At 40.9% G+C, this 144,179-nt stretch overlaps 1 protein-coding gene across 1 annotated transcript; it reads right to left on the bottom strand.

Moving 5' to 3' along the window:
* Nucleotides 1–37,468: 37,468 nt before the first annotated feature.
* Nucleotides 37,469–134,457, bottom strand: LOC122659284 (chloroplast envelope membrane protein-like). Its single transcript, XM_043854414.1, has 8 exons — nt 134,159–134,457; nt 133,974–133,977; nt 133,169–133,320; nt 131,968–132,141; nt 82,621–82,735; nt 45,172–45,269; nt 39,212–39,347; nt 37,469–37,665 (listed from the first exon to the last, which is right to left on the bottom strand). The coding sequence occupies exons 1-8, from the start codon at nt 134,455–134,457 to the stop codon at nt 37,597–37,599; spliced, it is 1,047 nt and encodes a 348-aa protein (XP_043710349.1). The 3' UTR covers nt 37,469–37,596.
* Between the last annotated feature and the right edge of the window lie 9,722 nt (nt 134,458–144,179).

The following is a 144,179-nucleotide window of genomic DNA, read 5'->3' as shown; positions in this document are numbered from 1 at the left end:
TCGGCGCTCCCCATGGAGATACATTGGGTCTAATGAAGCCCTTCTTCAACAGGTCTTGAAGTTGTACTTGTAGCTTCAACTCAGTTGGTGGTATCCTGTAGGGAGCCTTAGACACTAGGGTTGTGCCTGGTATCAGGTTTATCATGAACACCATCTCATGATCTGGTGGCAACCATATTAGATCTTCCGGAAAGAAATCCAAGAAATCCCTCACCACATTTATCTTCTCCAGTGGTCTAACCTTCGCATCAATGTCTACTACTGACGCCAGGTAACACTAACATCCCTCTTCCAATAATTTCTGGACTTAAAGGGCAAAGATGATGGCTTTCTTGGGGTTCTCCCATCTAATGCCCTTGAATACAAACTCTACACCCTCTTCTGGCTTGAACATGATCTTCCTCTCTGTATAGATTAGACTGGCCCCATAAGTGGATAGCCAATCCATACCCAAGATCACATCAAAGTCCCTCATATCCAGACCTATCAAACTTGCTACTAGCCTGTGGTCACATATCCGTATGGGACAAGGATCGTACATCAAGTTGAGTTCAACCTTACTACCTGTTGGCATGCTAACGGTTAGGTTCTGAGCCATTTGCTTAGGTTTGATTTGCATATTCTTAGCAAAAGGAGATATAAACGAGTGTGATGCCCCTGAATCAAACAACACATAAGCGGGTTATGAACAAACAAACCAATCATAACAATATAACCCTACATGAATGCACCATTTCAGGGGTTGAGTGCAATACTTGTGATGACGTTGGGATCAGCTTAAACTTCCTCATTAGTGATTGAGTAGACACGCCCTTGGGATCGGTTGATAGTTAGGGCATGAAGAGCACGACTAGCTGCTCGTGTTTGGGGTGCCTTAAGAGGAAGAGTAGTTGGAGGACCTCCCTGTCGGGGATGTGGGCAATCACTAATCATGTGCCCAATTTCCTTGCAGTTGTAGCACATGAGTATCTGAGTTCCATAATGAGGTGTTGGTGTTGGCTTAGGTGCCTGGGCCGCACCAGGTCTACGGAACTGAATTGGGAATGCAGTGGAGTAAGATCCCCTCTTTTGGAACTTGCTAGGCCCTCTGGAATCAAAAGAAGTCATGGGCCTCTTGCCAGCCTGTATTTCCTTGTAATTCTCCCTCTGATGATCCTCTATCACTTTGGCAACTTGGACCACCTGCGCATAAGTAGGGTACTCATGCAACACTTTAGAGGTGCTAATGCTGGGTCTTTGCTCTTTCTTAAACCTCCTTGCCTTGACATTCTCAGGCTTTAAGTGTACAGGGGAAAAATAGAAGAGTTCCTCGAATAATTGTTGGTAATCAAGGACCGATCTAGACCTTTGAATCAAACTCATGAACTCAGCTTCCTTCTTGTCTTAGAAGTTCTGGGGAAAGTAGTTCTCGAGGAAGACCTCAGTGAATTGTGCCCAAGTAGCATTAGGATGAGTGGCCCAAAATTTCTCCTTGGAAGAGTGCCACCAAGCGTCGACGTCACCACGAAACTGGAACACCGCACACCTAATCATGTTTGCATCATTACACTAGAGTACCTCAAAGATCCTCTCAAGATCCCTGATCCAGTGTACTGGGAATAAAGGGTCGTTTGCCATCCTATCGAAGGTGGGAGGGCGATGCTTTTGAAACTTTTCCGAAAGCTTGGAGGCATCAGCCCAAGCTAGTGCCACTACTTGGACTTGTGGAGCTTCTGGAGTAGGAGGTGGAGGTGGTACTAGCACCACTTGTGCTATGGGTGTTCCGACAGCAACAAGGGGCAGAGCTGGTGTGCCAGGTGCATTAGTAGCTACAGGTGCTGGGGGTGGCACTTGTGGAGGGACTACTTGCACACGGGGAGGCACTTGCTGCCTTTCCCTAGCTATTTCTTGAAGCTGATTGGTCATGGCTTGCATAAACATTCGTTGCTCTTGTTGCGCATCACGATGCTCTTATTGCATAGCTCGCAACATATTTCCCAACAACATGGTAACGTCCGCATTGTTTTAGACTGGAGGGGGTACCAGCAAGACCGTGTTGGAGGCATATCCAACATCGTCACGTGGGGGAGAACGATTACTATTCAAGCGGGTGTTAACCATGATGGGCACCTGGTCATGTTTAAGATGCCACACACTGTCAGTACACCAAAAGGCATAAGAGAAAACCAATTAAATAGGGTGCCCAAACAGTGCATAAACATGAAAGGGAAGTACAAGATACAAGGGGAAAATTTACACAATAGGAGGAATACTAAGCATAGGAGAAGCACTGTCAAAGAATCAGTCCAAAAATCCACTTAGAACACGAACAGATTCACGGGTGGAGGCAGTCTTATAGGTCCGTTCGTGACTCCGTTCACAATAACTGTAGGACAGATTCACTGACGGAGGCAAACAGGGTGCCTCCAATCTTGAGTCCGTTCGGGCAAAATACTCCAAAGAACAAAGTTTGTGAAGAACGGATTTTCGAATGGATTTTGTAGAGTGGATCCGTTCATGATTCCGTCCTCAGTAATAAAAATATCGAACAGAACAGATTTATGAATGGAGTCTTGAGCATGGTTCTGTTCATGCCTCTGTTCAGGCATAACTCACAAAATTGGGTGTTTACACTGAACGGATTTACAAATGGAGTCCCGATAATGGATCCGTTCGTGGTTCCGTTTGCAAAATTTTAAATAAAACTCAAGGCCGTGAGTTTTAAACTCACTTGGCCTCATTTCTAACAAACAGAGTCACAAAGCACAGGGGAGATAGCTCGCCTCCGCCCGCAATTCAGCCCCAACCTTGGTAATTCGAAGCTTCTAACCTCAGGATCCGTACTTCTCCAACCCTAGGTAAGAGATTTCCGCCCTAAATCTAGAAGTTTTCCCCTTCTTTTGCTAATTCTCTATCTTCTAGTATAGGGTTTGGTTTACTCTCCTCTTTCCTTTTTGTTGATTTTTTGATGCATGAAAGAAAGTCTCACAATCATGGTTCTCTCACCCTATTTCGTTGGTAGCCCATGCATAACACCCTCTTTTGAGTTTTTTTTTTTGAGTGTAAATTAGATTTTCCTTGCTGTCTTAGGGAAAAATAGGGGATAAAGCATTTAATCAGTGATTTCCCACATCCACCTAGTGTAGTCATGTATTTAGGCCTCCCTTTACTATCCACAATCAAAACCACACTATGATGCTTGAAACCGGGTTGTTTTATGCATGTGAAAGTTACTGTTTTGATATATTTACTATCTTATTACATTAAGGATTAGACGTTTAGGTGAATATAAATGGTAGTAGTGTTGAAAGATAATATGTTTACTTATAATGCTTTATTCATGTTCAAGTTCACACACCCAAGGCCATGCTCTAGGATTCAAGTATTGGTTGTAAAGGTGGGTGGTCTTGATGGTTAGCATTTAGGTTCCAACCATGTTTAGCACAATGTAGGTTTTGATACAATCTTGGGTTCAACAAAATGTGCTATGTTATTTGTTTAGTTACCCACATTGTAACCTGTACAACACACATTCATACTTATGATCATCATTCAAGGACTTGATTTTACAAGGAATTCCCTCTTATTGCTGTAATTTGGATATTTAAAGGGAATAGCCACTTGTGGCATTTTTTTTGGGGGTCAAAACATCACTAATTTATAGGTACTAATTCCTTTAATTGTGTTTGGATGGCTTATTTACACCACTAATGGCATTATCATTATCTTGTTCTTGTGTAGTTATTCATCATCAATGGTTCGAGGTCAAAGGAATCGTGCACCCACAGTGGCATCGACACCGACACAATATGATGCCAACTGGTTCGTGTCCGCTGAGGCTGAAGGCTTGTATCGAGAACATTTCCATAATAGGCTCATCGCTGAGGGGAGAGACATTGTAGTTGAAGACTTGGTTGCCTTCAAGGTAGCACAGAGGTTCAACAGGTTGGGGTGGTGGACCATTCTAACACACCCAAAATTCTACTACCCCAAATTGGTTTGACACTTCTATTCCAATGTGGTGGTCAAACAGGATGGTCCCACGAAGTATAGGATCACTTCCTATGTGAAAGGGGTTACAATTAGCTTTGATGAGGAGCAGTTGGGTGCAATCATCAATGTGTCTCCTAAAGGGGATAATGTCTACCATCCACCAGGGAGGGATCCATACACTTGCCCTAAGCTGGCAGATTATAGGGACCTCTATGAGACACTCACCGACAATCAGTACAACCACAGGGTGAATGAGATAGAATTTGGCCATTTTCAACGAGTTTTGAGCCGTCTTGTTCAGACAAACTTGCTACCCACTAGAGGACACAATACTGAGCCTTCCCTTATGGTGGCTTCCATGGCATTCTCTCTTTACAACAGTGAGCAGATGTGTCAGCCCTATGTCATTATTAGACACATGGGCCAGGCCGTATCTAAACCTCGATGCAAGATAACCTTGCCCTATGGGAAGTTTCTCACTCAAATCTTCTTACCTGCGGGGTAGACTTTACTGATGAGGAGGCAATGGAAACTCATGAGGAGCCTCTCAGGTACAACACCATTGCGAGAATGAAGCTCAAGACCGACACCTACAGTGATGGTGAGCCGGTTAACCCAATGGCAAACAATGAGGGACAGGATGAGGATGAGGAGGATAACCAACCTGAGCAGAACATGGAGGAGGCTTCCATCTCAACAGTACCTACAGGAGGCAAGGACATGAGTGCTGTCATGGCTGCCATAGGACAGTTGGGTACTAGTGTATCCCAGCTGACTACCAACATGGCCTGGCTCAACACCGACATGGTGCAGGGGTTCACCAATATTTGTGGATAGTTTGCCACATATGACAGGCGCTTCGAGAGAATGGAGAAAGACATTCACGACATCAATGCCTACTTGTATTATAAGGGCAATGAGGAGGAGGAGGGCAGTGATGATGCGATGGAGGACTAGGTTCCATAACATCAATTACTATCTTTTGCTTATATTAGTATTTCTAGTGTTTTAGTATCCTTCTATTGTATGTAAGAACTTGGAATCAAGGTCAGCTGAAATTTTGTATGTTAGAATTCAGATCTTTCTTTCCTTTTTTGTAATTGCCTCTGGGGGAGGCCAATGTAATTATCAACTGAACTATTAATGAAATATTTTTTTTCTTTTCAATTTGAAATCTTATTCTATTATATGCTATATTTGTCGACTTTCCCACTTAACTACTTTTCTCCCTAAGTTTGCACACAATTCAGTTATTTTCTTCGAAGGCTTTAAAGTTAGAACCTAGTTGTGTGGAGTGAATCAAGTATTTTCGCAACTGTGATTGGTGCAGAGCATCATGATCTGATACCATGCTGTCACGCCCCTATCTCTTAAGGGATAAAATATAATAAAAGGCTATGACTAGGACAACATGTGTCATCCCATAACACTACCAGGATCACAATGTAGTGTCCCAAGTCACAGTCATAACTAATATTAAACTACAATAATATCATAATGCAGAAGAGGAAATATTACATTTCACAATAATCAAGCTAAGCAGAAGCATTTACATCAGTAGTTACCCCATGTTCAACCTATTAAGTGATACATACAGTTTATAGAGTTCAAACCTAAGTTGACCATGACATAAATACACAAAATATATACGTATAACAATAAATGTTTATAAAAAGGCACAAAGCCCCAAAAATAATCAAAAGGGAATAAATCCCACAATGGAATGCCCCGTAGGCACAATCATCATAAGGGCATCCATCGCCGTGCTCCTCTGTCACAGCCTCCGGATCCTCGGTACCAATAGAATCATAGTTCGAGGACTGGACCTTGAGACTCGCCAAATATCCATCATCTGCATCACAATCTAAAAAGAGTATACACTGGGGGTTAGCTCCACTGAGCCAGTGAGAGGATGGGGATGCACAGACACACAATTCACAAATAGTTCATGGTGGATGTAATTATTAACATTTTTCCACCTAGCACATAGTTCTAAATCAATATGTATATACTATTGTGACAAGTCGGGAGACACTGTGAGTCACTTAACTTATCATCATAGTGAAACCTCAATTGTCATCAAGGGGCCCGTGTTGGCCGTAGTCCCAGACCACCTAGAGGCCCGATAACCTGTGGATATTCCTGACCTGGCCTCTCTCATACTCCATAGGCAGTAGAGAGCCTTAATCACCCAACACCTAAACCCCTGTTGGTAAGGGTCGTAGCATAGGGAACAGAACCTAACCACAGTTATACTACATTTGTCCTATCGTGTCAAGAGGTATTCTGGGTGCATCAATGTCCCATTCCATCTAGCACCCGGGTACCAGGACAACATGATGCATACAGATCAATATGTCATGCAATAGTAATTCATAAATCATTGGGGTTTTGATACCAGCACATCTTGGCACCGTAACCCGATATCAACAATGATACATAGTCAACATCAATACACATAACAACTCGTCAATCAATAAATAGAATGCAAATATGTGATATGCTTGATATTGATGCAAATAATATTGTAATGTACATGTATAGTTATATTCAACCCAAGAAGTCACCCAAAATCTACTCACCAATAGTTAACTTATCAATCGTATTGCTCGCTATCGGTTGATGAGATACACGCTTCCCCTTAGTAGTTTAGTCACCTAAGTATGTGTGAACACAAGTGTTAGGGAGTGTAGGAAGGGTCCCAAGAGGGTCCTCAAAGGTCACTATTAAGTACAACAAAATAGATTATAAATGGACTCAGGAATAGAGGCATCAATACCTGGGTCTGTTCTTGGGTCCGCCTAGGCCGATGGCCCAAAATACAAAGGACGGATTTACGAACGGATTTTTCTTGTTGGGTCCATTCGTGAATCAATTATTAGTCATGCAAATCCCGAATAGAACTGGTTCATGGACGGAGGCAACATGGTGTGTCCAGTCATTAGTCCGTTCGGGTATAATGCCAAGAAGACATGGAATAGATCTTCAAACGAAGGCACAATAATGGGTCCATTCGTTGATCCATTCTAGGTTAAACCCGAAATTTGCTGGTCTTTAACTCCCAACCTCTTTCCTTGAGGTCTAATAGCCTCAAAGGCTTGGGGGGGTGTCCTAAACCTTCCTAAGGTCACAATGCCTCCAACCATTCATTGGGTTTTGGGTTTATAAGGGATTAAACCCCCCATTAGTTGGTTTCTTGGGTTTAGGGTAAATGGAACCTTTTGGTCAGCAACAAGGTTGCAAAAGGGGCTTCTTGGGTTTGTAATTAATGTACAAGTCTCATTGATGGAGTCCAATACACCACCAAGCTCATAACTTAGGTTCCAAGTGGAACCCTAGGTCTGCCCATCCCAAAATGGAATCCCCAAACCCAAAACAGGATAGGGAGATAGAGTAAGAGAGCCTACCTCAATCAATGTGAGAGTTGATATAACCCCTCCAATCAGCAAGCATTCAAGCTCCTTTCCCTTCTCCTCCACCTTCCTTTCTCGTCTCTTTAAATGCCCAATCGGTTGGGTAAGTTTGGTCTTAATGGCCAATAAATGGCCAAGAAATGTATTTAAGGCAAGTGGCCCTAAGGCCCTATTTGGTTTGGCCTCTAAGTAACATGAAACACATTTTAAATAAAAGAGAGCCTTGGGCCCACTTTCATGGTCCAATAAGGTAAGGGAAACATAAGGGGTGGGGTCTACCATGTTCGGGGACATAACAATCAGTACCTGGGACATGGGCATGTGGGTTCCACAAGGTTCAAAACACAAAATGGTCCTTACAGCATAGACAGACTCATGAATGGATTCACCTGAAGTGGAAGCAAGAACACAAGATAACTAGGGTCAATAACTTACCCCTCATCCATCATGGTGTATCCTCTATGACCCCAAAGAGTCCTCACTTCAACATTGACTTCACTAGGGCACGAAGTGTCAAAGTGGCATGACACTGGGTATGCCTTAAGATACTCCTCGCTCTTTGGACTCTTGATAGGAGGAAAGTCTATGAAGTCATCGTCGACAAACTTTCCCCACTCTTGATTGAGAAATCTATCCTTGACAGTCAACCTTGTGAACTGGTCAATGATCTTATGGGTCGGTTTGATGACCAAGGAGAACAACTAATTGACATAGATTTTTGCTCCATCTACATGGCATAAGAATAAGATTATATGATTAGTATATTGGGTGTGAGTATAACACCAGGTGCTCATAGCCAAGGATTAAGAACTCGGCTTTCGACCTAGCTGAAACTGAGTTTTGGTCAAAACTTGGTACCTTTTCCCATTGATGGGGAAACCTTGGTTTCAGTGCCAAAAAAGTGCCAAAAAATGCCTTTTTAGGTCTGATTTTTTGCATATAGCCTGTTTTGACATTTTAAACACAATTTATGAATTATTTTCACCAAAAAATCTCTCAAAATGGTACTTGTTGTTATTGACCCAAGTTTACTAATGTACGCTGTGAGGACAAGTGACAAATGATGGGGGATCGCCATGTGTCCTCCACCTTATACCCTCTTCGGAGAAAGAAGAGAGAGATGAAAGGTGAAAGTGAATGTTGAAAGTCGCCACCTAGAGGAGGGTCTAGGACCCAAAAATATAAATGTCATGGCTCTCATGTTACGCCCTTTTAGGGATAAATGGTCCGTTGGTCTGGGTACGGGTCAAGTTACGGTCCGGGGAAGCTATTCAGCACCCCAGTTCGTCCAGACTTGCCGGTCTTTCTATTGCTAGGCAAAATTAGGTAAGGTCATACCATGCTTTAGAAAGAATGTAAAATGCAAAAATAAAATTGTAAGAAAGTAAAGTACAAGGGAAGGAGGAGAAACATATACCTGGAGGTTCAGTTGAAAGGCAAGGGTTAGTATACAAAAAAGTAAGGAAAGGACTTAAAACCTATGGGACCTAGGCATGGTTGACACTAAGCTAAACAGGATAAGACGATGAACATATAGAATAAAAAATAGTAGTTCAATGCATGTACATAGAGATTAAGAGTAAAACATCATGAAAGCATGAGCGTATGGCATGTATGCATAAGGGAGTCTTAGACTACAGGGGATGGGGATCATGAGAGGATGCATGCATGAAGTAAAATCTTCATCATAAAAAAAGGATAATTAAATGTAAAAAGAAAGAAGAAGGGGTGTGATCACCATCTAGAAAGATGGGATCACACTCCTCTTGGAGATGCAAAATGAAGATTAAGCGATTACTAGCAAAACTTGATTAAAGTGTGAAGAGAAAGGATCTCCTACCTAGTCAAAAGACAAACAAGACCGAAGATGCAGAGGTTTCCCTCTTGTAACTCAGGAGACTTGTACGTTGAGCAAGTATTGCCGTTTATGGTGGCTGCTCTTGTCTCTTGTAAGTGAACACTTTGTTGTCCAAGTCGAGATCACCAGGTTGATGTCTTCGGGCTTTGAATCTTGAAGCTTCAAGTGGGATTGTAGCACTCAAAAGGTGGGAGAGGCAATAAGCTAAGGCTAAGTGAGGGCCAAAGGCTAAGGACTCAAAGCAAGAGAGTGAGGGATGGAATTGGAGCAAGCAAGCACCAAGGAAAGACTATGTCAAGTTCATGTAACCCTCCTTAACATGAGAGGGGGTATATTTATAGATGTAGAGGGGTGTGTGCACTCCCAAATTCGTGTAGGGATATTGGGTTGATCTGGATCATCCAAAGTTGGGGTCTTTGCATTGACTGTGGGTGTAAAGTCAAGGTGATAGCCAATGGGAGATGGGCAAGTGGTAAGTTACCTTTATGGATGTTTCTTGGGGCCTAAGGAAGCCAATATTGAGATCCAAGTTGTCAAATATGAGCTGGGTCGCGAAAGGAATCGAGATTGGAGTAAAGAATGGCAAGTTTTGGCTTATCAGATTTGCACAGGTTCGATAGTGAACTGGGATCGAGTTGAAATCGAAGAGGGGTAAGGTCGACATTGAGTGGCTATCGATGAACAACACTCGACATCGAAAGAAATGGATCGGCTATCGAATTTTAAATTCTGAATGTCGAAGTAAGATGGACAGTAGGGATGTTCTACCTAACAGTCAGAAGGGATATGTCGATGTCAATGGAAGGTGGGGTTGATGTCGACTCGGGGTCTTTGAGTTTCCACCTAGGTTTCGATGTTGACAAGGAAGGAATGGATTGTTTGGGCCAGGTTTTGTGCTGGGCGAGGTTGGTTCCAAGGGGTTTGGGTCAGGCTAGCCTTTCCAAGGGTTCGTGGAGGGCTTGGAGGCTCTGGTCGCCACATCCACAGATACACCGGCTCTAGCCTTAGAGGGTGCTCATCATCATTACAGGAAACCTCTAGGGGGAAAACAAAATGAGGTGTCTACATACGCACTGATACAGACACTAAACTGGTATTATAAATACTTAGTTCACATAAATTTAAAGTACAAGACCCCTAAATGATACATATTATCCAAATAAAATGTTAAGCTGCACCTTTTTCAATTCCATACGGAGTTTATTGGTGGGTCTAATCCACGAGCAGCGTACCACTGAAGATTGCAAAGTTATGGGACCAATTATTCATGGTCTATTATTTTCCATTGATAAGCCCCATCGTCAACTTGTCTAAGATATTTGAATCTAGGGAAGGGGTCATCGAGAGTGTAAGAAGGTGGAGCCAGCACACAAAGTTGGGATGGATACCTAAAAATACTATCGATAAGAGATGACCCAGCACCTAACCCATCCCCATATCCATATGTAGTAGCAAGTGTATCATGACAACTCCCATATCCAAATGAACTAGTACTCTCAAAGGATGGTCCACCAGCATATCCAACCCCATACGGTCCATACCCAACATGTGATGCTGATCCGACGCTCTTGAAACCACTATCATAATGTTGTGCTGGACTAGGGGTCTCTGTTACGAAGGATGACGCACGCCAATAACCAGATCTTCTAGTCTCCCCCAAACTCATGGCTTCCATAGTTCCAGTGAAGCTAGATATATGCATCCCAAATTCTTCATCAAAAGGTCCAAGTCCATGCCTGCGACGTAGATTGTAGGTACATGCACTATGATGTTTATCTTGTGTTGCATGAGTAAACTGACTCTCCCCTGTAAATCTCTATGGATGTGGCTCTGGATCTACCTCTTGTTGGTGAAACATTTCATCCTCTGCATGGCATAATTATTTTAATTTGGGATTATCATCATAATACCCAATAGCCCTCATACTACCACCACCACCATCACCACTACCACCACCACCACCACCACCACCACCATCATCATCATCATCATCACCACCACCACCACCATGGCCCTAAGTCTGGGTAGGTGGTTGAGTAGCATCAGAGGAATGGGAATAGTCATCATCATTAGCTCCACTATTACCAGGGTGTGGCTCGAATGGACATGGGGTCTGTGAATGAACTTTGCCCTCTGTTACCATATACTCATCAACATCAGCACCCATCTGTGAAGCAATATGGTTGTTGGGTCGACCCCCATCCTCATCTAATCAAGGAGAACATCGATCCCTGACCCACCACTCATAAAGTGGATTCTCATTATCATCATCATCAACTTAGAATATTTCTGCCAACTCAATTGGGCTTGTATCATGTTCCATGCCCAATTGGATGTGCTCCTCTCTCAATCTCATATTGTAATGCACATAAACCAAGTCCTCTAGCCTCTTTGCACCTAATCTATTCCGCCTCTTAGAGTGTATGAGGTTGAATGTACTCCAATTATGCTCGCATCTAGTGGCAGTACTTATTTGGGATAGCACTTTGCATGCTATCTTCGCTTGGTTGTGGGAATCGGTGCCATATTGCACCCACCATTCAGCTGTAAGAAAATATTAAAGATTATTATTAGTTAATAGCAAGGAAAAAAACTCGAGTTTCAACCTGGCCAAAACCAAGTTTTGGTAGGTTTCGGTTGAAACCTGGTCGAAACCAGGGATTTTTTCCCATTGATGGGGAAACCAAGGTTTCGACCCCAAAACAAGGTTTTTTAGGTCGATTTCTTATAGGTTGCCTATTTTTTACATTTTAAACACAATCCATGAATTACTTTCACCAAAAAATCACTGAAAATGGTACTTGTTGTCACACCCCAAACCACCCCCTGGGAGGATTAGGTAAGTGACCCAAATTGCATAATGGCAATCCGCCAAATCCCACGGATCTAGAAGCAATTAATACATTCACGGTCCCACATTCATCACAGTACTACAAGTAAGATCAGAGTGTTGTAGATAAACTACAATTATAATAACAAAGAGAAAGCGTAGCGATACGGGAATGATGGTGATATATATATATATACATATGTTCTGAAATATTCCCCAGTACAACCCACAACTGGGAAGTAAGACTGACATATACATAAGTAAAAGAGAAATACATATATATACAGGGCGAGATAACTCAACCCCAAAAAGAAAGAAAATACTAAAACTAAACCAGAAGCAGAAACGAGGATAAACTCCTATCAAAAGTAAAAAGGAGTCCCCAAGACAAAAAGCATCAGAAGCGTCCCTCACTGGTCTTCATCAATAACCACTGAGAATGCTCGCATCATCGGTACGACCTCCATCGGGGTCCACACCAATATCATCATAATAACCAGGGCTCTCCTCCTCGTAATGAGCAGCCATGCCACAGCGGCATCCACCTGCAGAATCATCTAGAGAAAAACATAAATAACAGAGTGTGAGCCACACTGAGCTCGTGAGCAAAATATATCATCATGCATGCACATGCAATCACATTCCACATGATCCTACATGATATGCAAGTCCAGATTATTTATTAGCCACCTAATAATACAACTAAGTCAGGTTAGTGCTACTACAATCCCCAAGACATGTATCCCTGGTGTGGGCTTGGTTACCCTTTCCCGCGATACACCCATTGAGTTATCGGAGAGAACCAGCCGGCTCCAGCATCTCCCTAACCAGGTCAGCCCGACCGGCCCTCTGGATTGAACTAGTGAGGTAACCAACTCAATATCATTCCACCTTATAGGTGCATAAACTTTCTTTGGGATATAGCCATAATTCACTTTTCGATGCTTCCCAAGCTTGTAGCCTGAGGCTTCCCGGCATATTTTCCCTGGGGCATCCCAACTGTACTGAGGCTTCCCGGCATAAACGCTCGAGGTTTTATGATAGTCTTCACAGTCATCCAACACCTTAACCCCTATTGGCAAGGGTGCATAGCACAGATGATGAAACTCTAGGCCCATGTCTATATGGCATCGTATGAGTCGGGTGGTGTCAACCGTATCCCATACTATGGGCTACCACTGGCCTCATTTCCAAGCCGACTATGGCATCTAGTCTAACAATCACATTCATCATGATATATTCAAGCAGTGTTGATCAACAGTCACACAATGTGTAATATTTGAGAAACTTAACTAAATCAAATAGCACAGCATTTATAATTAAAGCATTTAATTGTTGGCATATTTAGCAATGTTACACATACATACACGATAACATTTCACTCACCTGGGTCTGGTTCTAGAAATTCAGTTGTAGTTCAGTTCCGGCTGCAGTCTGGCTGTAGGCCTCGAGTGCGGGATCAAATCCTAGATATAAATCAGAAATTTGTCATTTAATATTCCAAACTATTTTTGGATATCCTAGGGTTGATCTAAGCTCACTAGGTTGACTCGGTGCACGCTTGATCATCTCTTGGAATTCTCTGGGCCTTGCACTGGGCCTTAGGCCTATGTCCCGGTGCATCATCCAGAGATGGTGGCCTAGGGGCAGAATGGTCATTTGTCACATTGGTACATGTCCCTAGGTTATTTTCATCTCACAGTACAGTCCCCAACTTGACAGTGTTGCAAGACCATCACATACAGGGTTTCTAAGTCCTATGGGGCCCACTTGGGTTCCCAAGGCATTCATTCACATGGACAGATGTGGGGAGGGGCATTTAGGTCATTTTCCACCTCCCTACACTGTTTTATGGCCCATGGGTGAAGTCCCCCAAGACAGATCAGCAAAACAATGAAGTTCATTCATTGGGCCATGTCTCTGGGTGATGTCTGCATCGCCCAGTGCATCGCCCAGAGATTGCAAAACCAGAATCAGGCTGAGATTCCAAGGTTTTGAACCATGGGCAATGCATGGATCTTCTCCCCATGCATGTTAGGTCATTTTGGACCCCCAGGGGTATACTTTGCACTGGTCCTTGTGGATTTTCAATTGGGCCCACCACTTGGCTGCCAAAGGCTACCCAGACAGCCCAGTAAATAGTAACACAGGGTATCTTCAATTGCAAAACACTATTTTGACTGCATACAAAGCTGGATTCATGTTTATTACAATGATCCAAGGCTGCTACCACCTAGGGCTAGGTCCCATGCAGCCAAGGCATGCAATCAGGACTCCGAACAGCCTATTCTTAGTGTAACATAGCAGTACAGCCAAGCACAGCCTGGGTTTCGGTCCCAGATGTAAAAATAGATGTATAAATCATCATAAAATGTTTAGATCTTCCATGCATCTTGCTCGCATGGTAGATCTGAGATAGTACATGGCAGCCCCCAGCTATTCTGGGCTGCCAATGGCCAGAAATCCAACAAAATCATAGAGATTCAAAGAGGAAAATGGAGAACAACATCACAGTAGGATGTAGGTCCAGATTCTATACTTGAACAGGTCTAAGGAGGCACGAATCCAAGGCCTTGGGTGCAGGGCTGCACCTCCTTCCCTCTTCCTTCCTTCCTTTCTCTACTTCTCCTTCTCTTTTCTCTCCTTTCTTTCTTCTCCCTTCCCCCACGATTTGAACAGTAGCCAAGGGTTCTAAATGAGCCCAAGACACTGCTATTTATAGCCCAGCCCATGACTAGGGCTGGTTTGGCTACGAAGGCCGGTTTTTAAAATGCATTTTTGACTGCATTTTTAGCCATTCTGGGCATATAGGTGGGGTCCACAATGATCCAAGGGTATGAGGTGGTCCCTCAGACTCCCCTCAACCTATGGAGGGTGCCCATGTCCAATATGGGTGGTCCCCATAGATCAAATCATTAAATAATCAGTTTTTCCCACTCTGGGCGATGTCTCTAGGTGATGTCTGCATCACCCAATGCATTGCCCAGAGATTTCAGCAAGGCTGATTCTCAGTGGGCTTGCACAGGGGTTTGACCTAGGGTCAGAGCCTTGTACCCACATGTCATTTAGGGTCTTCCACTCATTTTTAGGTGTGGGACCCACATTTATGGAGAGGAGAGAGATTACCTGGAGTCCAAGCAATACATTATGTTATGAGCTGTGCAATTGTAGGGATCAGCTGTCCATTTTCTGATAGGTATGTAGGAAGACATGCACAGGGTTTCTTCATCAAGTTCAATCACTGGAGTGATACTCCACAGTGTGCTTGGATGCCATGTCAGGGGTTCTTGTCCTTCAGTCAAGATTCTAGTCAGTCAGGGGCAGGGTTTGACACTTGTGGTTATTGACACAAGTTTACTAACGTACGCGTTGATACGTTACAGACACTAAAGTGGTATTATAATTAGTTTACATAATTATAAAGTACTTGAACCCCGAATAATACATTTAATCTAAATAAAACATTAAGATGCCCCTCTTCTCCATGTGGAGTGTTTTGGTGGGTCTAATCCACGAGCAGCGTATCACTGAAGATTACGAAGTCGGTCCTTTGAATGCACAACATACGTATCCCATGACATGTTATGAGACCAATTGGTCTGATAGTCCATTACTGCCCAATGATAATCCCCATCATCAACTTATCTAAGATATCTCAGTCTAGGGAAGGGCTCACTCAGATTGTAAGAAGGTGGAGCCGACATAGATGGCTCAGATGGATACCCAAAGATACTGTCAATAAGAGATGTCCCAGCACCTGACCCATCCCCATATCCATATGTAGCAGTACTCTCAAGGATGGTCCACCAGCATATCCACCCCCATATGGTCCATACCCACCATGTGATGCTGATCCGACGATCTTGAAGCCACTACCATGATGTTGTGCTGGATTAGGGGTCTCTGCTATGAAGGATGGTCCATACCAATATCCAAATCCTCTAGTCTCTCCCAAACTCATGGCTTCCATAGTTCCAAATAAGCTAAATATACCCATCCCAGATTCTTCTTCAGAAGGTCTAAGTCCATGTCTGCAACGTCGAGTACGTGCAATGTGATGCTCATCTTGTGTTGCATGAGTAAACTGACTTTCCCCTGTCCATGTCTGTGGCTGTGGCTCTGGATCTGCCTCTTGTTGTTGAAAATTTTCATCATCTGCATGGCATAATTCCTCTACCTTGGGATTATCATCAAAATACCCACCAGTCCTCATACCACCACCATCACCATCGCCACCATCACCACCACCATCACCATCATCATCGTCATCGTCATCATCATCATCACCACCACCATGGCCCTGAGTCTAGGTAGGTGGTTGAGTACCATTAGAGGAATGGGACCAGTCATCACCATCTGCTCCACTAGTGCCAAGGTGTGGTTCGAATGGACGTGGGGTCTGTGAATGAATTCTACCCTCTGTTGCCATATAGTCATCAACATCAGCATCCATCTCTAAAGCAATATGGCCGTTGGGTCGACCCTCATCCTCATCTAATAAAGGAGAACCTCGATCCCTAACCCACTCATAAAGGGCAATCTCGTCATCGTCATCGACTTGGAATATTTCTGACAATTCAATTGGGCTTGTATCATGTTCCATGCTCAATTGGATGTGCTCTTTTCGCAATCTCATATTATAATGCACATAATCCAAGTCCTTTAGCCTCCTTGAACCCAATCTATTTTTCCTCTTATAATGTATGAGGTTGAACGTACTCCAATTACGCTCGCATCCAATGGTAGAACTTGTTTGGAATAGCAATTTGCGTGCTATCTTTGCTAAGCTAGGCAAATGGGTGCCATATTGCAACCACCATTCAGTTGCAAGAAAACATTAAAGATTATTATTAGTTAATAGTAAATAAGGGTATGTAGTTATATACTTAAATTTAATGGAACAAGACTAATTCAGCCAACCAGTAGAAGTGGTTTCCCGAGATGATATTGCCACTGCTCGATCGAAACTCCCAGTGGCATCCTGAAAAAATTTCATCTGACATTATGCAGCCTTAAATTAACATCAATCCTTAAAAATGTAATTGCATATGTTTTACTAACTAAACAATGGTTGGTTCTCACCCCAGAATTGATGATGGCCTAGGCATCTACATCTGGCACAAGCCTTTCCACCACTCAATGAACTGCATTTATTAAATCTATCTACATCCTTATTCAATGCTTGTAGTGGTACCTGGGGTTTAGATAATATGTTAAACACAACAAAGTTCTACAATTAGAGTATAAATGAAGATGACATATATAAGCAATTGAATTGAAATTAATAAACTAATAAATCACCAACCTTATGTAGTGGATGCATGAGCTGCTTCTCCCATCTATCCTGGATAATCTGAAGAAACTTTTGATTATCCTTTCTGTAAGTGGCCTCCACTTGCTCCTTCATCGTATCAATTGCAGCCCATAAGTGTGGTAAGGTGGGCTTCCTCTGTTGATCTACTATTTTCAACACTATAACTAGTGGGTCTAGGATTTTTACAACCTTCTTCAAATCATCCCAGAACCTATCACTAGAGATGGTGGCGTGGGTTGTCCTACCTCCACCAGTTAAAGACCCCTCCCAGTTAAACCATTCTTGAGAAGCAAACATCAACTTAAGACCAGCCTTCTTAGCCTTGAAGCTTTACAGTGTAATACAATTGGTTGTAAACCGTGTAATCCCTGCTGGCCTCATTAGGTCACCACCATAACTGGTCCTCAACATATACAATGTAAATCCATGATTATAGGTGTAGGTGCTTACTTGTCTTGCCATCTCCACCACCCGTTTCACAAGCTTCGATTTCCCCATGTCCTTCAACATGAGTGGTGAACAGCACATGGTGTCCAAAAGAGTTTGTATCTAGGATTCGCCATCAGTTTTTTCCCAGCCTTCTTAAAGTTGCTATCATTGTCTGTAATCACTTGCACCACAGTGTCCACTTCCACATCCTTGACTACATCTTTCAACAAATTATAGATGTATTTTGCATCCTTCTTTTCTTTAGATGCATCCACAGACTTGAGGAACACAGTCCTCCCATCATAGTTAAACATAAAATTGATGATGGACTATCTAGTAGGTCCAGTCCAACCATCACACATGACAGTCACTCTATAGTGCGCCCACATAGGCTTCAAACCATCAATGTATTCTATCAGATCATCGTTGTGATAAGGCAAGTAGACATTGTACATCTCATATGGTGTTGGTTCCTACAAACTATGCTCTTTTTTTACTTTTTTACAGTATTTTTAAATGTTTTATTAATAAATACTAATTTATTATTTAACATAAATTAATTAAAGAACATAACAATTATAATCAAATACAATGTTAAACATATTCTATAGACTTTACCTATTTTTCTACCTTCTGTTAAACTAAAACAACATATATCTACTATTTATTATGTATTTTTTCTAATTTTAACAATTATATTCTAAAATTAAAAAAATGTAATTAAATAAATAAAAACAGAAAGAAAAAAAAAATCGATACTATCACGCCATAGATCTGCCAACGGTGTCTTACATATATTAAATTCATCATCATCCAATATATATAAGACATATTTATTTCAAATAAATATTGTAGAAAAATGGCATTTAGGAACAGAAAATTTAAAAAATAATTCAACTATAAAAAAAAAAAATATTCACTTCGATAGAGTTGTAGATCAAGCCATCGTAATTTACATATATAAAATTGAAAGCATTCTACCATATATTTCCTAAAAATGTACCCAAAAAATGATTTTTTGGGAAGAGAACACTATTACCTTCTTTAATGAACTTCAAACAACACTCCAGGATGCAAATCCAAGCTCTTAGATGTAAGAAGTGTTCAACTTAAGTGAAGAAATGCAAAAATCCCCACCAAAATAGCTATTGCCAGTCGCAACCACCGTGACAGAGGAGTTTCTATCGAGTTTTGGTTGAAATATCCTAGTCTCGGTTGAGACAAGTGAATATATAAGCCTGGTTCAACATGGTTCAACCATGTTTTGAAACATGGTCGAAACATATGAAACCAGGTCGAAACAATGCATTTTTTTAAAATACCCAATGGTTTCATCTCGAAAGCCACGAAACCGAGATTTAGTTCCATGCTCATAGCACAAAGTCTGTAAAGGGCAAAAGAGAAAAGGTTAAAAAATGTTATAAAGGTAAAATAATAACCATACAAGAGGCATAAACATATACCAAAAGGATGAAGCCAACCCTACAGAGGTTAGGAGCGTTGTGTGATAGGAATCTAACATGCGAAGGAAGACGGCTGATGCAGAGCCACCACAGTCGTATGCTTGGGCTCCATCAAAGGTCTAAAGGTAGTGGACGTACCCAATGGAAAACATGACCTTTCGGGTTCATGAACAGGATTTGTCCAACAAATAAAAGAGGAAGCTCCTCACCAAATGTAGGTGTCCTGGCCTGAAGATTCCCTGGTGAGTCTTCATAGGTCCTTGGCAACAGGGGGTTTGGGATGAACATGATAAAAGGAGTTGCCACCTAGGATGAGAGCCTAGGGCCCATAAGAGGTGGCTCAGTCCCTGATTGAGGACAAGAACCAAATTTTATTCCATATGGTCTGGTAAGAGATTTGGGTAAGGGTCAGGTTATAGAGGTGGGAAGGTGTTAAACACTCATTTTGCCTGATAGAACTTGATCTTTCAACTACATGCAAGAGTATGAACATTTTCCCAAATTATACGTCCTATACCAACATGTACAACTAAGTGTGATCATCTACTGTACACTACAACATCAATTAAGATTACATATTACTCCATAGGAATTGCTCATTAATAGTCTATATTGTCCTAGTCTATACTACCCCCATGCTATTGTAATAAAATGACCAAAGGAAGAGTGACTATACCTGAGGTTGACCCCGGATTAGGGTCGAAAGGGGAGGGCCCCTTCTCTCTAAAAATGGACTATGGTAACTCTCCCAGCTCGGGTAGAGATGGACCGATGACTACTCCTCTCTTGAATGGCACCGCTCCTACATCGTGATCGTAGATGTATAGGGGGCATTGGAGGGATTTGGGGCATAAAAGGGGGCCTAAGGGCACTAGAAAATAACAAAATGGGGATAAAATGGCTTGCATACGCTCCCCTAGGCGAGTTTTTTTATCCCTTGGAAAGTGAGAGGGGTCCTCTATTTGATCCCACGGCTCCGTAGGTGTACAAATCCATATTACGGTGCTATTGTAACATCGCACATGCATGATGTGATTAATTTATTAATAATATTTACCTCTCATTGATTGTGCATTACTGTTTTACTATTATTTTATTGTACAATAGTGGTCATGTAATTCTTTAGATTAACCTTGGTGATAATGTATGCTATATATGTCTAATATTCTGATTTCATAGCATTATATAAAATATTAGTATTTTGTATTAAAATAATGTAAGGAATGCCATTTTATTATTTTATAAGCGGTTTTGTAAATTTTTAGATTAACCTTGTTGATAATGTATGCTATAAATGTCTAATATTTTGATTGCATAACATTATATAAAATATAGTATTTTGTATTAAAATAATGTAAGGAATATCATTTTATTATTTATATATAAGTCTTAATATTTATAGGATTTTGTTGTATTTAATATACTATGGTCTAATGTATATTAATGTATATATATTTAGACTATATGAATAGTGTTTATAAGGTTTGATTTATGCTATATGGTATGAGGTGATTTGGGTCAATTTATGTCATGAGTGGCTCAAGGCTAGACCATGATTCACTAGAGGTTTGAGAGTGGTTTGTGTTTAGCAGGAAGAGAAATTTTGGATAGTGAAAAAGTTTGGTAGAGTTGCATGGATTTTAAGAAGTCAAATGGTGAATGGAATGAGGAATGAAAGAGAAACAATGTTGGTAATGGCCCCATTTCAGCAAAGAATTACAAAGGATGCCATTATACTTGGTTTAAGTTTTAAGTTAGTTAGTTAGTTAGGGGCTGTTAATGTAGTCTAAGGGGATTATTAATGGCTTAAAGGGGATTAGAGAGCACCCTATATAAATGGTTAAGTTGAGATTAAGATGGAGAGATCTTAGTAACCTGATTTGAGAAGAAAAAGAAGGAAGAAGAAGAGGAGCTCAGCGTTGCATGTAGTTTGATTAGAGATTTAAGGGGGGATTTGGAATTAGGAGATATTGCTGAACCTGTGAGTGATCTCAGCTAGGAATTATGATGATTGGAAGAAGAATAATGAAGAAGGAATGTTGCTGGAATTGTTAGAAGTTGAGGATGAACTGAGAAATTAGAGAGCTGGAACTTTTAGATCACTAATTGAGGCTGGATTGTAATCTTGAGTTGTTGGAGTCAAGATTTGAAGGGACATTTACCAATCTGGGATTGTATTTGAGCATTGGAGTTGTTGTATGTGAAGAATTGCAGAGAATACGAGTGTTGGAGTGGAAATTGTTGGCCAAAGAATGGTCCAGGGATCAAACCATGGTTCCCTAGGGAGACCAAGATATTTATTCTTAGGGTTTTGCATGCCCTGGGTTAGCCCATGGGTGCCCCATTTTAATTTTTAGGGCTTCCCATGCTCGTCCATGGGAACCCTGGTGCATCCCTGTTAGGGTTTCTCCTTCCTCATGTGTCCCATAAAATTTATTATCACAGTAGGGACGAAGAAACTCATCCCTAGTCCATCACATGGCAAGGGGGATCCATCCCTAACGCTAATGCGCAACAGAAATTAATCGATTCGAGTTTCTTTCGCTTCCCATAAATATTAATAATCAATAAACAGAAGGAATTAATAAAGAACTGCTAACCTGGTGAGCCTCAAGTGTTGCTCCTCCAATAGACAGTGGTTCTTCCTCCAGTGAGCGCTTCAAGCAAACAGATCTGAACCTCCAATGATGCTACCAAGGTTCTACACGCCAATCCCAGATGCCCTCAAACTCCTCAGCACAATGCGCAACAGAAATTAATCGATTCGAGTTTCTTTCGCTTCCCATAAATATTAATAATCAATAAACAGAAGGAATTAATAAAGAACTGCTAACCTGGTGAGCCTCAAGTGTTGCTCCTCCAATAGACATTGGTTCTTCCTCCAGTGAGCGCTTCAAGCAAACAGATCTGAACCTCCAATGATGCTACCAAGGTTCTACACGCCAATCCCAGATGCCCTCAAACTCCTCAGCACAGATCTAGGGTTTCACAAACCCTAACTCTCAAACACAGGTGAGAGAAGCAAGAAGAAGAAGAGAGATCACAAGAGGGAGAGAGAGAAACCAAAAACGTAGGAGAGAGAGTGTCTGCTCCAAAAACGTGGAGAGCTTTTTTTTTTTGCATTTTTTGGTCCCCTATTTATAATAATAGGGTTTGATTAAATCCTAGATAGATTTAATAGAGCCCTAGTGAGAGTCTGACTCTCTCTCTCTGTGTCTGGTAGTTCTGTTTAAACTTAAAGTGCTACATAGGTGAAGAAGCAGAATCTAATAGGAAAAGTATTAATTAGATTATTTATTTAATTATTAATGGATAATTATAATTAGCACCAAATTCATTAATTAAATAAAGAGCCAATTAAATTAGCAAATTCCAAATAACTCCCTATATGATAACAATTTATCATATACAACCCCCCACTAATCAACACCATCATTATGGAATCTAGGGCATGTACACATGTACTGCCAAACCCCAATCCATAGTACATGTCCATATAAGTGCGTCTGTGCATCCAATCGGATCCCGCAAAACTCGATTAAACACTTTATTTGAAATAACTATAAATAATGTATCATTTTATGTAAAATAAATTTTGCAAAATCATTTCCAAAATGGTACTGGATCCAGATTCTGATCCAACCATGCACAGACAGTCTCTATCTTGGTGTTCCCCAATCGGGCAGTGGTAACCGTGTTGGATAACTCCTTCACTCACAAAGTGTTCACGTATTCCCAGAACACCGGCTTTGACTCGCTTGAGTCTCAGTCATTGATGAACCAAAGAATGCGATCACACTTTGCAGTGACAGGGTTCCCTCAGGTACAGGGTGTCGGTGACACATGTCTATCCCTTCCTACATCTGGCAGTAATACATGAGGGAATCGACAAGTAGATTCTTCGCTAATGCACACATCAAACATGTGAGCACTCGCATTCGTACCCTGACATCACATGTCTAGGCATACCCAATGCGACGACCATATGATAAGGGTGCCCAGCCCAAACCCTAGTCGTGACTACCATTTTAAGTATAACTTACGGACACATAATGCTCAAAAAGTTTATATCGCATGTGACAATATTAAACTAAAATGTATAAATGTTCAATACAAAGGTGAACCGGGTTGAACCAGACCAAACCGGGTTTGATGGACACACACTTGTCCAACAATCTCCCACTTGTACATCAAAACCAATTCCCCATACATTTTAAACCCATGCCCTCCATGTGTTTCTCAAACACACCTGGTGACAAACCCTTTGTCATGGCATTAGACACATTTTCAGTTGTGTCCACTTTGGAGATACTCACGTCACCCTGCTGGATAATCTCTCTGATGAGGTGATACTTCCGCTGCACGTGCTTGTTCCTCTGATGAGCCCTAGGCTCCTTAGCTTGTCCAATGGCCCCTCTGTTGTCACATAACAGGGGAATAGGGCCCTTGACAAGATCAGGGACTACCTCCAAATCTGATAGGAATTTCCTCAGCCAAACACCTTCTTTTGCTGCATCACAAGCTGCAAGGTATTCTGCTTCGGTAGTAGAATCGCCTGTAGACTTTTGTTTCGCACTCTGCCACACAATGGCACCTCCACCCATTAGATATACCATCCCGGACGTGGATTTTCTGTCATCCTTGTCAGTTTAGAAATCCGAATCTGTGTATCCCAATACTGACAACTGATCAGATCCAAAAACCAAGAAATATTCCTTAATCCTTCTCAGGTACTTGAGGATATTCTTGATAGCACTCCAATGCTCGCGTCCAGGGTTAGATTGATAACGACTTACCATACCTACTGCATAGAAAATGTCCAGCCTCGTACACAACATAGCGTACATAAGACTCCCTACTGCTGAGGCATAGGGAATCCGCTTCATCTCTTCAATGTCTGTCTGAGACTGAGGACATTGAGATCTGAAAAGATTGACTCCATGTCTGAAGGGAACACTTCCCCTCTTGGAGTTCTCCATACTAAATCTGGCCAGGACTTTGTCTATATAGGTAGCCTATGACAAGCCTAGCATCCTTTTCTGACGATCTTTTACGAGTTTGATCCCAAGGATATAGCTAGCTTCACCATGGTCTTTCATCGAAAATGTTGTGGATAACCACTGTTTTACTGATGAAAGAAATCCTATATCGTTACCAATCAACAATATTTCATCTACGTATAAAATAAGAAAACATACTGCCCTCCCACTGATCTTCTTGTAAACGCATGGTTCATCCATGTTTTGATCAAAACCAAACGATTTGATTGATTGATCAAACCTGATGTTCCAGCTCCTGGAAGCCTGCTTCAGCCCATAAATGGGCCTCTACAATTTGGACACTTTTCTTTCTTCCTCCAAGGAAGAGAACCCCTCTGGCTGTTCCATGTAGATTTCCTCTTGAAGGAACCCATTTAGAAATGCAGTCTGCACATCCATCTGCCAGATCTCATAATCAAAGTGTGCTGCGATAGCCAATAAAATCCTGATGGATTTCATCATCGCTACTGGTGAAAAGGTTTCCTCATAGTCTATACCCTCTTTCTGGGTATAGCCCTTTGCTACCAGTCTCGCTTTGAATCTTTTGACCTTTCCATCTGCGCCCTTCTTCCTCTTAAAGATCCATTTACATCCAATTGGCTTGACGCCAAGTGGTGGATCGGCTAGAGTCCAGACTTTGTTGGAATGCATCGAATCGATTTTAGAGCGCATTGCTTCCAGCCACCTAGTGGCATCAGCATCCTTTAGAGCCTCAGAGTATGTCATCGGATCATCATCCAATTCAACCGATACCATGTGGAACTCTTCCACTGTTTCCTCTTCGGTTAGAAGAGTTAGCCTGGTGGGTGGTCTAATAGTCCTCCCACTGCGTTGAAGTTCCTCAGGTGTTGGTATTTCAGCGGGTATGTCAGTTGGTCTCACTTCTGGAAGTGACATTTCTGAGCCATCTGATAGCTCTTTTATGACTACTGGTTCGGACCTCTGGGTCATCATTTCTTCCTCCAAAAATATGACATGTTTACTTACAATGACCTTTTGGTCAACTGGGTCATAAAAATAACAGCCTATCGTGCCTTTGGGGTAGCCTGAGAAATAGCATCTCGAAGTCTTGGATTCCAACTTGTCTGTCTATTGCTTTCGCACATGTGCTATGCAACCCCATACCCTAAGGTGTTGAATATTGGGCTTTCGCCCCTTCCACAACTCAAAGGGTGTCTTGGCTACAGACTTAGATGGAACCCTATTTAAGATATATACCGCTGTCTCTAAAGCGTACCCCCAGAAAGCAAGAGGCAGCTCACTATAAATGAGCATCGTCCTGATGATATCCAATAGGGTCCGATTGCATCGTTCGGATACACCATTTTGTTGTGGTGTGCCTGGATTAGTTAGCTGACTAGCTATCCCTTGGGATATGAGATGTTCTTTAAACTCATCCGATAGATACTCCCATCCACGATCTGATCGTAAGGACTTGATGCGTTTATCGAGCTGTCTTTCGACCTCGGCTAAGAATTCTTTGAATTTATCAAAGGCTTCCGATTTCCTACGCATCAAGTATATGTAACCATATCTAGAGTAATCATCGATGAACGTGATAAAGTACTCATACCCATATCTTGCTTGTATGTTTATGGGTCCACACACATCAGTGTGTATCAACTCCAACAGATCTGTGGCTCTAGCACCTCTATTGCTAAAGGGTTTCTTGGTCATTTTGCCCTGAAGGCATGACTCACAGGTGGGGAATGGTTTCACCCTCAGACTCTCTAAGGGCCCATCCCTCACCAATCTACTGATTCGGTCCACATTTATGTGACCCAATCTTAGATGCCACAGATATGTTGAGTTCACTGGAGCTGCTTTCCGTTTCAAATCAACATTTAAAACAACATTCGTTCTAATAGGGCAATCTAGAAAATACAAACCACTTTGCATATATCCGGATGCCACAAAGGAATTATTAAAACGAATAATCAATTTAGAATTAAAGGAAAAACTATATCCGTCCAAAATAAGTTTTGAAACTGAAATTATCTTCCTCTTGAAAGATGGTACATAATAGCAATCCTTTAAAACTAAACTAGCAGAACTAAAATTTAAAATAAAAGTTCCCACAGCCAACGCCATGGTCTCAACTCCAGTGCCCATCCGAAGACGCACTTCATTTCTTTCCAGGTTCCTTGTCTCCTTGAACCCCTGCAAATCATTGCAAATGTGAACAGTGGATCCACTATCCACAACCCAAGAATTGGTCGGTTCAAAAGACAAATTAGACTCATAAAGAACGTGAACATCACATGTACCTTCCTTAGCAGCCTCTATGTCATCCGGCTTCTTGTCTTTCAAAGTTGCCAGGTAAGCACGACAGTTTCTTTTCCAGTGACCCTCCTTCTTGCAATAGAAGCACTTGCCTTTGCCTTTATTGCCAGACTTCCCACCCTTGGCTTTCAGGGTCTTGCCCTTACTTCCCTTTTTCTTCTTCTTCCCATTTGAAGAAGGCTTTGCCTCAGTTGCATTGACCTCAGCCTTGTCCTTTTTCAAGGACGCTTCAGCCTCTACCAGTGCATTAGCAAGCTCGGTGAGCTCCATCTCCTTCTCGGACATCTTGTAGGACATCCTAAAAGGTGCGTAGGCAGAAGTGAGTGACGCTAAGATCACATCAGTCTTGTATCGCAGGCTGAAATCAGTCCCCATAGATTCTAGTTTTTCAAACAGATTGATCATTTTCATTACATGATCCATCACTGGAGTCCCTTGGGACATCTTGGAGTTATGGATTTAACTCACCGCATCAGAATGTGCGTGTGTCAACTGCCTGTTGAACAATTCAGCAAGCTTATCCATTTTACCCCCAGCAGTGCGTATATCCTTGACTGAGTCTACAACTGACTTTTCCAACGATCCTAGGATATAGAGTGATGCCTTGGAATCCCTCATGAGGAACTCTTGCATCTCTTCATTTGCCTCAAAATCGTTCGGGTCGGGTTGAGGAGGAATTTGTTCATCTAGAACTGTGTACAGTCCTTCAGCAGTCAGGAGCAACTTAATGCTCCGGTACCAATCGACATAGTTTGTACCATTAAGTTTGTATTCGCTAATGAGTGTTAACAGGTTGGAATTAACGACAGCCATCGTATATTAATCTACATATGCACAAGTAAATAATCACATGCTAATTAATGACCATTGAAAATAATAAATTGAGCACACACACATCAATGGTCTTTCATGATTTGGGTTTCCCTCATAACCCAAAAGATGAATTGGATACCTACAACCCTTGCATGCATAACTTACCTTGTCGGGAGTCATTATACACACCATGGTAGTGTGGACTAAGCTGTCCGCCTCATGGGCTTCCAATATTTTTGGCCACCTGGGTGTCATGTCTAGATCCTGTCGGCTGACATATACCCAAGTCATGTACTTACCTATTGCATTAGTTAGAATCATGGAATCATGAAAGATGGCCCACTGTCGCAGTGCCCTCTCACTATCCATACCCTAACGTATCTAGGTAGAGGTAAATATAGATAAATGTGTGACAGAGGTCCTGGCAATGTTCTGTCGGCTTATGCGGGATCATGTCACACACTTTCTACATTTATCTTCAATAGGAGGCCATGGACATGTCTACCAATTAAGACTAGTCCATATCATACATGTATTGTGAATAAAGAGGGATTAATTAACTCTCACATACATGGATAGATTTAAACAACATAATTAATCAACATTAATTAAAAGTGATTATGGGATGACGGCATTTTTATCAGAAGCAATTAAAGAACCCTCCCAATAAAAATAAAACTAATAACTTTGGGTGCATTTATCATGCCATGGATGCCACACCTCGATCATCTCCTCCTTCCGATTACATCTTCAAAGTAGGTGACTTGCATCTCCATAAGCTTTGGGCACCACATGTGGATCACCATCAACATGCCCTGGGAGTCCTAACTCCTCTAAAATTACAATGGAAACCTAGAAAAAATTTTATACACTTCCTTTCCATAATAATAAAGAAACCCCACATGGAGAAACCAACCCACCATTTGGGCTACCCATGGGGTGGAGTACATTTGTTTATAAAAAAGATAGGGGGAGAGAGAAAAAGAGAGAGAAGCATCACATCCACCCATAACCCCATGTATCACATACATAAACAATCCATCCATTTATTAGAATGCCATTCCCATAATCACATCATAATATAATTTCATGCATGGGCATTAAAGCAAGTAAACCAAAAATTAAAACATGGATTCCTTCAATCATTGAACTACCACATCGCATGTGATAACATGTATCCAAGCCCATAAAATTAAAATTGCATTTTAATTGCAAGTGGGTAAAGATGGAATCTCTTCACCCATCATCATCCTCCAAAAAATAAAACAAAATAATAAAATTTTGTTTTGAAAAATCTGTTTTTTTTTTTTTTTTTTGTTAAACTGGAGGGAAAACAAGGGGGGTGCATGCAGCCCACTTGCGCAGGCTGCAAGCACTCCCTGCGCCGTAGGCTAAAGCCCACGGACAGCAACCTGCAGGCCCGCAGCTCGCAAGCTTGCTGCCCGCAAGAAGCAGCCCGTAAGGGGATGCGCACAAGGGTAGGTTCATGGGGGAGGGCGTGTGCAAAGGCTTGGCAGCTTGCGCTCCCCCCCGCATATAGAATATGATTAAAAAATTTTAAAATTAAAAATTAGTAATCACAACCTAATTGGATGCATGCTTCAATAATTAGAATAAATAAAACAAACAAAATCCATCATCACATGGGTAGGTTGTTACACTAACAACCTTGTAACTACCCATGTGCACATGGGAAGGTTGTTACAACAACCATATTCTAACCGCCCATGTGCCAACTTGCATCCCACTCATGATAATTATATTAAATTATTAATTATCTAATATTCATGGGTGGGAAAGGTGGCTCTGATACCACACTGTTGGCCAAAGAACGATCCAAGGATCAAACCATGGTTCCCTAGGGAGACCAAGATATTTATCCTTAGGGTTTTGCACGCCCTGGGTTAGCCCATGGTGTCCCATGGGTGTCCCATTTTAATTTTTAGGGCTTCCCATGGTCGCCCATGGGAACCCTGGTGCATCCCTGTTAGGGTTTCCCCTTCCTCATGTGTCCCATAAAATTTATTATCACAGTAGGGACGAAGAAACTCATCCCTAGTCCATCACATGGCAAGGGGGATCCATCCCTAACTCGAATGCGCAGCGGAAATTAATCGATTCGAATTTCTTTCGCTTCCCATAAATATTAATAATCAATAAACAGAAGGAATTAATAAAGAACTGCTAACCTGGTGAGCCTCAAGTGTTGCTCCTCCAATAGACAGTGGTTCTTCCTCCAGTGAGCGCTCCAATCAAATAGATCTGAACCTCCAATGGTGCTACCAAGGTTCTACACGTCAATCCCAGATGCCCTCAAACTCCTCAGCACAGATCTAGGGTTTCACAAACCCTAACTCTCAAACATAGGTGAGAGAAGCAAGAAGAAGAAGAGAGATCACAAGAGGGAGAGAGAGAAACCAAAAACGTAGGAGAGAGAGTGTCTGCTCCAAAAACGTGGAGAGCTTTTTTTTTTGCATTTTTTGGTCCCCTATTTATAATAATAGGGTTTAATTAAATCCTAGATAGATTTAATAGAGCCCTAGTGAGAGTCTGACTCTCTCTCTCTCAGTCTGGTAGTTCTGTTTAAACTCAAAGTGCTACATAGGTGAAGAAGCAGAATCTAATAGGAAAAGTATTAATTAGATTATTTATTTAATTATTAATGGATAATTATAATTAGCACCAAATTCATTAATTAAATAAAGAGCCAATTAAATTAGCAAATTCCAAATAACTCCCTATATGATAACAATTTATCATATACAACTCCCCCACTAATCAACACCATCATTATGGAATCTAGGGCATGTACACATGTACTGCCAAACCCCAATCCATAGTACATGTCCATATAAGAGCTTCTGTGCATCCGATCGGGTCCCGCAAAACTCGATAAAACACTTTATTTGAAATAACTATAAATAATGTATCATTTTATATAAAATAAATTTTGCAAAACCATTTCCAAAACAGTACTGGATCCAAATTCTGATCCGACCATGCATAGGTAGTCTCTATCTTGGTGTTCCCCAATCGGGCAGTGGTGACCGTGTTGGATAACTCCTTCACTCACAAAGTGTTCACGCATTCTCAGAACACCGGCTTTGACTCGCTTGAGTCTCAGTCATTGATGAACCAAAGAATGCGATCACACTTTGCAGTGACCGGGTTCCCTCAGGTACAGGGTGTCGGTGACACATGTCTATCCCTTCCTACATCTGGCAGTAATACATGAGGGAATCGACAAAGTAGATTCTTCGCCAATGCACACATCAAACATGTGAGCACTCGCATTCGTACCCTGACATCACATGTCTAGGCATACCCAATGCGATGACCATATGATAAGGGTGCCCAGCCCAAACCCTAGTCGTGACTACCATTTTAAGTATAACTTACGGACACATAATGCTCAAAAATTTTATATCGCATGTGACAATATTAAACTAAAATGTATAAATGTTCAATACAAAGGTGAACCGGGTTGAACCGGACCGAACCGGGTTTGATGGACACACACTTGTCCAACAGAAATAAGGTGAGTTCTTATTCTTGTTCAGTTTGTTAATTGTGTTTATGGATTTGGTTTAATGATTTTGAAGGATTAAGATTAGTTTTAGTGTGTTTTTATTTCCATTAGAGGTGTATGGTAAGTTGAGGTCAAACCCCATGTGAAACCCCCTTGAAATCCCCAAAAAACCCATTGGGTGGAACTGCTCCATCGAGCAGGGATTTTGGGCTTAACTGGCCAGCCGTCTGTAGAATCCTTCACGCTGAATTCTTCCGGCCTAGACGGATGACCAACCGGTTCCCGCCAATTGCTCTCGGGAAGCAATCCGGTGAGCTAGATCTAAGGAAACCGGATCCGGTTGGCCTTGTTTCAGGGATTTTTTACTTTTCCGACCCAAATATTCAACCGTTGACCCTCCTACATGCTTGGACTATTTCCAATAGGTCTTTGAGTATTTTTAGCAATAGGCTGAGCTGCTAGAATGATACTTTTATTGATATTATGTAGGAGAATTGATCGTACCTCAAATATTTATGAGTTTAGAGGCGCTCGCATAAAGAAGAAGATAAGGAAGGAAGGTGAGAGATCTATGACTAAGTACTGTAATGAAATATATGTATGATGGAATCATGCTTTAATACATCTATATTATGATGGATGTTTTGATGTACAAATCATAAGACGACTTATGTAATAATGAATGATGTTAGATGATAGCTAGGAATGCTCAATGTTGGATGTTGTATCTTGATGTATGTGTATGATTGAATGGGAAGTGATGCATTGTTAATTATGATAGATAATATGATATGCCCTTGTACTCCATGGGAATGAAGTTGCAATGATGCTTAGTAATGGACATGATCAAGAATGTATATAAATGATGAGTATGAGAACGTCTATATTTAAATAAAATGTATATAAACTTCCCCGTGCTCACCACCCCTTTCCAGTAGGGGTTTTGTATTGGATGAGGGCCTACATGAATCTAGAGTCAATCTCAATAGGTGATCTAGCAAGATATGTGAATCTAGAGTCTGTCTCCACGGGTGATCTAGCGAGGTACATGAATCTAGAGCCTATTTCAACGGGTGATCTAGCGAGATACATGAATCTAGAGCTTGTTTCGACAAAAGATCTAGCGAGATTTTATGACAGATGTTGCGTCCCCCCCAGTGCTAATGGTGGAGTTGAGCATAACTTGATAGATGTTGGGTCCTCTCTAGTGGAGTTGAGCGCATTTGGATAGGTGTTGGGTCCTCCCCAGTGGGTGTTTGGATACGGGAGTAGAGCGCACCTATGAAGTTTTTGTATCATTCTTTCTAAGGATGATACGAGGCTGACTACCACCCTCAACTTACCATGCACTCGGTAGATCACTTATGGCCATGACCTAACTTAGCTAAATGAATGATTTATGATATGCTAACCTATCATTTATGATTGTAGTTTATTGTTTCATACATGCATATGTATGTAATATTCATGGTACCTCACTAGGTGCAAGCTCACCCCGTTTTAAGTTGATGTTTTACAGATGATGAGAATGTACCTAGCAAGTGGTTTTGAGAGTGGAGAGCCATGGTTGGATGCTATGAACTTTCAGAAGTGTTTTGAAGGATGTTTATTTTGGAGATCAATGTTCTTTTTGTGTAATATGTAGATGTTTAGTTAATGGGACAGTTTGTGGTATGTTTGTGTTTAAGGTCTAGAGAAGTTATGTATATATAGTCTTTTTGGTCATGTAAAAGGTTGTTTATAATATATATTTAATGTTAGCCATCACTATATAAATGTCTTTAATTGTAATCGCTTTCCGTAATGTTTATATGAATCATCTGAGACCATGTTTTGTTGTTATCTATATGGATGATTGTGACCCTATGTGGCCGGCGTTTGTGAGAATGGGACCTAACTCGTTGTCCGGGTTCGGATTGTTACAGCTACCATGGGGCTTGAGTCCATATGACGTACACCCGCGGCTCCGCGGTTGTATGTACTCCATACCGTGGCATCGTGAGTGTATCCGTAGAAGGTACCTCGCGGCGCTGCGGAAACCCTTGCAGCAGTGGGTGAAGTCACAAAGTCCTAGGAGGCCATTTTGGGGTTTTTAATGATGTGACACATCTCCATTTTCCAGTTTTAGGTGTTTTATGGTGATGGCGGGGGAGTCGATCCCTTCTTGAGAGAGATGTTGATATTTGTCTCCATCCGATTGTTGTCATTGTCGAGGGGGTACTATTGTCATCCTGCTCAGGGATGGAAGAGATGCAAAAGGTTAAAGCCAAGAGATGCAAGGAAACCAATGCCTCAAAAAAAAAAAATTGGCACAGTTGGGCTAATCTTACAGACACACGGTGCCAAAAACATCCGTCCTGCTTGCTATAAGACCGGTATGGTCTTTAAATGGTAAAGATGTCTGTTTGGCCTACCATCGGCCGGTCGGCTTGTTGCAACCTTCGTATTTCCTCTCTCCTATTGCTATCTGAACAGATTTCTTTCTGGATTGGCTTTGCCCGACAATATCATCATGGGAATGGCTTGGCTAGGTGAGATAGCGAAGCCAGAAAATAAAAAAGATAAATGAGTAATGAGTTTTTGAAAGAAAAAAAAAGTTAGAAAATAAAGAATCCCTTTGATTATTATTTATTGCTGATGAACAATTTTTTTTAATCATTTCTCGTTTCTTCTTTGCCCCACATAGATATTGAATATAACAGGTTGTTTATATATATATAATATTATTTCATTTTGAAATGGCTTACTTTTGATTATTTCAATTGAAGTTGCCGATACCAACAAAAACACACCATTTTCTATGAAAAAAAGATACATATCTAAATTGATTGCTAATAGGCTCAGAGGTACCCTACACTCTTTTATTTCCCCGTTTCAAGCTGCTTTTACTCCTGGAAGACAAATCACGGACAATATTATTATTGCCCAGGAAATTTTTTAGTTTTTGAATCATACTAGAGGTAAGGTGGGTTTTGTTGTTATAAAAATTGATTTGTCAAAGGCGTATGATAGGATTGAATGGGATTTAATAGTTTCCATTTTAAATTTCTGGGTTTTGAGGAAAAATGGACCAATCTGATTTATTCTTTGATTTCCTCAACTTCTTTTACCAATAAATTAGATGGCAGTCCCTTTGATTTCTTCAAGGCTTCTAGAGGAATTCGTCAAGGTTGCCCTCTTAGCCCTTATCTTTTCATAGTGGCCATGGAAGTGTCGTCCAGACTTTTCTCAGCCTATCAGGATTTGAACTTGTTTCAGAGTGTGAAAATCTCTAAGTCGGCCCCTGAAATCTCACACCTTTTTGCTGATGATATTTTTATCTTTTGTCGTGCTAACCAGGAAGAACTTTTAACCATTAAAGCAATTTTGGATTTGTTCTCTGATCTTTTCGGGCAGGAGATTAATCTCTCCAAAAGTGGTATTCATTTTAGTAGAAATGTCCTAGCTTCAGGCAGATGTTTTCTTAGTTTTCTGATTGGTATTAAGGAAATGACAAAGGATTCGATCTACTTGGGAACTAAGCTATTCCACTGCAGGTCAAAAGTTAGGGAGTTGGATGGGGGTGGTTTCTAGAATGCAAAGGAAATTGTCCTCTTGGAAGACCAACTTCTTATCTTATGCTGGCCGAAGTGTCCTTATTAAATCTGTTTTGGCATCTACTCCTGCGTATTTAATGAATTGCTTTCTTTGTCCCTCTTAAGGTTTGTCGTAATATTGATTTTATTTGTTTCAATTTCTGGTTGGATAATGTTGGGCGGAGCAAGAGAAAAACTTCTCTCATCTCCTGGAACAGAATGTGTACTCCCAAACATCTAGGGGGGCTGGATTTTCGCAAAGCTGAACAACATAACAAGGCCCTTTTTTTGAAGTTAGGATGGAGACTGCTCACTGAACCCTCCACCCTGTGGGCACGTGTTTTGAAAGCCAAATATTTCCCACAGCTTTCCTTGTTTGACCCCAGCACTCGCGTGAGAAAGGGTTCTTGGACCTGAAATAGTATTTCTCATATTATCCCCTACTTAGATAGTCTCTTGATCAGAAGGATTAGTAATGGAAAAACTACTTTTTTTGGGTATGATAAGTGGGTTCCTTCCAAGTCAGGTAATCTTTCTCACTTTGCTGGTCTTCCTCGCACTCCTGCTGACTGTTTGAGATCAGTAGAAAGTTTTAAGGAAGGGTCTGGATGGAATATGACCTCTATCAATGATTGTTTACCTTTACACATCTCCTCTAGTATCCAATCTTTAGCTCTTTCTAATTCGGATGACAGGTGATGGTGCCTTAAAGCCAAGAATGGCATTCTTACTACTAAATTGGCTGCCACTGAAATTAACTCTATTTCTGATAGTGATTCTAATTGTTGTTTCATCTCTTGGTGGAAATTCTTTTGGAAACTTAAGATTCACCCAAAATTTAAAATTTTCTTCTAGCGTTTGCTAAATGCAGGAATCCCTATCAAGGCTTCTCTATCAAGATGGCTCCAGATTGACTTTTCCTGTGCTCTATGTGGAAATGGTGTTGAATCCTTCCGGCATCTTTTCTTATCTTGTGATTGGGTTAAGCATATCTGGGCGGCGGGACCCTTGGGCCTACGATCTGATTCTCTGAGCTTTGAAAGCTTGAAACATTTCTGTTTAGTTTTTAATTTAAAGTTAAAGTCTTTCAAACAGGACGCTTTATGGTTCTTTAGTGTGTTTATAATTACTTGCTATTACATTTGGGCTGTGTGGAACAAAGTTGTTATTGGCTCAGCAAAGTCGGATCCAAAGTGGATTATGGATCAAGTCCAGATTTGGCTGAAAGACTTAAAAATACCCCCCCTCAATTTCGTCCCATGATGTAATACATTGCAGCACGGAGGTCTCTTTTAATCCTTCTTCTTTTAGCTTACCGTTGTTCAATTTCCCTGTTTTAATCTGTGCAGGATATCATATACCTAGATTGAGTTTGGCAGGATAGTCCTATATCTTTTTGATAGATGGCAAGCTCACGTTTTTTGCTGCAGGATACATTCGTTCTTCTGACTCTCTGGAACCAGACCTTTTTGGCTGCTAGCAGGGGGTTGAAGATTAAAGAAGTATGGTGCTTAAACAAACAGATCACTGATGTTCTTCTATCTCCAACCAAAGTCCCTTGACCCTGGCACCTTTTAAAGGATCTAGTTTATACATCTGACATGTCTGAAGACATATATTTTCATACTCAAGGACATACCTTATGTTTAACTATAGCTAGGAATCTTGCTAAGTTTGCCCAGTCTATGAACGCTGTATATTACTATAATGCTTAATGTAATCTTTCCTATTTTACCATAAAAAAAAAGAGATACATATCGATATGTATCCTATTGGTACCAAACGATACTGATATGTATTGGCCGATACTTTTAACCATGTCCTTCCCACTCACAGCCTTCACAAATGTTATCTGGCATACAATTCAGCTTCATGGAGATTGAGAACAAACTCAGTCACCCATGTTGTCTGACAATGGAACTGCTGGATAGAGGCTATGGAGAATATGTTATTTTACTTCGATAATTTCTTGCGAATGAGTTTCCATTGTGGCCATCAGGCCATGTGAAAAGGTTAGAGAGGATCATGGTTTTTGTGGAATTGGTGTGTTTGATGTGAGACCGACATGCGTTTTCTATAGGTGGAAATCAGTTAGGTCTTGTCACAATACAGCTTTCTCACTATAAGGGTTATTTTGGGCTAGGAAAATAAATTCTGGAACTAATTAAGAACAGTTCCTGTACAAATTCTTGGCAAAGATGAGTAGAATTGTTTCATGCATGTGGGCATGAACACCCCATCCGAACCAAGAAAACAAAATACAAACAAGACTAATCAGAAGAAATGCGAAACCAGTTTCAGGTAACCATAATAAATAATTCCAGGATTGTTTGATTCATGACATACAGCATTCAATATGACCCAAATGACAAGTGAAAATCATTTTTTTTAATACTCTATTGATTAGCTTTATTCTGACGAGTTGTAACAAACTCAACCTATTTTGAAACAGATGCTGTTGGGGAGAGCCGCTTACTATCTATAAACATGTTGTCCAGAAGATTTTAGCATCTCAACTAAAGCTTGGCTATTCAAATCTTGGAACCCAGTTAGTGGATCCTTTTGATTTTACAGAGTAGTTGAAAACATTTTGACTCCTGCACAATTTCACCATGAGAGCTGGCCATGAAAAAATAAAATGCAGTTAATAGCAGACTATCAGAACTGGGTCTCATCCTTGTATCAATCTCAGTTATGATAATACATCCTTGGGTTTATAAACATGTAAGAGATACCCATCAAATCAAGTGATTATTTGGAGGCAACTTAGATCAAATGTTGTAACTGTGATAAACTGTGAATTATAAAATACAATTAAGAAATCTGTAGCACATGAATACCATATGATTCTGAGAATAAAATCCATAAAATATTAAAATTTCCTCTCTGTAAATCATACATTTGACTTAAAGGGAATATTTGCCGAATAATGTTGATATCTTTCAATATACTTACAACTCAAGAGAATCCTGTATAACAGAAGAAAGAAAACACCAAGGTTTGGGGAAATAGCTTGATACATGAACCTACTTTGGTAGAGCCTTGTCTGGTGAGTCAAAATCCAAACATGACACCTCACTAATGACGTTTCATTTCTCGGAAGATATTCGCAACCTTTGGCGATAATCTTGGAAGGAATTTGAATAACTGTACCGATCGTGCCGGGAGGAGGAGATGATCAGTTCAGTGAAGAGTTGCATTAAGGAAAAAGGCATAAGTATAAATAGAAACAACAATGACTATCAAATATTCCAAATAATAGCTTTTTGTTAAAATCCGTGAGTAGTGTATCTCTTTTTTGTTTTTTTTTTTGGTAATGGAGAGTAGTGTATCTCAAGATAGATGCCCTTGCTACTGCTGTATAATGACACAAATATTTAAGTGCATAGGACATCCCCACAGAAGGTCCCAGTGTTGAGGTTTTCAATGCACTTATATTTTTAATGCAGTTTCAATGCAACGTTAGGGCCTGCTTTGATAGTACTTGGTTATGGGCTTTTGTTTTAAGTGTTTTTATTTGAAATCACCCAAATTTTAGGTTCAAAAGAGGTATATGGAATTAGTAGTTTAGTATTTGATTTAGATTAGAATACTTGATAGCTAGATAGAGTTCTGTTTTGAGTTTATTTACATCATTGAATGCATGAGTATGATTAAGAGTCCTTTTATGAGTCAATTTAGGAATTTTAGGTGGTCTTTATATATATTTAATACACTCCCTATCAATTGAAGATGATTTGATTAAAGAATGAATTCCTTCTTAAGAGTTTTGGTGATGTTGAGCAGTGCATATGAAATTGGTATCCCATGCCTAATTTCTTCTTCTCTCTATTTCTTCCCAAGTAGATCAATTTCATCTATTTTCCCTCTCCTTCAGTCGATCAGATTTCTTAACAACACAGCTGCTTCCTTTTTCTCAGATATGATCACAGAATTGATCATTTGGCATGCTTGCGTCTGAGATCCATGATGCATCAATTTTTGTATGGATGGATGGCTCTCCAACATTTCTCTGGTCATCCCAATGGAAGCAGAAAACATAGAAGAAAAAGCATATGAGCAGCACACTTGGGTCGGTTAGGTGGGACTTGTTAAATTAACGGTCATGATTGCCACACACACAAACCAGTTATATGAACAAGTAAGGACATGATAGACACCCATACACAGTTAGAGTGGTTTCAGCAGCTAATTGATTGACTCTGGTTTACAAAAGTCATTGTTTGGTTTTACTTTATTTCGTTTCTGAAGGTTGTGCTTGGTGTGTTGGTCAAGTGCTCACTTGCTGAACGCTTGGTCACGGGTTCAAGTCCTGGAAACAGCCTCTCTGGAAACAGGGGTAAGGCTGCGTACATTTGACCCTCCTCAGACCCTGCTAAACGTGGGAGCCTTGTGCACTGGGAATGACCTTTTTTTATTTATTTATTTCGTTTCTGAATTTATTCAGAGTATTATTCAATGGTTGCCAGTTTTTGGAAAGTGAAAATTATAGATCAACTTGTGTTCATATATTAGACACCAGAACTTATCCATTTCTGCATGTATCTTTCCTTGTGTCTTTGCCTCTTGTTTCACAGTTGTACAATATTTGAGTAATGATGATGCCAGTATGATTGAGTTCTTCACATATACAATAGGTTAATTAAGGATGCAACTGTTTATGTTTCTAGTAAGGTTCAAGGATAGAACATACCCAAAGCTTCACACATGCATCAATAATAACCGGAACGAGACATACGAAAATAGTTATCACTGATGGATCAATCTCAAGCCCATAGTGCTCAACAATTACTTCCAACAGTGTCTGCCAACCAGATTCAGAATGATACCTGCATGTTTGCCAATGCCTTCCTATTATTGTCTTCAGATCAAACACAAAAATAAATGGGAAGAATGAAACACCCCCCCCCCCCCCCTAGAGGAAAGGAAGAAAGGTTTTTTTGTTTTTTGAGAGAAAAAATTGCATGTTAAACATCAGCCACTAGATCACTATGAAAGGGGCACTCCAGACCATACTACCTGATAACCAGTCAGCTGACAAAATCAAACCCCAACCCCCACTGCACCCAGTGTTTGAAGGACGATCAGAGCGGTGGCTGTGTCATGGTTTGCCATTCAGACTATTGACAAAAAATGCCGAAAGGTCCACATTCTCTGGATAATACTCATGGTCGGGCACTCAAGTTGGGTGAACAGATCATTTTAACTCCCATCAGATGGTTTAAATGATCTGACAAAACTACTTTTCAAATATTGCCTACACCAACCCATCAATGGGGAAGAGATGGCAGTGAAAGAGTTAAGTTGGGCTTGATGCAGTTGCATTAGACTATGATCACACATGGAAGTCTAAACATAAGTCCAGAATGCTCACAAGGTACTGGTGGCAGTCCAATGGGTTGAAAACAAACTTTGGGTAATTATATTATAGGATAGGCCCTTTATTATCTTGGGTTTCATTATAATGGACCTAATTCATAAGCCCATAAAGTGAGAATAGAGTGATGTTAGTACTGAAAATTAGTGAAATAAGTTAAATGCTGAGTTCAATTAGGATACTTATTAGCTTAATAGAGCTTTATTTTGAGTCTATTAAGTCAAGTCAGTGCGAGAGACTGATCAACAGTCCTTTCTTTCTCAAGAGTTTTTGATCTGTTGAGCTCTGCACACAGGACTGATACCCCAAATCTATCTGGTTGCTTCTCTTCAATCCTTTGTTCCTATTCTTCTTCCAACTCTTAAACTTTTTCCTGATTTCTTGTCTCTACACCCATCTCTAAATCTGATTATATTCTTTCTGAAACTGAAGTTCTTCTTTTAAATATGGTTATAAGAGATCTATTATGTAATTATTGAACTGTTTCTTCAATTCTCATCATCTGATTCTGATTCTCCTGAGATTCTATAGTTGTTGAACTTAGCTTGAGATATAAGCAGCCTGGATATCATCTGTTACATCTTACCTGATTTCCAGATTCTTGGGTCGATTCATAGGTCTGGTTAAGCTTTACACTCCACCAGAATTTCCACAAGATCTGATTGTTGGATCTTGAGAAATTAAACTTCTCTTATTTTCTGTCCAAGCTGATTGTATACTATTTCTATCCACTTCTATAATGATCCTGGTCATAGTTCTGGCTTCTAGATTCTTTCTAGAACCTTGAACGGCATTATTTAGTATCAGACATACTTGTCAAAGCATTACCTAGGCGCCACTTAGGCATCCAGGCGGAAAATCTGGGCCAAGGCAAGCTGTTGCCTTATGTCCAAGGTGCTTTAGTGTTGGTAGCACATGCTCACCCCTGCGACTCGACTTCCCCCATCCCCGATAAGGAAACAACGATAGAAACACTGCCACTGCCACCACCATAGCAGCAGTTGTAGCAGCATAATAAGTAGATGACGATGAAGATGAAAGGAGGGGGAGGAGGAAGAATAAGAAGATTGAAAAAGCAGTAGCAGTGGCACCACAACAATTGCCACCAACGAACAGTAGTTGGAGCAGCCATTGCCACGCCATCACCGTTACCATAAATGAAAATAAAAAGAAGAAAGAGGGAGCGTTGAATTCCAGTGCCGTTGCCACTACCTTGAACGCTAGCGCAGCCTCATCGAGAACAGGCAGCCACAGAGTCACAATTCTTTCAATGTTGTGCATAGAGCATGTTTCTAGGAGGACGAGTGGTTTTTGCTCTGCTATTCCCCCTGTCCCTCCAGTTGCCGCTTCTAGAATCCATCTACATCGATAATGCCCTCAACTCCCCCCTTCTTTAATAAGATATTTGTTTATCTTATTTACATATTAATTCCCTCAACCCCCCTTCTTTAATTAGTATTTGTGGTAGCATTTTCATTGAGTGTCCTCAACCCCCTTTCTTTAATAAGAGATATTTGTTCATCTTATTTCAATATATTAATTCTATCTATTATAACAAAAAATAACAGGAGTAAAAAACTAATGTATAAGTAAGGCTTCCAAAGTCTTTCGGCATATTTTAAGATTGAGGATGATTATACATTAATAAATACAAAAGCGCCTAGGCCAAGCCCAGGCAAGCGCCTTGTCGCCTAGGCACTTAGCTGGCCCTTGAATGCCTTGGATCGCCTAGCGCTATGACAACTATGGTATTAGAGCCAAACCTAATGATCTTTATCATGTAGTTTCAACAGATCCGTGATATGTTACTTGTTGCGTTTGCGAGAGATAAAAGCATGAAGTGTATATTAGAAAGGATTTGTGCTACATGTGAGATTTTGATTGCTTCTAGTGAAGAGATTCGAGAGTGTAATAAAAAATTAATGAGAACCTTGACGCTCTACAACTACAAGCTCAAGACGAGTTGACCAAGGAATCCCTTGAAAATGAAGATCCTCGAGGAGCCCATGATTGGATTCGAAGATAAATCAATTGAATATCTATTTGAAGATAAAGTCAAAAAAACTCCCATTGAAATTTCTGCGGAAGAGAAGCAAATTGAAATGATCTCTATGGAGATCGACCAGGTGGAATCTGTTATTCCCCAATATATATTCAACACAAAAAATCCGACGGTGTCTTAGTTCCTTCGAGTTACTCATGAGAAGCAATGGATTGTCGAATCAAGGTGACTGATCATGGATGCCAATTGAGTGGTGATGATTCGCTCATACTATAAACCCCACCAGCATAAAAGGAATTGATGCAGTTGGATCATACTATAATCCCATATGGAGCCTAGTGTAAATTTAGAAGACCCACAAGTTGCTAAAGATAATCCAATGGGCTGAAAACAAGCTTTGGCAGTCATATTATATAAGGGTGTCAAATTTAGGACTGACGGAACTTGATAGAAAATACCTTAAACGACATTATGTAATTGTACAATTCTGTGAATACTGGCTTGTCTCTGTGACAGTGGCCATGCCTTTATCTACAATCTTAGAATTTTACAAATATGGAATGACTTGCTCAACACTCAACTAGCACATTTAACATGTGCATAATGAACCTAGACACTACAGGTACAAGGACAATATTACCCCTGAACCCATATTACAACATAATATCAGAGCCAAAGGCATCCAAGGTAGTCACATTGCTTACATCAAACAAGGCATGCTATCACCTTGGACTCAAGAAGGCACCTGGATGCCTAGGCGGCGCCTAGGAGATGCCTTGACAATTATGGTTTTTGTTTTAGAAAAAAAATTAAATATCGGTTCAATTTCGATTTGGCCCAATTGGACTGATAAGAACGATCGAAAACCGAATCAAACCAAAACCCAACAAATATCTGCTTCTAGAGTCTTGGACAAGCTTCTTCAATGTGTGCCTCTTCGACAGTCTCTCACCTCTCTCTCTCAGTCTACTCTCACTCTCTACGGTCGTCGGTGCCCTAGCCAAGCACTTCCCCCTTAGTCTCTCACCGACGTCATCTGGGCCGACCGAGGAGAAGGTCCAACACAAGAACAACTTAATGTGGTTTGTCTTCTGTACTACCGTCTTTGACTTCTCACCTTCCACCTTGATGAACGCAGGGGGCTCTCTCATCTATGTCATCATCTATAAGCATGAGGGCATGCCTTTGAGGTTTCCGGGCAGCCGAGTGCTTGGAATGGCCTTTCCCTCTGGCCTCTGGCCCTCTGTCTATAAGCATACCAGCATCTTTATTCTATTTTCAGCAGTCTCTCTCTCTCTGATTATTCTTGGTCTGCTATTGGTTTCAGCCTGAACCCAAACCCCCAATGTCATGAAACTGATAAGGAACCGAAACCGACCGACCGAAATCAAATCGGTTTTGGTTTTGTTATTAGATACATATATATGTCATGGTTCGAGCTCTTGTGAGATCTTGGTTTTTTATCTTGTTTTTTTTTTTTTGTGTTACTGAGTTGAAACTCGAAACTACAGGGGAGTTGGGGAATCAAAAAGGTTTTAGTCAAAATTTCGCATCTTGACGATGTATCGGTCGAAACTATTACCATCCACTCGATATAAAAGCCTCAACTCGACAAGACTCAGTCGAAATATTGATCAGTCTCGTCTGTCTTGGTGGGTTTTGACTATGAATGCATAAAAACCTCTAAAATGCTATTTTTTGACCAAATCTTACACAACCAAGCTTGGAACAAGTGGATTATTTAAAAAACTAAGGGTTTTACTTGAATTATAGAAATCAAGTCAGTGTGAGTAGGAGTCTTTTTATGAGTCAGCCTAGGAAATTTTAAAGGTTATATATATATATATATCCTCCATTAGTCAGAGATGATATGGTATAGAAATTGAAGTTTTATGAAGAGTTTTTGAGCTATTGAACTCTGCACATGGGACTGGTATTCCAGTTCAGAATTATAATGCAAATAATGTGCTATCTCTTTAATCCTTTGTCTAAAAGGGCGGGCCTTGGTGCAATGGTAAAGGTTGCTCCATTGTGACCAAGTGGTCGTGGGTTCGAGTCTGGAAACAGCCTCTCTGAGAAAGCAGGGGTAAGGCTGCATACATTATGACCCTCCCCAGAGCCCACAGTGGTAGGAGCCTCATGCACTGGGTACGCCGTTCTTTAATCCTTTCTTTATGTTATTCTTCTAACTCTTCTACTTCTTCCTGATTTCCTCTCTTTTTACATTGATCCCTAAATCTGATATTCTGATTATATCTTTGCTGAAACTGATTTCTCCTTCCTGATTTGGCTATCAGAGATCTATTATGTAATTATCAAACTGTTCTTCAAATCTGATAATCTGATTCTGCTGAGATTCTATAGTTCTTGAACCTGGCTTCAGATATAAGTAGCCAGGATATCATTTATTATATCGTACCTGATTTCATGGTTCTTGGGTCGATTGATAGATCTGGTTAAGCCTTTCACCAGATCTGGTTGTATGATCTTGAGATATTAAATTTCCCTTATTTTCAGTCTAGGCTGTTTGTATACTTGTCCTATCAACTTCTATATTTATCCTGGTCATAGTTCTTGCTTCCAGATTCTTTCTAGAACCTTAAACTGCATTAGGGTTGGGGTAGGGTCAGGAGGAAATGAGAATCTCAGTAGTAAAATTAAGAAAATAGTATAAAATAAATGGGGTATAGGTCATGGTTCATTATAATCTGAACCTGATGCAAAACCACCGAAGCCACAGAAAATGAAACCAGAATCTTATCCTCAAACTGACAGCCATAGGTCACCCATATCATTAGGAGCAGGATAGCAAATTCCACCCATTTAACCTAAGGAATAGTCATCCTCACTTCAACTTTGTAGATGAATAACGCTGTATCTATCATATCTATCTATTATCCATCTTCATATATGTGTGCTTTTTTGTTTGCATATAAAACAGAATCATTCACATACAGAACTAAAATGCTTAATCCCCACCATGGAAGCCACAATTTTTGGGTGATAACAATGTATAAAGAGATGGCAAAGGCTTGTATTTGACAAAAGGTTAACACTTTGATCTTCTTCGGAAATTTCATGCTGAATAAGATGAATAAACAAGGACAATACAATCCAGAGTGAACACACAGCTGCTGAACATGAGATTTAGTTGACTGATACACATGAATATAGGATGGTGTTCACATCATTTTCTATTTTTCATGCATATTAGCATTTTTAACTGTAAGAACTTGCATGTTAGCACTATGAATAAAAAGAACAGAAACATTACCCCAGGAAAATGTCTGTAACAAGAATGATAAGAAATGCCTTCCCAGTATCTGACATATTATTTAATATCTTATATCCTGTAAATTTCAGCAAAGCTACCTGCAGAAGGGGGGTTACAAAAGGACAATGAATAGAAAAGACATGCAATTAAATGGAAGGAAAGTTTTCATGTATCATAGGGTGTAGCATATCTAATCATATGTATAAATCATGACCAGGTAATGCAGATCAGGCACATCCAACAAAAGAAAAAATTCTCAAGCAATAAATAGGCACAATATACATTTGTGAGGAACCCATAAAAGAAGTTTTTGATAAGCTTATGGCTTAGCTGTGGGTGGCTCACCCACAGAATATATGGATGTGCACCTAGTTTTGCAACATGGTAAGTCAGATGGGACTGAAACTTTATGGACAGGTAGACCTGAAGGTCCCCTGTTCACATGTCAGGTTTCAGCACAAATGCAGTTGGTCAAAGCTGCGTTTGACAAATATTTTAAGGGTTTGTTCAAAACTAGTACAAAATTGTATAAAAATTTGTAAAGGGGGGAAATATGTTTACTAAAATGCAATACAAAAAGTTGGAAAACAACATCCATCTCAAAATTCAGGATGTTGATTCCCAAAATAGTGATGGTATTAGTCATTAGTACTCTTGGCGGCATCCATGAAGGACTGCACAGCCATCATATGGCTGGATTCTTTCTCTCATTCAATCATGTTCAAGTATGCTTCTTGGTCATGTCCAACCAAAAAAATGTTGGATGAAAGATATATATGAAGTAAAATTTCTAAGTAAAACAATTTTACAGGAAAATATTTTATATTGAAACAAATGGAGCACATACAGCAAAATAAAGCATTGAAAAATCCAGGACTGCCCAGAAGGTGGATACCAATGATTGGACTACAAACAGGGCCCATGGAAATACATGGATGGGTTTATGACTGAATTTGAGTCTAAAGTTTGACACGTGGAAAATCCCAACCATTTCCTAGATATCCAACAACAACAACTCAGCCTTATCCCAACTAAATGGTGTCGGATACATGGATCCTTGCCCTCCAATCAGCTCTATTCTTGGAAGAAAGCCCCCTTTAAAAAAATATTTCACTGCTGCCCAAACATCACTTTCAACAACCTCCCAGCATGCCGTGAAAAAATACCCTGAGAAACCATCAGGGCCTGGAGCACTATCACTTGACAAAGAAAAAACCGCCTCTTTAACCTCCTCTAAAGAAGGGGAAGCCAAGAGCGTAACATTTTGTTAACAAAACAGAATATGAGAGAATGCTTGGATGATTAATGATCACCCCCAAGCCTATATTTATATTGTTGAAAATAAAAGACAAAATTACATGTGAGCAATGTGGGACTAAACCCACATCATAGAAATAAAAATAAAACAGTAAAAAAGGTCCAGAATACCCCCCAAGGTATTCTGGCCCATATAATCCAACACTCCCCCTCAAGTTGGAGCAAATATGTCAATCATGCCCAACTTGACTAGATTAGGATGAAACAGTTTTCCGGATAATCCTTGGTGAAAATATCAGCAAGCTGATCAGCAGACTTCACAAAGGGAACACAAATCAACCCTTCTTCCAATTTTTCCTTGATGAAATGCCTATCCACTTCAACAAGCTTAGTGCGATCATGCTGTATCGGGTTATGTGCAATACTGATTGCAGCCTTGTTGTCACAGTACAACATCATAAGAAGACGAATAGGAAGCCCAAGGTCTTGTAGCAAGCCTTTGAGCCAAAGTAACTCACAGATGCCTTGTGCCATAGCATGAAATTCTGCTTCGGCACTAGAACGAGCAACCACATTTTGCTTCTTGTTAGGCCAAGTGACAAGATTGCCACCTTCAAAAGAACAATACCCAGAGATAGACTTGCGATCTGTAGAACCAGCCCAATCAGCATCAGTGCACGCCTCTATCCGTAGGTGACCATGAGGAGACAGGAGAATGCCCTTTCCAGGAGCTGACTTTAGGTAGTGAAGGATACGAAGAACAGCCTCCATATGAGAAGAGTAGGGATCATGCATAAACTGACTCACAGTACTCACATCAACAACAATATTCGGACGTGTGTGTAAGAGATAAATCAACTTCCCCACTAGTCTTTGGTACTGGCCTTTTGTTAGAAGTCATGTAATAGGGGTAGTTTAGGAACTCGTCTCTTTACTAGTTCCCTTATTATGTAATTCTGTTTTTTCTTCTCTATTTCTCTTGTACCTCCCTAGGGATGTGGATGTAATTCTCTTTATTATGTTTGAAGTAATATAGGTGTATGGAGAAGTCTCTCCAACACAATCGATTACAACCTAAAATATTCTTTTCTCTCTTCTCCTGCCATCTTCTTCCTCCTCCAACTTCTTCCTTCTCTATTACTTATCTTCTCAACCTAAAATCTAACTTGGTATTAGAGCAGGCTCAGCGTTTGAGAGTTGTGTTCAGTCCCTATTCCCATTCTTTCTCTTCTCTTTGAAATCCTTTGTGCTCAAGGATTCCAAAGAGGAGATTCCGATGTAAAGCTTTGCTTAAAGAGTATGGAATAGGCTCATTCTAGCCTCTTTTGATGACTGAAGGCCCTACTTGAGCTGTTTTGAAGCTCCCTTGAAGATCAGGACCTCACCCTGCTGCTGCCAGAAGTTCCGCCAGGTTCAGGTTGCAGGTTCTTTCTTCTCTTCTCTCGGCTTGTATTTGTGCCTTGGTTTGGTCCATTAGCATCGCCCTAGGACACCTATTATGATGACTATGTCCTCCCTTGCTGATTGAAGAAGCCATATGAGCAGAACTCTTTTTCGTGTTATCCTAAGTACTGCCCAGGTAAAGCCGAGAGTGTATAGTCTCTGTTTTTCTTGCATTTAGGCTGCAGTTTGATGCTCTCTTGGTTGAGAAATGTGTATGCACAGCCTTTGTGAGGCCTTTCTTCTTGTTTGAAATTGGTGCTACTCCTTACAAGCTTTGTGGTACAGTGTTATCAGGGATTGTCTGCTCGAATGATGTTGACATGCACTAGAAGTGCTTGATTTAAGTCCTCTTAAGGATTTGCTGCTGGGACTGCTTCGGCAGTGTGCTATCCTAGTTTGTCTATTGGATTTCTTGTCTGTTTGGGTTGAGTGTGTACTCCCCACTTGTCTCTGGTGTTCTTGTTTGGGTTGATTGTGTCTTTTTCCTGCCATCATGCCTGATTCGGATACATCTGTGCTTGGTACTGCTGATTCACAACCCACTACTGTTGTTCCTCAGTTGGCTTATGAGAGTGCTCACCAACAGATTTCTTTTGTGAAGCTTGATGGTACTAATTACTTGGATTGGTCACATTCTCTGAGACTTTCCCTTCGGAGTAGGGGAAAACTTGGATATATTATAGGTACCATCAAGGCTCCAATAGCTGGTTCACCTACTTTTGATAAATAGGAGACTGAAAATTCTACAGTTATGACATGGTTGATCTTCTCCATGAAGCCCGAGATTGGGAGAAGGTTTATAAGGAAAGAAACTGCCAAAGCTTTTAGGATAGTGTCTCTATGACCTTTGACAGAGTAGGTGACACTGCCAAGGTCTATCAGCTCCATCAAAAAATTCACTCATTGAAGCAAGGTGACAACACTATTTCTGAGTACTACAGTGCGTTCCTCAGTCTTGTGGAGGAGTATGACCACTACAGGGACCTTCATTTGACCAACCCAGAGGATGAAGCAAAGGTGTATCTGACTCTTGAAAAGGAGCGTGTCTTCTCTTTACTTGGTGGTCTGAATCCTGATGAACCAGTTAAACTCCAGCTGTTAGGCCGGTCTCCCCTTCCCTCTCTTAGTGAGGTCTGTAGTTACTTACAGAGTGAGGAGACCCAACGGCTTACTATGGCACCACCACCAGCATCATCTCATGAGAGGTCAGCCCTCAATTCCAGTTCTTTTCGGGACACCCGTAGAGGTAGTAGAGGCCAAAGGCCTAACCGTGAGGAAGCCAGTACTGTGGAGACAGTTGGTGCTAGTGGAGTTGGGCGAGACAGATTTAAATATGATCACTATGGATGCACTGGACACACCAAGGATAGGTGTTGGTCTCTCCATGGTCGCCCTCTGAGTGCGCGTGGTCGTGGTGGCCGTAGAGGGGGCTCGAGCTCATTCCGTGACAACGCGGCGATGCCCCACGGGATGACTCCACCTTTATGGTTGCGGTGGTTCGCAGGTTGTGTCACGATCGAGCACATCTAGTGTGGCTGGCTCCTCATCATCCTCGCCTTTACAGTCTCCACCACGCTTCTATGTGGCCCGGTCTTGGGTCATGACTCGTGCCACGTAGACCACGATGGTATGCGCTCGAAGATTATGATTCCTATACCATTAGCTCGGTAAGGATAAGGTTAGGGTAGCTGATGGCTCCCTTTCCTCCATATCTGGTAAGGGTAATATCCCTGTGACATCATCTATTTCTCTCACTTCTGTTCTTCATGTCCCTAACCTTACACTGAATCTTTTATCTGTGAGTCATCTGACTAAATCTCTCAACTGTTGTGTCACATTTTTTCCTTCTCACTATCTTTTTCAGGATTTGGTGACGAAGAGGATTATTGGTAGTGGACGTGAGGAGCAAGGCCTCTATCTTTTTGACCCTTTTTTGCCCACAGCTCATTCCTATGTGTGTGGCTGTAATGATAGTAGTTCTGTGGATTCTGTTATGTTATGGCATCGTCGTCTTGGCCATCCATCTTTTATTGTAATGAGGAAACAATTGCCTCACTTATTTTCTTCTATTGCCCCTTCTCATGTTTTTCAATGTGAACCATGTATGTTTGCCAAACATTGTCGGTCTTCATATCCTTATCATGGTAATAGAACTGTTGCTCCTTTTCATATTGTGCATACTGATGTTTGGGATCCTTCCCCTACTACTTCTTTGTTTGGCTATCATTACTTTATGTCATTTGTTGATGATTTTTCACGTGCTACATGGACTATTCTTCTGAAGCATAAGAGTGATGTTTGTGATGCCTTTCAGAATTTTTATCAAATGATTCTTACTCAATTTGAGACTCGCATCAAAATTGTCCGATCTGATAAAGGGGGAGAGTACATGTTTGGTGGCCTTCAAACCTTCTTTACTACTCATGGCATTATCCATCAGTTAGCGTGTGTTGACACGCCCTAACAAAATGGGGTTGTTGAGAGGAAAAATCGCCACCTACTTGAAGTGACCCGTAGTCTCTTGTTTGGCATGCATGTCCCCAAGACCTTCTGGTCTGTGGCTCTTCTCACTGCCTCCTTTCTCATCAATCGCATGCCTACCAAGCTTTTTAATTTCAAATCTCCCTTGGACATCTTATCTCCTAAGGCCTTTGCTTTTTCTCTTCCCCCTAGAGTTTTTGGCTGTGTTTGTTATGTGCATGTTAACAAATCTGCTCGCACTAAACTTGACCCCAAAGCTCTCAAGTGTCTCTTCCTTGGGTACTCTTCTACTACCAAGGGGTACAAGTGTTATCACCCTTCTTCCCGCTGATGTATCATTTCCAAGGATGTTACCTTTCTTGAGTCTGTCCCTTTCTTTGTCCCTTTTCAGCATCCTCTCCAGGGGGAGAATTGTGGAAGTGAACAGGCTGCTACTGATGATTTCTTCCTTTCTCCTCTACCTACATCCCCTTTTATGCTTGACATTGGAAAACACAGGACTTTAGATGTGGTTGAGGTTGATGATCACCCAAGGGGGAATACAAATTTGGCTGTTGACAGTGGTTCTGGTAAGGAGAAGGATTACCATATTACATACAAAAAGGGTGAAGCCTTGCATAATACAAGAAAGAAGACCTACCAAGAGTCCTCTTCAGATCCTGATCCACATCCTGAGATTCATTCTTCTCAATTCAGGTGACATTCCTTCTTCTCCATCTGATTTGGACCTTCCTATTGCTATTAGGAAAGGGAAAAGAACTTGTACTAATCCTGTATCCCAGTTTGTCTCCTATGATGCAATTTCTCCTACAGGTCTTGCCTTTATTACTGCCCTCTCTACTGCTTCCATTCCCAAGAATGTCATTGATGCTATGTCTGACCCAAAATGGAGATGATGACACTTGAGAAGAATGGTACTTGGTAACTTGTGGACCTTCCTAAGGGAAGTGTCCCAGTTGGATGTAGATGGGTCTACACAATCAAGTATAAATCTAATGGCAGTATTGAGAGATACAAAGCAAGGTTGGTGGCCAAGGGGTACAGTCAAGTCTATGGAATTGACTACCAGGAGACATTTGCTCCTGTGGCCAAGCATAACTCAATAAGAGTTCTTTTATCTTTGGCTGCCAATAAAGATTGGCCTTTATATCAGTTGGATGTGAAGAATGCCTTCCTTCATGGCGACTTGGAAGAGGAAGTGTTCATGCAAACTCCACCAGGCTTCAAGATGCCTTCAGCTGAAGGAAAAGTGTGCCTCCTTAAGAAGACTCTATATGGTCTCAAACAATCACTAAAGGCATGGTTTAAGCACTTCCGACAGGCTATTCTAAAGAATGGATATTCCCAGAGCCAAGCTGATCACACTCTCTTTACCAAACAGAGTAATGGTACTATCACAACTCTTATTGTCTATGTTGATGATATCGTGGTCACAGGAGATGATACAAGTGAGATAGGTAAATTGAAGAGCTACTTGGCACAACAATTTAAGATCAAAGATCTGGGTCCCTTGAAGTACTTCTTAGGAATAGAAGTATCAAGGACCAAGAAAGGAATCAACATATGTCAAAGGAGGTTTATTCTTGACTCGTTGACAGAGACAGGGATGTTAGGCTGTAAACCAACAAGCTCTCCTATTGAGCAAAATCACAAACTAGGAGAGGACTGTGGTCCTCTTATTGATGCGGGGAAGTATCAAAGGCTAGTGGGGAAGCTTATCTATCTCTCTATGACTCGGCCAGATATCTCTTATGCCGTGGGAGTTGTCAGCCAATTCATGCATGCTCCCAAGAGTGGCCATTTGGATGCTGTGTACTGCATTCTAAGATATTTGAAGTCCTCTCTAAGGAAAGGGCTGTTGTATGCAAGGCACAACCACTTGAGAGTAGAAGGTTTCACAGATGCCGATTGGGCTGGTTCCATTACAGACAGGAGATCTACCTCCGGCTATTGTACCTTTGTGGGAGGTAACTTAGTCACATGGAGGAGTAAGAAACAGCATGTTGTAGCTAGATGTAATGCCGAGGCAGAATTTAGAGCTATGGCACATGGAGTGTGTGAACTCATCTGGCTAAAAAGAATTGTTCAGGAACTGGGATTTGACACTGAAGGGCCTATGAGGCTGTACTGTGACAACAAGGCTGCCATCAGTATTGCTCACAACCCTGTTCAACATGACCGGACTAAGCACATTGAGGTTGACAGGCATTTCATCAAGGAGAAGATAGACTCTGGCTGTATTTGTACTCCTTTTGTGAAAACTGGTGATCAATTGGCAGATATCTTCACCAAGGCTCTTAGCTCTCCTCAGTTTAGTTCTCTCCTAAGCAAGCTGGGAATGCATGATATATACTCTCCAGCTTGAGGGGGAGTGTTAGAAGTCATGTAATAGGGGTAGTTTAGGAACTAGTCTCTTTACTAGTTCCCTTATTATGTAATTCTGTTTTTTCTTCTCTATTTCTCTTGTACCTCCCTAGGGATGTGGATGTAATTCTCTTTATTATGTTTGAAATAATATAGGTGTATGGAGAAGTCTCTCCAACACAATCGATTACAACCTAAAATATTCTTCTGTATTCTCTCTTCTCTTGCCATCTTCTTCCTCCTCCAACTTCTTCCTTCTCTATAACTTATCTTCTCAACCTAAAATCTAACTCTTTTATCAACAACAGTAGCATCCATAGGAGTATCTGAAGGGTGACATCCTAGCAAACCAGTTTCAGCCAATAAATCTAGGACATACTTCCTTTGGGAGAGAAAAATGCCTTTAGAAGATCTGGCAACCTCAATCCCAAGAAAGTACCGTAGCTTTCCTAAATCTTTAATCTCAAACTCTTGGCCAAGAAAGGACTTCAACTGGCTGATCTCATCACCATCATTGCCAATGACCACTATGACATCAACGTAGACTATAAGAACAGTGAGTTTTCCGCCAACCTCTTTATAAAGAGAGTGTGATCAGCATTACTCTGTTTATAGCCTACAGAAATCATGGCCTTGGGAAACCGGCCAAACCATGCTCGAGGTGAATGCTTCAGCCCATAAAGGGCATGCTTCAATTTACACACCTTACATTGGTTTTTGTCATAAGAGACCCCTGGTGGAATGTCCATATACACCTCCTCATCTAGTTCTCCATTGAGAAAGCATTCTTCACATCCAACTGTTGCAATTCCCATCCAAGATTGACTGCATAGGATAGCAAAACCTGAACAGTATTTAGCTTTACAACAGGGGCAATGGTCTCTTGGTAATCAATGCCATATGTCTGGGTGAACCCCTTTGCCACGAGTCGTGCCTTATACCTATCCACAGTGTCATCCACCTTCTGTTTCACTACAAACACCCACTTACATCCAACAGTTCTCTTCCCAGGTGGAAGAATCACAAACTTCCATGTGCTATTTTTTTTCAGGGCTTCCATTTCTTCCATCATTACTGCCTTCCACGTTCCATCTGATAGAGCTTTCTGCCAATTGTTTGGAATACGAACAAAAGGAAGAGAAGAAACAAAAGCACGAAAAGATGGAGAAAGGGAGTCATAAGAAACAACATGGGATATAGGATGCTTAGTGCAAGCCCTGACACCCTTGCGAATAGCAATAGGTAAATGTTAACAGATTAGAATTAGGCTGAATGCTTGGATGATTAATTCCATCCTAAGCACCTTCTTATTTATAAGAATAATAAAATAGTAAAATATGTACATGAGTAATGTGGGACTAAACCACATACACAAAACAATAAAATAACAAAGGAAAAAAGTCCAGACTACCCCCACGGTATTCTGGCCATATATCTAACACTCCCCCTCAAGTTGGAGCATATATATCATGCATGCCCAACTTGACTAAGATAGGATGAAACAGCTTGCTACTCAGTCCCTTAGTGAACACATCAGCCAGTTGATCAGTAGACTTCATAAAGGGAACACAAATGAGGCCGGCTTCATGCTTCTCCTTAATGAAATGTCGGTCAACCTCTACGTGTTTAGTGCGATCATGCTGGACAGGATTATGAGCAATGCTAATGGCAGCTTTATTGTCACAATAAAGCATCATGGGAAGATGGACAGCAACACCAATATCCTGCAATAATCCTCTAAGCCATAGAAGTTCACAAATGCCTTGCGCCATCGCATGAAACTCGACTTCAGCACTGGACCTTGCCACAACATTCTGCTTTTTACTACGCCATGTGACAAGGTTCCCACCCACAAAGGAACAATAGCCAGAGATAGATTTCCTGTCGGTAGAACCAGCCCAATCGGCATCTGTATAAGCCTCAATCTTAAGAATACCATTGGGAGATAGAAGGATTCCCTTTCCTGAAGCAGACTTCAAATACCTCAAAATACGACGGACTGCATCCATATGAGAGGAATAGGGATCATGCATGAATTGGCTCACCAAACTTACAGCAACTGCTATGTCAGGTCGTGTGTAGGAAAGATAGATTAGTTTGCCCACTAATCACTGATAACCACCTTTGTCAACAGGCTCACCCTCTTTCTCCCTAAGTTTTGTAGTAGCTTCCATAGGAGTATTCGAAGGATGACAACCTAGCAGCCCTGTCTCAGTCAATAGATCAAGGACATATTTTCGTTGAGAAAGAAAGATGCCCTTTGAAGATCGAGCAACTTCCATCCCTAGAAAATATTTTAAAGGACCAAGATCTTTGACCTCAAACTCACAGCCAAGGAGAAGCTTCAAATCCCTGATTGCAGCATTATCATTACTAGTGACCATAATGTCATCCATATAGACTATGAGAAGAGTAACCTTGTCACCAACTCGCCTGATAAACAAGGTGTGATCAGCATTGCTCTGCTTGTAACCGGCTGAAATCATAGCCTTATGAAATCTGCCAAACCAGGCCCTAGGTGACTGCTTCGACCCATAAAGAGCACGCTTCAATTTACAGACCTTGCCCCTAGTCCTGTCATCAGAGAAGCCTGGTGGAATGTCCATAGATACCTCCTCCTCAAGCTCCCCATGAAGGAAGGCATTCTTCACATCTAACTACTGGAGATCCCACCGAAGATTTGCAGCACAAGATAATAACACCCTGACGGTGTTGAGCTTTGCCACTGGTGCAAAGGTCTCCTGATAGTCAACCCCATAAGTCTGAGTGAACCCCTTTGAAACCAGACGTGCCTTATACCTATCCACCGAACCATCAGCCTTCTGTTTGACCACGAAGACCCATTTACATCCCACTGGTTTTTTCCCTAGAGGAAGAGCCACAAGATCCCACGTATTATTTTTACGTAGTGCTTGCATTTCTTCCAACATTGCTGCCTTCTACTTTCCATCTGTAGATGCTTCCTGCCAATTGTTAGGAATCGAGATAGAGGAAATAGAAGATACAAACGCATGAAAAGAGGGAGAAAGAGAGCTATAAGAAACAAAACGAGATATGGGATGTAAAATGCAAGTCCTAGTACCTTTGCGATGTGCAATAGGTAGGTCGGAAGGAGAGGGATTACCAGGAGATGTAGGATCCGGATCTGGAGCCGGCAATTGGATGGGTACTGGTGCTATAGTGGGTTGCAGCTGCCCTCTGTTGGATTTGCCCCTTGTATAGGTGAGTATGTTGGAGTTGTCAATTCTCTTCTGAAATTCACCAATAGTTCTCTGGACAGGAGTTAGCTCCCCTTGGATAGGAACATTAACAACACTATTTTCTATGGTCTCCCCCTGTAAAAGATTCCCATCAAGTGAGGGAGGAACAGCCAGAGGATGTTGGGCATCAATCAAAATAGGATGGGCAGCATCTAAAGGAGGTTGGGCAGCAGCCGTGGGAGTTGGTAAAGGGGCCGTGGGTGTTGGTAAAGGCGGCTGGACAGTAGCCTGAGGAACCTCAGGTAGAGGAATCTCAAAAGACACATCTTCACTAGAACTCTCCCCCTGAAGAGGTGGCGAAGAATAGTAAGAAAGGGACTCATGGAAAATAACATCCATGCTAACCATGGTACGGCGGGAAGGGGGATGGTAACACCTATATCCTTTCTGGGTCGAAGAATAACCTAAGAAAATACAACGGAGCCCCTGAGGTTCAAGCTTGCCTGGAGATCTAGTATCTCGAGCATAGCACACAGAACCAAATACCTTAGGAGGCACAATAAATGAGGAATTTCCCCTTAAAACATCAGAGGGGCTACGGGAGTCAAGAACCCTGGAAGGCAGCCTATTGATGAGATAGGCCGCAGTGAGAACCGCATCCCACCAATATTGAGAGGGGACATTCCTCGCAAACATCAAAGCCCTGGCCATCTCTAATAAGTGGCGATTTTTCCTTTCTGCCACACCATTCTGGGCAGGGGTATCAACACAACTAGTTTGATGAAGGATGCCATGATCAGCTAAATATTTTTGAAATTGGGATTCTGTGTACTCTGTTCCATTGTCACTTCTCAATACTTTGAGAGTGGCCTGGAACTGTGTTTGTACCATTTTATAAAAATGCTGAAAACATGAGAAAACTTGATTTTTTGTGTGCAAAAGATACACCCAAGTGTGCCTAGAATGACAATCAATGAAAGAGACAAACCAACGGTGACCAGAAATAGATGCTTTATGACTGGGGCCCCAAACATCAGAATGCACTAATTGAAAACAAGAACTCCTTTTATTTGAAACTGGATAAGTTGAACGTGTCTGTTTGGCCAGAACACAAGCCTCACAAAAGAAGTCATCCTTAGTACGAAGGGTGACCAAACTAGGAACTAAATAAGCTAAAATTCCTACAGGGGGGTGACCTAACCTAGAGTGCCACTGGTAGAGTTCAGAAGAGACCATGGAGTTCTGGTGTAGCTGAGAAGGCAATGGTGGTGGAGAGAAGCGACCATCATCAAGCAGGTACAGCCCACCGTGCACTTTACCTAATCCAATCGTCTTCCTAGATTCCAGATCCTGAAACACACAATGAGAGGGAAAGAAAGTGACTTTACAGTTAAGATCACGAATAATACTACTAATGGAAAGAAGGTTAGTAGTAAAGTTAGGAATGTGCAAAACAGAAGACAAGGGAAGTGAAGAAGTGCAGTTGATGATTCCTTTTCCAGAAATGGAAGAAAGGGAACCATCAGCCACCTTGACCTTGTCTTTCCCAGAAGTGAGAGAATATCTGTGAAACAAACTAGAGGAACCGGTCATATGATCTGGAGCTCCAGAATCTATGATCCAAGGATGGGAAGTTACAGAAGCACAATGACCTCCAAATGCAATACCTGACCGGCAAAGTGTGAACCTGAAGGAGCAGAAGAATTGGCAGTAGCTGATGTAGTAGAGGCAGCAGCAGCGGAAGACCTTAGCATACGTAGGAGTGCCTGTAGATCATCCTGGGATAGACCAGGGTCAGTAGCCGGGGCTGCAGTAACAGTCTCAGTCTGATGGGCCTTGGTCTTTGTCTTTGGTTTTGTCCTGGCAGCCCTTTTTGCTTCAAAATCAGCCGGTTTCCCATGAAGTTTCCAGCACTTCTCTTTGGTGTGGTAAGGTTTGTGACAGTGCTCACAAACAACAGTCCCTGTAGTAGAATCACCAGGAGAAGCAGTGCCACTAGGTGCAAGAGGGGCCGGGGCAGCAGCCTTGAGAGATGATCTGTCAGTGATAGGAGGATGCAACATGGCAGCCCTACGGTTTTCTTCAGAGGAGACCAGAGCATAGGATTGTTCAAGTGTGGGAAAAGGTTTGTTACCCAACACTTGGACCCGAATCTGATCGTGCTCCACATTTAATCCTGCCAAGAAATCATAAACTCTGATTTTGTCCACATGTTTCTTATAGGAAGTAATATCTACAGCGGTGCTTGGGTGAAAGTCAGAGAAGTGATCCAGTTGCTGCTAGAGGCTGCGCAAAGTAGAATAGTATTTGGAGATTGTCAACTCTCCCTGAGTAGTGTGAAGGACCTTCTTCCTGATTTCATATACTTGGGCATCATTGCCAAGCTGTCCGTAGGTTTCCTTGCAAGCAGCCCAAATTTCCGAGGTTGTGTCAAGGAGAAGAAAGTTATGCTGCAGATCTGTAGTCATGGAACCGATCAGGTAGGACATAAGAACTTCATTGTTGGCCAGCCACTTGTCTCGAGTAGCTCCAATCTCGGTTGGCATAACACTAGTGCCTGTAATAGGACTAGTAAGGCCACGGCCAGCAATGCCAAAGGAAGCAGACCTAGACCAAAGCAAGTAATTAGTGCCATCCAACTTGATTGGATTAGGAGAAAAGGTATGATAATCTGGCTTGTTGTGTCCATCACCAACAGAAGTAGCAGTCGAATCCACAGAGTCACCCATGAAGACAGGAGAGAATCCCAAATCGTAGAATGGGGCTGTTGTGAAGAGAAACCCAAGAAATCCTTCAAGTTAAGGGCTGAAAATTGGATGAGAGCCCTCTTGTAATGGGAGAATAAATGTCTCGAAAAATCAGCAACAGCAGCAAAGGGAATCCCTAAGATCGATTTTTATAGGGTTTTGGAAAAAAACCCTGAAAGTGCTGAAATCAATGTAGGGAAGAATGAGAGTAAGAACACTGCAGATGGAGCTGAAAAAAGGATCGAGTGTTTCTCTACTAATGCTGAATCACCCTGCCAAATATCAGCCGCAACAGAAACCTACAAATCCTTGATCGATATTGCTCAGGGTTTTTGAAAAAAACCTGAATTACTGAAATCGATGAAGTATAGAAGATGGCCAAAAACTGAAGTGTTGCAGCTCCAACCAAGATTGAGTGTGCTTATAGAAGTAGAGAACCAGCCTTCAAAAGACCAGAACCAATAGAGGTCACCAGCCCCTAGATCGATAATTGTTAGGGTTTTGAAAAAAACCCTATTTTTGGTGAAAAAAAATCGATCTTAGGGGGTCTTGAACAGATCTGAAGATAGGAACAGATGTAAGAAGATGGCCTGCTGCAGTTCTTGGTCTTCAAATAGGAGGAGAGATCCCTTGTAGTAGAGATGGAAGCAGTCCCCAAAAAACTGAAGATTCCAAATATCGCAGACAAGTAGTTGTGGCCCTATCGAGCAGAAAATTGCATCAGGGAAGAGGTAATTGAGGGCAGTAGCTGGATCTGTAGATCACCTCATCAGTGCTGCCCTAATAGGGGTGAATGAAGAACAAAAGAAAAAAGGGAGGAGAAAACTCGAGAATGAAGAAGGAGGGGGCTGAAATCGAGAATGGAAGAGAGGGGGGGGGTCCCTAATTCGAAATCTGCTCTGATACCATGTTAACAAATTAGAATTAGGCTGAATGCTTAGATGATTAATTCCATCCCAAGCACCTTCTTATTTATAAGAATAATAAAATAGTAAAATATGTACATGAGCAATGTGGGACTAAACCACATATACAAAACAATAAAGTAACAAAGGAAAAAAGTCCAGAATACCCCCACGGTATTCTGGCCATATATCTAACAGTAAATCAGGAGAAGAAGTATTATCAGGTGCAGAGGCAGGTTCTGGAACCAGGTTCGGCAATTGGATGGGTACTGGTGCTGTAGTTGATTGAAGCCGCTTATGTTTCCTTGTATAAGTCTGCACATTAGATTCATTAATCCTCCTCTGAAATTCACTAATGGTTTTTTGGACAGGAGTCTGCTCCCCTTGAGTAGGAATGTCAACAACATCATCTGGGATGGTCTCCTCCTGTATAGGGACCTCTCCCCCTGAAGCAAAAGGAGGACTAGGAGTAGGAGGAATAGGGACAAACTCATTGTAAATAGACTGTAGGGGAGGTTCTATGGTCAACACATCTTTACTAACACTCTCCCCTTGAAGAGGTGGGGACAAATAATAAAACACAGTCTTATGAAAAACAACATCCATACTGACCAATGTATGTTTGGCAGGAGGATAATAGCACTTGTACCCCTTCTGGGTGGCAGAGTAGCCTAAAAAAATGCAGCAGAGACTACGGGGCTCAAGTTTACCAGGGGACTTAGTATCCCGGGCATAGCAAACCATGGTATAAAATCTCGCGATATATCGCTATATTTCGTGAATCTCGACATGTCCGAGATACGAAACACTTCCGAAACAAAAAAATACAATATCTCGTCGATATATCGTGATATATCGACGATATATCCTGGATCTCACGATATATCGCGAGATATTGTAAAAGTGACAAATAGTGTCACACTAAGGCCCCTTTTATTCCATATTTCGCAGCTCTTGGTCGATATTTCGACCGAGAGCTGCTGAAAATCAAATTTTCTCTCTTCCTCATTTTTTGCTTTTCTTCCTCCCTTCCAAGCCTCATCCAAGTATTGTTGAAGCTCTTTGTCGCCGGGAAGACGTCGGAGGGTCATCTAAGCTCATCATCCTAGCCTATTTTCATTATTTAAGGTAAATTCTATTTCTCTAAAACTATTTTTTTAAAAAAAACTTTGTACAAATGTTGTTGGATGTTGATGATGTTAATATATGTTAGACACCGGAGGCCGATCTACAGCCTCACGGTGTCGAAATTTTTTTCCCATATGTATTTTTTTTCTGGTTTTAAAAATTTATTTTCCTATAACTAAAATAGGAAACAATTAAGGGTAATATGACTTAGATGGTAATGAATTAAATATATGTTAGACACCAATGGCCGATCTACGGCTTCACAGTGTCGGATTTATTTTTCTGCTCTTAAATAATTCTTTTAATTTTCGAAAATTAAGAAAAATATATAAAAAATTAAAAAAACAGAAATAAATAAGGAAAAATATGAGTTTTAAGTTTAAAAAATAATGAAAAAATATGAAAGTTATTTCTATATGTTTTGAGATGCATTACATGTATATTATGTTTACTAACTTTTGGTTTTGTTGTGTTAGGTCAATACTTATATTAACATTATATATAAAAAATTGGTTTTAATTATGTGAAAAATATAAGGGTTAAGGGAAAAATATTAAATAACTATACAAGTGTATTAGTAATCTAAAAGTGTCAATTGAAGTGCATCTACATTAAATTTTTTAATTATTTGTGTTACTTACATTGCAGTAAACAAGTATCATTATGGCGGATCGTGATAGACAACGTGCGAAGGGTAAGCAAAAGGTGGGGGAAAGTAGTCAACAAAGGGGGCGGAGGGAACAAAGAGAACAGAGGGAACAAGAGAGACCAGCCAGCCAGCATAGGGGTGACATTGCATGGTTACATGGTACTCCCATTGATGGGGATAAGAGAAAATCTATATGTAACTATTGTCACATGCAATTTATGGGAGGTGGGTCCAGTAGACTTAAACAACATCTGGCTGGAGGATCTAAAGATGTTGTAGGTTGTCATATGGTCCCTACTGAAGTAGCCAGGGAGATTGGTGATAGTTTGAGGGGAAGAAAGAAGAGGAAGGCTGACAAGCAAACGATAAGAGAACAACTTGAGGATACAGTGAGGAGTTCGATGGGAGGAGGAAGACGATACAATGATGATGATGACTCCTCCTCCTCCTCCTCTGATGATGATGACATTGCAGTACCTGATGACATACAAACAGCAGAGGAGGCTAGGGATTTTAGGCAGATCGTTTCAAGGAGTAGAGTAAGTTTTCAAGATGATCAGCAGACAAAGAGTAGGGGGTAGTGGAGGAGCCGGCGAGTTCTGGAGGTCCTAGAACTTTGAATCCTTTTAAAAGATCACAAAGTGTGAGGGCAGCCCCAACACCTCTACCAGTACCAGTACCACCATCAACATCTGATCCTAAATTGCATAAGAAGAAAGGAAGCAGTCAACCTAGAATCAAAGGAGCATGGAAGGGGATGAAGGGATTGGTTAAAGAATCAATAGCTAAGTGGATGCTATACCATACCATCCAAGAAACACTGCACAAGGCCCCCATTATGATACCATGATAGATACCATTGCGGTAGGCGGCCCAGATTCAAGGGCCCCACCCCATATGAGGTAATGAATGTTTATCTACCTCAACAAAAGAGTGAGATTGATGAGTACATTAGTGAGATGAGGAATATGTGGGAGACATATGGGGTGACTATAATGGCAGATGGATGGACTGGGCCTACAAGAAAGTCCATCATCAATTTTATGGTTTATTGTGATGGGAGGACAATGTTCCTCAAATCTGTGGATGCATCCAAAGAGATAAAGGATGCAAAATATATTTACAGATTGTTAAAGGAAGTAGTGGAAAAAGATGTGGGTATTGAGAATGTTGTCCAGATTGTAACGGACAATGGAAGTAACTTCAAGCTGGCCGGTGAGAAGATGATGAACAATAGTAAGTACCGGCTCTTCTGGACTCCTTGTGCAGCCCATTGCATTGACTTAATGCTAAAAGATATGGGAAAGTTAAAGTTGGTAAAGGCTGTGGTTGAAAGTACAAGACAAGTCACCAACTTTGTATACAACCACTCCTATGCACTCAATCTATTGAGGGAAAAATGTGGGGGTGACTTGGTTAGGCCTGGCATCATAAGATTTGCCACCAACTACATTGCTCTCAAAAGCATTGAGACAAAGAAGGCCGGGCTGAGAAGCATGTTTGCTTCTGAGGAGTGGTTTGAATGGAAGGGTTCCAAGACTGCAAATGGGAGGGAAGCACAAACAACGATGTCATCTGAGGACTTCTGGACCAAACTAAGCAAAGTGGTGAAAGTTTTAGAGCCAGTAGTTAAAGTTCTACATGTTGCTGACTCCGCTCTGAAGGGCCCAACCATGCCAATCCTATATGCTGCAATAGACTTGATGAAAGATAGTGTCTATAGTGTGGCTCCTCGCAGTAGCAAACACTTCTTAGATATCATAAATGCTCGCTGGGAGAATCAATTTATGCATCCACTGCATAAGGCTGGTGAGTAAATTTGTTTATGTTTACTAATTCATAGTATTATTATTTACTAATTACCTATGCATTTGACAATACCTCTATTCTATATGTCATATTTCAGCATACTACTTGAACCCTAAGTATCAATATAACAATAGGCTTGGGTTGGAAACTCAACTTATTGATGCTGTGAAACAAGTAGTGAAGAAGTTGGAGCCAGGATGGTGCACTACTAAGCAATTTGCAACAATGAAGTGAGTTCATTTGGAAACTCAACTTATTGATGCTTTCAAATAAGTAGTGAAGAAGTACTTACTAATTTTCCACATGGGTGTAGATCAAGCTATTTAGGGATGCATTGGGAAGTTTTGGAACTAAGGCGACGTCTGGTAGAGCACGTGGTGATCTTGGTAATTCTTTTAAGTTTTAAATTACATATGTATTGAAATTTGAAAGTTGAAAGTTGAAACATTTGACACATGTCTTTTTTGTTGTAAACTTGTAATGCAGCTGAATGGTAGGTGTTGTATGGGAATCGGCTGAAAACTTAAGAAGAATAGCAATTAAAGTCCTTGCCCAAACATGTTCGCATCCGGTTGTGAGAGGAACTGGAGTACCTTTGCACTCATCCACTCCAAGAGGCGCAATGATTGGGGTCTCAACGTTTATCCGACATGGTGTATGTGCACTACAACTTGAGGCTGAAACTGCACCACATACGCATGGGACATGAGGGACAGAGGGGCACCATTGATCTAGCTGACATCTTTCAAGTTGACTCAGACGATGAGGACCTTATTGTGGATTGGGTGAGGGATAGAGGTGAGCCAGTGTTGGATGAGGAGGGAGGTAGGCCCGACCCCATGATAGCTTCTGAGATTGGTGCGATGTGGACGAGTATATGGGCCGACGAGGGTCGATACATGCAAGGAAGCCTCACCCATACCATTCCAGCCCACTGGTGGCAATGTTGCTGATGATGAAGACTGGTCTAAGTCCTCAAATGATGATGATGGTGATGATGGTGATGGTGATGGTGATGCTGGTGGTGGTGATGTTGGTGGTGGTGATGCTGGTGAAGAATTTGACGGCATGCGAGAGCGTTATGTGGTAGGCCAGGAGGCCCAGGATACGTCACCTGTAGAGCCACTCCGATTCACTGGAGAGACACAGTTTGATCATGCCACACAAGATACGGACCACGGAGCACGTGCCCCCGCACCCCCACCCTCGAGAGGCCCCCTACATACATACAACAGGAAGCGTAGGGGTCGACAAACACAGTTGCAACCTGATCACATGGACATTGATAACCTATCTAGCTCTGTTGGTGGTTTGAGTATGGGTGATAGGGAGGGAGGACCGACTGGACATTGGAGTGCCCCATCTTTTGACGCACATGCGACTCCATTGGCATCGGATTATAGTGCATCACAACCTTACGGTGGATATGGATATGGATCATCATCATATGGGCAGTTTAGTGGGGTAGGGGACTATGACTACCAGTCCCAGTCCCAGGGACATACTAGATCATCTTTTGTAGATAACAACTTTGCATACCCTAACGGACCTAGCTACCAACCTCACCAGCCATACATGCAGCCAATGCCATCGCCTCTTGCACCGGCGCCAACATTATATCACAGTGGATCATCTTCTTCACGGACTGGATCGATTGGTAACCCTAGTTTATATCCTAGGATAGGTTACCTACAGTATGTTGATGATTCCATTTACGTGACACTTGTGGATGACTATACTCGTTTCTTCTCCGATTCTATACCGTGGTCCACATATGTCCTTCAAACAAAGAGCAATGGACGTCGACTCCAGCGAGGCATGAGTGGGATTGATCCAGGGAGGCACAGCAACTACTATTAGCAGTTTAGCACTTGTAATTTAACTTAAGTTGTGATTTCATTAATCTATGTGTATTTAACTATTTATACATTAGGGTCGGCGACCGTATGTCAATCAAGGGTGCAAGCCCAAAACACCAATTTGAATTCACATTTTTACAATTTTATGGTTTAAATGTGTTTATTAAGCTTAAATAAGGCTGTCCATGAAGTTTCAGGCCTAGATATGGCCAAATACCCCCCGAGATGGACCCTCGAAATATTGCAGAAAAAATGCAATATTTCGGGCATATTTCGCGATATCTCGGATATTTCGGATATCTCGGTAGGCCCGAGATACCGATATATCGCGAGATATAGTACTATGTAGCAAACACAGCCAAACACCTAAGGGGAACAATAAAAGAAGAAGAACCAAGTAAGAGCTCGACAGGGGCCTTGGAGTCGAGAACCCCACTGGCAGCCTATTAATCAAATAGGCCGCAGTGAGGACAGCATCTCCCTAATAAAAGGAAGGAATATGTCGAGCAAACATAAGTGCTCGGGCCACCTCTAAGAGATGGCGGTTTTTTCTTTCAGCCACACCATTCTGGGTTGGAGTATCAACACAGCTGGTTTGATGTAAAATCCCATGGGTAGCAAGGTATCTTTAGAACTGACCTTCCATATACTCTGTCCCATTGTCACTGCTTAAGACTTTGAGAGTGGCATTAAATTGGGTCTGGACCATCGAGTGAAAATGCTGAAAACAAGAATAAACCTCATTTTTTGTGTGCATCAGGTAGACCCAAGTGAATCGAGAATAACAATGTATAAAAGTGACATACCACCTATGACCAGAGAGAGAAGCTTTTCGACTAGGACCCCACACATCAGTATGAACCAATTGAAATAAGGAAGAAGACCTTTTCTTAGAAATAGGATAGTTTGAACGTGCCTGATTGGCCAAGACACAAGCCTCACAAAAAGAATCATATTACAATTTTTTATTAATGCTGGAAATAAATGTGATTAAGTTCCTAAGGGGGGGTGTCCTAGTTGAGAATACCATTTGTGTACTTCAGAGGAGAATGATGCAGGCTAACATAGCTGAGAAGGTAAAGCCTGTGTAACAAGTGAGTCACCATCAAGCAGGTACCATCCACCATGCACCTTACCCGATCCAATCGTCTTCCCCGAGTCCAGATCCTGAAAGACAAAATGAGATTAACAAATGTCACTTTACAATTCAGATTTTTTGTAATACTACTAATAGATAGAAGGTTAGTAGTGAAATTGGGAATATGCAACACAGAAGACAAGGTAAGAGAAGGGGAACAACTAATGGATCCTTTCCCGGAAATAGATGAGAGGGACCGATCAGCTATTTTAACCTTATCCCTTCCAGAAGTAGGGGAATAGCTATGGAAAAGGCTAGAAGAACCTGTCATGTGATCAGTGGCACCGGAGTCGATGATCTATGGAGTAGAGACAACCGATGCACAATGACGAGCAAAGGGAATACCTGAACGGGAAAAATGAGAACCTGATGGTGTGGAATAACTGGCAGTAGATGTACTAGAGGCAGCAGAAGTCTGTAACATACGCCTGAGAGCCTGAAATTCTTCCTGGGAGAAAACCGGTTCAGTAGTAGGGGCTGTAGTTACACTTTCAGTGTGATTAGCCTTGCCTTTAGGTTTACCACGACCACGTTTGGTCACAAAATCAGCGGGCTTCCCATGTAATTTCTAGCACTGAGCCTTAGTGTGATAGGGTTTGTTGCAATGATCACACTTGATTGGCTCCTAGCAGGAGCAACAACAACAGTAGCACTACTCACAGTAGTAGTAGAAGAGTTGGAACCAGCGGCCTATAGGGCTGATCTCTTAACTATAGGAGTCAACATCATAGCAGCCCGACATGTCTCTTTAGTGTGAACATAAGAAAAGGCCTGCTCCAATGTGGGGAAAGGAATCTGCCAAGAACTTACACTCGAATTGGATCATATTCAGCATTAAGACCACCCAAAAAATCATAAACCTGAAACTGATTTACATACTTGGAATAGACAGTAATGTCGTCAGGTGTAGAGGGCTGAAATCGAGCGTAGTGATCCAATTGTTGCCATAAGCTCTTGAGGACAGCATAGTATTTGGTAACTGGCAACTCCTTCTGAGTAGTGGTATGGAGTGTCTTCTGGATTGCATAAACTTGTTCATCATTCCCCAATTGTCCATAAGTTCCCTTAGCAGCAGCCCATATCTGTGCGGCTGTGTCAAGGGGAAGGTACTAGCTAGAGAGTTCTTAAGGCATGGAGTTCAGAACAAAAGACATAACCATAGCATCATTGGCATTCCATCTAGCTTGAGAAGAGCCCTCTTCTGTGGGCTGTTTAGAGCTGCCATGAAGATGGCCACTGAGTCCTCTTCCAGCCAAAGTCAAAGATAGAGATCTGGCCCACATTAGACAATTGGTGCCATCAAGTTTAATGGAGGCAGCATAAGGGAGGAATTCAGTCCTGGACTGACCATCTCCTCCAGAAGTAGCCGTGGTTACATCAGAGTCTGGCATGATGAAGATAATCCTTGGCAGCAAATCAGAAGTAAAAGACCTTAAAAATAAGGTTAAGTGATCCTCTTGGCAGCAAAGAAGCTTTAAAAGTAATAGCAGCAACAAACAGCCCTATCCCCCGAAAATCGATAAGAATCAGGGTTTTACCCTGAAAGAGAAGATCGATTAGGGTTAGGGGTCTTCAAAAAAATTCGAAAGGGGCTAATAGTAATGTCGAGTCCTCCTTGAAGTAGTATGAATGAGATCTCCAAAGAACAGAAAACCCAAAAATCGATAAAAGTCAGGGTTTTCCAAAACCCTGAATTGAGATCGATATTGGGTAAAGGCTTCAAATAGTTTGAAATTCCTGTAGTATCTTCTGTCCAATACTGCTATGATCAATCTCCAATAGGTAAAAACAGCTTCCAAGGCAAAGGAAAAGCTAATCTTCAAGAAGGGGAGATCTCCAAAAATTGCAGGAACAAGGGCAGCAACAATTGAACTTGGTATTTTGATTAAACCATCTGTTAAAGAGGTGGAATTGAGGGCAACATCTAGATCGTATGATCACCTCATTAGATCTGCCCTAATAAGAGAAGAAAACCAAAAAAGAAGGAAAGGAGAAAGAGAAGATCGAGTGGGAGAAGGTGGAAGAGAGAAACAATGGAAGGTGGTGGGGTTTTGAAAACCTAGATCAGAGAAAGTAGCTTTGATACCATTTTAACAAACAGAATATGAGAGAATGCTTGAATGATTAATGATTACCCCCAAGCCTGTATTTATATTGTTGAAAATAAAAGACAGAATTACATGTGAGCAATGTGGGACTAAACCCACATAATAGAAATAAAAATAAAATAGTAAAAAATGTCCAGAATACCCCCCACGGTATTTTGGCCCATATAATCCAACACATTATCTTCCTCCGTCACAACCTGGGGAATTTGAGCAAGCAACTCCTCATCAACCACACACCCTTGAGAGGCAAAAATGTCCGAGAAATATCTCACCGCCGCTACCTGTACCCCCCTCCTGGCAGTAATCTACTCACCATCCCCAGACTTGATTCTGTGAATATCACTCTGCCTTCTTCTAACAGTTACCATGGAGTGAAAAATTTTAGTGTTCTGATCTCCCTCTTTTAGCCAGGTAACTCTAGATTTTTGCTTCCAGAAAATTTCCTCTTGCAAAAGCACCTCTTGTAATGCTTTCTTGGCCTCCACAAGTGTCAACACAGACTCAGCGCTCGCAACCTGATCACAGGCCGCCTCTACCCTACTAACCGAGTCCTCAGCATCCCTGACTTTCTGGTGTATATTGCCAAAAACCTCCCTATTCCACGTTCGAAGAGCACTTCAAAGACGTTTAAGCTTTATGAACAACACAAAGAGAGGCAAACCAACGACAGGCGTCTCCAATTGGCTCTTAATAAAAACCCGAAAATTCGAATGCAACAACCACATTAGCTGAAATTTAAACGCTGAGACAGATTTGCTGCCAGGGTCTAACAGAGAGCAAGACTGGCGCATGATTTGAGCATGCTCTATTTAAATGAGCTACCTCGCACTTGGGAAAAGCAACTATCCAGGCCAAGTTCACCAGAAACCGATCCAACCTAGCCATGACCTTTCCCGCACCGCTCTAATTATTTGACCAGGTGCATAAATTACCTACATAACCCGCATCAATGAGGGCAGCACTGTTCACAAAATTACCAAAATCATCCAAAGCTAGCGAACAAGCCGGCCTGCCACCAATTTTCTCCAAGGGGGTCAAAATCACCCCTTACTGTCCAGGGAAGTGTGGAAGATCTAGAGAAACGAATTAAAGCATCCCACAAATCCCTCCTCTCCACCACCGAGCATATCCCATGGACAAATGTGATAAGGAAATTAACCCCATTGGCAGTTAGACACTCCAAAGTAACAAACTGGCAGTGCTCCTCCACCAATTTAACCTGCATTATATCCTTCAAAATCCAAATCCTCTTTGTAGTATGCACCTTATCCAAACCAACCCTTTTCATCACCACTGGCGCCTTAGAGGGAAGCGCTTTTGGCTCTGCAATAGCCACAATGCCAAAATTATGTAATTTAACCATTGCTTTCAGCCACCTAGAAGTAGGCTTATTCCCAATTCCCCAAGCATTCCAGAATAAAAAATTCATTTGGAACTGGTAAAAACAACATCCACCGGTCCCATTGACCTTGTTATTCGTCTCTCATTTCCCCCCTTAGGAGGACGACACCTCTTCAATTTCTTTCTCTTGTACACCTTGGCAGCACTGAAGGCTACAGACTGAGCCGCTATACGCTTTTGTTAAGAATAGTAGCCAGGGGTATATTTGTATATAACCACATCTTTTATATGTTCTTTATGTCCCCCAGATGAAACAGAGGGTGGCTTCCCGTGAAGATCCCAACAATAATCCTTCTTGTGCCCAGGCTTACCACAATAGTCATAGGAGAATCTCCCCTTGCCAGCTCCCTTAGTGGCAAGGTACTATATCTCGCGATATATCGGTATCTCGGGCCTACCGAGATATCCGAAATATCCGAGATATCGCAAAATATTCCCGAAATATTGCATTTTTTCTGCAATATTTCGGGGGTCCATCTCGGGGGGTATTTGGCCATATTTAGGCCTGAAACTTCATGGACAGCCTTATTTAAGCTTAATAAACACATTTAAACCATAAAATTGTAAAAATGTGAATTCAAATTGGTGTTTTGGGCTTGCACCCTTGATTGACATACGGTCGCCGACCCTAATGTATAAATAGTTAAATACACATAGATTAATGAAATCACAACTTAAGTTCCAAATTACAAGTGCTAAACTGCTAATAGTAGTTCCTGTGCCTCCCTGGATCAATCCCACTCATGCCTCGCTGGAGTCGACGTCCATTGCTCTCTGTTTGAAGGACATATGTGGACCACGGTATAGAATCGGAGAAGAAACGAGTGTAGTCATCCACAAGTGTCACGTAAATGGAATCATCAACATACTGTAGGTAACCTATCCTAGGATATAAACTAGGGTTACCAATCGATCCAGTCCGTGAAGAAGATGATCCATTGTGATATGATGTTGGCGCCGGCGCAAGAGGCGATGGCATTGGCTGCATGTATGGCTGGTGAGGTTGGTAGCTAGGTCCGCTAGGGTATGCAAAGATGTTATCTACAAAAGATGATCCAAGATGTCCTGGGACTGGGATCGTAGTCATAGTCCCCTACCCCACTAAACTGCCCATATGATGATGATCCATATCCATATCCACCGTAAGGTTGTGATGCACCATAATCCGATGCCAATGGAGTGGCATGTGCGTCAAAAGATGGGGCACGCCAATGTCCAGTCGGTCCTCCCTCCCTATCACCCATACTCAAACCACCAACAGAGCTAGATAGGTTATCAATGTCCATGTGATCAGGTTGCAACTGTGTTTGTCGACCCCTACGCTTCCTGTTGTATGTATGTAGGGGGCCTCTCGAGGGTGGGGGTGCGGGGGCACGTGGTCCGTATCTTGTGTGGCATGATCAAACTGTGTCTCTCCAGTGAATCGGAGTGGGTCTACAGGTGCCGTATCCTGGGCCTCCTGGCCTACCACATAACGCTCTCGCATGCCGTCATATTCTTCACCAGCATCACCACCACCAACATCACCACCACCAGCATCACCATCACCACCACCATCATCACCATCATCATCATTTGAGGACTTAGACCAGTCTTCATCATCAGCAACATTGCCACCAGTGGGCTGGAATGGTATGGGTGAGGCTTCCCTTGCATGTATCTGACCCTCGTCGAGCCATATACTCGTCCACATCAGCACCAATCTCAGAAGCTATCATGGGGTTGGGCCTACCTCCCTCCTCATCCAACACTGGCTCACCTCTATCCCTCACCCAATCCACAATAGGGTCCTCATCGTCTGAGTCAACTTGAAAGATGTCAGCTAGATCAATGGTGCCCCTCTGTCCCTCATGTCCCATGCGTATGTGTTGCAGTTTCAGCCTCAAGTTGTAGTGCACATACACCATGTCAGATAAACGTTGAGACCCCAATCTGTTGCGCCTCTTGGAGTGGATGAGTGCAAAGGTACTCCAGTTCCTCTCACAACCAGATGCAGAACATGTTTGGGCAAGGACTTTAATTGCTATTCTTCTTAAGTTTTCAGCCGATTCCCCATACAACACCCACCATTCAGCTGCATTACAAGTTTACAACAAAAAAGACATGTGTCAAATGTTGTATATACTCGTCAACTTTCAAATTTCAATACATATGTAATTTAAAACTTAAAAGAATTACCAGCATCACCACGTGCTCTGCCTTGTATCGCAGCCTCAGTTCCAAAACTTCCCAATGCATCCCTAAATACCTTGATCTACACCCATGTGGAAAATTAGTAAGTACTTCTTCACTACTTATTTGAAAGCATCAATAAGTTGAGTTTCCAAATGAACTCACTTCATTGTTGCAAATTGCTTGTAGTGCACCATCTGGCTCCAACTTCTTCACTACTTGTTTCACAGCATCAATAAGTTGAGTTTCCAACCCAAGCCTATTGTTATATTGATACTTAGGGTTCAAGTAGTATGCTGAAATATGACATATAGAATAGAGGTATTGTCAAATGCATACGTAATTAGTAAATAATAATACTATGAATTAGTAAACATAAAACAAATTTACTCACCAGCCTTATGCAGTGGATGCATAAGTTGATTCTCCCAGCGAGCATTTATGATATCTAAGAAGTGTTTGCTACTGCGAGGACCCACACTATAGACACTATCTTTCATCAAGTCTATTGCAGCATATAGGACTGGCATGGTTGGGCCCTTCAGAGCAGAGTCAGCAACATGTAGAACTTTAACTACTGGCTCTAAAACTTTCACCACTTTGCTTAGTTTGGTCCAGAAGTCCTCAGATGACATCGTTGTTTGTGCTTCCCTCCCATTTGCGTCTTGGAACCCTTCCATTCAAACCACTCCTCGGAAGCAAACATACTTCTCGCCCGGCCTTCTTTGTCTCAATGCTTTTGAGGGCAATGTAGTTGGTGGCAAATCTTGTGATGCCAGGCCTAACCAAGTCACCCCCACATTTTTCCCTCAATAGATTGAGTGCATAGGAGTGGTTGTATACAAAGTTGGTGACTTGTCTTGCACTTTCAACCACAGTCTTCACCAACTTTAACTTTCCCATATCTTTTAGCATTAAGTCAATGCAATGGGCTGCACAAGGAGTCCAGAAGAGCCGGTACTTACTATTGTTCATCATCTTCTCACCGCCAGCTTGAAGTTACTTCCATTGTCTTACAATAACTGGACAACATTCTCAATACCCACATCTTTTTCCACTACTTCCTTTAACAATCAGTAAATATATTTTGCATCCTTTATCTCTTTGGATGCATCCACGATTTGAGGAACACTGTCCTCCCATCACAATAAACCATGAAATTGATGATGGACTTTCTTGTAGGCCCACCCATCCATCTCGCCATTATAGTCACCCCATATGTCTCCCACATATTCCTCATCTCACTAATGTACTCATCAATCTCACTCTTTTGTTGAGGTAGATAAACATTCATTACCTCATATGGGTGGGGCCCTTGAATCCTGGGCCACCTCTGCAATGGTATCTATCATGTTATCATAATGGGGGCCTTGTGCGATGTTCTTGGGATGGTATGGTATAGCATCCACTTAACTATTGATTCTTTAACCAATCCCTTCATCCCCTTCCATGCTCCTTTGATTAGGGTTGATGCTTCCTTTCTTCTTATGCAATTTAGGATCGGATGTTGATGGTGGTACTGCATCTGCATCTGGTAGAGGTGTTGGGGTTGCCCTCACACTTTGTGATCTTTTAAAAGGATTCAAAGTTCTAGGACCTCCAGAACTGCCAGCTCCTCCACTACCCCCCTACTCTTTGTCTCTGCTGATCATCTTGAAAACTTCCTCTACTCCTTGAAACAGTCCGCCTAAAATCCCTAGCCTCCTCTCTTGTTTGTATGTCATCAGTGCACTGCAATGTCATCATCGAGAGGAGGAGGAGTCATCATCATCATTGTATCGTCTTCCTCCTCCCATCGAACTCCTCACTGTATCCTCAAGTTGTTCTCTTATCCTTTGCTTGTCAGCCTTCCTCTTCTTTCTTCCCCTCAAACTATCACCAATCTCCCTGGCTACTTCAGAGGGACCATATGACAACCTACAACATCTTTAGATCCTCCATCGATGTTGTTTAAGTCTCTTGGACCCACCTCCCATAAATTGCATGTGACAATAATTACATATAGATTTTCTCTTATCCCCATCAATGGGAGTACCATGTAACCATGCAATGTCACCCATTTGGTGGTGGTCTCTCTTTTCCCTCTGTTCTCTTTGTTCCCTCCCCCTTTGTTGACTACTTTCCCCACCTTTTGCTTGCCTCGCACGTTGTCTATCACGATCCGCCATAATGATACTTGTTTACTGCAATGTAAGTAACACAAATAATTAAAAAACTTAATGTAGATGCACTTTAATTGACACTTTTAGATTACTAATACACTTGTATAGTTATTTAATATTTTTCCCCTAACCCTTATATTTTTCACATAATTAAAACCAATTTTTTATATATAATGTTAATATAAGTATTGACCTAACACAACAAAACTATGAATTAGTAAACATAATATACATGTAATGCATCTCAAAACATATAGAAATAACTTTCATATTTTTTCTTTATTTTTTAAACTTAAAACTCATATTTTTCCTTATTTATTTCTGTTTTTTTAATTTTTTATATATTTTTCTTAATTTTCGAAAATTAAAATAATTATTTAAGAGCAGAAAAATAAATCCGACACTGTGAAGCCGTAGATCGGCCATTGGTGTCTAACATATATTTAATTCATTACCATCTAAGTCATATTACCCCTAATTATTTCCTATTTTAGTTGTAGGAAAATGAATTTTTAAAACCAGAAAAAAAAATAAAAAAAATACATATGGGAAAAAAATTTCGACACCGTGAGGCTGTAGATCGGCCTCCGGTGTCTAACATATATTAATATCATCAACATCCAACAACATTTGTACAAAGTTTTTTTAAAAAAATAGTTTTAGAGAAATATAATTTACCTTAAATAATGAAAATAGGCTTGGATGATGAGCTTAGATGACCCTCCGACGTCTTCCCGTGACAAGGAGCTTCAACAATGCTTGGATGAGGCTTGGAAGGGAGGAAGAAAAGCAAAAATGAGGAAGAAGAGAGAAAATTTGATTTTCAGCAGCTCTCGGTCGAAATATCGACCAAGAGCTGCGAAATATGGAATTTATAAGGCCTTTGAATGTGACACTATTTGTCACTTTACAATATCTCGCGATATATCGTGATATCTCGCGATATATCGTCGAAATATATCACGATATATCGACGAGATATTGTACTTTTATATTTCGGCAGTGTTTCGTATCTCGGTCATGTCGAGATTCACGAAATATGGCGATATTTCGCCGATATTTCGCGAGATTTTATACCATGCTTAGTGGAGGGAGTACGGTCCTGAGGAATGGAAGAAACAAGAGCAGAGCGCTCAATAGTTGGAGTGGTCTCCATAGCACCCCTACGGGTCTCCTCACTCTGTAGATAACCACACACCTCCTCCAGTGAGGGAAGACATGGTCGGCCAAGGATCTGCACCCTTAAAGGTTCAAACTCACGGTTAAGACCTCTAAGAAGGAACAAGACTCTTTCCTTCTCAAACAACTGATGCACTTTGGGCTCATCAACAGGACACAACTGGAGATCTCTGTAGTGATCATACTCCTCCCAAAGTCCCACAACAAGACTATAGTATTCAGATATACTTTTATCACCCTGTCGCAAGCTAACAATCTGTTGGAGGAGTTGATAAACCTTTGTACAGTCTCCCACTCTATCAAAAATAGGAGCAACACTATCCCAGATATCTTTGGCAGTCTCCTTGCTCATAAACCTTCTTCCAATCTCCGGCTTCATCGAAAAAATAAGCCAAGTCATCACAAGGGATTTTTCGGTTTTGGAGTACTTTGGATTAGTAGAGAGGGGAGTCTTAATGCTCCCAGATATATACCCCAACTTCCCTCGACTCCAAAGAATCAGCTTCATAGACCATGACCAATCCAAGTAATTTTGGTTGTCAAGCTTGACAATGGGAAGTTGAACATATGGGGTATCATATGACAGAGATGGAGACAAAGCTGGTTGAGGTAAGGCTGTTTCAACATTTTTTTCACCCATCTTTACCTCAAATCAAACAGTTAGAAGACCCAAACAACCGCACCTCAAGCAAAACAACTTCTTCTCACATTAACAGCAGTAAAAAAAGGAACAAACAGTGACAAAACACTTGAAACAACTTGTAGAACCTCACACGATCATCAAACAGCAGCAGAGTAAAAAGGAGAAACCTTCCTTACCCAAAAACGATACTGAGTAGCCCAAAAAATCTTCCAAACAAGCTCTATTGAAGAGCTTTTTTCAACAAAGTCCCCTGGCTGGTGGAAAAAACAGGCAGAACAGCCTGGCCGAAATATAGTTCTGGCCCTTTGATGCTTCCAAGAGACTTGAGAGCATACAATGGGAAGAAAGAGGACTTCCAAACGAAACTAGAGCACTTGATTGCTCTCCATTTGGATTCCAAACAAGGGAGAAACAGATCTGTGAAGATACCCTAGGGTTGTCTTCAAACAGCAACAAGACCCAAGAGAAGAAACTAACTCTTAGCCTTCCAAACAACTTGCTATCACCTTCAAACTCCAAGAACAATATGCTCTGATACCATGTTGTGTTTTTAGAGTAGAAGAAGAAGAGAGAAAAGCTCCAAGAGAGCAAACACGATTTTGGGTTGTTGAGTTGTGTCTCAAACTAGAGACAAACTAGTTTATATTGAAAAGAATAGATAATTCCACAGAGGCCCCTGGCTTTATACAAATGACATAAAGAACATATAAAAGATGTGGTTATATACCAATATACCCCTGACTACTATTCTTAACAGCTTTACTTTAGGAAGTTTTGCCAACTCAACCAACCTACCCTCCTCACCCAACCTGTCAAAGGTTTTTTGAAACCTCTCCTCAAGAGTAGCATTAAAAACTTTGAAGATTGCCAGTAAAGCACTATGATCCAAGCAGGCCAAATTAACCTCTGCTACCTGAGAATCATCTCGAACACAAGGAAACCCAGCCTTATCATAAAAAACGGCGTTGAAGAGCCACCCACTGACTGCGAACCTGTTGCCAACATGACGCGATCATCAACTTCTTCATTATCTGCCTCACTAATCATCTCCAGGCACACTTGCCCAGGTGCATTATGCACTGCCACCCGTAAAACACCATTGCCCGCCACCTTGGCTACATGCGATATCTTCACCACTTGAGGTGCCACAGCAGTACCCTCCTTGCCAGGAATCTCACCCTCCTCCATGGCCTCCAAAGCCAACACCTGACCAGCCATGGCATCTATTCCGTTATCGCCACCTCCAACAGTCACTACAACACCACCTGTCATGCCCCCATTCCAAGTAGGAATAAAATACAATAAAAGGGGTGACTAGGACGACACAAGTCATCCTATTAAGCTACCAGGATCACAGATACAGTGTCCCAATCCACAGTTAAGCAATATTAAGCACTGTAATATAAGAGTACGAAGACAAAAAGAATTACCATTCCTAAAGTGATCAGTAAACATGCGGAAGCATTTAAATAGCAATTACAATATGTTCAACCGGCTAAATGATACAAGATAAGTTTAATAATGTTTATCGACTGACCATGACGTAACTACTCTAAATATTCGTATAATCGAGAATGTTTGTACAAGGGCAGAAGCCCCAAAATAATCAAAAGGGTACCAAGTCCCAAACATCAATACAACCCGTAGGCACAATTATCACAAGGACATCCATCGCCATGTTCCTCTAACACAGCCTCCGGCTCCTCGGTTCCGATATCATCATAACCCGCGGGCTAGACTTCGAGACTAGTGAAGTATCCGCCATCTGCATCATAATCTAAAAAGTGTGCACAAGGGGGGTTAGCTCCACTGAGCCAGTGAGGGGATGGGGAATGCACAAACACATAGTTCATACATAGTCCATGATGAATGTAAATGTTAATAAATTTTCCACCTAACACACAGTCTAAGCCAATGGTATATGCTACTGTGACAACTCGGGAGACACTGAGGGTCACTTATGTTATCGCCACAGTGAAACCTCAACTATCACGAGGGGCCCCGCGCCGGTTGAAGCCACCAAAACCACCCAGAGGTAGACCCGATGATCAGTGGTCATCCTTGACCTGGCTTCTCTCCCCCATAGGCCAAGAAGCCCTGATCACCCAACACCTAAACCCCTGTTGGTAAGGGTCGTAGCATAAGGGAAATGAAACCTAACCACAAATATACTACATGCAAAGTCCTGTCGTCCTGAGAGGTATTCCGGGTGCATCAACGTCCCATACCATCTAGCACCCGGGTACCAGCACGACACGACACATACAAACCAATATGACAATCAACGAAGGATCATATACATTTATGGGGTTTCGGCACCGTAACCCGATACAAGGTAAAGCCAAACATATAACCACAATCATATCAATCACAAGAAGATAAATAATATGCAGTATGCAACATGCTTGATAATGATGCACTAGCATATGATATATGTTTAAGAAATAAGCAAACCTAAACAAGGCCCAAAACCCACTCATAATAGTATACGTATAGTTCGGTGTGTCTGTTAGTGTTTGTCTCGGTACATGCTTCCCCGTATGAGCTAGAAGGCTAAGGGATGCGTGAACAAATCATTAGAAGATGTAGGAGGGGTCCCAAGGGAAGTTCCCAAGAGTAACAACCACAAAATACAAAACACAACATGAACGGACTCAAGAACGGAGGTAGTAGAGTGAATCCGTTCCTTAATCCGTCCAGGCCATGGAGTCAAAATGCAAAGGACGGATTCACGGACCGAACCTACTCATTAGATCCGTTCGTGCATCCGTTCGATACTCTGAGAATACACCGAAGGGAACGGAACCACGGACAAAAGCAACAGTGTGGGGCCTTCCATGAGTCCGTTCGGGCAAACAGCCCTGAAAATATGGAACGGATTTACGGACGGAGTCTCAATACTGGATCCGTTCGAGGTCCTGTCCGAAATTTGAAGGTCTTTCGCTTCCACCTTCAAACCCTGAGATCAAATAGCTTTAAGAGCTAGGGAGGGGTGTCCTAAACCTTCCTATGGTTACAAAACACATAGCATTCATTACTCTTGCGAGATTCCATGGGTTAGTACCACTTTTGGGTTTTTTCCTCTTTGTTCTTCATCCTTTCACTTCTCCTTGCTGATTCTTCCACCGGCCTTTGAATCTTCGCCGCATCTACGCCGGAGAACACACCATTAGCACATTTGTGAAGCTTTTCCACTATTTCAGGTAAAACCAATTTCTCCAAAAATGTTTTTTTGAAAGAAGCATGATCAATACTTGTTTGTTGGTAATGAAATTGATATATGTTAGACACCGGAGGCCGATTTACAACCTCACGGTGTCGAAATTTTTTTTCAATATATATTATTTTTTTATTTTTCTGCTTCAAAATTTTGATTTTCTTACAATAAGAATGTAAAATAAAATAGGGGTTATGTACATTGTTTGGTGATCAATTAAATATCTTCTCCATCCATTCCCAGTTTTGAGTCCCACTCACAGGGACGTAGTGGATCATCTTTTGTAGATGACATCTTTTCCTACCCAACCCACCAGCCGTACCCATACATGCTCCCAGAGGCGTCATATCATAGTGGATCAGTGAGTAGTACTTATTCACAATTTGATGACCCATATCCTAGGATAGGTTACCTTCAGCATGTTGATGATGCAATTTACATGGCCACTGTGGATGACTACACTTGTTTCTTCTCCCATACTATGACGTGGCATTCATTTGTCCTACAATTGGAGAACAATGAACGTTGGCTCCATCGGACTATGAGTGGGGTCGATCTTGGATGTCGGAGTAATTATTATTAGAATATTTGTAAACATTTGAGTCACTAGATGACTACTTGACTTGTATTGGACTATTGGGGATATTGTCATATTAATATCACCTTCTTAACTTGTTATTTACTTATTGTACTTTAATATTATGACTTAAGTTATGACTTATGAGTCATTCACTTTATGTTTCCAACTTCCAAGTCAATTTACTTGTTTAAATTGCGTATTAATCATTAATTTATTATGTCCTCTAGTACTTAAAGGCTTAAACAATGTGTATGTGTAATTAACTAAGTTATACATTAGGATTCGACCATACATTGCCAATCAATGGTGCAAATCCAAAACACCACTTTGGGTGACTTTTTGCAATTCGAACATTTAAATGTGTTTATATAGCCTAAAATAGGGTTTCCATGAAGTTTCAGGCCTTAACTTGACCTACCGAAACATAACAGGAAAATGCAGAATTTCGACCCTCAGATATTTCGGTCAGCTCGAAACACCGAAATAAAACGAGTTTTCGAACTATGGCAGCAGGTCGCCAACGACCACCAGGCCCAGCCAAACCCTGCCCAACTGAAGACCTCCCCTGCCTAGGTGCAACACCCCCAAGCACTTCAGCAGCATCACGCGACGAGCCCTCTCCCGACGGGATAAACACTCCATCCTTATTCTGATTACCACCCTCCTAACCGACAGCCACAGCAGTGGCTTTCTCGATCCCATGTGCAGCGTCAACACCGCCTGGTTCTGAAAGCAACGATCCTCCTTTCTTCGTAAAATTTTTTTTACAAATATCCTTGGAGTGCCCTAGCTTCGAGCATCGATCACAGTAAAATGGCAATCTCTCAAAAACTACCTTTTGGTAAAAACCATCTACACCACAACCGATCCAAACCTTCGAGGGAAGCATCGCCCGAAAGTCAGCTTCAGCACACACCCGTGCCGCCAAAGTATGAGTACAATTGGCTGTTGCACTGTCCACCTTCAAAACTCTTCCAATCGCACCGGCAATCAAAATCAGAAAATTCCCTTGGTAGAAGAAACCAGCAGACCTGACAATGAAACCCAAACTGACGCAAGGGGCGATTCCCAACCCGAGACAAAATCAGAGGTCCACTTCATGAAGCACAAAAGATACCCTTGGACATGAAGTTGTTCCTTCAGCCATACCTTAACAAAATCTGCCTGGATAGCAAACCTAAGGAGAACATGCCTCAGGTCTAGTGTCGAAACTATGACATCCCCTTGAAGAAAAAGGGATTTTTGCAAAAAGTCCTTGATCACAAACAGCGATTGCCTACCAAAACTGCACTTGGCAATCAAAGCTGAGGAAAAAGCACGTTCAGAGACCTGCACCTCCTCCCTGGAGAAAAAGACAGCAGGGTCACAAAAAAACAATGAAGGTTTCTTTCTCTCCACCTCAACAGGTGGTGTGGCTAGGGACCGAGAGACTACAGCAGCAAAAGACGCTGGCAAAACCCCAGCAGCAGCAGATCCAAGGCTTGGATCAGGGGGGCGATCCTCCCGGGAAGGAGGAATCGCCATACCTAGAACTCCATGAAAAACTTTAGCTAACCTGCGCCTCCAAAGCTAATCGCTGCTAACATGCGCCTCTAAAACATGGGGCCTGGGTCCCGATTCATTATTTGAAGTTATATTTAGGGAAAGCCATCCATATCTTTTTTCTCACCACTTCTCCCATGGTCGCATCAGCCTACTCATTGTTCTTTTAATTAATTTGCATTATATCACTCCTTAATGGTGCATTCAATGGTCTTCACCATATCAAACAACTTCTCAATTTATCACCAATTCAAAATGGAGCAATCTGATGGGGCTGTAATCCAGGTCGAGTGACAATATGGAGGTGGGGATTCAATCCTCCAATCTGATCTTAATCCTACGGTCAGATCTGAAGACACTGGACTGCCACAGAAATAGAAGGTGTTCTATTTAGAAACAGAAACTGATATATATTAGTAACTAACTCAAAAAAATTTAGAAGGTCAGGCAATATGGTAACAATCAGAATTAGAAACTGAGATTATCAACCTGGAGAAGCAGATTTAAGAAATTAGAAATACTTTATGCTTCTGAAAACAAGAATGGAAACTCAGGAATTTAGAAGCTGCAACTTAATCTTGTTTATCAACTGCAGTAGTATGTGTTCTTTCTTCTCCACATAACTTAAGACAGAATGCACAGGCCTCACTAGAATCAGAGATTGAAGTCAATAAAAGATCTCAGAACCTGTGAAGGGATCAGATTCAAGAGAGAAATCTGAAACTAGAATCGAAATCAGGTTTGAAGAAGGGGATGTCAGTGAAGGATTACTAAATAGACTTTAATAAACAAATTGAAGAAGGAATGGTTGATCTTACATTCTTACCTGTGTTGAAAAAGATATGTTAGGCCTCTCACGTAACTGTGGAGAAGGAATCCCATCAAGGTTTCCTTACTGCATCCCACAATAGATGAGTTTTGAATTCCATAAAATCATGCTCCATCTCTCACAGAACTCACAAGATGAAGGCTAAATTATTTCTCAAATCAATAGTAGTGGGTATTATCCCCTACTCTTTATTTATAACTTCATGGAAACAAGAAAAATAGGAAACCCTTATGTATGGCAGGGAGAATCCTTTACCACTTAAGCCTCTCTTCAAAATAGAAGCTATTCTAGAACATTACAAAATATAAACTAACTAATTAATCCCGTATAGGACTTAAATCCCTAGTATTTGGGGCTTGTAGAATTGGAATATTATAATAGTATACTCAAAAATACCATGGCCCATGCAACCCATTGGGCACTCAAATTAAGCCTATTAATTCATTCTTGGTCCAGTTTGATGGCCTGGTTCGCTGGTGGCTTTTTGTTCTTTTGAACAACATCAGTTCATTGCGTAAATACTCATGGGTAATACTAAACAAAGCTGCTAGTACACATTATTAAAGAATAAGAAGATTGAACACTTTGTAAGAATGGGGAAAAGAAAAGTAGCTAAAAAGGAAAATGTTAACTCACTTTGCTCTGATTGAAGTATAAAAGAATGAATAATGATATCCCAAATACCATATCCGACCATATATTGGCAAATGTTCTCCGATTCTCTAACCTCCATTCATCTCTCAGCTCTAACCTGGTAGAGGAACCCATTGGAACAAGACAAGATTAGAACAAATCCAGTATTTTTAAGCCATTTCTAGTAAATCCATATACTACTTGAAAGTTTCAAGGACAATGTAATGTCTTACAAGGATAATTTATGCATAGTTAGCCGCTAGGGCTATTACTGAGCTGAACAAAGCCTGTCCTCATAAGACTGAGCTAGGATGGGCTCCGCTTATTGGACATTATCCTAAATATTTATATCATAGTCTAGTGGTAGTTCATTAACACTCATTACTTACCTAGGTTGTTTTTCTTTTCCTTCTTTTTTTTTGGGGGGGGGGGGGGGGGGGTTGTCAGAGTTTTATGAAAAAGAAGAAAAAGACGAGAAAAAGAAAGAAGGCCCTCTATACTACACAACGCTCTACATGAATATTATGGGAAAAGGATTACAACAAAAACGACCATGACTCTCACAATCTTAGCAGAAAAGGCCTCGAACTCCTCAAATACAACCACCCAAAGATATATTTTACCCAACACCCTTTTAACAAGAAATATAAGCAGGTACACCCTTTAGTAGTTACTAATTCTTTATTAACTAACGAATAACTCATCTACAAAAAATAATCCTCAATAGTTACTTACATATTATTACCCAAATAAAAAATTACAACTATGATAAAACTAGTTCTTGGAAAATTTAGCAAGCATATGATGATATAAGGAAATTTAGCAAGCATATGGTTCCTAATCGAACTTACTGCCCCCCCCCCCTTGGGAAAAAAAAGGAATTCCTTTTGTATCAATGTGTGGCACTTATTTATGGTGTATAGCGTACAAGAACCGACTTATACAACAACTCAGCCTTATCCCAACTAAATGAGGTCGGCTACACGGATTTTTTCTCTCCAATCAGCTCTATTCAAGGTCATACTTGATACAAGGCCTAAGCTATGCATGTCATTTCTGACCACTTCTCCTAAGGTCATTTTAAGTCTGCCCCTGGCTCTTTTAGTTCTCTTCAAACTGAATTAAATCACTCCTCCGTACTGGAGCATCCAAAGGCCTCTGTTGAACATGGCCATGCCACCTCAAATGACTTTCTCGTAGCTCATCATGTATCGGAGGTACTCCTAAACCAACTCAAATTTGACCATTCCTAGTTTTGCCACTCATCCATCTCAACATCCTCATCTCCACTACATGGAGTTTATCTATATGATGTTTGTTAGGCATATTTTATACCTCATTTTAATGCATTATTTATTGTCATTTTATTCCAAGAATAGTGCAATTCGGGTATTTTCTGTCATTTTTCAGGTTTAGGGACATTTTGGTCAAAGTGGAGAATACATGTCTAATTGGACCGTCAAACGCCAAGCTACAAGGTTGAAGAATTCAGTCGGGTTAGCTTTCCAATGCGTAGCGTCGGAAGTTACTTGATTACGAGCCGATTCGAGTTTAGAGAAGAAGAGATAAAAATAAAACATAGGGGCATACTGGTAATTTGGACGAATCGAGAATCTTTCAGAAAATATTCGATATTGGGCTCATGTCGTCTGGAATTTAAAATGATGCGACTTTAATTCTCAGACTGGGTCCATCTGGGACCAAGATGAAAAGATATCGTCAAAAGGAGGAATTCGACTAAGTTTGGAATTTGGGTTGAATTTTGGATTTAAATAAATAATTTAAATTCAATTTCCCACTTCCTCTCTAATCTCCCATGGTCTCTCTCTCTCCCACTTCCTCTTAGATTCTCTCATCTCTCCTATCTCCTTCCCATCTCTCTTTCACGTGCTCTCTCTTCCCCATATAATTCCCACTTTCCCATCTCCATTTCATTCCATCGTTTTTCTGTTTTTAGTTTTACTTCTCTGCAATGTCCTTTGGATTACAACAGTAGCAAGTTTTTCTTTTTTTCTCAGTTCTGGTTTTGTTATTTTATGTGGTTAGTTCTTATTGGATAGCAAGCTCTAGCTCTCCTAATCTCATCTTTGCTTCCTCTTTAGTTCTAGTTTTTTGATCTCCTTTTAGAATAGATTTGTTTTTAATATTTAGATCTATGTATTAGGTTCCTCTTTGTTATTTTAATTTCCAAATTGGTTGTTAGGTTAATTTTATCTCCTTTCCTCTTCGATCTTATGTGTAATTTTTATTTAGAACTTTTTTAATTTGTTCGTCGTTATCAAGGAGCGCCGGCGAGTTCAAGTGACGGTGCTAAAGTGAATGGATTTGTCTTCATTGGAGTTATTCGAATTAGCTAAGTTCTTCTATTCTATTTAATTTTATTTGTTTATTTTTTTATTATTCAATTTTCTATTTTTGATCTTGTAATCAGTTTTAGTTCTTTTAATTGGTTTAGATCACCTCCCTGTGTTCGACCCGTAACTACGATTGACCCGTACGCTTGCGGTATTATTTTAAACACAAACAATGCTTCTTAACTACCCAACATTCCGCACCATACATCATAGCCGGTCGTATGATTGTCTTATAAAATTCTTCTTCAAGTTTAAAAGGAATATGCAAACACACAAAACTCTGGATGCATCTCTCCATTTCATCCATCCTATTTTAATTCTCTATGAAACATCATCCTCTATAGCACCTTCTTTATTTATGATTGAGCCAAGATACCTAAAATAATCACTTTGTTCAATCTCCCTTTCATCAAGTTTTACTACCTCATTATCCGTCCTAGTGTAACCAAAGTTACACACCATATACTTCGTCTTCGTTCTACTTAGCTTAAAACCTTTTGATTCCAAGGTTAATCTCCATAACTCTAACTTAGCGTTAATCCCTGCTTTTGTCTCATCCACCAAAACAATATCGTTAGCAAAAGCATACACCAAGGAACCTCATCTTGAATGTCTCTAGTTAAGTCATCCCAATGTCAAGAATCGACTTATGATGTACTAATTTATAATGTCTACAGAATCAGTCCATCATTAAATGAATCAGAAATTATAATTAACCAAACCAAATAAGTTAGCATCATTGAAATAAAATGGAAAGGAAAATGGCAAGTAGGGAAAACAGTTGAGAAGAAGAAAGTTGGGAAGAATAGAATGGCTTATCAAGATAGATACAGGCCATGCTTTTTTTTTTGGGGTAAATATAGATGCTTTATTTATTGAGATAAAAGAGATTACATATATGGTATGAATGTATGATAGGTAAGGTATGAGTCAACACTCTTATCCTCCTCACATACAACAACCTAGACACATGAGCTGTCTAATCAATCCTTAACACTCCCCCTTAAGTTGGTGCATAGATATCCCTCATGCCCAACTTGAAAACAACTGGATGGAATGCCTTAGAGGTCAAACCCTTAATGATACATCAGCTAGCTGATTCTCCGAAGTGACAAAAGGAATGTACATTGAGCCTTGTTCCAGTTTCTCCTTGATGAAGTGTCTATCAATCTCAATATGCTTGGTCCGACCATACTGGACTGGGCTGTGGGCTATGCTGATCACGACCTTATTATGACAGTAGAGTCGCATTGGTTCTTGTGATATTATCCCCAAATCTTCAAGTAACACCTTAAGCCAGATGAGTTCACAGACACCTTGTGCCATAGCTCGATATTCTGCCCTAGCACTGGATCTAGATATCACTAATTGTTTTTTGTTTCTCCAAGTAACCAGATTACCTACAAAATATGTGCAATATCTTGAAGTAGATTGTCAGTCATCAATGGAACCTTCCCAATCAGCATCAGTGAAGCAGTCCTCAAATTATTGTTGTTGGAGAAAAGAATACCCTTCCCTGGAACAGATTTCTAGTATTGCAGTATCCGGTACACAACTTCAAGGTGGTTGACTTGAGGAGCATGTAAGAAGCGACTCACAACACCCACAATATAAGCAATGTCCGGCCTAGTATGGAATCTCCCAACAAGTCATTGATATCTCTCCTCATCTACCGGTTTGCCTCTATTATGGCTGAGTTGGTGATTCACCCTCAATTGGAGACTCTGCAGGCTTACATCCCAGCATCCCTGTCTTACTGAGTAGATCTGGGACATATTTTCTCTGGCAAACAAAGATACCCTTATCTGAACGGGCTACTTCGATTCCTAGAAAATATCTGAGAGGTCCTAAGTCTTTAGTCTCAAATTCTATGGCCAGCTGATTCTTTAACAATGAGATCTCTGCATCACTATTCCATGGTATCACAATATCTTCGACATAGACAATGAGGAAAGTAAATTTCCCATCTTTGCGTTTGACAAACAAGGTATGATCAGCATGGCTCCGTTTGTACCCAAACTTTTGCATAGCCTTTTGAAATCTACCAAATCAAGCTTGAGGTGATTGTTTAAGACCATAAAGGGACTTTCGAAGTTGACACACCTTGTCGGCTATGGATGATGAGGCAGCCTAGGAGAACATCCATGTATACCTCTTCCTCGAGATCACCATTGAGGAAGGCATTCTTCACATCAAGTTGTCGAAGATTCCAGTCAAGATTTGTAGCACAAGATAACAAAGCCCGAATAGAGTTCATCTTTGCAACAGGGGCAAAGGTATCCTGGTAGTCAACCCCATAGGTCTGGGTGAAGCCTTTGCCCACCAGTCTTGCCCTGTATCTGTCAACTGTTTCATTGCCCTTTTGTTATAGTGAATACCCTCTTACATCCATGGAAAGAGATCTCGGTCAAAAACAAATGAAACCACAAAGATATCTCGGTTTCTTAAGAAACCGAGATAAGTTAAGGTGGGAGTTTAAAAAGTACCATGTTTTGGTTGGTTTCAACCAGTTTCGACATGTTTCGACCAAATTTCGACCATATTTCGCTAGTTTCGACCTAAATACCTATATATGTGTCACCTATCCCCATCGAAATTTAAGGAAACCTGGCTGGAAACCAGGATAGACACTTATTTATGGCAAAAACCAGTCCAAATACTTATTTATCCCCATTGAAAGTAAATGTTTTTATATTTGGTATTTCATTTACTTAAGATATTATTCATAAATAAGCAAATACCACCCTATTTGAATCCGATAAAAATAGTTAAAAAATCAAATTCCAAAAGGATAAAAAGTCAACCCCCCAGTTCAAGAACAAAAACTGGATTTACGGCGGTAGGTGAAATTTTCAACTTTCTAATGCTGGGGGTTTTATCAAATCTAAAAATCCCACGGTTTTATCAAATCTAAAAATCCCATAAATCTTAATATGGTAAAACATTTCTAAAAACCAAAAGTGTGATAAAATATTCAGTTTTGATGTCTAGAAAAATATTTCCATTTAGAGCGATTTTGACAGCATTCGTGAACACCAAATTAAGTTTAACCGGAACATAACTCCTTCAATATAAATCAGATTTAAGCAATCTTGGATTTTTCTAGCTTTCCAACAAATCCAAGATTGCTTAAATCTGATTTATATTGACGGACTTATGTTCCTGTTAAACTTAAGTTGGTGTGTTTAAATGCTGTCAAAATTGCTCTAAATGAAAATATTTTTTTAGACATCAAAACAATGGTTTTTAGCAATGTTTTACCATATTAAGATTTATGGGATTTATACATTTGAGAAAAACCCTAGCGTTAAAAAGTTGAAAATTTCACCTACCGCCGATAATCCAACTTTTATTCTTGAATGGGGGGTTGACTTTTTATCCTGTTGGAATTTTATTTTTTAACAATTTTTATTGGATTCAAATAGGAGCATTTGCTTATTTATGAATAATATCTTAAGTAAATGAAATACCAACCAATGTCCAAGAACAATATACACTATCAAACTTGGGTAAAAAACCACTAGTACCATTTTGAGTGTTTTTTTTTTTTTGGTGAAAATAGTTCAAGCATTGTATTTAGAATGTCAAAAATAGGCTCATTACAAAAAATCAGATAAAAAAAACACACTTATGGGCCTTGAAACCACCAACTCGATTTGGCTGGGAAAAAATGCACACGATTCGACCATATCTCGGTTTTTGGGTGGTCGAAACCCGAGTTTTAGAACCTTCCATACATCCTACTGCCTTCTTTCCTTTAGGATGAGGAACAAGCTCCAAGGTTTCATTCTTCTTCAAGGCTTGCATTTCCTCCACCATAGCATTCTTCCACTTAGGATTTATAATAGCTTCTTTGCAATCCTGTGGAATAGACACAGAAAACAAAGAAGAAACAAAGGCATGGTAGGAAGGAGACAATGATGTATAGGAAACAAATTTAGAAATAGGGTGTTGAGTACCTGTTCGAACCCCTTTTCTAAGAGAAATAAGAGCATCATCAGATGAAAAAGGGTCACCTAAGGTTTGTGCAGGAGGAGCTGGATCCGGGAGCACCAGAGGAGCTGAAGGATTTGTGATGGGCCGTTGCTTTTGACGCCGGGAGTAAGTAAGTAGATACCTTTGTGTAGTGGTATACTCAATGTCTGTTTCCCCCTGAAACCAAATAGTGTTATTGACAAGAGAAGGAAGCTCTTCCTCAACATTCTCCCCCTGAAGAGAAGACTGGTAATCGGGTTCATCCTCATGGAAAGTAACATCCATGGTAACTAGTAAGCAGCAGGAGGGGGGACGGTAACACATGTAATCCTTTTGAGACGTAGAGTAACCTAAGCAAGATAAAACAGAGAGCCCGGGGATCCAACTTGGATCGAGTAGAAGAGGAATTGTGAGCAAAACACACAACCGCAGACCCTTGGAGGGAGGAGAGAACTAAGGGCAGGATCACGAGTAGAGAACTAAGGGTGGGATCAAAAAGAAGACTTATTGGAGTTTTGAAGTTGAAAACACTGAAGGGAACTCGATTTATAAGAAAAGCAACAGCTAGGATTGCATCACCCTAATAGAATTTGGGAACATGGGTGGTAAACAATAAGGAATGGTGACCTCAAGAAGATGTTTGTTCTTCCGTTGTGGTATACCATTTTGATCAGGAGTACAAACAGAGGATGTTTGAGATAATATACCATGGGCATGAAGGTATTGAAGAAATGTACCATCAATGTACTTGGTCCCATTATCACTCCACATAATCCAAACCTGAGCCTAGAATTGGGTCCTTTATAAAGAAGTGTACCCAGTGCACGAGGCTCCCGCCACTGTGGGGCCTGGGAAGGGTCATAATGTACGCAGCCTTACCCCTCCTTTCGCAGAGAGACTGTTTCCAGACTCGAACCCATGACCACTTGCTCAAAATAGAGCAGCCTTACCGTCACAATGGAATTGGGTCTTAATCATAGTACGAAAAGACTGGAAGCAGGAAAAGGCTTCATACTTAGACCGGAGAAGGTACAACCAAGTCAACCGAGAACAATTGTCAATAAAGGTAGTAAACCAACGAAACCCTCCCCCCTAACAACAGTTTTAGATGGTCCCCATAAGTCTGAATGAATAATGGAAAGGAACAGAACTTTATTATCACTAGGAAAGTAGGATGTACTTTGCGAGTTCACAGATGTCTCAAGCTAACCAGTCCACATTACAATATTTTATTAAGGAAGGAAATAAATGAAGTAAAACATGAAAGGAAGAATGACCAAGTCGGCGATGCCACTGATGAAGCTGAATAAGGGCACTGTCAACACAACACAGCTGATATGAGCAGAAAAAGGTGACGAGGCACTGACATCGGGATTGTAACAAGTTAGAACACTAAAACACCAGAGCCGAGAGTGATGGAGAAGAGAAGAGATAAAGGAGAGAAAGGGGAACTATCTAGAGATGTTGGATCAAGCTGGCAGTTCTCCCCCCCCCCCCTCCCAACAATCACTTTATTTATACCAACCCAGATTACATAGAAAAGAGAGGATTCTTAATCCTACTAGGAATCATAAATAGTAACCTAGTTACAGTAGGAAAATAAACTAGGACTCAAAATAACATAAACCGACTATAACTAGGACTACAATAAAAACAAGGCTAAAGTGTATCTCAATTAGAATAGGAATATTCTAATCAAGATACCAGACTCTTAACCCTAGCCGAGATACATTCTTAAAATTCCCCCTCAAGTTGGAGTGAACAAATCACCTAGACCTAGTTTGGAACAACCTCTTCCAAAATCCGGCCCAAACAGTGGTTTGGTAAACATGTCACCAAGTTGGTTAGTAGTCCAAACAAATGGAATAGATACCAACTTCATCATAACCGCATCTCTCACAAAGTGACAAGCAACTTCAATGTGTTTGGTCCTCTCATGAAACACCAGATTGCTTGCAATATAAATAGCAAATTGATTTTCACAAAACATCTTCATAGTTTGAGTGATTGGAAATCCCAACTCCTGAAGCAATGACTTTACCCACATTAATTCAGTTGTAGTATGTGCCATCGCTCGATACTCAGCCTCAACACTAGATCTAGCAATAGTAGTCTATTTCTTGCTCTTCCAGGTGACTAAATTACTACTCACAAAAGTACAATAACCAATACTAGAACGTCTATCACCATCAACACCAACCCAATCAGTTTCAAAAAACCCTATTAGATTACCTTACCAGGTGCTCCTTGAAGATAACATAACATACGACAAGTAGCATCCCAGTGAATTTTCTTTAGTGTTTGCATAAACTGACTAATAACCCTGACAACATAGGATATATCTGGTTGAGTAACAGTAAGATAAATAAGTTCCCCAACTAGTCTTCTATATTGATGTACATCTTTAAAATCTTCTCTTACTGGAACCAAACTTTTGATGAGGATCTATAGGAGTATCTTCCAGTTTAGAAGCAAGCATTCCAGTTTCAGATAGAAGGTAAAGTACATATTTCTTTTGTGATAAACTAACTCCTTTCTTGCTCTGTAAAATTTCAATACTAAGAAAATACTTTAGAGCACCCAAGTCTTTTATTTGAAAATGTTGATGAAGATAGGATTTAATTTGAGCAATACCAGAAACATCGTTACCAGATATAATAATATCATCCACATAAACTACCATTGCAACAACTTTCGACCTCTGGCGGCGAACAAAGATAGAGTGGTCAGAATAACATTGTGAGAATCCAAACCAGGTTACAATGAAGCTAAACTTATCAAACCATGCTCTTGGAGATTGTTTCAACCCATAGATTGCCTTATAAAGCTTACATTGGTGGAATTCTCCCCCTGAGCAACATACTTCCTTTTGAAGATCACCATACAGAAATGCATTTTTAATATACATCTGATACAAGAGCCAATCTAAGTTGACAACCAAAGAGATAAGCACACGAACAGAATTTAAGTGGGCGACAAGCGAGAAAGTTTCAAAATAATCAACACCATAAATTTGAGTATAGCCTTTAGCAACCAACTTGCCTTAAGCCACTCAACAGAACGTTCTAGGTTGTATTTGATAGTATAAACCCATCGATATTTGACAAGATCTTTCCCAGTTGATAATGTGACCAGAGTCCAAGTCTTTCTAGACAATAAAGCATCCATTTCTGTGTCCATCATTGCCTTCTACCAAGGGTGAGAAAAAAGCCTCATGGTGGGTTTTGGGAACAAAGTTAGTAGATAAAGTGGAACAAAGTGTGTGAAGGAAGATGAGAAATAGTTACATATTGCTCAATAGCATAAACAATCAAGGATTTATGGGATTTCTGGGTACAAGAGTGAGTAACTTTACGGACAACGACTAGTAAGTCAGTGGAGACTTTAGCATCAGGATCAAATTGAGAGGGTAGAGGAGCTACACCTGTAGTAGAGGATGGAATCGCCGGAACACTGGTAACAGAGGGCAATGCATCAGGAACGTTTGTATCTGGGACAGTAGTAGTGGAAGATGGTAAGTCAGGTTGGTGACGCTGGCGATAGATTTGAACTGGTTTAGGAGATAGTATCGGTATAGTAACTGGCAGTGGTGAACCTAGAAGATCTTCATTGGTCACAGGAGAAGGTAGAGAAGGACTAGTACAAAAATTAGGAGTATTTTCAAAAAATGTGACATCAGCACTAATAAACTGTTTATATTAGAAACCGGATCTAAACATTTATATCCTTTCTATGTCCTAAAGTAACCAAAAAAATACATTTAACAAAATGAAGAGATAATTTATCGATGGTGGGGTGAAGAACATGAACAAAACAAACACAGCCAAAGATTCGTCGTGGTGAACCAAACAAGGAAATATTAAGATATAGAATAGAAAAATGAATTTTGTTATTTAAAGTAGATGATGGCATATGATTAATAAGGTAACAGGTGCATCACACCAAAAACGTTTGTAGACATTCATGTGGAGTATAATAGATTGGGATACCTCTAGTAAGTGCCTATTCTTGTGTTCGGCCACTCCATTTAGTTGTGAGGTGTATAAACAACTAGTTTGATGAATTATACTGTGAGTGAGGCAAAAATTAGAGATTTCAGTTTGAGTATATTCAAGTAAATTATCAGACCGAAAAATTATAATGGGCACATCAAGCTGAGTTTTTTATTTTTTGATAAAAATTTTTGAACACACTAAGAAAGTGAGATCTATCTTTCAACAAGTAAACCCAAGTGGAACAGGAGTAAACATCCACAAAACTAACAAAATATGTAAAGCCTAATCTATTATGAACTCGACAAGGACCCCAAATATCATAATATACTAAAGAAAACAATAAAGAACTTTTAGGTGCACTACGGGCAGGGAAAGAGGCACGATGATGTTTTCCCAGTTCGTAGGCTTCACACTCAAGACGAGAAACTGATCAACAACTAGGAACCATTAATTGGAGTTGAGGTAGAGTCAGATGACCAAGATTCAAATGCCATTGCATGGGAAAAGGTACGGTAGTAGATGTAGTAGCAATGGAAGGCTGGTGCCATCCAGATAATACAGTTCATCTCGCTTAAGCCCTCCACCAATCGTCTTCTTTGTCAGAAGGTCCTAAAAGACACAGTATGAAGGGTAGTAGGTAACAGAACAATGAATAGATTTAGTAAGTTGACTGATAGATAAAAGACTTAAAGGTAATTTAGGAACATGAAGAACAGAAGAAAAGGTCATGCAAGATGTTGGTGAAACAATTCCATGACCAGTTTACCAGAGTAGAGGATCCGTTAGCAAGTAAAACATTGGAAGAGGTTTGAACTTTATGCATTGAAGGAAACAAACTTGACTTATCGGTCATATGGCATGAAGCACCAGAATCAATAAGCCACGAGGTAGAGGAAGTATGAAAAGCAGAGTTACCTGTGTAAGCTAGGGTAGCTGTAGAGGTGGAGGCAGAGGCAGCTTCAAGATGTTGAAGACGTTTGAGTAGCTGCTTATAATCATCTTGAGATACAGTGGATGAAGTACCAGATGTAGAACTGTGAGTCACATCACCAGTAGATTTCTCAGTAGAAGTGTCAGTCATAACTGTTGTTGAAGTCGATAGTTTAAGGGCAAATAGGTCTTTGTAGCTTTTCCTTATTTTTATTTCTGCTTTATTGTATTTAGTGGATGTAAGGGCAGTTTTGTCCAACTCTCTTCAATATAAATACTACATTAAGTGTCTGCGATAGAACATCTAGTTCTACCGCAGGTCTCCCCTCTCTAGGGATTTGCGATCTCTTCTTCTTCTCTTCCTCTTCCTCCTTCTCTTCTCTTCTCTTCTCTCTAATCTGGTTGCTCAGTTTCTGGTATTATATCATGGTATCAGAGCAGTAAAATCAGATTGGAGTACCTCCTCTCGATCCTCTTCTGGTTCCCTTCAATCGACTTTTGCTTGTAGTGTGCAGCCACCTATAGCTGCCCCTTCTATGATGTAATTCCACTCCTTTGAAGAATTAATGGAGTGATTTCTACTGCTATTTACTTTATCTGATGACTGAATAGAGTTCTCCCTCAACTATTTTTGAAGGCTGCTGAAGTCGATGTCAGGACAAAACCCTGACAATAATCGATCGTCTCTGGGAAGGTGTGGTTTGATGTCCTATGGTTCAGGCCTGCTTCTACATAATGCTTAGTGCTTCTGGGGGCTATTGTAACCTAGTTCGAGTGATGGTGCTGCTTGTTTGAATGTTCTCTTCTTCTTCCCAATACTCTGACATCGATTCTGCTTTGTTCCCTGCCTGGGCTGCCTCTATCGAGTGTGGTGTTGCTGCTGCCCATTATTTCCTTTTTCATGATGCATTAGTTGTCTCTTATTATCAGCTGTTGTTATTGGTTGCTGCTCCTCTGCCTCTTTTACTTCAGAATCCATTCTCTGTGTGCTTGTTCTATCGATTGCTTGAAGTTTATCCACTATGGCTGATTCGAAGACCCCTCACGACAATGTCAATGTTCAGATTACATCCATAAAATTGAAGGGGAATTCCAACTACCTATTGTGGGCACAGGCTGTCCGGGTTTACATTATAGCTAAGGACAAGCTTAGCTACATTACTTCTCCTCCTCCAGAACCTGATTCTAAGGAATACAGCACTTGGAATAAGGAGAATGCAATTATTTTAATTTGGTTATGGAACAACATGGAGCCGGATATCGCTTGTTATGTTTCACACCATGGCAAAGGGAGTCTGGGATGATCTCAAGCAAACATACTCTCAAGAGAAGAGTATAACACGGATCTTTGAGCTTTATGAGAAACTATTTCAGTTTCAGCAAGGAGACAAGCCACTCTAAGACTATTACAGTGCATTTAAGGGCATGGTTGAAGAGTTGAATGTTTTCCGGCCCCTTACTACTGACATTGAAAAGTTGAAGGCTCAAAGGAATGAGTTTTTTGTCTCTAAGTTTCTGGCTGGTTTAAGTCCTAGTCTTAAGGCTGTCAAAGGACATCTGTTGGCCGGTGAATCTGCCCCTACTTTGAATGACACTTTTTCTCGGCTGTAGCGTATTGTTTCTCCTATCTCCAAGCCTGAAACTAACCCCAAGGAAAATTCGGCTTTCACTACTACTAGAGGCCGTGGTAGAGGCTGTAGTTCAGGGGGAGGACGTGGCTTTGGTGGTCGTACATCTGGTGGGCAGCATATTGATAAAGCAGCCCGATTGTGTTCTTATTATGGGAAGACAAATCACACTGTTGATACTTGCTGGTCCAAGTATGGGAAACCCGAATGGGCTCAAAACTTGGCCAATCATGCAGCTTCTGAAGATGGTACTGATTTTGTTACACCTAGTGATACTAAGGCTGGCTCGACTGTGGGGGATTCTTCTACCAACTACCGTGATGAGATGCAACAACTCCTACGTTGCATCAAGAGTCTGGAGTCATCCCACTTCTGGGGCATCCACTACTGCTGCCACTCTAGCCCATGCAGGTACACCTGTTGCTCTCCTTTCCACTACTTCCACACCCTGGATCATTGATTTGGGGGCTTCCGCTCACATGACTGGTAAGTCATCTGTTTTTAGCTCTATTTCTCCTAGTTCTCATACCCCACTTGTTATTATGGCCAATGGTTCCTCTACTCCTGTTACCGGACATGGTACAATTTCTTTTAATTCTAATATTTCTCTTTCTTCTATCTTACATGTTCCCCAATTCCCTTTAAGTTTTCTTTCTGTTAGTCAACTTACTAAAAGTTTGAATTGTTTCGTAACCTTCTTTCCTTCTTATTGTATTTTTCAGGATCTTCACACGAGGAAGAAGATTGGTGGAGGGTGTGAGAAAGATGGACTATACTATTTGCATGGTGCTGCCCCATTTGCTTCAGCTGCAGCTACTACTGTTGGTGGAGAGTCTCCGTTGCGATGCCATTGTAGGCTAGGACATTTGTCTTTGTCTAGGTTACAAGTTGTTTTTCCTCAGTTTAAGTCTTTAAATAAATTAGAGTGTGAGGGTTGTGAGTTGGGTAAGCATCATCGTGCGACTTTTCCCTCTCATTCTATGCCCCGTAGTGCGTCTTTATTTTCCTTAGTGCATTCAGATGTGTGGGGTCCTTGTCATGTGTAATAATATAAAAGAAGAAGAAAAGAGAAGGAATGGAGGGAGGAATAAGAAGTAGAGCTGCTGCAACTCTTGGGAGTCACAACCTTAAGGTTGGGACTCCCCATCGATTTCAACATATAATAGGGTAAAACCCAAAAACATAAAACAATAATAAAAGACAGAAATACCCTCCCAAAGAGAAGTCGTGATTAGTAAATCACGACTTCCTATCCCTCTTTACATTGTGATTCCTAACACTCCCCCTCAAGCTGGAGCATAGATGTTAATCATGCCTAGCTTGTTACAAATATACTCAACCCTTACACTTTCCAAAGACTTGGTAAACAAATCAGCAAGTTGCTCTCCTGTTCAAACATGACGAGGCAAAATGATTCCTTGTTGCAGCTTCTCATGGACAAAATGACAGTCTATCTTAATGTGTTTCGTTCTTTCATGAAACACAGGATTAGTAGAAATGTGGATAGCAGCCTGATTATCACACCACAAAATCATAGGAGAATTGTCAACAAACCCAAGTTCAGTCATCAACCGTTTCATCCACATCAGTTCACAAGTACCATGAGCCATAGCACGATACTCGGACTCTGCACTCGATCAAGCTACAACAGTCTGTTTCTTACTTTTCCATGACACCAGGTTCCCTCCAACAAACAAACAATATCCTGGAGTAGACCTCTGATCAATAGGAGATCCTGCCCAATCAGCATCAGAAAAACCTTCAATCCTCCCATGACCATGATCAGAATATAAGAGACCACGTCCAGGAGCCTTCTTGATATATCGTAGAACTCGTATAACTGCATCCCAATGAGATGACCGAGGAGCAGACAAAAACTGACCCAGTACACTGACAGGAAAGGAGATGTCAGGTCTAGTCACAGTCAAATAATTAAGTTTCCCTACAAGTCTACGAAACTTCTTAGGATCCTCAAGAACATCACCATCATCTGCCATAAGTTTCAAATTTGGATCCATAGGAGTATCAAACGGTTTAGCACCCAACAACCCTGTCTCTGAAAGTAGGTCAAGAACATACTTTCGCTGTGAGAGCGAAATTCCTTTCCGTGATTGAGTAACTTCAATGCCCAAAAAATATTTCAGCCTTCCCAGATCTTTAGTCTAAAACTGTTGTCCCAAATGTACTTTCAACTTCTCAATACCAGGAGAATCATCTCCTGTGATGACAATATCATCCACCTAAACTATCAAAAATATCCTTCCTGCATCAGATAGCCAAAAAAACATCGAATGATCACTAGCAGATTGTGTCAGCCCAAACTCCAATACAACATTAGTAAATCGGCCAAACCACGCCCGAGGCGACTGTTTCAGCCCACACAACGATTTCTTCAGCCTACACACCTTAACAGCATACTCCCCCTGAGCAACAAACCCAGGAGATTGCTCTATATACACTTCATGGAGATCATCATGTAAGAAGGCATTTTTCACATCCAACTGAAATAAAGGCCAATGATGTATAGCAGCCAAAGAAATCAAGATGCGGACCAATGTAAGATTTGCAATAGGAGAAAAAGTATCCAGGTAATCTACACCATATACTTGGGCATAACCCTTAGCAACAAGTCTGGCCTTCAAACGAGCCAAGGAACCCTTCAGGGTTGACCTTCTCCATAAATATCCATCGACAACTAATAGCAGACTTACCAGAGGGTAAGGAAACAAGGTCCCATGTCTGATTCTCCTCCAATGCAGATAATTCCTCAGTCATAGCAGCTCTCCACCCAGGAATAGACAAAGCTTCTGCAACAGACTTAGGAATAGGATGACGGTCAACAGTAGACAAACTAGCAATAAAACCAGGGGACAAACCAGAATATGAAACAAAGTTAGAAATGGGATGATGGGTACAACTGCGAACACCTTTACGATGAGCAATCGGAACATCTAAATCGGAAACAGCAGGAACTGTAGGAGAAGAGGAAGTACTTAGTGTAGGATCAAGATCTGCCGGCAAAGAAGGCGTTGTAGGAGTAGTTAATTGAGTAGTGTATCTCTCAAAAGGTGTAATACGGGTTGCAGCCTCGTCCGGAGTGCGACGTTGAAACACAACAAGAGGTTCCGTAGAACTAGGAGGCAGAGCAGATGACAAAGGAACCTACAAACCAGGAGAACTTTCAACAATATATACGGACAGGTCATCATCCAAATCAGAAGAAACAGTGGAAGACTCAACATAAGGAGTAGACTCAAAGAAGGTAACATCAACTGTCACAAAATATTTATTCAAATCAAATGAATAACAACGATAACCCTTTTTGAGTTTTAGAATACCCAACAAAAAGATATTTAAGAGCTCTAGAATCCAACTTAGAAAGTCCAGGACAATGATCCCGAATAAAACAAAAACTCCCAAAGACACGGGGTGGTAACACAAACAATGGTGCAGAAGGGAACAACAAAGAGTATGGAATGCCTCCACCCAAAACTGAAGAAGGCATGTGGTTAATGAGATAGCATGCAGTCAAAACAGCATCAGCCCAAAAAGGTTTGGCTACTTTCATCTCAAACAGAAGAGATCAAGTGACCTCCATTAAATGTCTATTTTTCCTCTCTGCCACACCATTTTGTTGAGGTGTGTCAGCACAAGAGGACTCATGAATAATCCCATGCTGCATCATAAAAGTACTGAAGGAGGCTGAAAAATATTCTTTAGCATTATCACTACGAAGGATTTTCAAAGAAGTACTAAATTGATTCTGAAACTAGAACAAAGGCACAAAAAATGGAGAACAACTCAGAACAATTTTTCATTAAATAAATCTAGGTAACTCTAGAGTAATCATCTACAAAAGTGACAAAATAACGAAAACCCAACTTAGACAAAACCGGACAAGGACCCCACACATCAAAATAAACCAAAGAAAATGGTTGGTCAAACCGTTTATTGACTCTAGGGGGATACTTTACATGGTGAAGTTTCCCAAATTGACAAGACTCACACTGTAAACTGGACAATGACCGAAAACGACTATCCAAAATTTTTAGACTCTCCAAGGAAGGATGACCCAAACGACAGTGAATTTGGTGAGGAAGCGCCACACTCGAACACACCACAGCCGATGTGTCTTCAAGTAGATACAATCCCCCAGATTCACGGCCTCTACCAATCGTCTTCTTCGACATAAGATCCTGAAAAACACAATAACTAGGAAAAAAGGTAACAGAACAATTATAAGTTTTGGTGAACTTCTAAACAGATAACAAATTGAAAGGAAATTTGGGCAAATAAGAAGCAGAAGATAATGACAAAGAAGGGGTAACATGCACAGTGCCTGTACCCAGGACTTTTGCTAAAGACCCATCAGCTAATACAACATTTGAAGAGGACTCACAAAATGAAGAAAAAATACTTGAAACCCCAGTCATATGATCCGAAGCACCTGAATCAATGATCCAGGGACGGTAAGTGGACGAAAGACATGCAGTAGCATTACCTGTCTAAACAAGTGTAGCAGTGGAGACCTGAGATGACTGTGAATGCTGAAATTGAGTAAAGCGCTCATACTCATCATCAGACATCTTCACTATCTTCCCCTCGGACTGTGGAGATGAAGCAACAATAGAATCACTACTGACGGAATTGGCAAACTGAGCTGGTTTACCATGAAGTTTCCAACAAAAGTGTTGGAAGTGACCAGGCTTGCCGCAATGATGGCAAGTTCTCACAGCCCCCGAAGTCTCTAAAGTAGCCTGATTACCAGATACTGGGCCCTTACTAGCCCCACGGCCACGCCCAACACTACCAGTCCCAACGCTGCCCCCACGGTGGGGAATGAAGGATGCCAATGCAGAAGTGTCCACAGGTGTTGTATCATTTGTACTCTCACGTGAGACACATAGAACAAGAGAAAAAGTCTTTGGAAGTGTGGCCATTTTATCGGCACCAAGAATCTGGGAACAGACAGCATCAAATTCTTAACCAAAACCACCTCAAAATCCCATGACTACGAGTTACTCTCGCTGATTTTGCATCTGTTGTACGTCAGAAGTAATAGGAAGTAAGGAATTCAGCTCCTCATACATCCTCTTGAAGTCTCCAAAATATTGGGTCAAAGAACGACCCTTCCGATCAACCCGATAAAAGTCTTGAGACAGCTCATAAATTCAAGAGAGGTTGTTCTGTCTAGAATATAGAACATTTAGGTAATCCCACAATTCCTTCACAGTATCGATATGGGTCACCAGGTTAACGATGTGGTGATGCTTACAATTTAACATCTACCCTAAAATTCAAGCATCCACTACTGTCATAGTTGTCACGTCGTCAGGGCGATCCAAGTCGATGGAGGGGTGTCATGTCGATATATCGACATGTCGCCCACCATGGCATTGCTATGGCGATCATATCGACCATATTTTATTTTTTATTTTCTCTGTTTTTAATGTCATTTAGTATGTTATAATATATACCCTATAACATCAAAAATTAACATGAAAGTGTACTACTAATCTACTATGGTTTAATTCATGAAAGTGTAATATCCATTAGTGTATATGAAATCAAGGATTATCAAACAATTGATAGCAATAGTCTTGCTGATAATAAAGTTGAAAAATCATGAGAGTTGAGATATGATTCATATGAAAGTGACTACAAAAGTAACAAAACAAAAAAACAATTACAAGAACGTAATTTATATTGAGTAAATAAAGCTAATAAACAACCCTTCTAAATAAAAAAAAAAAATTTGCGGATGTGAATGTGATTTTGTATTAGTCAATAGTGTATTAGTGTTTTCTGTTTGATGTTTTATTAATTTTTTTTATGTTAAAGAAAAAGCATTAAAGTAAAAAATGGTTAAAAAAAATTATTGTTAAAAAATTAAGTTTTATAATTTGAAAAAACCATGTCGCTCGATATGGCCATATGTCGTGGTATGGCGTCCATGGCGGCGCCATGGCGACAACATGGAGACCATATCGGTCGATATTCTTACATCATCCATATCGGTGGTCGATATGCCCACTTCTCCAGCGATATGACGCCATGGCGACGCCATGACAACTATGATTACTGTCCATGGCATATCAGTATCATCCTTAGTCTATGTCAAAATGCTTCTCATGACCACGACCAGTCAAAACCAGCCCAACAATTTTCTTCCATTGTTGAAAATTGTTGGTACCTTCCAACTTCTTCTCTACTAACTTGTTGGAAGAAACTCCAGTGAAAACAGATTTGTTATCACCCATTGATCCAAATAATCTTGTCCAATTAATGATGCAGAAAAATATAATGTAGAATCTGTCCAGAAAAATATGCAGAATCTGCCCAGAAAACAATATGCAGAAGTCGATTCCAAGTCTGCCCAGAAAGTAATGTCCAGAAAATATGCAGGAATCGATGTCCAGTTTGCCCAGAAAACGATGTCCAGAATATATAAGCAGAGTCTGCCCAGAAATTGACCCAAAACTGATCAAACTGACTGCCACAAACAAATCAACAACACATACCTGAATGTAGAATAAAACCGCAACCTTCTACTCCATAAATCAATCACCACAAAAAGAGAGAGACCTAGTTCTCAATACCGAAATATGAACTAGTCTCTAAAACATTCCACAATACAGCATAGGGTGCTGTACCCCTTCAAACGAAAGTCCTAAAGCAGTCGCAAACCACCAACCAGAGACGAATCAACCAATATAGGTTGAAAACTTGAGAAAAAGGAGAACACGATACTAGGGTATTGTCACAGCCCTAAGTACCTTGCTCTGATACCATGTAATAATTTAAAAGAAGAAGAAAAGAGAAGGAATGGAGGGAGGAATAAGAAGTAGAGCTACTGCAACTCTTGGGACAATAATAATAATATAATAGGGTAAAACCCAAAAACATAAAACAATAATAAAAGATAGAAATACCCTCCCATAGAGAAGTCGTGATTAGTAAATCACAACTTCCTATCCCTCTTTACATCGTGATTCCTAACATCCTGCAAGCAATAGACATGGTTTTCGTTATTTTGTCACTTTCATGGATGATTAGTCCCAGACTACTTGGCTGTACCTTTTAAAGGATAGATCTGAATTTTTATCTGTCTCAAAACTTTTGCAATGAAATAAAGACCCAGTTTAATGCCTGTTCAAATTTTTTGGTCTGATAATGCTTTGGAGTTTGTTCAATCTGAGATCTCATCTTTTTGTGTTGCTAATGGGATGATTCATCAAACTAGTTGTTCCTATACTCCTCAACAGAATGGAGTAGCGGAACGGAAAAATAGGCACTTACTTGAAGTTGTCAGGGCCCTCATGTTGCATATGCAGGTGTCCAAACATTTTTTGCATGATGCAATTCTTACTGCCTGTTTTTTGATTAACCGTATGCCATCTTCTGTTCTTGGTGACAAGTAACCTTTTTCTATATTGTTTCCTGATGTTTCAAGTTTTAGTCTGCCTCCTAAAGTTTTTGGGTGTGTTTGCTTTGTTCATAATCTCCATCTCCATGGTGATAAATTGGACCCTAGGTCTACCAAATGTGTCTTCTTGGGATACTCTAGAACCCAGAAGGGATATAGATGTTATGACCCTCTTACTAGAAGGCAATTTGTCAGTGCGGATGTCACCTTTTTTGAAGGTACATCCTATTTTTCTGATCAGCCCACTGTGTCCAGTGATCCATTAGCTGTGTCTGATTCTCCTCCTATTCCTGCCATTGTTCCCTTGCCTACCTCTCCACTACAAGTGTATCGGCGCAAGAGGCACTTTGGGCAGCCCCATACAGATTAGGCTGGCCCTTCTGCATCACTTCCTATACCTTCTTCAACTTCTGGTGGAGATCTAGTCTTACCTATTCTTCCTGCATTTCTAGCTAATCCGGATCCTGATGACTTACCCATTGCCACTCAGAAAGGTAAACGTTCATGCACTCACAAGTCTTTAGTTACCTATCCTATTGAGCAGTTTGTTTCTTTATCCCATCTTCCGTCTTGTCATCATAGTTTTGTGATGCAAGAGAATCTCTGTCCAGGCCGATCCAAAATGATGCAAGAGAATCTTGGACCAGCCCGATCCAATTGGTGGACCCCACATGATGGACAACATCTTTTTAGTTTTCTTTGGCAGTTATTGCTGTAGGATTTCAGTTTTTATTTCAGTTTATAGTTAGTTTAGTAGGTTGGAAGGTGGTTGCAACTTACAACCACCTAGCACATGGATGGTCAAAATTTAGAAGAGGAATTCTCTTAGCCTGGATTTTTTATTCCCTTTTCCCCTTACTGTGTTTCCCTTTAAATAAGAGTTGTGAACAGCCTTGTAAAAAAGAGGATGAAAAAAATGAAAATGAATTGACTTTTGGTTGTTTGGTGCTTGGAGCACCTTTTCTCTCTCTTCCTCTTTTCTTCTCTTCACCAAAATGATGGGGGGAGGCAAGGTCAGGAAAAGTGAAGAAGGAAAGGAGAAGATGAAGGTAGAAGAAGAGAAGAGAAGAAGAGAAGAGAAGAAGAGAAGAAAAGAGGAAGAGAGAGAAAAGGTGCTCCAAGCACCAAACGACCAGGACCGAACGACCAAAAGTCAATTCATTTTCATTTTTTTCATCCTGTTTTTTACAAGGCTGTTCAGAACTCTTATTTAAAGGGAAACACAATAAGGGGAAAAGGGAATAAAAAATCCAGGATGAAAACTAAAAAGGGCTTGGCTGATCATATTCGATCATTCAAGCATTTTCAGAATTCTGATTTTGATAACAGAAAACTAAAAAGATGTTGTCCCTCTCATGTGGGGTCCACTAATTGGATCAGGCTGGTCGAAGATTCTCCTGCATCATTTTGGATCGGCCTGGACAGAGCTTCTCCTGCATCAATTCTCCCGGAGTTGAAAAAAACTCGACCACGAGTTTTATAGAATGGAAGAATCAAATTAGTAACATCGATGTCAATTTCAGTCCTCAATCAAACTGTATAAAATCCATGAACCAAAGCTGATGGTAATTTTGTAATTACCAGAATTTTCATAAGGGTTAAATTGTAGGTAAAGTAAATAGGACATAGTAGGGTTTAATATTTATTGTCTAGGGATGAACTTGGAAGGGTTTGTAAAATATGGACTAAGTGGGATAAAGAGAGAAAGAAAGGGTAAGATGGGAAAAGTAATAAAAATTAACAAAACAAAGAGAAGGTTACATAGAGATAGTGTTGTCTTCTTCCTTATGACTCAACAGAACCAACAAAATCCAGCCGTAAAACCAGCATGAGGAGTGTTCAATCTCTACCAAATCGACTTTTATTGACTCAAAATTTCTGGAAGAAGTCGATTTCTCAATGTCCTAGTGAATCTAGCCCACAATATGGTGAACCAGCAGTTGGAGATTTAACTAAAACAAAAAAAAGTCTGAAACTGGTTCTGGCTGAACAATTGAACCATATTTGAAGTTCTGGTTCAACTTCCAGTAGAGTCCAAATCTTGACTCGAAAATCTGCAGGATGAGTTGTTCCTATTGGAGGGATGAGCCCTTAAAACCGTGAACTGATCCGGAGGGTAGCAGGAGAGATCGATGTCAACAACTGGGGAATGCAAGTACCGCCCAGAACAGAGTATTGATGGCAAACACAAAGGAAGAGGAATGTTAGGAGAGGAAGAAGAAGAAACTAAGGGGGGGAAAGAGAGACCGAGAGGAAGAAGAATCCAAGAGAGAGAAAGAGAGAGATCGCAAGAGGGTGAGGAAAACTTCAGCAATGCAGGGGAAGAAGAGAAGAGAGAGAGATTAACCCAGGTTTGGGCTGTGATACCAAAATGATGGGGGGGGGGGGGGGGGCAAGGTCAAGAAAAGTGAAGAAGGAAAGGAGAAGGTGAAGGTAGAAGAAGAGAAGAGAAGAAGAGAAGAAAAGAGGAAGAGAGAGAAAAGGTGCGCCAAGCACCAAACGACCAAAGGTCAATTCATTTTCGTTTTTTTCATCCTGTTTTTTACAAGGCTGTTCACAACTCTTATTTAAAGGGAAACACAATAAGGGGAAAAGGGAATAAAAAATCCAGACTAAGAGAATTCCTCTTCTAAATTTTGACCATCCATGTGCTGGGTGGTTGTAAGTTGTAACCACCTTCCAACCTACTAAACTAACTATAAATTGAAATAAAAACTGAAATCCTACACCAATAACTGCCAAAGAAAATTAAAAAGATGTTGTCCATCTCATGTGGGGTCCACTAATTGGATCGGACTGGTCCAAGATTCTCCGCATCATTTTGGATCGGCTCGGACAGAGATTCTCCTGTATCAATTCTCCCAGAGTTGAAAAAAACTCGGCCACGAGTTTTATAGAATGGAAGAATCCAATTAGTAACATCGAAGTCAATTTCAGTCCTCAATCAAACTGTATAAAATCCATGAACCAACGTTGATGGTAATTTTGTAATTACCAGAATTTTCATACGGGTTAAATTGTAGGTAAAGTGAATAGGGCATAGTAGGGTTTAATATTCATTGTCTAGGGATGAACATGGAAGGGTTTGTAAAATATGGACCAAGTGGGATAAAGAGAGAAACAAAGGGTAAGATGGCAAAAGTAATAAAAATAAATAAAACAAAGAGAGTGTTACATAGAGATAGTGTTGTCTTCTTCCTTATGACTCAGCAGAACCAACAAAATCCAGCCGTAAAACCAGCATGAGGAGTGTTCAATCTCTACCAAATCGACTTTTATTGACTCAAAATTTCTGGAAGAAGTCGATTTCTCAATGTCCTAGTGAATCTAGCCCACAATATGGTGAACCAGCAGTTGGAGATTTAACTAAAACAAAAAAAAGTCTGAAACTGGTTCTGGCTGAACAATTGAACCATATTTGAAGTTCTGGTTCAACTTCCAGTAGAGTCCAAATCTTGACTCGAAAATCTGCAGGATGAGTTGTTCCTATTGGAGGGATGAGCCCTTAAAACCGTGAACTGATCCGGAGGGTAGCAGGAGAGATCGATGTCAACAACTGGGGAATGCAAGTACCGCCCAGAACAGAGTATTGATGGCAAACACAAAGGAAGAGGAATGTTAGGAGAGGAAGAAGAAGAAACTAAGGGGGGGGAAAGAGAGACCGAGAGGAAGAAGAATCCAAGAGAGAGAAAGAGAGAGATCGCAAGAGGGTGAGGAAAACTTCAGCAATGCAGGGGAAGAAGAGAAGAGAGAGAGATTAACCCAGGTTTGGGCTGTGATACCAAAATGATGGGGGGGGGGGCAAGGTCAAGAAAAGTGAAGAAGGAAAGGAGAAGGTGAAGGTAGAAGAAGAGAAGAGAAGAAGAGAAGAAAAGAGGAAGAGAGAGAAAAGGTGCGCCAAGCACCAAACGACCAAAGGTCAATTCATTTTCGTTTTTTTCATCCTGTTTTTTACAAGGCTGTTCACAACTCTTATTTAAAGGGAAACACAATAAGGGGAAAAGGGAATAAAAAATCCAGACTAAGAGAATTCCTCTTCTAAATTTTGACCATCCATGTGCTGGGTGGTTGTAAGTTGTAACCACCTTCCAACCTACTAAACTAACTATAAATTGAAATAAAAACTGAAATCCTACACCAATAACTGCCAAAGAAAATTAAAAAGATGTTGTCCATCTCATGTGGGGTCCACTAATTGGATCGGACTGGTCCAAGATTCTCCTGCATCATTTTGGATCGGCTCGGACAGAGATTCTCCTGTATCAATTCTCCCAGAGTTGAAAAAAACTCGGCCACGAGTTTTATAGAATGGAAGAATCCAATTAGTAACATCGAAGTCAATTTCAGTCCTCAATCAAACTGTATAAAATCCATGAACCAACGTTGATGGTAATTTTGTAATTACCAGAATTTTCATACGGGTTAAATTGTAGGTAAAGTGAATAGGGCATAGTAGGGTTTAATATTCATTGTCTAGGGATGAACATGGAAGGGTTTGTAAAATATGGACCAAGTGGGATAAAGAGAGAAACAAAGGGTAAGATGGCAAAAGTAATAAAAATAAATAAAACAAAGAGAGTGTTACATAGAGATAGTGTTGTCTTCTTCCTTATGACTCAGCAGAACCAACAAAATCCAGTGGTAAAACCAGCATAGGGAGTGTTCAATCTCTACCAAATCGACTTGTATTGCCTCGAAATTTCTGGAAGAAGTCGAATTCTCAATGTTTTAGTGAATCCAGCCCACAATATGGTGAACCACCAGTTGGAGATTTAACTAAAAAAAAAAAGTCAGAAATAGGTTCTGGCAGAACAATTGACCCATATTTGATGTTCTGGTTCAACTTCCAGTAGAGACCAAATCTTGACTCGAAAATCTGCAGGATGAGTCGTTCCTATTGGAGGGATGAGCCCTTAAAACCTTGAACTGATCCAGAGGGTAGCAGGAGAGATCGATGTCAACAACTGGGGAATGCAAGTACCGCCCAGAACAGAGTATTGATGGCAAACACAAAGGCAGAGAAATGTTAGGAGAGGAAGAAGAAGAAACTAAGGGGGGGAAAGAGAGACCGAGAGGAAGAAGAATCCAAGAGAGAGAAAGAGATAGATTGCAAGAGGGTGAGGAAAACTTCAGCAACGCAGGGGAAGAAGAGAAGAGAGAGAGATTCAACCAGGTTTGGGCTCTCATACCAAAATGATGGGGGGGGAAGGTCAGGAAAAGTGAAGAAGGAAAGGAGAAGATGAAGGTAGAAAGAGAAGAAAAGAAGAGAAGAAAAGAGGAACAAACGACCAAAAGTCAATTCATTTTCATTTTTTCATCCTGTTTTTTACAAGGCTGTTCACAACTCTTATTTAAAGGGAAACACAATAAGGGGAAAAGGGAATAAAAAATCCAAACTAAGATAATTCCTCTTCTAAATTTTGACCATCCATGTGTTGGGTGGTTGTAAGTTGTAACCACCTTCCAACCTACTAAACTAACTATAAACTGAAATAAAAACTGAAATCCTACAGCAATAACTGCTAAAGAAAACTAAAAAGATGTTGTCCATCTCATGTGGGGCCCACCAATTGGATCGGGCTAGTCCAAGATTCTCCTACATCATTTTAGATCGGCCTGGACAGAGATTCTCCTAAATCATTTTGCTACCTCCTTGTCTTCCTATACTATTCCCCGCACTCACTGAGGCTCTTAGTAATCCTGCCTAGAAAAAGGCCATGGATGTGGAAATGGATGCTTAATTGACTCGACATACATGGGAGTTGGTAGATTCACCTCCTGGTAAAGACCTAGTTAAGTGTCGGTGGGTGTACACTATTAAGTATCATTCTGATGGATTTGTTGAGCGGCTTAAAGCGCGCCTGGTAGCTAAAGGGTACACCCAGACTTACGGTGTTGACTAATTTGAAACCTTTTCCCCTGTGGCTAGGCTGAGTTCGGTTCGTCTCATTATTTCTCTAGCTGTGAATTTTGATTAGCCCTTGTATCAGTTAGATATCCAGAATGCCTTCCGTTATGGTGATCTACTTGAAGAGGTTTATTGGAGCAACCTCCAGGCTATGTTGCTCAGGGGAAGAATAGTGGTCGTGTGTGTAGGCTGCACAAGGCCATTTATAGGCTGAAATAGTCTCCACGTGCATGGTTCGAGAAGTTTAGTTCTGTTGTGACTCACTTTGGTTTTATCCAATGCTTCTCTGACCATTCTGTGTGTGTTCGTCGCCAAGGAGAGAAATTGGTGGTTCTTGATGTTTATGTTGATGACATTATTGTGTCAGGGAATGATGAGAGTGGAATCAAAGAAGTAAAAAATTATTTACAGCAGCACTTTCAAACTAAAGATTTGGGCCAACTTCACTACTTCCTTGGGATTGAGGTTATTTGAAGTAAAAAGGGAATCAGCCAGTCCCAAAGGAAATATGTGTTAGATCTCTTGATTGAAACTGGTATGCTTGTTGCAAAACCAGTAGATATTCCTATGGATCCTAATCACAAGTTTGGCTCTGATGATAGTGAGGGTCTGAAGGATGTTCATTCTTACAGAAGCTTGATTGGGAAGTTGTTGTAAGTCACTAGGCCAGATATTTCTAATGTTGTTGGTGTTCTCAGCCAATTTATGCACTCTCCGTGCAAGTCTCATTGAGATGCAGCCACTCGGATTCTTCGGTACTTGAAGGGGGCCCCTGGGAAGGGGCTGATTTCTCGACCCAATAAGAATATGGAGCTTATTGCCTACTCTGATGCTGATTGGGCAGGTTCAGCTAGTGATCGTCGATCTACTACAGGGTATTGCATGTTTGTTGGGGGAAATCTGGTTACATGGCGAAGCAAGAAACACACCACGATTGCCAGGTCCAGTGCTTTCATGGCCCATACCACTACTGAGTTGATGTGGGTTAGGTCTCTCTTACTTGAGATGGGTTTTTCAGTCCCAACCCCTATGAAGATGTTTTGTGACAACCAGGCAGCCATCTATATTGCTAGTAATCCTGTCTTTCATGAAAGAACTTCACATATAGAGGTGGATTGTCACTTTATTCGTAGCGTAGTTTTGAAGAAGCTCGTCGAGACACCGTTTGTTTCTTCTTCTGATCAGATTGCTGATGTATTCACAAAGTCCTTATTTGCTCCTAGTTTTTTATCTTGTTGTAACAAGCTGAGCATGGGTGATATATATGCTCCAGCTTGAGGGGTAGTGTTGAAGTCGATGGTTTAAGGGCAAATAGGTCTTTGTAGCTTTTCCTTATTTTTATTTCTGCTTTATTGTATTTAGTGGAGGTAAGGGCAGTTTTGTCCAACTCTCTTCAATATTTCATTCACCTTCTTTCTCTACATATGCAAGACATACAACATAAGAAAGAGAGAGTTAGTAATGCATTTCCATGAAACAGTTAAGAAATTACTGAATTAGGCATATAGGTTATATACCTTCATACCACCTCCCTGACTGGTAGAAGTTCCAGTGCCCTTGACTGGAGCTAACTGGCATTTCATCTTGTTGTGACCTGATTGCTTGCAGTTGCTGCATATCATAGGCTTTGATCTCGGATTGGTCACCTCATCACCATCCTTCTTCCTACTTGTATGAGGTCTTCCTGGTCTCCTCTTAAGAATTGGAGGTTATACTAGCTTGGTAGGATCAGTTGGTTTCAATTCAGATAGATCAGAAAGTGACTGGATCATCCCACTATATACATCCATATATGTCTTCACACTGTAGAATGCTATATTGTTCTATTTTTCCATTCAAAAAAGTGATAGCTACTGCTGCATGTTTACATGGAAGCCCAGTAGAATTCCATATTCTACAGGTACAAGTGTGAGCTACCAAATTAACCACGAACCGACCTTGAAACATATCTTGCACCTCAAAGGTATGTGGATTAAATGGACGAACAATGCATTCCCTTGCCTTTTGTTGCACCATGTCCAACTTTCTCTTCACATTTGTTGTGACTATACCATTTATGTCATAACCACAGCCTTTCTCATACATTCTATACAATCTCTTTATCATCTTCACTCTTAGTTGGTCAACTAAGGTAAGAATAGGCATGTGCCTTAAGTCTGCCATCCATTGGTTGAAAGATTCAGACAAGTTATTAGTGACATGGTTACTCTTTGCTCTATCATCAAATGCATGCCTTGCTCACATGCTTAAGGGATTCTTAATCAACCACTGATAGGCTTCATTGTTAAGCTCTCTAATCAAATTCATCTCTCTCTCAAACTGGATGGCAGTATAGGCTCTTGATGCTGACCAAAAATACTGCTTCAAAACTGGATCAGGAAAAAGTTTTCTGAAATTTTGATACAGATGCCTGCTGCAACATCTCTGTTGAGCATATGAGAAGATCATACCAATTGCATCAGATAGTCCCTACACAACATAATCAAATTGTCAGTATTACCAAAATGTAAATGCTTGTTGACAAATAAACGACGTATGCAAATAATAGAGTACCTTCTGTTTGTCTGACATAAAAGTCAGAGATTGATCATGACTGGCATCTCCAAGTCCCTCATGTAAACATTCAAGGAAAAAGAGCCAACTGTCTTTGCATTCTACTTTTACTATTCCAAATGCAATGGGGAACAAGGCATTATTCCCATCAACAGATATGGCTGACAGTAGCACACCACCATACTTTCCCTTGAGATGACATCCATCAATACCAATGAATGGTCTGCATCCCTTCTTGAAACCTTCAGTGCATGCATGAAATGATACAAACAACCTTTTAAACACTGGAGGTTGTGACATGTCTTGCCTATCATTATAGCATAGCCTGACTATACTACCAGGGATGTTCTTCAAGACCAAATCAGCATACTCAGGTAACAGTGCATATGACTGTGCAAAGTTACCTTGATTAATTTCTACAGCAATGTTGCGTGCCCTGTACATCTTCATATAAGAGACTTGAATTCCTGTTGAACCCAAAACTGCCTTCATTGTCTTCACATTTATGTTTGGATCAGTCTTAACCTGATTTGCAAATTTTCCTACTATCCATTTTGATGTAACACTCTTGTGTTCTTTTCTCGTGATGCATGTATGTGTTGGAATATAAGACTTTATCATAAAAGTCTTGTCAGCAGTGTTGGTCATTGAAACACGGGAAGCATACACTCTCCAAGTACATCCAATTGCTTTACATACAGCAGTGACTTTATAGCTTTCATTTTTCACAAACAACCTCTCAAATCCCTCTTGAATCACAAAATCCTGTAGGCCAGACCTAAAGTGATACACATCTTTAAAAATTTATCCTTTTTCCAAAGTTACTCTCCTAGAGTCATTAGAAACAGCGTCTTCAAATTCACTGGGAAATATATCATCAAAACTCTTCTCACTATTTCTATTACTCTTGTTTTCAAGATCAGCTGCATCACCTTCACTATTATCCATTTTAGTTTCATCATCACTTGGCTTATCATCATCACCACTTTGGTTTCTCCAATCTTCATCACTACTGGATGGACCTGAGGATGGACCTGAACTATGCACAGGTTCCTCTGATTGTGCAACACTCTAGCTAACTGCTCTCAAATCATTAGGACTTGATCTCAATCTACTACTACTTGCCCGGTTCACATCAGAAGTCTGCTTCCAGCCCTTAGTGGTGGCTAAACCTGTACTTGTAGCTTTTCCACTAAAGACTACAGCATTAGCATTAGCACTAGCTTTACCTCTACTAGATGCAGTAGCATTAGCATTAGCACTTCTAGTAGATCCACTACCACTGCTATTAGTACTAGTGGATACCCGACAAACAGCACCACCCCTTCTAGCACTCTGCTTTGGCCTTCTTGGTACAGCTCTAGTTTGACTCCTCTCAAGCTGTGTACCATCAACTGTGTCCTCAACTAAATTTTCTCTATAAACAATCCCATTAGAGAAGTTGTTGACTGTATACTTGTCCATTGGACCAGGGCTAGTTTCAAGATCATGCACATGCAAATTGATACCATCCCTCCCAGTTAACTCAAACAATTCATACATAGTACAGTCATCTGTCACCACTTTGACCGCTCCATCAGGCATTTCACATCTAACTTTGAAGGTTACATGATGGCCTACAGGTACATGGTTAATGACTGAATTGTAGATGTCAAAAACCATGTCCAACTACCCATACATGTCTGGGTCAACATATTTTCTAAACACTTTATTCTCCCAATGAAATACAATAGCACACCTTACATTCATAATTTGAGAGCAGCTGAAAAATGTCATAATGATACAAGAAATTAATATACATAAGCTCTTATTCCATATCATAAGCTTAGACATAATCAAACTCATGAGATATTTGGCAAGAGATTATTAGACATGAAAAGCAACTATAAGGTTTCAATTACCAGGGGCTGTGAAAACAAAACTATCCTTTTAATAGGACAATTGTACTTTGTTAATGTTAAATACAAGGAGAGCATAATAAGAAAATGACTTACAATTCACTTGGGTTGGTTTTTTTTTCCTTATGAAATGCTCCTGCTGTTCTAATTTTAATGATCTTTTTCTCAGGCTTTCTCAGATGCATGGAATAAATCATGTTCTACACCAAAATCTGTTTTCTTGGTACCTCAAGGAAGGATTTATCTAATTAATGCAAATAAGTTTACCATCTACAGTTCTACACCTTCATTTCATGATTCCCATGAGTGGGGAAATTATATCACAGAGTGACTGATTATATAGAGCAAGCAAAGAGAAAAACATAATACCATACAATGTTGACCTCAATAGCACTGACACAGCAAAGAGCACAGATCCTGCACTACAGCAGAACAGCTACAAAATTGTGCAACACCTGAAGTGAGCCTCCTCACCCCACTCCCCTGGGGAAGGATGTCTTTGAAGTCAGAGACTAGAAATTGTTTGACACAACAGATCTCATTGATTTGCACAATGAACACAAGGATGCAGTGTAATTCTAATTGGGCATGCTATATCAAATTATATCACAGAGTGACTGATTATATAGAGCAAGCAGAACCAAAATAGAACAAAGATGGGGAGTGATGTGCAGAATCTTTGGGAAATTAGCAATCAAAATGGCACATACAGCACGGTTTGGGGATGGATTTATACAAAGACATTTGAAACTCACTTCTCTGGCCGATTGATTCACAAAATGAACTCCTCTTTCAACAGAGAAGGGCGACAATAAGACAAATTGAATCAAGAAATGAACTTTGCACTATAATATATGTGTATAAATCAAAACGAATTACAACATCAAATCTATTGTCAAGAATTAATCTAAACTAAATCTACTTAGACAAACCCTGGCATAAATCTAACAAGATTTTGATTACATTATACAGAACATGACAAATTAGTAATGGATTGAAAGGGGAAAAGTTACTTGAGTAAAGGGGCAAATGTCCTCGAAGATTGCCGCAGAGAAGATGGATCTGCCGGAGAGAGCAGTGCACGGTTTGGGGATTTATACAGCTTCGATTTTCTCTCTACAATAGCATCAGCAGCAGCAACTGCAAGCTACTGACGGTGATTTCACGCAGCAATAGCAACTTCGGCGATGAATGGAAGCAGCAACAACAACTCCGGCGATGATCAGCTCCGGCGATGAATTGCCCTCTTCGTAGTTCTCTGGAGAAGAAGATGAAAGGGATAAGTTTAGAAGATGGGAGAAGGGTTAAAGGGCTTACCCTTATGTCTCATAAGGGTAAAATGGTCCATGGGGAAATTTTAAGGGTAAATAGGATTTTAAAAAAGTTTAACTACAACTAACATTTTAGAGTTGACAGTAGGAGCTTAATTGTAAGTTGTCTAAATTCCAGGTGGGTGCATGTAACAGGTTTAACTATTTGGGGTGGTTTGATATTGTTACAAACATCTCGGGGGGGTGCATGTAATTTTCTCTAAGAAATTTAAACAAAGTAATGAAATAAAAATAAAGTCAAATGTAGCCTTTAGAGTTTAAACTCATAAAGTCATAAGTGCATAAGTCATAACTCATAAACTTCATAATAGTCAATAGTTCAATACTCAATACACAAAGTATTTCTACGAAATTTACCGAAATGTACTGAAATTTACCGAAATATACTGCTCAATATACAATATTTCTATGAAATATACCGAAATATACCGAAATTTCTACGAAATTTTAACTTTTTTCATTTCGGAAGCCCATCTCATCTCGGTAGTGTCGAAATTACCAAAATTTCGGCGACATATCGCGAAATTTTGTACCATGCATGTGATAAGGTTTCCACCTACAAAGGAACAATAGTTGGAAATGGATTTTCTGTTAGTAGAGCCAGCCCAATTGGCATCAGTATAAGCTTCAACCTTCAAATGACCATTGGGAGATAAAATGATTCTTTTTCCTGGAGCAGACTTCAAATATCGCAAAATACGAAGGACTGCCTCCATGTGAGAGGAATAAGGATCGTGCATAAACTGGCTCACCAAACTTACAGCAATGGCTATGTCTAGTCGTGTGTGGGAGAGGTAGATTAGTTTGCCCACTAATTGCTAATAACGGCCTTTGTTAACAGGTTCACCCTTTCTCCTTAATTCTTGTAGTAGCTTCCATAGGAGTATCTGAAGCATGACAACCTAGCAACCCAGTCTCCATCAACAGATCTAGGATATATTTTCTTTGAGAAAGAAAGATGCCCTTTGAAGATCGAGCAACCTATGTCCCTAGAAAGTATTTTAGAGTACCTAGATCCTTTATTTCAAACTCACGGCCAAGGAAGTGCTTCAATTTCTTGATAGCGTCACCATCTGTTAACAAAATAGGTTTGTGGACTAATGCTTGAATGATCTATGACCATCCAAAGTTCTTCTATTTATAATATTGAATAGAAAAGACATAATTACAAATAAGCAATGTGAGACTAAACACCACATAATAGAAAACATAAAATAATGTCTAGAATAACCCTACGGTTCTAACACCATCATTACCCGTGACCACAATATCATCCACATAGACTATGAGAATAGTTACCTTGTCACCAATTCGTCTGATGAACAAAGTATGATCAGCATTGCTTTGCTTATATCCTGCTGAAATCATAGCCTTGTGAAATCTGCCGAACCAAGCTCTAGGTAACTACTTCAACCCATAGAGAGCATGCTTCAATTTACAGACCTTGCCTATGGTCCTATCATCAGAGACGCCTGGTGGAGTATCCATATATACCTCTTCCTTAAGCTCCCCATGAAGGAAGGCATTCTTTACATCCAACTGCTGAAGATCCCACCCAAGGTTTATAGCACAGGACAATAACACCCTTACAGTGTTGAGTTTTGCCACTGGTGCGAAGGTCTCCTGATAAAAAAGTCAACTCCATAAGTTTGAGTGAAGCCCTTTGCAACCAGATGTGCCTTATATCGATCCATTGTCCCATCTGCCTTCTGTTTGACCACAAACACCCATTTACATCCAACTAGTTTTTTCCCTGGAGGAAGAGCCACAAGATCCCACGTATTATTTTTGTGCAGTGCTCTCATTTCTTCCAACATTGCTGCCTTCCACTTTCCATCTGTAGATGCTTCTTGACAACTTTTAGGAATGGAAACAGAAGAAAGAAAAGATACTAATGCACGAAAAGAAGGAAAAAGAGAGCTATAAGAAACAAAATGAAATATGGGATGCAAAGTGCTAGTCCTAGTACATTTATGATGAGTAATAGGTAGGTCAGAAGAAGAGGGCATACCAGGAGAGGAAAGATCTGGATCTTGAGCCAGCAACTGGATGGGTATTGGTGCTACAGTGGATTGAAGCTGCCCCTTTTTGGTGTCACCCCTTTTATAGGTGATCATATTGAAGTTGTCAATCCTCTTCTGAAACACTAATAGTTCTCTGGACTGGAGTCGGCTCCCCTTGAATAGGAACATCAACAACACTCTTTTCCATGGTCTCCCCCTGTAAAGGATTCCCTTTGGATGAGGATAGAACAGTTAGAGGAGGCTGGGCTGCAATCAAAGGAGGCTGGACAGGGCAGCAACTGGATCTAGTGATCACCTCATCAGTGCTGCCCTATGGGAGAATGGAGAACAAAAGAGAGGAGAAAAGAGAAGGAAAAGAAGTGAAGAAGAAGAAAAGAGATCGAGAATGGGGCTGTGAAGAACCCTAGTTCGGATCCTGCTCTGATGCCATGTTAGAATGTTTCCTCTAAAAGGCCGACCTTGTAGGAAAGGGAGGAAACAATATGTATATCAAACAAGAGCTCTAACATGGCGGACTATCCAAAGGGGAACACGGGTGGATAAATATAATGAATAGAAAATATTAAATGGACAGAATTGTCCCTATCAAAGCCGACATGGCTGTACATATCATAAAAGAAGTAAAAAGTCCAGAATACCCCCACGGTATTCTGGCCCATACAATCCAACAAAGTGCTTCGAAGAACCTGATCAGATTGAACCTTCAATCAATATAGTCCTCAAGAATAATAGTAATCCACTGGTTGGATGAGAAATCGAAGCAGAAAATAGCCTTCAAGTATGAGCCGCAACTTCAACTTGAGAACTCCAATCGATCTTGCACTTCACGTAAGCAGTAGAGTAGAAAGTAGAAAGTAGAACCCTAGTGTATCATGGAAATCATCAAATTACGGTTTAATCTGTAGTATGCAGCATAGGGTGCTGCACCCCTTTAAGAGAAACCTTTTAAGACCTTCAAACCAGAACCGCAAGTCAACAACCAACTAAAGGTTGTGCTCTGATACCATGTAACAGATTAGAACACTAAAACACCAGAGCAGAGAGTGATGGAGAAGACAAGAGATGAAGGAGAGAATGGGGGACTGTCTAGAGATGTTGGATCGAACTAGCAGTCCCCCCCCCCCTGCAACAATCACTTTATTTATACTAATTCGGATTACATAGAAAAGATAGGATTCCTAATCCTACTAGGAATCATAACTTGAAACCTAGTTACAATAGGAAAATAAACTAGGACTCAAAATAACATAGACTGACTCTTAACTAGAATTACAATGAAGCAGGACTAAAGTGTATCTCGATTAGAAGACGGAATTATTTCTAATTGAGATACTAGACTCTTAACCCTAGCCGAGATACATTCTTAACAAGGGTCAAAGTTGTACAGCCCATCATGAACCCTACCATATCCAATCGTTGCTCCCATCACCAGATCTTAAAAGACACAATGTGTAGAATAAAAGTGAACACAACAATTAAGGTCAATAGTAATACGATAAATGGAAAGCAAATTGGCGCAAAAATTAGGGACATGAAGAACTAATGACAAAGAAATGGTAGGGGAGAAGGATATTAAACCTTTACCAGAGATGGCAAACAGGGACCCATCAGCAACTCGGACCTTGTCCTTTCCAAAACAAGGAAGACAAGTGTGAAACATGTCTGATGAGCTAGTTATATGATCAGAGGCCCCTAAATCAAGGAGCCAAGATGAACTAGAAGGAGCGGAAACATGATATATACCTGATTGAGATAGGTGAGAAGTATAGTGGAAGAAGCCATGGTGGGAGATGCAGTACCAAGTTGGCTCATCATATGCTAGAGAGCCATCATTTGTTCTGAAGAAAAAGGAGGGGATGTAGTAGATGAAGAGCCATCAGTGGTTTCTGACATACGCGGGAAGAAGATCCATGCTTGCCCCCACAGTCCCACCTTTAGGACACCCATGAAGCTTCCAACAAGTTTCTTGAGTGTGACGGGGACGACCACAATAATCACACTTAACCGGTTCTTTGGTAGGAGCAGCCGATTTAGTTATTAGTAATGGTGCTAAGATCCAAATGAGAAGTAACCAGTGCTGAACGAGGGGTAAGAGTGGGCAATACAACAAAGCGACAACGTTCCTCATGTTAAACCAAATTGTAAGCCTTAAGCAAGGTGGGAAATTTATCATGACCAAGAATTTGGACACGGATCTGGTCATATTCAAGGTTCAGTCTTGTGAGAAAATTGTACACCTGTTCCATCTCATGCTCCTTCTGAAACATACTAGCATTAGTAGTACAAACCAAGGTTCAAATACTCGTCTCGACTCGGTGTGTTGACCAGGTCGAGACTATCGAGATCTAGAGATGGCGAGATAGTGTATTTTTTTTCTTGGTATGTACACAGGCGGATATTTTGCTTTGGTATCAGAGCTTAATGTTCCTGGAGTTTGAAGGTGTTGGAAGAGAGTTTAGTAGGCTACGAGTTGAGTTCTCCTCTTGGCTGCTGCTAGAGTTCGAACTCAAACCTAAGCTTCTTCTCAGACCTGGTTCTCCCTTGTTTCTAACCCAAATGGAGAGCAACCAGGGGCTTTAGTTTCGTTTGGAGGTCTCATTTCTTCCCATTGTGTCTTCTCAAGTCATCTAGAAGTATCCAAGGGACAGGAGTGAATCTCGGCCTAGGCTATTCTGCCTTGTTTTTCCGCCAGCCAGAGTTCAGATTGGCCTTTGCTCTCCAATAGAGCTTTGTTTAGGAGGTTTTTTAGGCCACCTGCTATCGCTTTTTGGTAAGGAAGATTGTTTCTTTGTACTCTGCTGCTGTTTGATGCTTGTGTGAAGTTCTTCAAGTCATTTCAAGTGTTTTTGGACTGTTTTTTCCCTTGTTTTTTTCTGCTGCTTCTTGGGGACCTACTATTCTTGCTTGAGGTGCTGTTGGTTACTTCTCCCAAGTGTTTTTTCGCTTGCATTGAAGCCACAATGGGTGAAAAGTCTGGAAGCATCTGAACTCCCCACTTGCGGCAGCCTTGCCTATTAACCCTTCATATGACAATCCAAATGTTCTTCCCATTGTCAAGCTTGACAATACTAATTACTTGGACTGGTCACGGTCAATGAAGCTCATTCTTCGGAGTAGGGGGACGTTGGGATATATATCTGGGAGCTTTAAAGCCCCTTCCTCTGCTGATCCAGGTTACTCCAAATGGGAAACTGGAACTCCCTTGTGATGACTTGGCTCATTTTTTCAATGAAGCCAGAAATTGGAAGAAGGTTTATGAGCAAGGAGACAGCCAAAGATATTTGGGATAGTGTGGCTCGTATTTATGATAGAGTGGGGGACTCTACAAAGGTTTATCAACTTCTCCAACAAATTGTTAGCTGCGCCAGGTGACAAAAATATCTCCAGTACTACACCTTGTTGTGGGACTTTGGGAGGAGTATGATCACTACAGAGATCTCTAGTCGTGTCCTATTGATGAGCCTAAAGTGCATTAGTTGTTTGAGAAGGAGAGGGTCCTATTCCTTCTTGGAGGTCTTAACTCTGAGTTTGAACCCATAAGGGTACAGATACTTGGCCGACCAAGTCTTCCCTCCCTGGAGGAGGTGTGTGGTTATTTACAGAGTGAGGAGACCCGCAGAAGTGCTATGGAGACCACTCCCACTGTTGAATGTTCTGCTCTTGTTTCATCCACTCCACAGGATCGTCCTCCCTTCACTAAGGGGGCTGGTAAAGGCCGTTTTTCCTGTGACTATTGTGGCAAGTCTGGGCATAAGGAGGAGTTTTGTTGGGATCTTCATAGGAAACCACCCTCTGCTGCATCGCTCCGAGGAGGACAGAAAGGGCCGAAGAAGAATGGGCCTAAAGCCCATGTTGGGGTTCATGAGTCTGAGTCATCATCCCTCTCTAAAGAAGACATAGCAGCTTTTCGTCGGATTGTAGCACACTTGGATGGATCCCCCCCTCTGCTGCTCCCACTACATCCACTGCTCTACAGGTCTCTACCTCTTCTGCCCCCACTCCCTGGGTCGTTGACTCGGGGGCCACCGATCACATGACTGGTAGGTCTCAGGTCTTTAATTCCTACACTGTTTGTTTGGGAAAAGATAAGGTGAAAATTGCTAATGGTTCTCTTTCTTCCATCTCGGGGAAGGGAGATGTCCAAGTTACTCCACTTATCCCTTTGCAGTCTATCTTTCATGCTCCTAACTTTGCTACTAATCTTCTTTCTGTTAGCCAATTGACTAAGTCCTTGAATTGCTTTGTCACCTTTTTTCCTACTCATTGTCTGTTTCAGGATTTGGTGACAAAGAGGGTGATTGGCAGTGGACTTGAGACTGATGGATTATATGTTCTGGACACTTGTGCTTCCCCTGTGACAACAGCTCAATCTTATGTGTGTGGGCAACATGGCGGACGTACACAAGCGGATATTTTGCTTTGGCATCAGCGTTTGGGATATCCTTCTTTTTCTGTTATGCGAAAAATGTTACCACATTTATTTACATCTTTTCCTATCAATCATGTTTTTCATTGTGAACCTTGTCTTTTTGCAAAAAGTTGTAAGACAGTTTATCCATCTTCTAGTAATAGATCTGTTTCCCCTTTTCACCTTGTTCATACTGATGTTTGGGGTCCTCCCCTGTTACTTCTTTACGTGGCTTCTGCTACTTTGTCTCCTTTATTGATGACTTCTCTCGCGTTACTTGGGTTTATCTCTTGAAACAAAAGAGTGATGTTTATACTGCTTTTCAAAACTTTTATGAGTTGGTGTATACTCAGTTCCAAACTCGTATTCAGATTGTCCGTTCTGATAAAGGTGGAGAGTATATGTATGGGGGTTTGAAGATCTTTTTCTCTGACCATGGCATTATCCATCAGGTGGCTTGTGTTGATACCCCTCAACAAAATGGGGTTGCTGAAAGAAAAAACCGCCACCTGCTGGAAGTAGCCCGGTCCCTTTGGTTTACAATGCATGTTCCAAAAACTTTTTGGTCCGATGGCTTACTCACTGCGGCCTTTCTTATCAATCATATGCCCTCCAGTGTCTTGAACTTCAAAGTACCTCTTGAGGTCTTACCCTCACTTTCTTCTTCTTTCTCTCTTCCCCCAAGGGTCTTTGGTTGCATATGCTATGTCCATATTAGCAAATCTGCCCGCACTAAATTGGATCCTAAGTCCTTGAAGTGCCTCTTTCTTGGGTATTCCTCTACCTCCAAGGGATACACCTGTTACCACCCTCCTACCCATCGGTGGCTTATCTCCAAAGATGTTTCTTTCTTTGAAACCATTCCTTTTTTTCAATCACCTCTTCAGGGGGAGTGTCGTGGTGGTGAGGTTGAAGAGGCTCCTGAGTTTGTATCCTTTCCATCCTCCTCTTTCGTTCCTATTTCCCCATTTCAGCTTGACAAGGGAAAGAAAAGTCCAGAGGATATTGTTGTTGAGGGGGAGTCTCCAAGTGCACAAGTGAACAGAGAACAAGGGGAACTACTTGTTTATACAAAGGACAAGAGAAATCCTCCTTCATGGCTTCCTATAAAGAAGACCTGCCAAAATCCTTCTTCGTCTCCCCATCCTGAGCCTCCATCCATTGAGACAGGTACCTTCCTCTACTCCTCCATCCTCAGACTTAGATCTTCCTATTGCTCACCGCAAAGGAACTCGAGCTTGTACTAATCCCATTGCCAAGTTTGTCTCCTATGATTCTATCTCTCCTACAGGTGTTGCCTTTACAGTGGCTATCTCCACCATCTCTATACCTAAGAATGTAGTAGAGGCTATGGGTGATCCGAAATGGAGAGAGGCAATGAATACCGAGATGGTGGCCCTTGAGAAGAACCACACTTGGGATCTTGTTGAACTCCCAAAGGGGAGAGTTCCTGTTGGATGCAGATGGGTATTCACAGTCAAGTTCAATTCTGATGGTACTGTAGAGAGATATAAAGCAAGGCTAGTAGCTAAAGGCTATACCCAAGTGTATGGCATTGATTATCAGGAAACCTTTGCTCCAGTGGCCAAGCATAACTCCATTCGGGTACTCCTCTCAATGGCTGCAAATCTTGATTGGCCATTATACCAGCTTGATGTAAAGAATGCTTTCTTACATGGTGACTTAGAAGAACAAGTCTACATGCATTCCCCCCCCCCTGGGTTCAAGCATCCTAGTGGCAATGGAAAAGTGTGTCGTCTTAGGAAGGCTCTTTATAGACTTAAACAATCTCCTAAGGCTTGGTTTGAGAGGTTTAGACAAGCTATCCTACAGAGTGGATATACCCAAAGTCAAGCCGATCACACCTTGTTTATACAAAGGAAGGGCAGCAATGTTACAGCCCTAATTGTATATGTTGATGACATTGTAGTCACGGGAAACAGCGAGGCTGAAATCTCAAAGCTTAAACTTTACTTGGCTCGGCAGTTTGAGATCAAGGATCTTGGTCCATTGAAGTATTTTCTGGGGATTGAAGTTTCAAGATCCAAGCAAGGGATCAATGTTTGTCAGAGAAAGTTTGTCCTTGATCTACTTACAAAGACAGGGTACTTAGGGTGTAAGCCAGTCTCCTCCCCAATTGATCAGAACCACAAACTAGGAGAAGATTGTGGTGAACCTCTTGTAAATGCTGAAAAATATCAGAGATTAGTAGGCAAGCTAATCTATCTTTCCCTTACCCGACCTGACATAGCCTATGCTGTCGGTGTGGTAAGTCAGTTTATGCATGCACCAAAAATGGGTCATCTTGATGCAGTTTATAGAATCCTCAGATATTTAAAATCATGTCCTGAAAAAGGCCTTCTCTTCTCTAGGAATGGTCCCTTGAGGATTGAAGCATACACTGATGCTGACTGGGCTGGATCTATTTCTGATCGACGATCCACTTCAGGGTACTATACTTTTGTTGGCGGAAATCTAGTTACTTGGCGCAGTAAGAAGCAACCTGTGGTGGCTAGGTCAAGCGTTGAGGCAGAATTTAGAGCCATGGCTCACGGAGTGTGTGAAATCTTGTGGCTAAAGAGACTTGTTCAAGAATTGGGATTTGAGACTGTTGAACCTATGAGTTTATATTGTAACAACAAGGCAGCCATAAGTATTGCCCACAACCCAGTGCAGCATGACAGGACTAAGCATGTTGAGGTTGATAGACATTTTATTAAGGAAAAGATTGAGTCAAAGACCATCTGCACCCCGTTTGTGAAGACAAATGAACAAGTGGCTGATATCTTCACCAAAGGACTTAGCACTCATCACTTTGACTGTTTATTGGACAAGCTGGGTATGTATGACATATACCACCCAGCTTGAGGGGGAGTGTTAAGAATAGGAGTTTAGTTTAAGGGGTATTCTTCTACATAACCCCATTTAGTTTTATGTGTTTTCTGTTATTTGTATAAGGCCAGGGGCCCCTCTGTAATTTATCATTCTTTTCAATATAAGCATGTTTGTCTCTTGTTGAGATATAACAGATTAACACAAATCGATTCTCCTCTCTTCTTCTCCTTTTTCCTTCTTCTCTAAAACTGAACAGTTTCAGTGGGCAAATGGCCATAGTTGGATCCAAAATTTTAAGGGAAGCTTGTTTAAGGATTAATAAACGAATTTAAATCTTCAAATTGTAAGAAAAAAACAAAAAAAAAAAGGGTACCCAATTTGGTGTTTTGGATTTGCACCCTTGATTAGCAGTAAAAGTCGAGCCCTTAATGTAATATTTCCTATTCTACACATTGTTTGAGTGCTATGAGACATAAGTTTTCAAAAAAATTGTTTTTGGGAATAGTAACTTCACCTGAAATAGTTGAATGTAGAAAAATCTTCCACGGTAAGCAGTAATCGATCTCTTTGTAGTGATGTGGCAACCCCCAGTAGTATTGAATTAGGATGTGGCAAAAATCAAGATCCAAGCTTTTTCCCCCTTCTTTAGGTCCAAACCCACGAAACTGGCGAGTTTTGTTCAAGATTTCGAACTTAGAGTCGAATTGCTGTCTTGTTATTAGGTGTTTTGTACCATTTCAGTGAGACGGTAAAAAAGTATCGAAATCTCATCGAAATTTCTGTTGAGTTTTTCGAAACAATGTACATTTGAGATCTCGGCTCCACCAGGTCGAGATTCTCGAGTTTTCCGAGATCTCAGCGAACTTTAGAACTTTGGTACAAACCATGGAAACAGGGTGATAAAAGTCCAACTGTTACCACAGTGTATTTGAGAGTAGAAGAGTAAGCTGGTAGGGACAATTCCATTTGAGTTGTTTCACGAACTTGTCGTCTCAGTTCATAGATCTGTGCATAATCGTTGGACTGTGCATATGTCTGCTTTACTGCATCCCCAAAGTTCCTTCGCAGAATTCAATAGAACAAAACTGGGACTAATAGTTGAGTGTTGGATTATATGGGCCAGAATACCGTGGGGGTATTCTGGACTTTTTCCCCTTTTATTATGTCTTTTATTATGTCTCTCTTGTATGTGGTTTAGTCCCAAATTGCTCATGTAACTATGTTCTCTGTTTTATTATGATTATAAATAGATGTGCTTGGGATGATAATTAATCATCCAAGCATTCATACTCTAATTCTAATCTGTTAACATGGTATTAGAGCAGATTTCGAATTGGGGCCACCCCCTCTCTCTTCCATTCTCAATTTCAGCCTCCTCTTTCTTTCATTCTCGAGTTCTTCCCTCTCCTTTCCCCTTGTTCTTCATTCTCCCCTGTTAGGGCAGCACTGATGAGGTGATCAATAGTTCCAGTGGCTACCCTCCATTACCTCATTCTATGATCAAGTTTTTTGATCGATAGGGACAATTCCACCTCCAGTTGCTGCCTGCGATATTTGAAGATTCAGTTTTTTTTTGGATTGCTTTCACTCCCTTCCAAGGAACCAATCTACATCATTGAAGACTCAAGAACTGCGGCAATGTTTACTAAAGGACCACTCGATCCCAATTTCAGCTCCATCTGCTGTGTTTTTGCTATCCTTCTTCCCTACATCGATTTCAGCATATTCAGGGTTTTTTCCAAAACCCTGTAAAAATCGATCTAAGGGATTCCCTTTGCTGCTGCTGCTGATTTTTGGAGACCTTTATTCTACCATTACCAGAGGGCTCTCATCAAATTTTCAGCCCTTAACTTGAAGGATTTCTTGGGTTTCTCTTCACAACAGCCCCTCTCTGCGATTTGGGCTTCTCTACTGTCCTCATGGGTGACTCAGTGGATTCAACTGCTACTTCTGTTGGTGATGGACAAAGCAAATCAAATTATCATACCTTTCCTCCTAATCCAATCAAGTTGGATGGCACTAATTACTTGCTTTGGTCTAGGTCTGCTTCCTTTGCCATTGCTAGCCGTGGGCTTACTGGTCATGTTAATGGCACCAATGTTATGCCAACTGAGATTGGAGCTGCTCAAGACAGGTGACTCGCCAACATTGGAGTTCTCATGTCCTACCTAATTGGCTCTATGACTACCGATCTGCAACATAATTTTCTTCTCCTTGACACAGCCTCAGAGATTTGGGCTGCTTGCAAGGAAACCTACGGGCAGCTTGGCAATGATGCCCAGGTATATGAACTCAGGAAGAAGGTCCTTCATACTACTCGGGGAGAATTGACAGTCTCCAAATACTATGCTACTTTGTGCAGCCTTTGGCAGCAATTGGACCACTTTTCTGATTTTCACCCAAGTACAACTGCTAACATTAACTCATATAAGAAACATGCGGATAAGATCAGAGTTTATGATTTTTTGGCTGGGTTAAATGTGGAGTATGATCAGATTCGGGTTCAAGTGTTGGGTCATAAACCTTTTCCCACACTTGAACAGTCCTATGCACTGGTCTCCTCTGAAGAAAACCGTAGGGCTGCCATGTTGCACCCTCCTATTACTGACAGATCAGCCCTCAAGGCTGCTGCCCTGGCCACTCCTGCACCTGTTGGCATTGCTTCTCTTGGTGATTCTACTACAGGGACTGTTGTTTGTGAGCACTGTCACAAACCCTACCACACCAAAGAGAAGTGCTGGAAACTTCATGGGAAACCGGCTAACTTTGAAGCTAAAAGGGCTGCCAAGACAAAGATTAAGACAAAGACCAAGGCCCATCAAACTGAGACTGTTACTATAGCCCCTGCTACTGACACTGGTCTATCCTAGGATGATCTGCAGGCACTCCTATATATGTGAAGGTCTTCCGCTGCTATTGCCTCTACTACATCAGCTACTGCCAACTCTTCTACTCCTTCAGGTTCACACTTTGTCCGGTCAGGTATTCCATTTGGAGGTCATTGTGCTTCTGTAGCTTCCCATCCTTGGATCATAAATTCTGGAGCTACAGATCATATGACCGGTTCCTCTAGTCTATTTCACAGATATTCTCCCACTTCTGGGACAGACAAGGTCAAAGTGGCTGATGGTTCCCTTTCTTCCATATCTAGAAAAGGAATCATTAACTGCACTTCCTCTCTTCCCTTGTCTTTTGTTTTGCACATTCCTAATTTTACTACTAACCTTCTTTCAATTAGTAGTATTACTCGTGATCTTAACTACAAAGTCACTTTTTTTCCTTCTCATTGTGTGTTTCAGGATCTGGAATCTAAGAAGATGATTGGATTGGGTAAAGTTCACGATGGACTGTACCTGCTTAATGACAGTTGCTTCTCTCCACCACCATTACCTTCTCCGCTACACCAGAACTCTTTGGTCTCTTCTAAACTCTACCAGTGGCACTCTAGGTTAGGTCACCCCCCTCCCTTAGGAATTTTAGCACATTTATTTCCTAGTTTGGTCACCCTACATACTAAGGATGACTTTTTTGTGAGGCTTGTGTGCTAGCCAAACAGACACGTTCAACTTATCCAATTTCAAATAAAAGGAGTTCTTCTTGTTTTCAATTGGTGCATTCTGATGTTTGGGGCCCTAGTTGTAAGACATCTAGTTCTGGTCATTGTTGGTTTGTCTCTTTCATTGATTATCATTCTAGGAACACATGGGAGTATCTTTTGCACACAAAAAATCAGGTTTGCTCATGTTTTCACCATTTTCATAAAATCCAAACTCAGTTCCAGGCTACTCTCAAAATATTGAGAAGTGATAATGGAACTGAGTATATAGAATCTCAATTTCAAAAATATATGGCTGATCATGGCATTATTCACCAAACTAGTTGTGTTGATACCCCTGCCCAGAATGGTGTGGCAGAACGAAAAAATCGCCACTTGTTAGAAATGGCTAGGGCTTTGATGTTTGCTAGGAATGTCCCATCTCAATATTGGGGGGATGTGGTTCTCACTGCAACCTATCTCATCAATAGATTACCTTCTCGGGTTCTTAACTCCCGTAGCCCATCTAATGTTTTACTGGGAAATTCCTCCTTTATTGTGTGTGTTATGCTAGAGATACAAAATCTCCAGGCAAACTTGAACCTAGGGGGCTACATTGTATTTTCTTAGGTTATTCTCCAACCCAGAAAGGTTATAAGTGTTACCATCCCCCTTCCCGCCGTACTTTGGTTAGTATGGATGTTGTCTTTCATGAGATCCTTTCCTATTATTCTTCACCACCTCTTCAGGGGGAGAGTTCTAGTGAAGATGTGCCTTTTGAGATTCCTCCTCTTGAGGTTCCTCTAGCTGCTGCCCAGCCACCCACGGCTGCTGCCCAGCCTCTCTTGGATGCTACCCATCCTTCTTTAATTAATGCCCAACCTCCTCTGGCTGTTCCCCCCTCATCTGACGGGAATCCTTTACAGGGGGAGACCATAGAAAAGAGTGTTGTTAATGTTCCTATTCAGGGGGAGCTGACTCCAGTCCAGAGAACTATTGGTGAATTTTAGAAGAGGATTGACAACTCCAACATACTCACCTATACAAGGGGCAGGACCAACAAAGGGCAACTTCAATCCACTTTAGCACCAATACCCATCCAGTTGCCGGCTCCAGATCCAGATCCTTCCTCTCCTGGTAAACCCTCTTCTTCCGACCTACCTATTGCTCATCGCAAAGGAACTAGGACTTGCACTTTACATCCGATACCTCATGTTGTTTCTTATAGTTCTCTTTCTCCTTCTTTTCGTGCTTTTATAACTTCTCTTTCTTCTGTTTCGATTCCAAAAAATTGGCAGGAAGCATCTACAGATGGAAAGTAGAAGGCAGCAATGTTGGAAGAAATGAGAGCACTACACAAAAATAACACGTGGGATCTTGTGGCTTTTCCTCCAGGGAAAAAACCAATTGGATGTAAATGGGTCTTTGTGGTCAAACAGAAGGCTGATGGTTCAGTGGATCGATATAAGGCACGTCTGGTTGCAAAGGGGTTCACTCAAACTTATGGAGTTGACTATCAGGAGACCTTTGCACCAGTGGCAAAACTCAACACTGTACGGGTGTTATTATCTTGTGCTGCAAATCTTGGGTGGGATCTTCAGCAGTTAGATGTAAAGAATGCCTTCCTCCATGGGGAGCTTGAGGAAGAGGTATATATGGACATTCCACCAAGCTTCTCTGATGACAGGACCAAGGGTAGGGTCTGTAAATTGAAGCATGCCCTTTATAGGTTGAAGTAGTCACCTAGAGCCTGGTTTGGCAGATTTCACAAGGCTATGATTTCAACAGGTTATAAGCAGAGCAATGCTGATCACACTTTGTTTATCATATGAGTTGGTGACAAGGTAACTCTTCTCATAGTCTGTGGATGATATTGTGGTCACTGGTAATAATGGTGATGCTATCAAGAATTTGAAGCTCTTCCTTGGCCGTGAGTTTGAGGTAAAAGATCTCAGACCTCTAAAATATTTTCTGGGGATAGAAGTTGCTCGATCTTCGAAGGGCATCTTTCTTTCTCAAAGAAAATATATCCTTGATCTATTGACTGAGACTGGACTGCTAGGTTGTCATCCTTCAGATACTCCTATGGAAGCTACTACAAGACTTAAGGAGAAAGAGGGTGAACCTGTTGACAAGGGTTATATCAGCGATTAGTAGGCAAACTAATCTACCTCTCTCACACACGACCTGACATAGCCGTTGCTATAAGTTTGGTGAGTTAGTTTATGCATGATCCCTATTCCTCTCACATGGAGGCAGTCCGTCGTATTTTGCGGTATTTGAAGTCTACTCCAGGAAAAGGAATCCTTCTCTCTCCCAATGGTCACCTGAAGATTGAAGCTTATACTGATGCCGATTGGGCTGGTTCCACTGACAGAAAATCTATCTCTGGCTATTGTTCCTTTGTGGGTGGGAACCTTGTCACATGGCGTAGCATAAAGTAGAATGTTGTGGCAAGGTCCAATGCTGAAGCCGAATTTCGTGCGATGGCACAAGGAATTTGTGAACTTCTATGGCTTAGAGGATTGTTGCAGGATATTGGTGTTACTGTCCATCTTCCCATGGCCATTAGCATTGCTCATAACCCTGTCCAGCATGATCGTACTAAGCACGTGGAGATTGACCGACATTTCATCAAGGAGAAGCTTGAAGCCGGACTCATTTGTATTCCCTTTGTGAAGTCTGCTGATCAACTGGCTGATGTGTTCACTAAGGGACTAAGTGGCAAAATGTTTCTTCCTATCTTAGTCAAGTTGGGCATGCATGATATATATGCTCCAACTTGAGGGGGAGTGTTGGATTATTTGGGCCAGAATACCGTGGGGGTATTCTGGACTTTTTCCCCTTTAGGTCTTTTATTATGTCTCTCTTGTATGTGGTTTAGTCCCACATTGCTCATGTAACTATGTTCTCTGTTTTATTATGATTATAAATAGATGTGCTTGGGATGATAATTAATCATCCAAGCATTCATACTCTAGTCTATGGAGTTAAATACGGACATTATGAGGGCATCATTAGCCAACCAAGTATTAGTTGTCATAGGGTCAGTAGGTTTTGGGAATGTCACCATTCAAGTACCCCAAAAATTATTACCGCGGATAGTAAGAATGCAAGCCCGAGACCAAGTGAGATAATTTGTCTCATTCAACTTCGTAGGTCCTATCTGAAGAGTGGGGTTATATCCATGGGTTCCAAGACGACCCACCACATTACCCTCAACTCCCCCTGTAGAGGTTGCAATACTTTCCACCATATAGAGAGGTAAAGATCATTGCAAATGATAAGCGGGACGAAACCCAAGATAGAAATCACTCACTGGAGAAGAAGCATAGACCAAAAGTGGCAGCGATGAAGAAAAAATCCTAGTAAGAAGATAGGCACCAAAGTATAAGGCCTTGGCACTGGCTGGCAGTGGTGTGTAGACCCAACACGAGAAGGTGAGGAGGCCTAGCAGCGAGTAAAGGAGGGCAGGGGCCCTATCGAGGGCCTGTGTGAGGCCTGAACACAAGCAGAATAGGGCAGAGGTCCTGTCGGGGGGCTGGATGAAGGTGGGCGGCAGTTGAAAGGGTGTCAGGGGCCTGGGTGAGTCTCGGGTGAGGCAGAGACAGGCTTGGAACATCTCAACGGAATGGCAGAAAGACCTGAGACGCTTGGGTGAGACGGCAGGGCCGTGGCGGAGCCGAAAGAAGGGCAGGGGCCCTGGCGGAAGCATTGGATCTATCACAAGGGAGCAAAGGCCCTGGTGGGGCCTGTCGCGAGTCTGGTTGATGACCAGTGGAGAGGGAGGGAGCCCTAGTAGTGAGGGCCTGGTGGCCAGCGTAGCACGGAGCCATTACGTGGTTAGCGGGTCAGCAGGTAAGTGAAGGCTGGGAGGCCAATGCCTCTGTGGTGGAGGACTGACTTCTCGTGATTGGCAGCGAGAAAAAACCTTGAAAGAAAAAAATACGCAAAGTATTGGGCTCTGATACCAAGCTGAGAAGAAGAAAGTTGGGAAGAATAGATTGGCTTATCAAGATAGACAGAGGGCATGCTTTATTTATAAAGATAAAAGAGATTACATGTATGGTATGATAGGTAAGGTATGAGTCAGCACTCTTATCCTCCTAACATACAACAAACCTAGACACATGAGCTGTCTAGTCAATCCTTAACAAAAATTCTTCCATGAAGTCCCAAAATTCTTCAAGAAAAACTTTCTGTTCATATGCTGGAAGATTATTCCTTGAATGCTATAAGAGAGGCCAAGATGTGGACGACTCCCAAAGGAGGTTAGACGATGTGGTTGATCATATTAGATAGTTCAGTAGAGGCTTGGCTATTAGATTTCGTTATATGTTAACAGGGAGAAACATCTTAGGGATTTGCCAACTGCAGTGTAGCCGTGTAGGTGAAAACTCCTTTTCTGTACAGGATTTATTCCAGTACCAAGCAATTGCACTTACCTTAAAAGCAATATCCAGAAGGGGGTAGGAGAAGAAGGAAAATAACGTAAGTGATAAATTACCCAAATTAAAAAGCTAAATCTAAATCACATCATTTCATCTTACGCTTTATGCCGTAACTCCAACCAAACCTCCTCATCAGAAAGAGGAGGAGATTTACCAATCTCTACTTCAAACCGGAATCTTGCTCTCTCATCTTTTAATGCCTTAACCATCTCGAGCTTTTGGGGCCTTCTAACATCAAGCAATTGAGCTGCAAGAGGTACTGTCTTCACATACCTGTTCATAGCATAGATGTGACACTTAGAAGATGGTGGTGCCTCTACAAATTGGTCTTCTGTCGTTTAAAAGAGATTGGCATTCTGTTGTTATATATCCAAAAAAAAAGGGAGAGAGAGAGCTGCATTCTATTCAATTTCTAGAATTGGCTTCCCAGAATTTAAAATATCAAGAATCTCAACTGCAAGCTTTACAGACTTCGCCTACATTTTCATAGCATAAGATGTAACGACATGCAAAATCAGATTTTCTTTTATGCCTTTAATAGATAGAACTATTATCAAGGGGACAAGAAAGCTGTGTCTCTACATATAAATCCCAAATTAGAATGTTTAATGTACAGAAAATCCCTGGGACAAGGGAAGTTGTGTTCGTACACACTATTTTTTTGCTATCAGTTAGTCACATGCATGCTGCTATTAGCTGGCTGATAACTCCATAGGTACTTTCTAGTATTCATACATTTACTCTTCTCTTATTTCCATACATTTTATTACTTAAAACAGAATGGCTTTGGATTTGAAAGCATTCCAAACTATAGACTCAGGTTTTATATATAGCCATTGCTTCTAATCCGTTAAATTGCATGATCATGGGTCCTTCGGGGGGGGAATAAATATTTTAAAAGCCTGTTGTTCTTCTATCACAATAGGAGAATTGATCAGGACAAATACTATCTTAAACTTTTAAAGTTTTTGGAAAAAAATTTCTTCCTATTCAAGCTAAAGATGGGGAAAAGAAATGGTTTAGATTATTTGGAATCAAGCATTCCATGCAAAGACCACGCAAGTTTGATAACTAACACAGCTTCGAATTCACTGGTTGTCGCATGAGTTTGGGTTCTTCAAGAATGATTACAAGATTCAAACGCCTACAATTTGTATCAGAAACGGGAGTCTTTGACGATAATATACCATATTACACTCTTACTCAAAATATTAAAAAGTACAGATATTGAGATCACATCAGAAAGGGTGTTTCTTAAATTGAACAAACTTGAGAAAAAAGCAGCAAGTTGAAAGCTTACCTATCTAAAAATGGCATTAGAACATAGTCATGAACCACAAAATCCAAGGTCCATGGTATAATCACCAACACTGCCAAGAATTTGGCCTGCAATGAACGCATAAAATAAGGCATGGCAAATCCGGCCCAAAATTTCAACATGAACAAGTGAATCTAAAAAAAAATGCTGATTTTAATTACACCCCATAAATCTGAAAATGATGATTCAACTACAGCACATAAAAATGATTACTAATTCTTTACAGCATATTTGAAATGATTCAAAATAATGATCAAGTAAAAATTTCATACAGAACTCTATTTTTGGGAGGGGGTGATGCAGTAGCCTTAGCCTAGCTGGACCGGAACAACCCTCTTTGGGGGCCTAAACCGAGACACAACTGGCCCAACCCGGTTTTCTGGCCTGAAGGGGGCCGATAGTTTACATAGGATGCAATCTTTTAGTTTATGTTTTTTTTTTATTTGGATGGGTAGATTACATAGAAATTATTTTGGTACTTTCTATATTTGATATATTGCCTAGATTGTTTAGTTTTCACTTTAGTTGGGTTTCTATTATGATGTAAGGGTGTTTTTCTTTATATCGATGTAATACGATGGAGTTAATAGAATAGAATGAAATTGAATGTGTAACAATAAAGCAATTAATAAACCAGAGATAAAGCAGGAGAAGAAGAAGAGAAGGAGAAGAGAAGAAGGAGACGATGGGAGAGACTGCAAAGAGAAGTCGCAGACTTCCTTGGTTGTCTCTCCCCCTCTCAATTGTATTACTTAAAGAGAAAGATTACATCACATGGAAGAGAAACCTTCCTAAACCAAATTACACAGAAATAAAAACTTAGCTAAAATAGAAACCTAAGAGAAATAGAAAGTTTAGGAAATAGAAGGTGAGGTGTAAAGTGTACATGACACATATGTACCCCCACGGTACAGATGGGTCATGTACCCCCAACGTGGTGACTTTAACACTCCCCCCCAAGCTGGAGCATACAAATCACCCATGCCCAGCTTGAAACATCCATTGCGGAAAGTAGGGCCAAACAAAGGCTTGGTAAAGACATCGCCAAGCTGACCAGTGGAAGGAACAAAGGGAGTGACAATTAACTTGTTCAGAACAGCATCTCTGACAAAGTGCCAGTCAACTTCAATATGTTTAGTTCGCTCATGGAAGACGGGATTACTTGCAATGTAGATAGCGGCTTGATTATCACAGAACATCTGCATGCGTTGACTGATCGGAAATCCCAACTCTTGAAGAAAATATTTCAGCCACATTAGTTCAGCTGCCATTTGTGCCGTGGCCCGATACTCTGCTTCTGCCACTGGATCTAGCAACTGTAGTCTGTTTCTTGCCACGCCAAGTTACTATATTACCTCCCACAAAGGTATAATATCCTGTAGTGGAACGTCTGTCACCATCTACACCTGCCCAGTCAGCATTAGAAAAGCCTACAATGTCAACATTCTGATGGGACGCTAGATGAGCCCATTTCGTGGAGCTCCCTTCAAATACCGTAAGATATGACACACTATCTCCCAATGAATTTTCTTAGAAGAGTGCATAAATTGGCTAACCATGCCAACAACAAAAGAAATATCCGGCCTAGTGACAGTGAGATAGATAAGCTTTCCCACTAATCGCCTATACTGATGTTGGTCCTCAAAGTCTTCACTATCAGTAGAGCCAAAATTTTATGCGGATCCATAGGAGTATCAACTAGTTTGGCTGCTAGTAGATTTGTATCAAACAGGAGATCAAGAACATACTTCCTCTGAGACAGGTTGGTTCCTTTCTTACTTCGAAGAACCTCAATACCAAGAAAATACCGGAGAAAACCCAAATCCTTCATTTGAAAATACTGATGAAGATAGGCCTCCACCTCACTAATACCAGTAGCATCATTACCGAATATAATGATATTATCCACATAAACAACAAGAACCACAACTTTGGAGTCCTGTCGGCCAACAAATACAGAGTGGTCTGAATAGCACTGTGAGAAACCACAACAAGTAACAATAGAGCTGAACTTATCGAACCAAGCACGTGGGGACTGTTTTAGCCCATTGATAGCCTTATGAAGTTTGCAAACCTTACCCGAAAGCTCCCCCTGAGCAACATACCCCAGAAGTTGCTCCATATAGACCTCTTCCTGAAGATCACCATATAAAAAAGCATTCTTAATGTCCAGCTGGTAGAGCGGCCAGTCAAGATTGACGGCCAAAGAAATGAGAACCATAGTACTAAATCTCGCAAAATCTCGGTCGAGATCTCGAATATTTCAAGTATCTCGACCTGATCGAAACGAAACAACAGCTCGAATCAAAAAAATGCAAAACTCGGTCGAAATTTTGACCATCTCGTGATATCTCGAGACAATCAAAATCTCACGAGATATCGAGATTCCTTTTTCAAAAGTAGCTTTATAAATACCAAAACTTGTTAGTCTCAGTCGAAATTGACTTAATAAGCTCTAGTTTTTTGGGTTTTTTTCTCCTTGTTCTTCATCCTTTCTTTTCTCCTTGCTGATTCTTGCACCGGCCTTCGAATCTTCGCCGCATCTACGCCGGAGAACACACCATTAGCACATTTGTAAAGCTTTTCCACTATTTCAGGTAAAACTAATTTGTCCAAAAATGTTTTTTTAAAAGAAGCGTGATCAATACTTGTTTATTTGTGATGAAATTAATATATGTTAGACACCATAGGCCGATGTACAAACTCACAGTGTCGAAATTTTTTTTCTATACATATACTATTGTTTTTATTTTTCTGCTTCAAAATTTTGATTTTCTTACAAGAATGTACAAAAATAGGGGTTATTTACATTGTATGGTGGTGATCAATTAAATATATTCTCCATCCATTCTCAGTTTTGAGTACGACTCCCACTCACAGGGATGTAGTGGATCATCTTTTGTAGATGACATCTTTTCCTACCCAACCCACTAGCCGTACCTGTACATGCTCCCAAAGGCGTCATATCATAGTGGATCAGTGGGTAGTACTTCTTCACAGTTTGGTAACCCATATCCTAAGATAGGTTACCTTCAGCATGTTGATGATGCAATTTACATGGTCATTGTTGATGACTACACTCGTTTCTTCTCCAATACTATGACGTGGCATTCATTTGTCCTACAGTCGGAGAACAATGCACGTCAACTCCATCGGACTATGAGTGGGGTAGATCCTGGACGTCAGAGTAATTATTATTAGAATATTTGTAAATATTTGAGTCACTAGATGACTACTTGACTTGTATTGGACTATTAGGGATATTGTCATATTGATATCATCTTCTGAACTTGTTATTTACTTATTGTACTTAATATTATGACTTAAGTTATGACTTATGAGTCATTCATTTTATGTTTCCAACTCCCAAGTCAATTTACTTATTTAAATTGCTTATTAATCATTAATTTATTATAACCTCTAGTACTTAAAGTCTTAAACAATGTGTATGTGTAATTAACTAAGTTATACATTAAGATTTGACCGTACATTGCTACTCAATGGTGCAAATCCAAAACACCACTTTGGGTGACTATTTTTGCAATTCGAACATTTAAATGTGTTTATATGGTCTAAAATAGGGTTTCTATGAAGTTTCAGGCCTTAACTTGGCCTAAAACTCATCGAAATGACCTACCGAAACGACCTACCGAAACATAACAGAAAAATGCAAAATTTCGACCGAAATATCCAAAATTTCAAATATTTCGGTCAACCCGAAACACCGAAACGAAACGATTTTTCGAATTATCATGAGAAATTCAATCTGGCAACAGGGGAAAAAGTCTCAAAATAGCCCACACCATATGTCTGAGTATAGCCCTTAGCGACCAACCGTTCCTTTAGGTGCTCAACCAAACCATCTGGGTTATATTTAGTGGTGTAAACCCAACGACAACGCACAACATCCTTACCAGGACGTAAATCCACAAGAGTCCATGTTGCACATGATAACAAAGCATTCATCTCCGTATCCATAGCTACCTTCCACCCAAAATGAGATAAGGCCTCATGATGGGACTTAGGAACAACATCAGTGGATAAGGAAGAGGTAAAGGAACGGTACTGGGAAGGGAGATGAGAAACGGAAACAATACGAGCAATAGGATAAGCAAGGACAGATTTCTGAGTACAAGAACATGTACCTTTCCGTTGGGAGATTGGTAAGTCAGGAGGATCTGCAGAACAAGGAGCCAGATCGGTAGTGGACCGAAGAGGAACAGCAGTGGAGGATGGCACAGTAGTTGGAAGCTGTTGGTGCTGTCTGCACAGGTACACTTGTAGTGGAGGGGCAGATGTAATTGGAGTAGGAACCGGAAGAGGTGGGGCAGGGGTAAGATCTGCAGGAAAAGTTAGAGGCAATGTAGAGGAAGAATAATACGCAGTGCTTTCAAAAAAGGTAACATCAACACTTACAAACTACCGATTAGAAATAGGGTCATAACACCTATACCCCTTTTGAGTCTAAGAATAACCAAGAAAAATACATTTAGTGGCACGAGGAGATAGTTTGTCAACACCAGGCTGTAAATTATGAACAAAGCAAACACAACCAAAAATACGAGGCGAAAGACAAAATAAGGGTGTGTTTGGATGTAAAACAGAAAAAGGGACCTGATTGTCCAAAACCGACAAGGGCTTAAAATGAATAAGAAAACAGGCAGTAAGGACTGCATCACACCAAAAAATATTTGGAATGTGCATATGAAGCATAATGGACCTGGCAACTTCTAACAAATGTCTATTTTTCCTTTCAGCAACCCCATTTTGTTGGGGAGTATACAAACAACTTATTTGATGAATCATGCCTTTGGATAAACAAAATTCAGAGATGTCGCATTGAGCAAACTCAAGGGCATTATTAGAACAAAAAACTTTAATAGAAGCATCAAACTGGGTTTTTATTTCATTATAAAAATTGTGAAACACTAAAAGAAATTGTGACCGATCCTTTAACAAATAAACCCAAGTTAACCGAGAATGGTCATCAACAAAACTAACAAAATAAGAAAATCCTAACCTATTTCTGACACAACAAGGACCCCAAATGTCAGAATGGACTAAAGAAAATAAAGACGAGCTACGGGCAACACTATGAGCAGGAAACGAAGAGCGATGATGCTTTCCGAATTCTCATGCTTCACACTCAATATGGGATAGAGAACGACAACTTGGAACCATCAACTGAAGCTTGGATAAGGAGGGATGTCCAAGACGAAAATGCCATTGAAGAGGAGATACACTAGCAAAGGCAGCAGCAGTAGTAGAAGGACTAGTGCCATCTAAATAGCATAGTCCGGACTGTTCAAGCCCTCCACCAATTGTCCTCCTGGTCTGAAGGTCCTGAAAAACATAATAAGAAGGAAAGAAAGTAATGGAATAGTTAAGGGACTTGGTAAGTTGACTAACAGATAAAAGACTTAGAGACATTTTAGGAAAAAGAGAACAGGAGAAAGGTTCATGGAGGATGTGGGAGAGACCACCCCATGACCTGTAACTTTAGGAGAAGATCCATCAGTAAGAACAACAGGAGAGGAAGTATTAAGTTTAGAAATGGAAGAAAATAGGTCAAACTTACCAGTCATATGGCAGGAAGCACCAGAGTCAATAATCCACGGGGTGGAAGTTGAAGAAATAAAAGCGGAGTTACCTGTGTGGGCTAAGGTAACTGTGGAAGTGGAAGAAGATATAGATTCAAGCTGTTGGAGACGCTTGAGAATTTTGTTATAGTCATCACATGAAACAGACCCAGTAGAGGAAACTCCTGATGTAGATGCACGGGTGGAGTCGCTAGTAATGATGTGATCAGCAGGAATGTCGGTGGTGGCAGTATTGACTAACTCGTTAGCCCACTCTGGTCGACCATGTTTTGCCCAACAAGTGTCAACGGTATGATTAGGCTTCCCACAATAAGTGCACTAGCGAGAGGATTTGTCAAAGAGCTGTCCACCTGTACCACGACCATGACCACGGCCTCTACTAGAACCTCGGCCGCGGGCAGCAATGAATGCAGAATTGTCCATAGTAGGAGCAGAAAAAGTGACCGTGGAAGGTGTAGTAACTAAACAATGCAAGCGAGAGAAGATCTCATTGAGAGAGGGCACCTTTTCTCCAATAAGAAGCTGACTCTTGACAGCTTGATAATCAGGGTGAAGACCAGCCAAAAACTTGGCACCATGAAACTCATCCCGTTGTTGCTTCAATTGCTCCAGATTAGTAGTGAGGGGCTGATATACCTGGAGCTCTTCAAGGTATCCTTTATATGTACTGAAGTAGTCATTTAGAGATTTATCACCCTAGGAAAAGTGGAACAATTTCTCATAAAGTTCATAGGTGCGGGAAATATTTTTCTCTTGGGAGTAGCTTTCACGAAGATCTTTCCAAACACCTTTAGCAAGTGTGTGAAACATCACATTAGCAGCAATGGCAGGTTCAATACTGTTCCATAACCAGATTTTCATAGTAGAATTCTCACGCATCCAATCATCATGAGCAGTAGCAGTAGTAGAATCCTTAGGATCAATGATAGGAGGGTATCAGTGAGGTACTTGATCTTACCCTTTGCATGAATGTAAGCTTGGACAGCTTGAGCCCATAGAAGGTAGTTAGAGACACCATTCAACTTGATAGTAGTAATCTGAATATGTAATATATCATTGGGAAGCTTAGACTCAGCCATAGAGGACCATAACCAATAAAAGAGCAGTACCAGTGGTAGTAACAGGTAGTAACAGTGGTTTTTGAACAGCAGAATCTGTCAAAACCAGTAGCAGACAGTAGAGACAACAAAAAATATCAAACACATGTATTAGCTCCTGACGGCAGGGTGTAGTCTTAGGAATGCAGAATTGGAGGTCAGAATGACCTGAAACAAGAACCAAAGAAGGTACTATAGTAGGGAAGATAAACCCCAAAATATGAGCCTGATTGTATAAGAGAACCAAGAGATATAAACCAAACAATATGTCAGTAAATTAATCAAAAAACAAAGCATCCGCCAAAAGAAAGGAGAAACCAATTTTCAAGAAATCAAGCCACAAGTTGGCCCCCAGATTTGGATCGAAGGTACCTCTAGGTAGTAGGAAACAGCTGCAAGAAGATAAACCTCATCAGCTGGGAGGAAAAAAATAGGTTGAACTTCAATATTCTGGTAGAAAATTCCCAGATTTAGAAACTGCAGACATAATCTTCATAATTCTGACTTTAGTAGCTTGAAATCTTCTTAAGCAGCAATGGTAGACAAGAGGAATCCGTAGTTCATATGTGTACTATGAAGAACTAGGACATTAGCAGCAGGTAGGCAGCACAGGGAGTGCTGCAGACAATATCAATTCCTGTCTCTAAAGAAACTCTCAAAACCACATGAAAGGAGGATCGATCTCTGGTTTATTTACTGCTCTGATACCATGTAACAATAAAGCAATTAACAAACCCGAGATAAAGAAGGAGAAGAAGAAGAAGAAGGAGACGATGGGAGAGACTACAAAGAGAAGTCGCAGACTTCCTTGGTTGTCTCTCCCCCTCTCAATTGTATTATTTAAAGAGAAAGATTACATCACATGGAAGAGAAACCTTCCTAAACCAAATTACACAGAAATAGAAACTAAGCTAAAATAGAAACCTAAGAGAAATAGAAAGTCTAGGAAATAGAAGGTGAGGTGTAAAGTGTACATGACACATATGTCCCCCCACGGTACATATGGGTCATGTACCCCCAACGTGGTGACTTTAACAGAATGAATTAGAGATTGGCACAAGTTACTGCATCATGTGGTAGTTTCCATATTTGGTATAGGGGAAGTTTTCATCGTACAAGCATCAATGGTTGTACTGAATTATCAAAATCACCCCCCATTATGTACGATCGCCCATGGAGAGCAATCGAAGGCTTTGGTCAAGGGGAATCCCTTGACCATGTCTAAGGAAAACTCGGTCCTTTGTATTATTGCCTAGATTGTTTAGTTTCCATTTTAGTTGGATTTCTATTATCATGTAAGGTTTTTTTTTAAACCTTATATTGATGTTATATGATGGAGTAAAAAGAATAGAATGAAATTGAATGAATTAGCGATCGGCATGAGTTGCTGTCATAGTTGTCATGGCGTCGCCATGGCGTCCTGGCACTGGAGAGGGTTGCATGGCAACCTACGCCATGGCATCCCTCTTTGATTTCTTCTTCCTGTCTCTCTTTCCCTCTTCGATTTCTTCTTCCTGTCTTCGATTTCTTCTTCCCTCTTCGATTTCTTCTTTCCTTCTTCAATTTCTTTCGATTTCTTCTTTCCCTCTTCGATTTCTTCTTCCTGTCTTCTTTCCCTCTTCGATTTCTTTCGATTTCTGCTTTCCCTCTTCGATTTCTTCTTCGATTTCTGAATTTTCTTCTTAAAACTTGAGAAACAATAGAGAAAAAATAAAACATGGCTTGAGTATACATCTATTAACACATTAAAAATAGAGAAAATAAAAAATAAAACATGGTCGACATGCTCGCCATGGCGTTGCCATGGCGGGCGACATGTCGATATATCGACGTGACACCCCTCCATCGACTTGGATCGCCGTGACGCCATGACAACTATGGTTGCTGTAGCATGTGGTGTGTTTGTTGTTAGGGTACATCTTCTCCCCTCTTTCCTTCCTTTCTTCTTTTTCTCTTCTTCTCACCTATTCTCTTCCTCTTGTCACGACCCAAACCTAGATACACATAAAGGTACAGCCCTCACGGGCGCTAGTCAAACGATCGCTAAAATCATGCGGAATCATCACCCCAATGGCCGTGTATGTGTGTTATGGGACCCTTCAAAAATTAAGATTTCCCTGCTCTCCTCTTCGGCTCAATTCCTTCATCTGAGCTTGTCGGACTGTCTTAACCAATCTACCTTCTACTTCACTGTTATTTATGCTTCCAATAGCCCAGTTCAGCGTCTCTCTTTTTGGGAAAATCTCCGCACTATTGCTTGCTAAATTGGTTCTCTCCCTTGGGGATTAGGAGGAGATTTCAATGTGATCAGATTTGGCCATGAAAAACAGGGTGGTAACCATTTGGCTATTGACTCTGTGGCTGCTTTTAATGACTGTATAGAGGATATTGGGGTAGATGATCTCTGATGGACTGGGCCTTCTTTCACTTGGAACAACAAAAGGGCTGGTATCTCTCGTATTGCTTGCAAGCTTGATCGAGTTATTGTTAATGAAGCTTGGCTTTCATCCTTCCCCTCTTCCAATGCTTCCTTTGCTACCCCTGGGATTTCTGACCATTGTCCTATTTTCTTATCTATCCAGCCTTACACCTCCTTTGGCCCTAAGCCCTTTAAATATTTTGATATGTGGTCTTCGCATTCTTCCTTTTTAACCACTGTAAAGGAAGCTTGTGACAAGCCTGTTCAAGCCTTCTCCACTCCCCTTATTGCTTTTGCTAGAAAGGTTCGAAATGTGAAAGTTGCTCTCAAAGATTGGAACTCAAAAACATTTGGAAATATTTCCCAGCTTGTTTTGGATTGTAAGGATAAATCATCTTCTATCCAGTTGCAGCTCCAAAACTGATAGTCTTAATGTTCCTCTGGCTGAAGAAGAAAAAGCTGCTTCCCTTGAACTATCTATGTTGCTATCCCAAGAGGAAAGTTTCCTAAGGCAGAAGTCCAGGATCAAGTGTTTGGAGTTAGGAAACTTTAACTCAGCTTATTTCCATCATTCCTTGAAAGCTAGAACCAATACCAACTCCATCTTACATCTTGTGGCTCCTGATGGTTCTCCGGTTATTGGAGTTAAAGACATTAAGGATACGGCTGTGGACTATTTCAAGGATCTCTTCAGTGGCCATTTGGTTGATCAAGGTCCGCTTCCAAACAATTTGCTTAACAAATTCATCCCAAGTGAGCTTCTTGAGTCTCTTCGGTCCATTCCAAATGAGGTTGAGATTGTTACAACTATCCACTGTCTCAAGTTGAAAGGGGCTCCTGAGCCGGATGGATTCAGCATGGGTTTCTTTCTAGCTTCTTGGGGTATTATCAAGGAAGACCTCATCAAAGCTATCAGAAGTTTCTTCCTAAATCCAAGTCAGATCAAAGGAGTGAATCACACTTTTCTTTGTCTTATTCCCAAGAAGGAGGGAGCTTCAGTGATGTCGGACTTCAGGCCTATCGCCCTTTGCAACCTGTTATACAAGTTTATTGGCAAATCCTTGCTCTCAGGCTCAAGAATGTCGTGGATCTTCTTGTCAGTGAAAATCAATCAGCCTTCATTCCAGGTAGAAACATCTCTGATAACATTTTGCTTTGCAACGAGATTGTTAGAGGTTTTGAGAGGAAGAACCACTCCCCTGCAGCTCTCATGAAGATTGACATCCACAAAGCTTTTGAATCTTTATGCTGGGATTTTATTGACAAGGTGTTGGTAAAGATGGGACTCCCTCCAGCCTTCATTCATTGGATCCACTGCTGCATATCTTCTCCCCGGTTCTCAGTTCTTGTAAATGGTAGCCCAGCAGGTTATTTTGCTTCTTCAGTGGGTATTCGACAAGGCTGTCCCCTCTCTCCTTATATCTTTACCTTGGCTCTAAAAGTTTTATCTCGGGAGATCCAAATCTACACTGACCAGTAGCTCATTTCTCCCATTCCCAAGCGCAAAGCCCTCAAGCTCTCCCATTTGGCTTTTGCAGACGACCTTATGATTTTCTCCAAGGCTTCCATTAATTCCTTTGAGTCTATTATGTACTGCCTTCAGCATTTCCAAGACCTTTCGGGTCTTCAGATCAACCCATCCCTTCTTTTTTTAGCTGGGGTCACTGAATTGGAGAAAGATGCTTTGATGGGAAAATGTGGGTTCCCTGTTGGTCAACTTCCGGTCAAATACTTGAGATTACCTTTGATCCCAGCTAGGCTTTTTGCTCATCATTGCACTCCAATGCTGGATCTCGTCAAGAAACGGCTTCAACTTTGGAAAGGCAAGCTTCTCTCCTTTGCGGGGTACCTGGTTCTCATCAAATCAGTTCTGCAAT

Source organism: Telopea speciosissima, chromosome 4 (genome assembly GCF_018873765.1).
Source record: "Telopea speciosissima isolate NSW1024214 ecotype Mountain lineage chromosome 4, Tspe_v1, whole genome shotgun sequence".
Classification (NCBI taxonomy): domain Eukaryota; kingdom Viridiplantae; phylum Streptophyta; class Magnoliopsida; order Proteales; family Proteaceae; genus Telopea; species Telopea speciosissima.
Note: the sequence above shows the minus strand (reverse complement) of the source record. Positions and strands in the feature narration are given on the sequence as shown.

What these genes read in the sequence shown, in the direction of transcription:
- LOC122659284 (XM_043854414.1), bottom strand. Translation starts at nt 134,457, where the DNA reads ATGGCAGCTGAACTAATGTGGCTGAAATATTTTCTTCAAGAGTTGGGA. An exon ending in TATACTTCAATCAGAGCAAA is followed by an intron (nt 45,270 to 82,620) that starts GTGAGTTAACAT and finishes CCCCTTCTGCAG; the next exon opens with GTAGCTTTGCTGAAATTTAC. An exon ending in GTTACAGACATTTTCCTGGG is followed by an intron (nt 39,348 to 45,171) that starts GTAATGTTTCTG and finishes GCAAACATGCAG; the next exon opens with GTATCATTCTGAATCTGGTT.